This window comes from Ceratotherium simum, chromosome 18 (assembly GCF_057802395.1).
Source record: "Ceratotherium simum simum isolate JZ-2026a chromosome 18, ASM5780239v1, whole genome shotgun sequence".
Taxonomy (NCBI): domain Eukaryota; kingdom Metazoa; phylum Chordata; class Mammalia; order Perissodactyla; family Rhinocerotidae; genus Ceratotherium; species Ceratotherium simum.
Window position 1 is genome coordinate 26,927,148 of NC_141917.1, and position 144,179 is coordinate 27,071,326.

General features: G+C 41.0%; 1 protein-coding gene and 1 pseudogene across 2 annotated transcripts; one reads left to right on the top strand and one right to left on the bottom strand.

Annotated features, from left to right (window-relative positions):
- Nucleotides 1-37,463: 37,463 nt before the first annotated feature.
- Nucleotides 37,464-38,641, bottom strand: LOC147914598 (uncharacterized; annotated as a pseudogene).
- A 501-nt stretch (nt 38,642-39,142) lies between these two features.
- On the top strand, nt 39,143-107,255 carry NPR3 (natriuretic peptide receptor 3). Of its 2 annotated transcripts, none has more exons than XM_014781567.2 (8): nt 39,143-39,932; nt 49,545-49,667; nt 63,652-63,818; nt 96,798-96,933; nt 102,018-102,112; nt 104,018-104,153; nt 105,654-105,741; nt 106,764-107,255. In XM_014781567.2, exons 1-8 carry the CDS (start codon nt 39,158-39,160, stop codon nt 106,873-106,875), a joined length of 1,632 nt encoding a protein of 543 aa, XP_014637053.2. In that variant the 5' UTR covers nt 39,143-39,157; the 3' UTR covers nt 106,876-107,255. The 2 variants fall into 2 exon arrangements, with proteins under 2 accessions (XP_014637053.2, XP_004422763.2); XM_004422706.3 differs by having other exon boundaries at nt 105,657-105,741.
- The last annotated feature ends 36,924 nt before the right edge of the window (nt 107,256-144,179 follow it).

Consider the following 144,179-nt stretch of genomic DNA (forward strand, 5'->3'; position numbering starts at 1 on the left):
ACTTAAAGCTTTGTTCTCTGGGAAAGTAACACTAAAAATGGAAAAGCAAACTCAAAACTAGTGTGTCTAACAGTTACTTTCCAAATGATTAATGATACTAGTGTTGTATTTGTGTATATGTGTATGGAATGTGGAAAGAGCCTACGTTTTAGATTCAAATAGATCTGGGTTCAACTTGTTACTCAGCAGATTCTTCAGTTTGCTTGTCTTTATGTTATCACACCAAAATGTATTCTGTAGAATGCTAGCTTTGTAGAATAGGAAAAAGGATCACAGGAAGAAAAGTGAACTGAAGTTAAATAAGTTTGGGAGGTGCTAAGTTGAATAAAGTTCCGCTGGCTTTTTAAGTGTAGGGTCACTCAGAACCTTTAATATGTTAAAATATAATGAGACTATCAAAGAGGGAAGCAATATATAAATTAAAACACAATGAATATCCATTCTTATCTATGGAAGCTTTTTCTCCTAGAGCATCTCATGGAATTCAGGAATTTAGGGAAATAACGACTACGTTCCTCAGGACTCTTCAGGTTGTGAGTAATAGAGACAAACACTAGCTTAGGCAAAAAGAGGAAACCATTTGCTCGGGGGACCCAACCAAAGGCGGGGCAAGGATGGAGAGAGCCTCATGGACACTGGAGTAGCTTATAATAGTTAACATTTATTGTGAGATGACCATGTGCCAGGCACTGTTCAACGTGTTTCACGTGCATTAATTTGTTCAATCACAATAGCCCCATGAGTTAAGTACTATTATTATCTTCTTTACACAAAAGTGGAAACTCAGGTTCAGAGAGGTTGTTTCCAAGGTTACCCAGGCAGTCTGACTCCGAGTCCACACTTGGAACCACTATGCACTGTGCATCTCCAGGGACTTAAATGAGGTCAAAGTTTATTTTCTCTGTATGACTCTTGTGTGGTTTGGTCCATTTCATTCTCTTCAGCCAGCTTTCCCCCATGAGATTAGAGAACTGGCTCCTGCCTCTTAGCTTGTCCCCTCACCTGTTTCCCAGGAAAGGGCTCTTTCCCCTGAATGTTTTATTAAAACCATTCTAGAGAAGGGCTATGATTAACCCCCTGACTTAACGTCATCTACCCAGTGTTGGTGGGCTGGTGGGTGGGGTAGTCTGCTCAGCTCACATGCCACTACTGTGGCCACGAGAGAGTACAGAACTATGATTAGCCACACCCATTATATCAACATGGTCTTAATGGGGTGATGGGGAGCAGTTCTCTGAAAGAAAGGAGGTGTGTTTTCCAGAAGTAGATGCCTGAGGCACTGATATTCTGAACTCTGACACACCCTGAGATCTTTTAGGATGGAATGGGATGCGTATATAGAGATGCCAGTGTGATTCCTAGCACTGGAACAGGTTGTGGGTTCATGGTGACTACTCCTCTATTCCGGTTGCAGAAGAGGAAGACCCTCCTTTTAATGTGGGGATGCTAAACTAAGCAGGTGGAAGAACTAGCTAGGAAGCGTGCTTTGTATAAAAGTCACAGAGTTAGAACAAGACATGACTGTCAGGTCAAGATCTAGGTCTCAGAGTTCAGGCTAAGCTGGAGGACAAACAAAACCAGGTCAGAAGTCCAGGGAACAGAGCAGCAAGATCCAAATTTGTCATAGAGCACAGACATGCTCAGATAGAAAAGGCCAGAGGTCAATAGGCCAAAGGTCCAATCTAGGTGAGAGGGCACAGGTGGGAGTCAAACCGTGGAGGAGGTCCAGCCCAAAGCCGGGTCTGGATGTACCCACTCGGGCTGGAGTGTAGGATCCCAGCTAGATGGAGGTCAGGCAGCAGTCCTCAGATGTAGACCAGGGAGACAGAGAACAATGCCTTGGATTCCAAGATCAGGGATTGACTAGGGAGTTAAGTGATGCCAGAGGGAATCTCCTCCAGTTCCTAGAAGGGCAAGTCAACAAAAACAACACATTGATTTACTTCATCTGAGTATACCCACAAATTCTAATGTCATCATTGACTATATGCAGGAAAGGGGTTGCCAAATCTCAAATAGTGCTGTGCTGAGGAGCGCTTGTGGTGCCAGTGGCTTCAGTTCTGATGGGCAGTCTTCTTCATGTCAGTCTTCATATCAGCCAGCATTGTTCTCAGGATCAGTAAGGAGTGTGTGCCTCCATTTTTGTGATTATCCGCAAGGTAGATCCTCATCCACCTTTGGCATTATTCATTTCATACTCCTGCTGTAACAAATGACCACAAACTCAGTGACTTAAAACAACGTGAATTTATTATCTCACAGATCTGGAGGATCAGAAGTCAAAAATAGGTCTCATTGGATGTTGGGAAGGTTGCGTTCCTTCTGGAGGCTCTCGGAGAGAATCCCTTTCCTTGCCCTTTCCAGCTTCTAGAGGTAGCCTGCACTCCTTGGTTCATGGCTCCTTCCTCCATCTTCAAAGGTGGCAGCCTAGCATCTTCCAGTGTCTCCCTAGCTCTGACCATCCTGCCTCTTTCTTATAAGGACCCTTGTGATTGCATGGGATCCCACTCCTCTTCCAGATAATCCAGAGTAATCACTTCTTCTCAATATCCCTAATTTAATCATACCTGCAAAGTCCCTTCTGCCATGTGAAGAAATCTATTCACAAGTTTCAAGGATTAGATGTGGAAATCTTTGGAGCGCCACTAAGCAGCCCACCACAGCTGTGATGTTGAACTTTAAGCCTCCAGACAGCTTTGGCTGTTTGTCATACGCATATATCATCTCTATAGTGCTTCCATCAGTCTGTTCCAGATTTTATAAGCACCTGCCTGGGTATCTGCAGGATGAGAACTGCATACCCTGGATGTGTTAGCTCTCCTTGTGGAGGAGGATGGGGCTGGAAGGTATGTGCTGTTGCCCGAGTGAGGTGGGCTTCTGTAAGAGCTGGTGCGTGTGGTAGAGGCCCAGCTCAACCAGAGACCCCTTCCTGACTACTGCATTTTCCTCCATGAAGGGAAGAATTTCTAAGCAATCTCTGATCACTAGCTACAACCATACAAATCTGCTATACCTAAGCAGATTTCATGGAAAAGCAAATGGAACAGATAAGTTTCTCTGGAAAAACTCTCATACCTGTGCCCCAGAAAAAATACATGAGAATATTCATTACAGTCTTGTTTCTAATGGTGAAAAACTGCAAACAACTAAAATTTCCTTCAGTAGCAGAATGGATCAAATATTGACATACCCTACAGTGATCAGCCTGAATAACTTACAAGTATGTATATTGATATGGAAAAATGTTAAAAATATAATGTTAAATGAAAAAAATCCCAAGTTAGACAATTATGTTGTTTATATAAATAGCAGTTAAAAGTGTAAAAACATGCTTGGGATGGAAACACTCCAGCTTCAGAATAGTGGGTTCGTCTGGATGGGAGGGAGGGTACAGCATTGGATAAGGCCAGTTAAGGAAAGCAAAGGTGAAATTGGTAAATTTCACCTCTTCAACAAAAAAACTGAAGTGAATACGGCAAAATGAAAATATTTGTTACAGCTGAGTGGTAGGGACTATGTGTTTATTATATCATTCTCTATACTCTTCTGTATGATTTTGAAATATTTAATAATAAAGCAATAATTGATTAAATCTCTAAACATAAGACATAGTGTAGTTGTTTGGATTATTTTTAAAAACAACTTTTTAAAAAATAATATAATGTTAAAAAGAAATTCGAATTAGTCTCATTATGGAGTTAAACTACATATTGAGCCAATGAACGATTTATAGTTTTTCAACACTGTGCTCTGACTTAAAAATTGGTTGGCGCTCAAACTTCAACTCTTCAATTATTACATAATTCTTCATTAGCCTACTTGTCTTTATGAACAGCAGGGTAAAGTCATTGTTCCAGAATTTTTTTCCCCAGGGACTTATGGAACAGACATTCATTTTCTCTATGGAACTAGACGGAAACTTAAGCTAGGTAAAATTTTTATAATGAGTACAGAATCCTCTCTTCACTATGATGATATCGAATATGACTTTATCCCAACAATGATATGAGAACCTACCTTCAACAGTTCTACATTTCTGCCTTCTACACAACATTACAGACAAGTTTAAAAGTCACTGCCGTGTAGACGTTTAATCCGATCCTCCTGCCTGTTCTTCTCTGGTCACCTAGTACTTTGTACGGTCTTTCCTCTGCAAGTCTTATGTTGTACTATTTCTCCAGTCTTCCCAAATTGCAAGGAGGAGTTGCTGACCCTCTGCAGGGAAGGAGATTTTCCAGTTGAAAACCAAGATTTTAAAGAGTTGAGGGAGCGGAGTCAGAAGTGAACACATAAAGGCTCTTATACAATTTTTTTTTTTGTTCACTAAGTAAGAGCAGTACAGATAATACATTCAGGGCTACAGCAAGGCTGTACAGCTCCTCTGTGCAAAATTTGAAATGCATCTCTTTCTCTGGGTGGACACAGCCTTAATTAGCCAGGTGCTCTTGTGCAGGGCACAACCTGCCCAACCATACGTGGCAGCTCTGAGAGGGATTATCCATAGCATTTTGCACATCTTAATATAGTAATATGGATATGCTACAAACAATTTAAATGTGCAACCCCTTGCTTGATAGAAACCTTTTAGGGTCTCTCTGCTTCACGGTTGCAACAGTATGCATGCACATTTGTTTGGCTCTGCTGAGATAGCATGTACAGTAACAGGCATTTTTCTTCCTCTGAGTCTGCGTGTCCATTCAAATGGTCTGTGAGTCAGGACTGTTGAGTCATTTCTCACACTCACCCATGGTTCCAAATATGATGCCCCCAACAGGGCCTGGGGAGGGATAGTGGGAGCATGATGGAGGGATGCTCAGGGCAGTAATCCATATGGGGCTTAAGCAGCAGAGGACTACAGCAGTCCAATGGTAAATTGGTTCTGCTGACAGACAGCACCCTTGAGCAGGAATAAAATAACTTGAGTGCCAAGCTACATCTCCTAAATATTTTTGCAATGCCCACATGCAGTCTCACCAGTCAGCTGAAAGTCAGCAGTCCCAGGCAACTGGAATTCTGAAACCAAGTAAAGCCTGGCACAGGGACCTTCCTGTGGATGGAATAAATCATGGATTTCTTTTACTATTTAATACCCCTCCCAATAATTGGCTAAGATTAGAAAATTCCAAAAGGAAAGAGCTACAAGAAAAGCTGGAAATGTTTTCTTGAATTTTTTCAGACCACTGACTGTTTCAATCAGAATCGAATTAGCGTTTCCACATGCACTTTTAAAATACTTGTATAATTTTGAAGCAATCACACAGAAGAATTGCAAGTACAACACAGAAAACATTTTTACCTCTGAGACTTCTCTTTTCCCCTTTGTAATTAATAAGTATTTTGAGAGGGGAGAAACTCTGAAACTATGTAAGTATCTTGTACCTCATTGAACTTAGACGTCATTGATTGTTTTGTCAATACGAATAGGGGCTCACGTGTTTGGGTAATAATCAACTACTATCATAATTTATCTTGATAAGTTGTCCTTGTTTTGGCCCCCATTCATGCTGGCTTCTGTGTCTTTTTGGCATGTCTGCTCACTCTTTGAGTGCTTCTTGCTTTCTGGCCTAAGATGCTCCAGATTCATCTTTACTTCCCCTGCCCCAGTGTAGAGTTGGCCATTTCCTCAAGGAGCCCTGGTTCCTTTTAGTGGAGAACGGTGTTTAGGAGTCAAGATCTGGGTGCTAGGTGTGCTCATTGCTATTGGTGTGATATTGCTCCCAGGCCTTTTTAGTGGATGGATTCTCTCGATGTATGTGTGTATATAAACACATCTCTACCTATGTTTATTGAAAACCATGACTTTACACCAATACCTCCAATTCCAATCTGTCACCACAGGCTTCATTCATTCCTTTCACTATGTGTACCTCTCTTCTCCATGAGAAGCCTGGCTCCATTATCTTTACTTTATTTACTCCTTTGCTCAACCCTCCTGTATGTAACCAATCTACCATCTCTGCCGCCACCTCTTCCCCGACCAGATGCCCTCCTTACTCCTAGAGTGCTGACTCCCCTTGCCAGGCTGCCTTTCCACAAAGACGTCCTCTCACCCTTGCCCCCACACCCCACTTGGCACCTCCCCTGTGGGGACACCCTCCTTTTCATGCTAGAGCTCTGACGTTCCCCACTGGGCTGTCCCCATGTGTGAACACTGTGTTCTCCTTGCTGAGCTCTGACACCTTGCTCAGGGCCATCAAGACTCTTTCCTTTGCTGGTGCAGAAGCCTACCTTGCTCTGCCTCACCTGATAGCTTTAGGACTGAATTGTTTGAGAAGGAAAGCGGGAGAAGGAGGAGGAGTAGCGTCAGGAGGAGGAGGAAGACGAGTTACATGCACTTTTAAGAATAAAAAGCCTCTAACCCTAACCTTACTAAATACATGTTGAGCCATTTTTAAAAATAGCATTGATTTGTTGACGACGTGCTCCACTCTTGGCCTTCCCGGGGCACGTTGTGTCTCTGCTCAGCCCTGGCTGTCAAGCCCTCTTATGTATGTCTTAGTTCCTTCCTTCTGTACAATCCCAGAGTACAATCGTAAGGAAGTAGGTTTCTCTCAGCTTCCTTTATCTTCCTAAGACCTCATTGCAGAAATGCTCTATGATTTACCTTCATTTTCTATTTTCAACTATCCCACTTCCACCCCATTCTTCCTTTGCTAAATATGCCTATCAAGAATGACTTGGGTTTACTGGAATCAAAATTCTCAGGCTTGACAAAGAGACGTATAGCAGTAAAGGTTTATTACTAGAATCTGTTTATCAGGAACTTGTGACTGAATTTCTATACATGTTTATTCCTGAGTCTGGAGCTTTTTTTCCCATAATTATTTTTGTTTTTTAAGACTTGGCATTACACCTGGCACGTAATAGGCAATCAGTGTATGTTTGTGGGACTGTAACAAGTGATCTTGACTGATATTATACGCCACGAAGTTTGAACACCTGATGAGCTGAAACTGGAAAAACTGTCATTTGCACTCTCCTGACTTTTGATTTATTGAGTTGGTTGTTTCTTTGTTCTGGGGAACTAGTCACGACAGGCCCTAGTAATGAAAGGTGGAGCAAAGACCCTCTTCTGGAATGGAGATGTGGGAGCTAAATGATTTGTCTGATTATGTACACAAGGGCCGTTGCTACAGGCAGAGATGTCTTACTGCCCATTGTCTTTGCTTTAGTGGGGTTGTTCTAGGTCCAGATCCAGGCCATGGTGTTGTGTGTGTCACTGCTCCAAATATTGGAACAATGTGTGTTCTTGATCCCATGTCAGGAGCAGAGACCCTAAAGAGTCTGGGAACACACACTGGCCACAATCTTCTCTTTCTTTATGCTGGAGCAGAGACGGGGCCCAGGAACTTTGCTTGGAGCAAAAGGAGCTGGATGGGATTGTGGTTGACCTCCCATGGTGTTATTAAAGATTGAATAACCCACTTGGCAAAGTATTGATATAGAAATATGTTCTGACGTCTTTCGGGGCTAAAGAACAATACTACAGTCCTGGGGGCAGAGGCTGAGTTTCCCCTGAGAGGAATGGACAGTCTGACCACCAGTTGTCCCGGAAAGAGGTCAGTCCTGGGAAGGTGGTGGGAGCAGAGAGGTGGGTCTTAGCAGAGGCAGGGGAAAGATGTCCTCTTTTCCCCAAGGCCTCAGGTCAATTAGACCTGGATGCTGACAAGTGGAGGTGTTCAGAAACCTCCCGTGGTGGTGGGTGTGCTTGGCCACGAGACCTAAAGGCAGATTGGAGGGACCCAGAACAAGTTATGTCATTTTAATCTATTCTGTATGTTGTACTTTTCCATGATTTTTGAAATACACACACACACACACACACACACACACACACACAACTCAAGTCATCTAGACTGGGAAAAAAAAACCCCTGGAGCTCTGTGTAGATTTCATCATCTGTAAAATGGGGGAAAATAGGGCATACCACATAGGGTTACTGTGTGGATTAAGTGGGATAACCCATGTCAGAGTACCTGCAACTGTGCTCATGAAATGTGAGTTTCCTTTACTTTCCATAGTGAGCACTTTAGGAACTATTTCCAGGGAAGCTTCTGTCTCACACACTCTGAGACTTACCTTGAGCCCTACACTCCAACCAAAAAAAAGCCAATTCTTTATTCCAGCATTCTTTATTTTGATAAACATGCTCATGTGTGTCATGGTGGCTCACAGCATTTAATTATCTGGTTCATCCAACATAATTGTAAAGAAACAGTGACATAAAGTAATATGATGAAACGTCAGAGTGAAAAGGACTTCAGAGATCATCTAGTTTAGTTTCACAACAGGGCTATGTTGATTTTCTGGTGTAACAATTCTTTGTTGCATGGCACTGTCCTCCCCATTGCAGGGCGCTTTGCATTCTTGATTCCCATAGTTTTGTGACAAAAAAACAATCCAAATGTTTCCAAATGCCGCTGGGTGGGAGAAAATAATGTTCCTGTTGATAACCACTAAAACCTTCATTTTCATTCAAAGATAGGTAGGTCTGAAGAGGTCATATGACTTGCCAAAATTACAGAGTAAGTTAGAGGACCAGAAAAGAAAGCAAGTTCTCTAACTCCTACAGATAAGTCTTATTATTCTCTTTACTTGGATTGAGAAACTGAAGTTCAGAGTGGTTAAGAACATGCCTTAGATCACACAGTTCATAAATGGCAAAGCCTGTATTCAGCCCCAGACCTGGTTGTCTTCAAAGCCCGCCCATTATACTCCATCACACGATGCTCATAAACTAGTCCACGTCCAGGGAGACTACAAAGACCTGACATGCTTTAAACTTTCTACAGGACATTTCCTCCACCCCCAACTCATAACTAACAAAGAGATAATCCATAGATTTTCTGATATTTCTAAAATTTTCTAATTGTTCTCACATAATGTACTGTGAAAGGTGACAATTTAAAGTGATAGATAATGCAGAAATCTCTAATTTTTTTTTGTTATTACCCAAGTATTAACTCAATTTGAATTGTGCAAATAATTAAACTTGCCCAACCCTGCATTCTTTCAGTATGACCCACTTCAACACAGGAGTTTTCATGCAGAGATATAAACTGTTGACGGAACATTTTACCCTAAATGAATTACTATTAAAGGCAAATTCTTTGAATTTCTGACTGTGGACATTAAGGTTAATTGTATTTGCATAAAATGAAACTAAATATTAAGAAGAGGTTTCTGTATAGTCTCTCTTCATAAACCAGGCACATTAACTAGTTCTGCTAACCTACATAATCAGAATTATTCTTGAACTAGCATACGCAGGATTGCTTTTTTTTTATATGGGTGATAACGAGAACTATTCTTCACTGAAATATTATCAGTACTATTTGCTCATGTTTCCAATATGCATGTAAAGTTAATTGGAAGTTAACTTCCGTAGTTATAAATTAGAGAGACTGATTCCACTAGTGACAATCAAAATCCTTCTCATTGTTATAGTATAGATGGTCATCCGGGTAATCCATAACATGCTGATATTAAGCTTTTTGAGATTATTTTAGAAATATAAATGCAAAATTGAAACATTCTTGGAGGACTCATCTCACATATGAAAGCATTTCTTTTCAGCTATCAGTGCTCTCTTCTTTTGTTTTTTATGTGAGGAAGAAGATCAGCCCTGAGCTAACATCTGATGCCAATCCTCCTCTTTTGTTGTTTTTTTTTTTTTTGCCGCTGAGGAAGATTGGCCCTGGGCTAACATCCGTTCCCATCTTCCTCTATTTTATATGGGACGCTGCCACAGCATGACATGACAAGCTGTGCATTGATGTGCACCCGGGATCCAAACCTGCGAACCCTGGGCCACAGAAGCAGAACACGCGCACTTAACCGCTGCACCACTGGGCTGGCCCCGTCAGTGCTCTGTTCTTTTTTTCAGATGCTATAATTCTTAATCTAACCTGGCCATATAATTTAGAATAATTTTTAGAATTTATTTAGAAAGTCAATGCGTGTAAAATTTGGTTATTGTTGAGTTGATTTTTTTAGGTAGAACAGAATGTCATTTAGTCTTACTGGATCAGAAATATTTCAAAATCAAATACCGTGTTTCACAATCACTAGAAAGTAAAATTCTCCACATGTGCATTTACTCGGAAGAACAGCTAGATAATTATGAGCAATTTCACAACTAGAGGAATGGTCTGAACCCCAACCTCTACTCATGAACTCAATTTACATGCTTTTGTATACAATTTGACAAACATATATTAATGCATTCATAGAAATTGGAGCTTTCACCTACTTAATAGAGATTATCAACAGGCTGTAAGGTATTTTTCCTCTTCAAATACAGTGTACAGAATATCAAGGGAACAAGAACTATCAGAGGCCTGCCTGGTGGCTCAAGCCGTTAAGTGCACGCGCTCCGCTGCGGCGGCCCAGGGTTCGCCGGTTTGGATCCCAGGCACGCACCATTGCACTACTTGGCAAGCCATGCTGTGGCGGCGTCCCATATAAAGTGGAGGAAGATGGGCACGGATGTTAGCCCAGGGCCAGTCTTCCTCAGCAAAAAAAGAGGAGGATTGGCAGATGTTAGCACAGGGCTGATCTTCTTCACACACACACACACACACACACACACACACACACACAAAACAAAACTATCAGAATGCGTATGGAAATTTTGCACCAAATACCTATGTAGGAATTTATAGCAGCAAATCATTGTAATACCCTTCAAAGGATTCATCTTAGGAGGCCACACATTTATTCTAAGGATGATGTCATTGCTCTAAACCACTGTTTCTCCAACTGGGAGTCATGATCCCTGGGGTTCCAAGAATGTAGTCTCAGAAATCCATGAGTTCTCCATAAAAAAGTTTAAAAGTTGCATTAATATTTCTAAGGTAATCTCAAAAATTTTAATATCAGCATGTTACGGATCATCTGTGTGACTATCTCATAACTGAGTACTGCCAAGAATTATGATGCCTCTGTTTGCATTTATGTTTCCAATTCATTAACATCCGATAACACTACTCTAATTATCATGGGTTAATATGAAAAGAGCACAGAGATTGTCACACTAAGTGAAAACCAAGTAATGATCTGGCCCTGCTGTCTCAAGATTTCCCAGTGGATTGAAGGGATAAAAGTGGTGGGAGAATTGAGTCATCGCAAGGCATGCAACGGCATAGCAATGCTGAACTCCCAAATGCCTGCAATATAGCAGTCAAGACTATATTCACACTGGGAGAACAGCTCAGTTTCAAACAAATACCATCTGTCAAGTTAAACTTATGTAAGTAATTTGAATTATATCGGTTTTGTCATTTTGTTTGAATTGAATTTTAAAATTTGTTGTGGCTTTATAATTTTATAAGTGTTATAATTCTAAGGATTTTTACCCCTAGTTTTATGTATGTGCACATCTAAGTAACACTGCAGTATAAAGTAATTTAAGACAACACTAGATGGTTCATGAGAGCTTTTCTTTTAAAATCTTTTATTTGTTTATTTTATTAAAAAGTGGTCCTTTTGAGAAAGAGTGCTCTAAACATTTTGGACTTTTTCTTTAGGAATTGAGCCTATGGTGCATTTCTTTGAATGTTTGTAATAGTAGGAATCTTTCTCCTCTCATCATGGATGTGTTAAAGTCATTGTAGCATTTTGTATTTGCCTGCCTAGCACCCATGAAGCCTTCTTGTGGTTACTGCCCCTCTATTTTCCTTTCTGGAATTCAGCCTTGGTGGAACCGCCAATCACGGTGCCGCATCCCTCCTCCACCCCCACTCCCCTGGCCTAGGGCCGGACAGGGGATCCAAATGATGTCAGTCAGACACTCACTGGAACTAGAGGCCTGAAGCAGAGTGACACAAGGACTGAAAATAGTTGAAGCTGATTCATCCCAATGGTGGAGGCCCAAAGAGGCTGTCTGTTACTTCCTGCTACTTTATTCCCTCGTTTTGCCTGGATTCTGTCCTTTCCAAGATTTACTGATTACCTCCTGCTTTAATTCTGTGAGCTAACCTTACCTTTCAACAAATCCCTTTATTTTTGATAAATTTATCCAGAGTTGGTTTCTGTTACATGTAACCATTTTTGGAGTCATAAGAGTGTAATCTGGTCAAAAGAGTTAGTGATAATACCAGGAAATTTTGTTTGGGGTCAACAAAATAATGTGGAAATAAAGTCATATGTGTAGCATTTATTGGGACTCCCTCACCTGGCTATTCATTCTATAAACACTATTGAAAGAAGCCGTGGAGCTTGGCCACTTTAGCGTCAAATAGAGCCAATTCTCTCACTTACCAGCTGTGTGTCACCTTGAGCGTGTTACTTAAACTCTCTAAGCCTCAGTTTCCTTATAGGTAAATTTGGGATAATAATAGTATATACCACAGGGAATTGTGAAGATTAAATGAGATAAGGTATACAAAATATATAGCAAACATTCAAAGTATAAAGTATTATTATCACAATTTTGATATGTTTTATGAGATAGTCATTGAGCTACAAGCTGGGGATGCAAAAATAATAAGAAATTAAATCCACCCATATTCTTCTTGGAAAAAACACTGATTTTGAAGAAGTACACCGATATTCCACTTCAGGTAGAAAGCAAGGAATTAAGTTTAATTAATAGTTGAATAAGGATGGGAAGAGAAGAGAAATTAGCCAAAGAATGACAAATTGGAGACTTTAGAGTGAAAAGTGATGTAATATGATCCAGCCTACGTAAAATGAGGGGACAGTTGTCATCTGTGTTTTATTTCTGGTGTTCTATGTGGGATTATTGAAATAATGGACAACACCCAGTGATAATTTATATTTGTTCACTTTATACTCAGAAAACAGACCCTTGAAACAGGATTTTGGGATTGGGTTGTATATATGTTCAAGAAGCACAGAGACCGCTTCCTTGATGGGGTGAGGGAGAATGGGACATGGGTAATTCACGGCATGTGGTGGCATCATGACTCAAATTATCACTGCGTGACACGGAGAAGTGAAGTGCAGGTGGAGGGCGAGGCTTGGGGAGATCAAGTGGCTGTGGGACTTAGTTGCTATAGCGATAGCAGTGTTTGTAAAGATTGTGGAGTCACCTGGCTTCTTCTGAGAATCCTAGATGGTACAAGAGAAATGAAAAGCTATGACCGTAGATTTAAGAATACATGTAGCTTTGAAGGACACGACAGCTTTGAAGGAATACTTCATCTTTTGTAATTGCAGGCTTGATACAGCTGAGGGGTAAAGGGTGAAGAGTTACAGCCCCAATTAAATGCTTAAACCTTCCAGGCTTCTGACCCTAGGGTGAGGGCACTGGTGGGGCTGGAGTGGGACATGGCTTGAAGACATTTGGGCAGATATGGACAAGGCTGAGAACCTTGAATCTGTAAATTCCCCGTAACTCCTTTGCCAGCAGAGGAAACCCCACCCCTCTCCGAGGGACCAAGTCTTCCTCTGCTAAAAGCCTTTTAAATGGCAACTCCTGGCAATTGCCTCCCAAAATAATGTCACCACTCATTGCCTCTAGGTCCATAACAGGAGTCAAAACCTAACTCTCCCTGATGGAGAGGCACAAAGGCTGGTCTGGGAAGAGAGAGCTTATACAGAGAGTTATAAGACGTCACTGATCAGTGTTGGCAAGAGTCTGGGGAACATATGTGAGAGTGGATTCTAAAGGTGTTAGACCAAAAAGGACAACAGGTAAGGCTCTTTTGCCCTGACTTTATTAACATTGGAGCACTCATCCAGGATTCCAGAGTTAATGCTTTGGCTTTAGTGTGCTCAATTGGCTAATCAAAATCTGGACTTAGCCATGGTGTGGCAGATTGTATTTTCTAAGGTGTTTGCAATGTATATCCCATCCCACATGCTTAGCCCTAGGGCCGAGTCTGTTCTCTTGTTCTGTATCACAATATAGTTTGGAGGAATATTGATCATTCTGATATCCCACAGTCGATGGAATTATACTAATGGGACTTGGTGGTCAGGAAGTAGCAAACTCCTTTGGTACCTTGGTAAGACACATGTATTTCACAGGATGACAAATAAACTCTGAGAAAGGTTAGAGCTTTGCCATTTTTCTAGATGACCAGTGACCTGGTCATTTTGGGATATTCCTTGTAAAGTGAGAGACATTTTGTTGCACCTGCCTAGTTCACTGCTGAGAATGAGGTACAAAGCTTGGTGCGCCTCTTTGGGTTTTGGAGGTGTATAGACCCTATTTGGGCCTGCTGCTTTGACTCATTTGCTGGGCAACCCATAGGGTGCCAGTTTTGAATGAGGCCTGGAATAAGAAATGGTTCTGCAGGAGGTCTGGGCTGTGATCCCAGTTGCCCCTGCCACTTGAGTCTTATGACCCAGCAGAACCAACAGTAGGAGAAAATTTTCTTGGGAAAAGAAACTCCAGTATAATAAATATAAATAATATTTTTTTCTCATTTCTATAAAATAATACATGTTTATTATAGAAACTTTGAGAACACAAATAAGAATAAGGAAGAAAGTAAACCAACTATAACCCCACAACCCATATAACTGTGGATCCTAGCTTGGTGCATAGCCTCCCAGTCTTTTTATTTTTATTTTTTAATGTGTGTAAATTTCTTTTTCTTCAGAAAAGCAGATCGTCTAGAACATGGAATTTTGTAACTTACATTTTTCATTACGTATATTGAAAGCACTTGCCATCCTACTCATCATTCTTCAGCAACATTATTTTAAATAACTTTTGCATGTTTTGCTGTGTGGATATGTCATGATTTCCATAATCTCTTAGTTTTGGATGTTCAGGTTGTTTTCAATTTCTGGCTTTGATGACAGGTTTTGATGATCAACACATTTTAATTTTTTTTTGTTGTTGTTGGGAAATATTCGCCCTGAGCTAACATAAGCTGCCAATATTCTGTTTTTTTTTTTTTTTAACCTCCCCAAAGTCCCAGGACATAGTTGTATATGCTAGTTGTAAGTCCTTCTAGTTCTCCTACGTGAGCCACTGCCACAGCATGGCTACTGACAGGTAGGTGGTGTGGTTCTGTGCCCAGGAACCAAACCAGAGCTGCCGAAGTGGAGCACACCAAACTTTAACCATTAGGCCATCAGGGCTGGCTCAACACATTTTAATTTTTATTCTACTAAACTAAAACCACCACCTAGAAAAGAAAGAAAATTGTTAACTGAAAAGTAATATATCTTTAAATGAAAAAATATTAATGTGGAAAGAAATCTATACATGTACTTTTAGTTGGGGAAGAGTAGGGTAAAGCATCCATCTGTCCTTACAATAATGCACAACTTCCTGAACTTAATTATTCTTTTGTGATTTAGGTAATTAGTTCAGTTACACATCCCACCAGAATTGAGCAATGTCTGGAACAGAACCACATGTAAAATCCACAGACCGTATAGATTTCCTCTTGTGTTTTCCATAGGAGTTGATTAACACCAAATAGCAGTTCTCCCACAACATTTTATTTTTGGTTCTCTGCCTAAGAACAACTTGTCTATTACTTACCTTCTATATGAATTGTGATTTTTATTGTCTATATTTGATAATGCTTTGACGTCTTGCAGGGCCTTGCTGGCTGGAGAGAGACTTCCCCTGCCAGGGATAGCTGATTCCTAGAGATAGCAAATGATTCCCCTGTGAGCACACCTTTAATATGCAAATCAACCACTCCAAAGCCCATATCCCCAACAACCTCCTTTATCTAATTCTCCAATACCAAACCAATATTTCCTCTGCCCTAAATCAGGTACCAGACAATTGGAGACCCCGCCTATAGCCCATAGCCCCACAAAATTATTTAAACTATTCAGTCCTAAACTTGCTCAAACTTACCTACCCTGTTTTCCCATTCCTTCCCTTGGAAACCAAAATAAAGTCTCTGGGCCATACTTTCTCCTTCGCTCCTGCCTCCTGACTGACCAACCTTGGTGCTTTCCCATGTGGCCCTGCATGGTGTGGCATGTCCCCTTCTCTTGGGAAATGTAAGTAATAAATTCTTCTTTCAAAGGCAGTTGTCTCTGTGTCTGTCACATCACCACACCTGATTAAAACAAATATCTGGTACAGATTAGAACACCTTCCTTCTCTCCGTAACCATAAACATTCTAAAGCTGCCTGGGATCCCAATTCTACGCCCATCCTCAGTGCACTTTCCCAGTTTATAGCAACATCCATTCAGGGCCTGTGTGCATCTGAGGTTTTAGGATAGCCCAAACCTGGAGGCTTTGCACACTGCGTAGACAGTTTTTTCCCATAATACAGAATGCCCTTCAGGTATTGCAATTTGCTTCTTATTTCTCTTGTTTTTTAACTAGTTCATCGTGGTTTTTCCTTGTTCAAAAGAAGAAGAAAATAATGCGTTATTTTGCTTTGTCATCTTTGAATAGCTGCATGAAACAAGAGGACCCCTGGATTTTATATGATGAAAATATGTCTGTGGCTACCCAAATATAAATTTTACACAATGTGAATCTTTCTCCAAAGCCCAGTAACTGGACATGTAAAAGATGTGTCAACCAAAGGCTCTGTTTGATCTCCACAGCTCTTGAAGCTTAAAAACAACTCCTATTGAGAAATAGAAGGGTATCTGCTCACAATCAGTCTAGGAAACACAGAGACTTCTAAGAAAATGAGTGATTCACTAGAAAAGGATAAATCAAATACAATACAACCCAAGGGATTAAGTACATACTAAAAAACATTTTTCTTGCAAAGTAAGCTTGGTAGATTTTTTAAAAAACGACTTACTTGATAAATGCTGAATTTAGAAAATTTGGAAACTTAAATCAAACATTAAACTGTTACCAAATAACACCTTCACACTCCAGGCTCAGAACAAAAATCCCAAAAGCTCTTAATAACATAATGTATGATAACACAGTAAGATATATCACATCATGGAATGAAAGAGTTGCGATGCCTTGGTTCTTGGCTTGACTACATTTGGTGGCAATGAGCATTCACTTAACTTTCCAGGCTCTCCTTCATCTATGAAATGAAAGGATTGGATTGGCTGCATTCTTTCAATTCTAAAATTCTAACATATTAATAATTTACTTGGGATTCTTTCTATGACTATTCCAAGCCTATCCTTAGGTCTTCACATAGAAAATCACCCTGGTAAAGATGTTTCCTCTTAACAGTATCTAACATTTTTGATATATGCTGAAATATAGATGCATGCACTTACATTTTAAATAAAGGAATGAAAAAACAGATTAATGGCTAAAATGGAAAACTCTTTGACAATGATTTCCCAAGGCAAGGAGGGTAGATGATGTTCAGCACAGTTATGGGCCAGGGAGCCCACCATTTTGGTAGGCTCAGAATTGCTCCCCAATATGGGAATGACAGTTGACACACGCAAGTTCAACCCGAGTTCTGATTGAATCCAAATTTCTTGTTTTGCCTGTGGAATAGTCCTTAGAAATGTGGACTTCAGAGTTAAACAACTGGGTTCAAATCTCAGCTGTTTCATATACTACTTGTGTCACTACAGACAAATTATTCCATTTTTTGAAGGTTCAGTTTCATCGTCTCTAAAATGGAGCTGATAACAATGATTACTTGAGAGAGTTACTGTGAGGATTAGATGAGATAATGCATGCAGAGCACTTAACAGTGCCTCATTCTGACTGAGCAGTGCTCAAGAAGTGGTTGCTACTCTTATTATGCTGCACTGCCTTCTTGGATGTCAATTCTGTGTCCTTATGATCTTGTAGCATTAGGAAAACTAAAGAAATAATGACATATGATTTCTAAATAATATAAAGAAAATAGGGGGAAAATCAAGTGTCTAGCATAAGAGAAAGATGAACTATTTTGCAAATGTGGAAAGTAGATCACAATAGAGTTTACAAAGGCAGAACTTTAAGAAATGACATTAACTTAAGAAATGACATTAAAAAAATAAATCAGTAATAGACTGGGAAGGAACATGACATTTTGACTCCTGTGAAGCCTTACTACCACAGACATTTTGATAAGTAGATGGCAAAGAGGGCAAAGGGTGTAATTGTCATTTTGGTGGTAACAGTGGAAAATAGCTAATGGTTTCACTCTCTCTCCATGACTTTGGAGAATAAAATGAAATAGATTCAAAGTTGTTAGGGTTTTTTTCTGCTTGGAGTGGACATTTGTCTTTTTTTTGGTCTTTTGAGAGTCCAACTCTTCTTTGTGATAGCATCTGGCTCGTGTTATAAGGCTTGATGGGAGGAAGCACCTATCTCCCGCCTTGGAAGCCAAAGGGAATATTTTCTGTTTTCCAGCCTGTACCCGCAGCCAGAGGCAGGCTTAACCTGAGCTCTGCAAACTGCACACATCTCTCAGACTTTGGCTTTTCTGTGAGGGACACAGTGAAACGTGGACTGGCCTCTTCCAGCTGCAGGTCCTTGCCAGGCCTATCCCGTCTGAGCTCCTTTGGATTATCTATTTCCTGGGCCTGGTTGTGAGATCTCTCTCCTTTCAATTCTTTGAACTTCAATAGCCCTCCAGTGAAATCCCTTTTTGCTGAAGAGAACCTGTTTAGTTTGGTTCCCCCAGAAGTAGACCCTGAGAAAAGAATTTGAATGCAGGTAGTTTATTTGGGAGGTGCAGAAGACATTGGTTAGGTAAGTGGAGAAATGAGGTGAGGAACAGAAGGTAGCTAATGAAGTATGTGTAATCACAGCTACCACTGGGGGCTTCTGAAATGGATCCCGCAGAGGAACTCTGGGAAACTGGGAACATGGGTCTTAGAGTTGTCTCCCTCAAGTGGGGCGGGCACTGGGGTATATATATAGTCCTAGCCTCAGGGCTGCTCTGGGGTTGATTAATATCTGGACCTCTGGCTGCCATTAGCACAGGCAGGGCAGCCTTCTTCTGCTTTGAGGAAAGCCTCTAGTCAAAGAGATGGAGGTACTGGCAGCTGACTCTGGGCTGGAGCACACAGAGGTGGTAAGGCCCGAGAAACACGGGCAAGGTGCCGACAGCATCTGCTACAGGGCTAGAGCCAGTCCCAGTCGTTTGAGAATCAGAACCAGGACTGAAACACGCCATAAGCAAGGCTGCAGCCAGGCCAGCCTCTCCCGGGTCAACGATGCCAACATCACCTGCCTCCCCGACATGTCCGTGTCTTCCTAATAGTCTCAGCCACCCAGATGCCCCTCCTTCCAGATTTCTGGTTCTCGGCAAGAACAGGCCAGACAGCTGTGTGCTGGCTGTAAGGGAGTGGAGAGAGGAAAGGCTCTCTCTGACCTGATTTCCACAGTGGCAGGCTGAGCACTGAATCCCACATATATCATCCTAAAATTGGGAAGGGTGGGGGTTGGGAAGGCCATGGAGCAAAAAACCTGACAAATATTCGTTGCAGCTGTCACTTTGGTATCTCAATTTTCACCCTCAATGGTATCCCCATACTTCACAGCCAAATAAGAAAATCACCTGCCTAACATGATGAATTATTCCTCATGTGACTAAAAACGCACTCACTCTTTCCCCTAAGGAAGAACAACTAAAATCACATCTTTTAAGATAACCAGCTTGAGCAACTAGAAGGATGTGCAGCTATGACAGACAACTATCTACTGGGGCTTTGGGGGAAAAATAAATAAATAAAATCTTTAAAAAAAACATAAAAAAGATAACCAGCTTCAGGATCAGGATTTCTTGGTAGGGTTCATTATTTCTCCAGTTCTGTGGTGATCTCATCTCAATACTCCACAACTGATGGACCACATTATAAAGTTATCACCACAACACACCCCACATATGATAGAGGAGTAAACAGAGAGAAAAAAAGGAAAAGTAGGTAAAATATATAAACAGACATGGGATAGAGTGAGAATGGAAACAGATGGGGAGATTAACACCCTCATATTGGTACCAAATCAGGAGGCTATAATTGGTTTTGGGGACTTCACCCTGCCGTGGTCCCTTTGTCTTCAGTCAGAGTCTCTGTTTGTTAGTGCTCTTTACCCGCTGAGTTGACACAAAACCTTTAATTCACAGAGTTCTGCACCTTTGGCCCTGGAACACAGGGGTTCTGGTAGTCATCCATTGTCTTCTTATCACTGGTATTGTCATGTGAGGAGGCGCCTCATGGGAACTCCTGAATTCCATTCATATTTCTTCCTGCTCCGGCTGTGTTTTAGCATACTTGGTTCCTTTTGATAGTCAGCCAATTGCTAGACAATTTAGGACCAATTTAGAACTCACCCCATTTTTTGCTTGTTTGCCCATTGGCATGAAGATCCTGAATGGCCATTGTTAATCATGGAATCATTCCTTCCTGGGTTCAAAACCAGCAGAACCCAGAGTCATAGGGATAGTAGCATAAATTTTGAAAGTGGGTCATTAGGAGTAATAATGAAAGGTGACAATTGCATTTTTGTCCCTTGATTCCCAGATCCATGTGTTCTGGCTGTGGGAGCAACAGTGACATATATTGATCGAACCCCTGGTAGGTCATTCCTACATTCTTTAAAACCACCTGCTTCTGACTAATGCTGAGTATGTGATAAAACCTAGAATCTCACGGGAATGAGATTATTACCTACCTTTTTTCACTGTTAAGTTCATTCCTTGGTCATAAGTAGTGGTATGTGGGAACACCATGACGGTAACTCCCTAGATGGTGGAGCTGGCAGAAGCATTGTGGATAAGGAAACCAATCCAAATACAGAATAAGCATACATTTCAGTGAAAATACATTGCTACCCAAGAAAGGGGTTCAGTGTAATTAGCTTCCCTTCAGAGAGGTGGATGGTTCACCCAGGAATGGGGATATCAGGGTTGGTCTCTGTTGCTGGCAAGTTGGGTACTCACCACAGTGGTAGCTAAGGCAGTTTTGCCAAAGCAAATCTATTTTGTGGAACTCATGCATAAGCTCCACTCCTGTCAGCATGGGCACTTTGTTTATGACTCCTTTGAACAGGAATGGAGTAGCTGGAGAAGGAAGCTGCTAGACCAGGTCATCTTTCTCATCTGAATAACTAATAGCCTCCTCCAGGGTAGGAACTTTTTGGTTAGATGTCAATACATGGAACACAAATATTCTCATATTCTAGGCCTACTCAAAATGTCTATCATCAATATACCTCTTTCCCAAAACTCTTTGTCTTTAATCTTCAAATATTTTTCCATCCAGAACTCTGACCATTAGTCTTTTCCTATCATGCCAATTAGAATTAAATTCAGCTGCATATAACAGAGAAACTCAAAGTAGTGTCTTGAACAAGAGAGAAGTTTATTAGTTTCCCACATAAAGAAGTCTTGAGTTGAACCATCCAGGGCTGTCACTGCCTCATCATATTTGGATGTGATCCTCATCTCTTGATCCAAGATCTAGTCATCATGTTTACCTTCTAACTGCATAAAGGAGGAAAGGGAGAGAAATAGCAAACTTGGATTTCTTTCATAAACCTTTCCGGAAATGACACACAACATTGCTGCTTACATCTCATCATTATTCACATGTCCACATCAAGCAATGTGTTCAGCTAAAATCACTAAGAACGAAAGGGACAATGGATCTTGGAAGGCCATTAGCAGTCTCTGCCATACACGTAAATCAAATATTCTTACTTCAGTGCATATCTCCTTCAAGGTAAAGTAGACAATAAAGTAGACACGTTCTTTTCCATGGTCCTTCAAGGCCACTAGGGGGCAGTGAGTTGGGGAAGAACTTCAGAGTCTTCTTCTAGCTGATGTTAATATACCTTGCAGCACTATTTGTAAACCAGGCTTGTTTTTTCCCCTGTCTCAGTGAACTGGCCAGAATATACTTCCTACGAGGCCAAAGGTAAATTAAGGAAGGAGTATCAGTATGGAAGGAGTATTTAGTATTTATTCAGGGAGTGTGAAAAACCTCCCCATGAACCTTCAGTATCTGTTGGGCCTGACCTTATACATACTCCTTCTGCTTGGTGTAGGGTACTGATGGGCATGTTTGACTTTATGCTAAGGGGTTAGATAAAACTTAGGTCATGATGGACAGCTCAGGTCACATGGTCACTTGGTGGTCCATGGTCAGACACTTAGTCTCCATCAGGGTCCAGCAGCAAGCCAAGGGATGTTTCTCACAAGAGGGTATTTACTTGCTCCAACTGTAGAGCCAGCTATTGTGATTCTTCTAATGAAGCATGTCATAGGTTGTAAATAGTATCTCCATCTTCCACAGACACTTCAAGAATCTCCTAGATCATAATGGCGAGTAGCAGACTGCTTACACCTCAGCCCAGACCTGTTAGAGAGCTTGTTTTTACTTTGGGCACCACTTAAACCTAGCAGTCTTTCATTCGGTTCACTGGGATCAGTGTAGCAATCCCAAACACAATACATGGTCCTCTGAAATTCAAAGAGGCCTAGCAAATGAAATGTATCTTTATTTCTTAAGGGTATGAAGCACAAGATGCTTAAATTTGTCCTTCATTTTAGAGTAGATAGCCATAGTCCTTTGTTTTAGAGTGGACATGTGTGTATTTTATGGCATCTATCTTCCGTCTTCACCTAAGCATATATTTTAAATGGTCTGAATAGTATTTGTCATTTTGTGTTTCCAGGTACCTTTAGGATGCTAAAAAGTACTCGATCAGTTTGGTGACCTGAGATATTAAGATGGTCAAAGTTAGTTACGCAAAATTAATTATGTTTCAAGCTAATGAGTTTACCTACACCTGAGGTGGTGTCACAAAAGAGTACTGCTTTCCCTGTTAGGTCAAAGAAACTTGATCTGGGGGTTTTCATTTATTGGATTAGAGGTGGGGTCAGCAAATTACAGCTTTCTGACTGTTTTTGTAAATAAATTTTTATTGGAACACAGTCACACCCATTCATTTATGGATTTACTGTGGCTGCGTTCATGTTACAATGGCAGATTTGAGTAGTTGAGATAGATGCTCTATGGCCAGCAAAGTCTAAAATATTTACTATCTGACCCTTTACAGAAAAAGTTTGCTAACTCCTGGGTTGGAGAAATAAGTTAAGTCAATAATTGCATAACAGCTTCCAAGGGCTGTTTGGTTTGCCCATGTCTGTTTAGACAATTACAAATACTGTCTCCACCTAGTTAAACATCAAATAATTCAGCCACTTTTCCAAGACTAATCTCTTTTCATTCCAGCCAAGTTGGACATATAAATGGACACATGATAGGAATCATCCTGTTTCCCCACATACAAAAAATATTTCATAATGGCTCCAATCTCTGTAATTCTCAGGAATGCAGAATTGCTTTTGGTTTATTATTTTGGAAAGGAGGGGAAACCCTAGACGTTCCACTTGGTCTTGTCTACTAAAATAGTCCTTATTCCATGGGTTAGGAAGCCAATACCAGTATTCTTGAGTTGCTGAGGATGTCTGTATTTTTAGTAACCATGGGATAGTATGGTGGTCCCATTGGACCTCTGGTGAGAAGGATATGGTTAAAAAAAAAGTCAGCATTTCATATGTCCTCTATGATCTCTACTGTGATTGGTAGACTGCAGTGATAATCTGGGAGCTCTGGGGTTAGAATTACCTTAGAGTCAGTGTGCAATAGTTTTCCAAAGTTTTGGGTATTTTTTTTTTTTTCAGTGCATGGTTATATTGATGAACAACTACAGGTTCCTTTGGAGAAGAATAGGAAGAAGAGTCATAGTACCCACTTGTGATGTTACTTCAGCTTCCTTCGTTCCTCAGTGGCACCCGCATTTTTCTTCACTGAGTCTGTGAATGGACTCAGGACTGAAAAGTGGGCAAAGTGTTGCTATTCTTAAGCTACTCTTAGGACTTGGTGTTTTTCTAATTCGAATCAAGTAGAACCTTAGCAGTTTGACTTTACATTTTTTCCTAGGGACCAAATAAATTAAAAATCACCAAAATTCCATGTGGGTCAGATCACTTTGATTACAATGATGACTTGACTGTCTGTAATAGCAGGAATGGGAGTAAGGTAAGCAAGGTGCCCAGGATACACAATTTAAGGAGGCATCACTCCCAGAGTAACACGAGTACTAAGCCCTTCACTGGCACAACCTTGAGAATGAATGTCTCCTTAAATTTTGTGTCCTAGGTGCCTTGATTGCCTCACCCTAGTCCTGGTCCTGTATAATAGTAATCATGTGTTTCTACTTTCTCTCTGATTGTTAAGTGCTGCTTCTTTGTCTCCACTATCTCTAACATATTGGATTCTTTCATTCCTGTTAATATTGAAGAGATCATTTCAATTGCAGTGTCTCTCTAGCTATAGTGAATGTATGTTGTGCTGTCCAGATCCCCCCTTTAGAGAGAGGCACTCATTCCTCTAGTAGCTGTGAATGTTGGTAGCTGAGGGCTGTCTGCTGAGTTGCTTTCCAGGAATTGCATTGGGCTGAAGAAAGCCACTTCATTCAAGATCATGCCCATCCCTGGGGTCAGGCTTCAGTATGAAGCTGGATGCCTTGCTTCAAAATTGGGCATTCTAATTCCAGAGTTCTTGGTGGGATTGCATTGCAGTTCAACCCCTCCCTCTGCCTAATCCTCCTGCCTTCACTCACCCACATATGTTGACCATGAGAATATTTACCAATAAACTTCCTGCATGCAAATCTCTCAGAGCGTGTTTTCTGGAGAACCACATAATGACAGTTGGTTTCCTGAAGAACCACATGATGAAAGAAGATCAACATACCTCTTCCCCAAATCTTCGAATCATTTTCCTTCTAAAATTCTGACCATTGAATCATACCATTAGTCTTTTCCCATCATGCCAAGTAGGATTAAGTTCAGCGGCATTTGACAGAGGACGCAGACTCTACAATGAGATTTTGGAACAGCATCACCTGCCATTGGACTGGCATTGAGGACAATATCATGCTGGCAAGTGGAACACTGATTGCCCCTGGCTTGCCGTAGCGGTGCATGCATTACAACTTTCACTGCTGGTATATTGGGATGGGATACTGGTGGACTGTGGAAAGGAATGCAGCGGTAGGAGCAATATGAAATGTGGAATTGGATGGCTATTCCTGGGGGCAATTAATGAAATAGAGTAACACAATGAAAACCTGAGGGATATTAATCACTAATTTAAGGCTAAGTGGGAAAGATAGAGGGCCTCTTTGGCAGCACATAAATGGACTCCACCTGCATCAAAACGGTAGAGAAACCTAAGGATCAGGACTAGAGCATCATTATAAGAATAATAATGCTCCAAAGGTGGCTGAATTCTCAACATCAGAAGGTCTGTGACACCAAGGTCAAGGCCCTGATTGGGAAATCTGGGTCAATGTATTAGAAAATCTTGAATCCCCAGATTCCTCCAAACCCCCTGAGCCTGCAGAAAGGGCTCACCACTTCCTGTTAAAGGACTGTGCTCCCCCCTTGCTTGAAAACAATCCAGAAGTCTTTGCCATGAAAGACAGTATGAAGCCCCCTCAGGATCTACACCCATCTCATATCCTGGCTACCAGGCCAACGATTATGGTTAAATTACAATAAAACTCAGCCGTGGAAGTTCTGGGCTTGCTAACGAAGGATAGGGACTCTCCACGGAAGGAACTGCAGAAACTCACCAATATATACTAGCAGTAGCTGGGAGGATTTATATGGACTGGATCCTGAGGGTGCCAAATGAAGGGAAGTTAGAACATACAGGAGTTCATCATGGGAGCCTTCTTTTAGGATACATGATTTAACATCTTTGGCAATGACTATGGGAAATGGCGGGTCTTGGAAGTTTGAAGAAGGGGAAAGCCTACACCAAGTGAAGTAGAAATTCTAGAACAGTGGTAGATGGTGGAAAAGTAGAATCAGAAGGCTCAGAGAACAGGGAATGCTATAGTGGACATACAATCTAAGGTCAGAAAGCCCACCAGCTGATTACATCCTGGGGAAGGGCCCAGAGGACAGTCCATTTTTCAACATATTAAAGAATGGTCTGGTGAGAGGGCACCAGATTCACTGAGATTCTCATTGGTATTTGTCCCTGCAGGACAGGGCTGAATGATAGGAGATGTTGATGTAGAACTGGGCTTCCTGAAAACAAGGAGATAATAAGATTCCAAAATAATAAAGACTAGCTGGTCTTTAATCATCAGAAACAATGAGGCTACAATATCAGAGGGGCATGAGACTGAGTGGGTCTGACCTCTAAGAAGTTTACAGAGTTGGTTAATAGAAGATGTCTTCCCTTGAAGCAAGACAGATGGCAAGCGATAAGGGCATTGCTTAATTTACACAATCAAGAGGAATCAAGGATGGATAATAGAAAGGCTGAATGTAGCCAGACCAGAAAGTCATGGTCCCTTGCTCAGTTTCCAGACTCAAGCTATTTTAAGACCCAGAACTACTAGATTAAGAAGAGGCCATGTCTCCAGGAGGAAGGACCCTGCAACACTATGGCAAGTGTATATCTTAACATTCCCTACTCCTTTCCCAGAGAGACCTATGGCCATTTACTCAGATAACCAATAACTTGGGAAAAGAAAACCCAAACATTTCAAGGACTGTTGGATATAGGATACAAGCTGACATTGCTATCTGGAGACCCAAAGCATTATTGTGGACCACTTTCATAGGGGGTGCAAATGGGAGACCAGGTCATAAATGGACTCTTGACTCCGGTCCATTTCACAGTGGGTCTTCTGGGTCTATAGACCCACCAGTGAGGAAAGTCTTCAAAAAACTTTTCTGTGTAACAGGAAAGAACAAAAGGAAAATAAATACCAAGATTCAAGAAGCCACAAACAGCCCAATTTACATAATACAAGTTACTCAACCTACCTTGATGTACTAATTAGGATTAGGTTCAGATATATTGACCCAAAACTCAAAGAATGGCATAAAAATATATGAGTTTATTTGCTCTTGTAAAAGAAGCCTGCTGGGCTATCATCAGGGATGCAGACACTGATTTTTCTTTTATTCTTTCTTTTTGTACCATAATATAAATTTCAGGTGTACATCATTATATTTTTACTTCTGTGTAGACTACATTGTGTTTATCACCAAAAGTCTAGTTGCCAAATGCTGATTTTTCTACCCTGCCATCCTTAGCATGAGGGCTCCATCCCCAAGGTCATTTCATAGTCTAATATGACTGCTGGAGCTCCAGCCATCATGTACATATTCCAGGAAGGAAGAAGAGAAAGGGCTTAGGGCCTCAGTGTATGCCCTCCTTTTAAAGAGCTTTCCTAGAATTTTTACCCAACTTCCACTTACATTTGATTAGCCATACTTAGTTTCACCTGGCCATACTTAGTGTCAAGGGAGGCTAATCAATATAGTTTTTGAGCAGATAAGATTGTTGCCTTGAATAAAATGGATAATAAAGACAAAGGGGAGAATGGATATTGGATGGATAACCAGCCCTCTCTGCTACAGATTGCTTCCATGGCTCAGAAGCCCTATCCAGTAGATGTCCCTTAGCTCCAAGATGGCAAAAGCTCAAAGCCACACTGCCTGTATCTTGTCTGTATTTTGAGCTTCTCTCCAGTCTCCATATGGAGGTGTCATCTTAGAACCCTTTACACCAGTGATCCCTCAGTCTCTTGGGCTGGCTCAAGCCAGAAGAGCCAAATACTTTTTTGGTCTTGTCCTACTTTGTTTTGGTTTTTGGCCAGAAGTCGTACCTCTTCTTAGGTGACTCTCAGTAAAACTCACCATTTTAGTGTAGTATGCTGTGGAACCGTCCTCTAGCACGGTAGATTGTTATTTAATGGCCCCCAATGAATCATGCATGTGGTACTCACTCCCTTATGAATCACCTTCCCACATTGACTCTGGGCTTGGCCATGTGACATGGTTTGGCCAACGAGACATCAGCATATCAGCCAGAGACTTGATATGTGCTATTGCACTGGGGCTCGCCTTCTTGGAACACTTCTAAGAAACCCAGGCCATCTTGTTGGAGAGGCTGCATGGATGAGAACTGTTACAGCTAATGGCCCTGACTAATCTTCGGGCATGTGGTTGAGGTCCACTTGGACCTTCCAGACTCAGATAAGCTGCCAGATGATTGTGGCCACATAAGCAATCCTAGATGAAATACCAGAAGAACCATTCAGCTGAGCTTACTTGCAGAATCATGAGTAAATAAATGGTTGCTGTTTTAAACCATTAAGTTTTGAGGTGGTCTCTTATGCAGAAATAGAAAACTGAGACATGTTGGATAATGCTCAGAGAAGTTATGGCTTGGGTTAGGGTTATGGGTTGGTCATAGCCCCTAACCAAGAGGCTGTGGTTTTAAGAATATACTTTCTTGTAAACACTTATTTTATTTGATCATTCAGCATCCATTTCTCCCTCTTTTGGTAACAACACTGGAATTTTACCTGGGACAATCAATGATTCAATTCTTGCATGCAATTCCTTTGGCCACTGTCTTTGGACAGGAAGAGGCAGGTGACCTAATTCAGACAATTAAAAGTCAGTTCCAGGACTTTTGTTCAAACTCTCTTTTCATCTAGAAGACAGACTCCGAAGTTGTGAAGGATCTGAGGAAATTGGTTCAGCTCTCCTCTTGGGTAATGGAAACACACTAAATGGGCATTAGAAACATACTGACTTTTTACTGTAGGAAGGAAACCCTCAAGTGCAGCTGCTGGGCGTGTAAACTCATGCTGCCATTCTGCAGAGTAATCTGGCCATACTAAGTAAAATAAAATATACTTTTGACCCAGCAACATATACCCCAAGGAAACTCTCATATAAGTCCATAAGGAGACACAGATGAAGATCTTCATCAGAGCAGTTTCTGATAGCAGAGAATTAACACAGGTGTCAAAAGCTAGGAGAATGAACAAGTAAAATATGGTAGAATACTATGCAACATTCAAAAGTAACGATGTAGGTCAGCAAGATGGTGGGCTAGGAGGTCCCAGCTCGTCTCCCGCACAAAAACAACAAAACCAATAAATAAACAACTATACGCTGATGAAAGTAGCTCTGGGAAAGCAATCCAAAGCAGCTGGGTGCCAAAAGGGATCCCCTGGGAGAGATTTTACCCCCTGGGCAAAAAGAGAGCAGGAGAAGCCCAGCAAGCCTCACTGCCATGGACGTTGCAGCCTTTGCTACTGAGGACCCCACAGTCTTCATCAATGATGAATCCAGCTGATGGAGCTGCCCAGACTCCCCACTGCTGCGTCTCCTCCCCAGGGCTGGAGCTGACACTGTGGTGACATACTAAAGGCTGTATATGACAAGCTCACAGCTAACATCATACTCAATGGTGTAGAGTTAAAAGCCTTTCCTTTAAGATCAGGAGTAAGACAAGGATGCCAACTCTCACGACTTCTATTCAACATAATACTGGAAGTCTAGCCACAGAAATTAGGCAAGGACAAGAAATGGAAGGCATCCAAATTGGAAAGGAAGAAGTAAAATTATCTCTGTTTGCAGATGACATGATCTTATATATAGAAAACCCTAAAGACTCCAATGAAAAATTGTTAGAACCAATGAGTGAATTCAGTAAAGTTGTAGGGTACAAAATCAATGTACAAAAATTAGTTGTGTTTCTATACACAAACAACAAACTATCTGAAAGAGAAATTAAGAAAGCAATCCCATTTACAATGGCATCAAAAACAATAAAATATTTAGAAATAAATTTAACCAAGGAGGTGAAAGACCTGTATAATGAAAACTATAAGACATTGGTGAAAGAAATTGAAGAAGATACAAACAAATGGAAAAGATATCCTGTGTTCTTGGATTAGAAGAATATTGTTAAAATGTCCTTACTACCCAAAGCAATCTACAGATTCAATGTAATCCCTATCAAAATTCCAATGTCGGTTTTCACAGAAATAGAAAAAACTATCCTAAAATTTATACAGAGCCACCAATAGCCCCGTAGCCAAACCAATCCTGTGAAAAAAGAGCAAAGCTGGAGGTATCACACTTCCTGATTTCAAACTATATTACAAAGCTATAATAATTAAAACAATAATTAATTCTGTTTTAATTAATTCTGTTCTGGCATAAAAACAGGCGCATAGACCAGTGGATCAGAATCGAGAGCCCAGAAATAAACCCATGAATATGTGGTTAACTAATCTTTGACAAGGGTACCAAAAACACACAATGGAGAAAGGATGGTGTCTTCAATAACTGGTGTTGGGAAAACTGGATATCTACATGCAAAAGAATGAAACTGGACCCCTATCTTATACCACTCACAAAAATTAACTCAAAATGGATTAAAGACTTAAATGTAAGACCTGAAACTGTAAAACTGCTAGATGAAAACAGGGGCAAAGCTCCTTGACATTTGTCTTGGCAAAGATTTCTTGGCTAAGACACCAAAAGCACAAGCAACAGAAGCTAAAATAAACAAGTGGGTCTACATCAAACTAAACAGCTTCTGCACTGCAAAGGAAACATTCAATAAATTAAAAAGGCAACCGATGGATTGGGAGAAAATATTTGTAAACCATATATTTGATAAGGAGTTACTATCCAAAATATATAAGGAACTCATACAACTCTTTAGCAAAAAACCAAATATTCAATTAAAAAATGGGCAAAACCTCAATAGACTTTTTTTTCCAAAAAAGACATACAACTGGCCAATAGGTATTTGAAAAAATGCTCAACATCATTAATCATCAGGAAAATGCAAATCAAAACTAGAACGAAATATCACTTCATACCTGTTAGGATGGCTCTTATCAAAAAGACAAGAGATAAAGGGCGAGGATGTGGAGAAAAGGGAACCTTGTGTACTGTTGGTGGGAATGTAAATTGGTGCAGCCATCATGGAAAACAGTATGGCGGTTTCTCAAAAAATTAAAAATAAAACTACCATATGATCCAGCAATCCCACTCCTGGGTATATATCCAAAGGAAATGAAATCAGTATCTCAAAGAAATATCTGTACTCCCATGTTCATTACAGCATTGTTCACAATAGCAAAGATCTGGAAACATATGGAATGTCCGTCAATGGATGAATGAATAACGAAAATGTGATACACACACACACACACACACACACACACAATGGAGTATTACAATGAATATACAATGGAATATTATTCAGCCATAAAAAGAAGCAAATCCTGCCTTTTGTGACAACATGGATGAAACTGGAGGGCGTTATGCTAAGTGAAATAAATCAGACAGAGAAAGACAAATACTGTATGGTATCATTTATACGTGGAATTTAAAAAAAGCCCATTCCACAGAAACAGAGAATTGAATCGTGGTTGCCGGGTGCTGGAGGGAGGGGAAAATGGGGAGATGTAGGTCAAAGGGTACAAACTTTCCATTCTAAGAAGTTCTGAGGATCAAATGTGCAGCAAGGTGACTATAGTTAATAATATGATATTGTACACTTGAAAGTTGCTGAGATTTTAAGTATTCTCACAACATACACAAAAAAGAGCTAACTACAAGAGGTGACGTATGTGCTAATTATCTTGATCTTGGTAACTATTCCACAATGTATATGTATATCACATCATCATGTTGTACACTTTAAATATGTATCATTACATCTGTCAATTATTCCTCAATAAAGTTGGAAAAAAGAAGAGATTCCCATTCTAAAAATTAAACAAAAGAATGATGTAGATTTTTCACCTAATAGTTAAGATCTATCCATGTTACTCTTTGTGAAAATAAGAAATAGCATCATACAATTTCTATATTGTAATAACATATGCACACATAGGAAAAACTCTTTTTCAAGAATATAAACTTCTCTACGGCATATATTAAACACATAAAGAGGATCCTATGGAGTAAAAGAATGTGAAGAGAGTAATGAAGGGGAGAGATAAAAATAAGAGAAGAACCTTGCAGATTGATAATGAATGTGTCAAGAATTGAGGATATGGTTAGTTAAAAAATTTGTACCTGAGGTTAAAAGAAACCCAAAGTGATTCACTTGAACATGAATGATTTGCAATTTGAGACAATTTGTACACTGATATATACTTGGATATGAGAAATGACCCAAGTAGAAAGTCATTTCCATGTCATACCTCAAGACCTCCAAGAGTCGAAAAGCAACGGATTCAGGTTAAAATAATCCTTACTATTTTCCCCAGGCAGTTTGTAAAGGGCAAAAGAACATAGAGGCTGAAGAGAGGATATTTTTGTAGGATGGATGAAGAGCAAAGAACATTTCGTGTCAAAAGAGTTACCAACAATTGAAAAGTAGCAATGTCAGCTTGACGAAACAATTCTCTCCCCTAATGTCAGGGCGAAATTTGATGTCACAACCTGATCACCAAAAATATAAGAGGGCAAATGTCAAGAATTTTCCTGATGTTTTCCTCATCGCATTCTATTCTATTTTAGTCTCATGCATCAGCTATCCAAGATTTAATACCTCGTGGAATGTACTTGCTGGAAAGAAATAAAAAACTATGTCTCACGACATAGCACGTGGCGCTAACAAAAGTTTTTCTCATCACCTTTAATTCCTGTTCACAGCATTATAAAAGATAATGTACGGATTTTTTTAGGATACTGCATTTTTCCCATTAGCAAGAAAATAATCAAGAATTAAGTGATGAGATGCTGGTATATCAATGTGTTAAGGCCTCTTAAAGTTGATATTTAGGATCTTTGGCTTCTTACATTGTATGCATGATCAGAAATCCAACATGATCATATCTGAATGTTCTTAAAACTATGATTTTAGAATTTATATATATGAGCTAATTTCTCTTTGAATTATCTCTTTTTTCCTTTATTGCTTTATTATTTCTCTTCTACATTCTGTTTTATAGTAATATTCGCATTCTTTGGATTTATCACTGGTGAAATAAAATTTCAAATGCCTACTATATCATTCATGAAGGAGGGAATGCAGGATTCAAGAAAAAAAAAAATCCCAGCCCTCATGGACTTTATATTCTAATGGATTAATGCTGGTTAATTTAGAGTATAAACTGTTCGATATTGTGATGTCAGGAAAATTATTTTTATAAGATGTTTTTGAAATTTGATATATTTTTCTCCTGGTAATGTTTCTCTTAGACATAGCATATTTGACTGTTACAAATGACTATCACATAGATTTAAATATAACTTGGGTCAAAACACATCCCCAAACAAAACAAATGCATGTCTGATACAGTAGGTTTAAGCTGTAGAACACCATAGTCCTTCACACACAGGATGTTTAAAAGGTTGAATTGAACAAGAACATTAAGCCCCGAGCTTGACATTTTTATAGCCTGGGTATTCAGCACATTAGGATATACTCTACTCTTTTCTCATTATTTATGATAATACCCTTGATCTAGAAATTAAATACGTTCCTTCTAGCACAATCCTCTTTTGCTTCCATACAGTCTCATATTGCTTCCCCTCATCCTCAAAGTCTTGCTCCTATGCACAGCCACTTCTATTTTTTTCCCTTTTTTCAAAAATCACTCTCTGATGTATCCCTGTCTCCCCTTGGTCCCTTTAGTTCTCTCAGGCTGCAGGCAGCCTAAGTTTCTGGAGGAGCCTTATAGGTGTTAAGGGCAGCCGTGGGGTGGCAAACACGAGCTCCTTCCTGCTCTCTTTGCGACACTACGTAAAGAATATTGAACAAGCTCTTGTCTCAAGCTTACCAGGAAATATCTGAGGTTGGGAAATCAGGGCCAACGTCAAAGTGATTGCCAAAAGGGCTCCCCCAGGGAAGCCACTGTCACCAAACAAACATTATTAAATAAGGTCTGTTGAGATCAGGCAATAGATAATTCCAAAGAAGTTACCCATAAGCCATATCTTTTTGGGTTTTGAATTCATTCCTTCATTCCATAAGCATTATTGAATGCTTGCTTGGTATAGTACTTTTCACCAGGCATTGATGGGAATGTAATAACAAGAGCTGCCAATTTTAATTTCCTACTATATACAAAGCACTTGGCATGTATTTTTTCTGATCTGTGCTTCCACCACCAGGATGATATTATCTCCATTTTAGAAGTGAGAAAATTGAGGAAAGTGAGGAAACTGAAGGTCAAATAGGTGAGGTGATAACCTACGGACATGTCTGCGAGGCTTCTGAGTGTGCACTCCTTCCAAAAGGAAAAAGCAGGATCCAAGAGAGTGAGACCCAATGGCTGTGCCTTTTGCCCTGAGGAAAATTTCCCAAAATTCATGTTATATTTTCACGTGTCTTCTCAAATCCTTTCTGGAATGAGGCAATGTACAACTAAATACACCAATTAAATATAGTCTGTATTGGTATGCATGATGTTGGGGCACATAACACTAGTTTTTGTGAATATAATAATCTACATTAAATAACTTCTCTGTAAGTCAATGATATGAGAATTCTTCATGTGGCTTGCAAATCCTAGGAAACCTTATGCTAGTACTCAGGTTAAATCACAGACCAGCCCTACATTTTCCGGAAGTCTTTCTATGTCATTTTGTCTTAGAACACCTCCAAAGAAATGAAAAGAGATTGTAGTTGATGAAAGCCAAAGAGGACAGTGTTACAAAAAGAAATCTGACCAGAAGGAGATAAATCTCCTAGAAATGTTTTCAAAAGAATCCCTCAAGGCCACGTTTAACTGTAGTTTCTGACGAAACTGCATCATAAACTTAAAGAGAAAAAATATGTAATTGCTGTTATTTATAGTGCTGGCAAAAAATTGTAGATTTGTGTAGTAGAAGAAAAGGGGTCAATTAACAGAGTCCCTGCTAAAGAAAGCTAAGACCTAGAGGCAAAGTTTTAATTTGATGTTTTGGCATTCATTGATTTTCCTCCCATGTTTTGAATGGTTCCCTCTAAAACATCAACTATACGTCAAAAATAAAATCTCAATACTCATTGATTTACACAAATGTTCTTAAATCATGTGTAATATTCCTTCATCTTTTCTGCCTCTAGGGGGAAGTGTGTTTTCAACAATTCTGTCCCCAGAAGGTATTTTCTTTGTGGGCTACAGACTTCACAGGGGTATTCTTCAATGTGACTTCAGCGCTGGCTTAACAAGGGACAAGAGATTCTCTTTGAAAATCTGGAAGGGCTCTTACTTTAGAGGCTGCTGCCAGGATTCTGAGGGAGAAGGTCATACGGACCACGACAATTGCTGGAGAAAACTTCTGATAGCATTTCTAACACATTTCAAAGAATCGCATGCTGAGGTGCCCTATATATTGCCATCTTTCCTGGTGGCAGAGGAATAACATATAGACACCGGTTTCATTCCACAATTGGAAAACAAACAGTTGAATACTTGATAGAAAACTTGCCACCTTATTTTAGCAACTTGAAGTTAAAAAAAATACGATTCGTGGGTATCGATGAAAATATTTCTAAATCCTATAAAAAGTCTATTAGTTTCATCACATTTAGGGCTAACATTACCCTTCTTTTGGTTATTTTTATTTTATTTTACAAAATTTCCCTGTAGCTTTCTTTTGTTTTCATTCAGCAATTGTAGTCAGAAAGAATGCACTCAGTGAAAAGGTTAGCAATCTTTTGAAAACATTCAAAAGTGCCCCCCCTTTTTTCCATTTCACTGTTTTATAGAATCGAAAGGAACAATATTTAAAATTGAATCTAAGGCATGTTATTTCCATTTGTTTCCTTTTTTTCTTCTTTCTCCCTTTGATTCATCTTTATGATTATAACGCTGCAAAAATTCTATTATAATCTATTAGTAATTTTCTTACTGTGCTGCATATCCTCAAAACAGCTTCATATAAAATAAAATCTTGATACAATGAATCTTATCTCTTAATGAAAATTAGCTTTGTTCCCAGCCCTCTTTTACATGGTATAATAGGCAGTACGTGCTTTATTTCTAATCCAATTCCACTTAAAAATATTCTCAGGAGATGAAGAGGTAGTTAAATACGCCATTTATAACCTTTGTAGTCAGGCACGTAGAGAATGAAGGGTGTCAGGTTGGGTGACTTCTAAAATAATTTCTAGTCCTAAGTTTGGAGAACTCCATGATATTCATAATATTTACACAAACTTTCAGCTTCTTGGGAAAACTCTAATTTGACGGGAAGTAAACTCATAACACTAAAATCTATATACTTATATTACTTGGTGGGTCTTCCTAGAATCTTGTGCTTATTTTCATTTGAAAAACAAAAAATGAAACTTAATTTCTATAAAATAAATGTCATGGGGATAATGTACAGCATGGTAACTATAGTTAATAATACTGTATTGCATATTTGAAAATTGCTGAGAGTAGATCTTAAAAGTTGTCATCACAGGAAAAAAAATTTTGTAACTGTAAGGTAACAGATATTAGACTTATTGTGGTGATCATTTCGCAATATATACAAATATACAATCATTATGTTGTATACCTGAAACTAATATAAGGTTATACGTCAGTTTTGTACCTCAATTAAAAAAATCCTAATTTCTGCTCATTGGAAAAATTTAAGGTGAGCTTTGAGCATCTGCAAAAGCCTGTAACACTGGCTTTTCTGGTTCTGCTGTCTAGTTTGGGGGTTCTTCCCTTCCACAGCTTGGTTCGTCGGTGCTCTTGAGTGACAAGCTGGAAGCTGAGAGCTCTGGTCCAAAGGCCACCGAGAGGCTGCGATACTTACTGACACGTAAACGCTCTGCCCTGCCGGTGACCCTCGGCGCGGCTGGGCAGCGCCTGGAAGGGGAGAGGCATTCATGCCTGGTGCCGCTGAAACCTCAGACTCTGCGAATAAGCCCACGCTACGCAGTGTGCAGAATCATATCGCCATTGGCCGGTGTTCCCCAGACACAGGGCATAGCGAGTAGTAATAGGAGACCCTGGTTCCTTCACGTCTCCTGGCAACTAGTTTTGAAATCCATTAAGACCCTTGGAAGTCGAGATTTAGCTGTTCTTTCCTTCTTCCTTCCTTTCTTCCTTCCTTCCTTCCTTCCTTCCTTCCTTCCTTCCCTCCTTCTTCCTCCCTCCCTCCTTTCCTTCCTTCCTCTCCTCTTCCCTCCCTTCCTTCATTCCTCCCAGGAATTTAGGGAGGATTTAATTGCTATGAAGCTCTGTCTCAAATTCCAGTGTGTGCAGATTACCCTCTCTGTGGAATTAAATTTTATACAGATGCCTCTTTTGCTACTGATTAGCAGCTCTAAATTAAATAAATGAAAGTTCTCACAGGAGTTAGACTGTCCTACCTGAACATTCAGGGATCGCATTGCATAATCTGAAATCTAAATGACCCAGACGATGAAACGTTACCCATAATTACATTAACCCCGCCAGAAAGAGCGATAAGGAGGGTGTCGTTAACGGCGACCAACGCTGATGCCTGAAGTTGCCACATCTCTGGAAACTCCAATTTGCCTTTTCACCTTCACAAATGAGAGGGATTGCTCTTTGAGGCCTCGGCTTAAAAAAACACAAAAACAAAAACAAAACCCACAAACGCAGCGCCTGGGGAGGTGGCATCAGGGATACAAGTCGGCTGCAAGTTTCTGCCGAAAGAGGGCGTTGGTCTAAGACTAACAGAAATTTGTGGACAGGGACGCCCAGTCAAATGAAAGACCTTTTAAAAACATTTTCAATTTATTTTAATTTGCGGGACTTAAGTGTCAGAATTCTCCCGTCCAATATACCACGTTCACACTGCAAATGACCTCGGTGTGTTACCACGTTCAGAGGGTCAAGTTCCATTTGGACCTGCCCTGAAGCGCGCGGACTCCAGCGAGGCTCCTCTGGCCAAGGACATCCCCACGGCCGTTTCCATCCTTGTCTCCCCTGCTGTTGTGGCTGTGACCAGAGGCAGGACGGGGTCTCGGACGCAGGACCTTTCTCGGCACTGCAGAACCCCGAGCATAGCGTCTCGCGCGCCCGCGAGGAGAAGCAGTTGGATTTCCAAGCGCCGGGGTTGCAGCGGAGCGTGCGCCTGCATCCAGGGGACACTTGGGCTAACCATTTAGGGAGAAAGTCTCTTTATTTAGTTACCTGGTTTAGCAAGCAAAGCCCAGAGGACGGCTTGGAGATGCTTTTCAAGCTTTTTGCCACCTCCAGAAGCCGAACCGTTCGCTCGCCTTTGGGAGCAACAAGTTTCGCTTTTCTGCTTGCAATGCGCCGGCGGAATGTCTGTGCGCGGGGACTCTGGAGTCCCCGCAACGCTGGGACTCCAGCGCGAACCCACTCGGCCCGGGGGGAGGACGCCGGCGCGGGACTGAGGAGGGCGGGAGAAGGAGGGGTGCCAGTAAAGCCTCGGCAAACTGGGCGTTCCAGGTCCGTGGTCTAGCCGTCTGCCTGGGACCTTGGTCCCTGTTCCTTGACCTTGCGCCAGGGGACCGAGGAAGGTCGGGTGCCTGCCCAGAGATGGCGCGTCCGGAGGGAATGTGGCCAGAGGGAGAAAAAGGTGAGAAAGAGTAGGACCTACGGATTTTTGCAAAGAAACTACCAATTTCTAGGACCACCTCCTGTCTCTAATCCTGTTGGTTTTTTTGCACGGTGTGTGTGTGCCTGAGCGCGTTTCTTTACTTTCAAACATTTCCTTTTTTAAAGCACGGAACTGGAGAGAGGGCTGCCGCGTGCGGGGCCGGGGAGAGGCGAGGACCCCGGAGGCGGTGGGGTGCGGTGGGGGCTCCCGGCCGTGCCGAAGTGGGCGACTGCGGCTTTAAGGAAAAGGCCGAGGTCTGGCAGGGAGAGGGGGTTAGGGACAGGGGAGGGGTGGGACCGGTAGGAGTGCGGGGAGGAGCCCTGATGTAAGAATGTTAATGAGAGGCTCCCCCAGCCCAGCCCCCACCACTCCCCACCCCCACCCACCCTACCCGCTGGAAATACAACCCCGGCCTCGGCGCGCCATGTGTGGTAACACGCTCAGCCGCTGCCACGCTATTTAAACGCGGGCTATGGATCCAGGAACCGGCGCGAATCAATGAGATCAAACGCGAGGGAGATGCACCGTCAATTACAAGCACTTGGACAAGTCTAACTTTTTTTTCTTTTACAAATACGCTTTCAAAAGCAATCTTTGCAACGCCCAAATAGGAAGCCACCTCTAAGCAAAATAGTATATATATAAGGAGGGCGAATATATATATTTATAATAAGTATATATATATAAATATATTACAGGCGTACAGGTTTACACCCGGTGAACTTTTTCTTCTTTTTCTTTTTTTTTTTTAAACGAGTGAGATTGCAAAGAAGGACTCTTCCTCTCTATCTTTTGGCAAGTTAGTGAAGGGGGTGTTCTATTTTCTTAGAGCGCCCAAAGGGGCGCAGGGACCTGGGAGAGAAGAGTGGGGAGGAAAGAAGAAGGGTGGGTGGGGGGCAGAGGGCGAGCCGGCAGCCAGGGCAGGCGCTTTCCTGCGGCACGATGCCGTCCCTGCTGGTGCTCACTTTCTCCGCGTGCGTCCTGCTCAGCTGGGCGTTGCTGGCCGGCGGCACGGGTGGCGGTGGCGGTGGCGGTGGCGGTGGCGGCGGGGGCGCGGGCCCGGGCGGCGGGCGCCGGGAGAGAGAGGCACTGACGCCGCAGAAGATCGAGGTGCTGGTGCTGTTGCCCCAGGACGATTCGTACCTGTTCTCCCTGGCCCGGGTGCGGCCGGCCATCGAATACGCGCTGCGCAGCGTGGAGGGCAACGGGACCGGGTGGCGGCTTCTGCCACCTGGCACGCGCTTCCAGGTGGCCTACGAAGATTCAGCCTGCGGCAACCGCGCGCTCTTCAGCCTGGTGGACCGCGTGGCGGCGGCGCGGGGCGCCAAGCCGGACCTTATCCTGGGGCCGGTGTGCGAGTACGCCGCGGCGCCCGTGGCCCGGCTTGCATCGCACTGGGACTTGCCCATGCTGTCGGCCGGGGCACTGGCCGCCGGCTTCCAGCACAAGGACACTGAATACTCACACCTCACGCGCGTGGCGCCCGCGTACGACAAGATGGGCGAGATGATGCTTGCCTTGTTTCGCCATCACCAGTGGAGCCGTGCCGCGCTGGTCTACAGCGACGACAAGCTGGAGCGGAACTGCTACTTCACCATCGAAGGGGTCCACGAGGTCTTCCAGGAGGAGGGCTTGCACACGTCCGCCTACAATTTCGATGAGACCAAAGACCTGGACCTGGACGACATCGTGCGCTACATCCAGGCCAGTGAGCGAGGTGAGCAGAAGCGCGCTCCTGTCCCCCGGCCCTAACCCAGCCGCTCTCCGGGGCTCTCCCTACACACTGCAGACCCCACTACCCTCTGCGACACTGAAGACCTGGGGAGGGGGCGCACTGGGACTCGCCCGGGTGCGCGCTGCCTGGCTGCGACGACCTTTGACCACCACCCCTTGCGGTCGCGGGGTGTACGTAGAGGGTCCTAGGGAGGTGGTGGAGCCTGGGGGAGGGGCATCTGAGCCCGCAGCTCCCGTGTGCCCGGGTCTGACAGGTGCCATCAAACTGCCTGAGTTTTTTCTTCCTCGCTTTCCCTTCACCGGCGCCGGTCTGGCGATTAGGGACGCACTCCCGGTGCCCTGCTCCAACCAGGGTCTAAAAGCGTGCGGAGGCCGAAAGAACTTGTTACCCAGTCTTTTTCCGACGTGCGGTCCCTCCTAGGGCCGAAGCGTGTGCGGACGCCCTACAGCCCGCGCGCCGCCACTTGGCTAGCCGGGGTATCCGGGTTTCCCGGCTGCTCCTTCCACAGATCCCAGATTCTTTTAAACGCTCATTGTATCGCCCTTCTTATTCCTTCCATGGCCCCTCCAGCCCCTTATAAATGAGCTTCTGTGGTTTCCACCAAAAATGCCTCGCTGTGTCTGGACTCAGGCGACACTGACTTCCTCCAGCGCGTTCGGCGTCGCGGTCTCTAAAGCGCCCGGAGCGAGGCTTTGCAAAAGCGCGCGCTGGAGAAGCAGGCGCTGAACCTCCTTTCCACGTGACCCCAAGTTTTCTCCGCGGGTCTGTGGGGGTTTGAATAACCACCAAACTGGACAAAGAGTTCAAGGATGAGGATGGTGGCTATGGCTACAGGGAGCGGGAGGAGAAGCGGGTGGTCGCGGATATGTAATCGCAGAAGCTCCCAGTGCAGCCCATTTTACTGTGGAGTGGACTACCGGAAGGCGGGCTGAGATCCCAGCATAGCGCAGTTCCCGCCTTCCGGGCGTCAGGTTTGGGGTGCACAACACTCGGGGAATCTCGCCTCTGCTTCCCCTTGGCGCGCACGCGCCTGGATTGTCGCTGGTGCAATCCCGGCACAGCTCCCCCCGACCCCACGCGGGGAGACCCGAGGGGAGAGGGGCCGAGCCACGACTTGGCACAGCCGGCACCTGGGCGCTGGCGGTGGGAGACAGCGCAACCGGAGGCTGGCTGCCACTGGAACAGGTGAGAGTGGGTAGAGGCGTCGTGGAGGATGGCGCTGCGGCCGTCCCTCTTCCCAATTTGGCCGCCTCGGACTCGCAGTGAACGCACTCTTTACAGCGAGAAGGCAGAAGGTGTTGACAGTGGGGATGCATGGCCAAGTTTTAAGCGTTCGAACTCCAGGCTGTCTGCGCCGAATCCCTGCCAGCCGAGCAGGCGGGGCGCCGGCTTTGCTGATTATGAAAAAGGGCACTTGTATCCAACGGCTGCGGACTCGCCACGCCCGGCCGAGAAACCCACATCTACTTCTCTCCCCCCTCGCAGTTCCCAGGTTACTGCAGACCTCGGGCTGCTCTGTTCCCCTAGAACCCGATTCTTCAGTTCTCGGCTGTGGGGGCCTGGAGCTAGGAGTCGGTGACTTCCCTGGACGGGCTGGAGATGGGGGTGTGTCCCCCTGCGGGCGAGATCCGCGGTCTGCCAACGCGTCTGTGCTGCCCCTGCGGTGAAGGTCTGGATGCCGGCCGTGACCCCTGCACACGTGGCCTGGGATTCACTGTTAGCCCAGATGAGGGCAGATCTCGGCCACCGACGGTGTGGCTGAGGTCAGGGGCTGGGGAAGGCGTCAGTGCTCTGGTGGGCCGGGGGACTTCAGAAAGCTTGGGCCACAGTCGGCTGCTGCTCATAGTTTATTAGTTCCAAAAGCCTCGTAGATTTCCCAAGTCTCTTTGCTTTTTTTTTTTTTCTTATAAGTTTGAATTTAGTGGTGAAAGTTTGCTTGGCTGACTTGTATGTTTTACAGGTGATAAGGTTACCGTTCTTACTCTAAAATATATTTCCAACAATGACTTGGCAGATGTTCAGAAATATATAAAATATAAAATAGTTTCTCCCCTAAGCCCGCTGCCCCCGAAATTCCCTACTCTCTGGAGAGAAAGTTGCTTGATAACAAAGCTCTTCGAGCATCTTTCACCTTTTATTAATCATCATTACTTCACTATAAGCAATTAATGGGTTAAACAGGGGTTCAGTACAGGGGTTCAGTGGAGTTGGACTTCCAGAGTGCCTGTCCTGGCTCAGGCATTTATTGGTGAGGAAGCTTGGGCTGTTACTTAACCTCTCAGGCTCAGGCTAGCTCAGGCTTCTCAGGTGAAGTGGGAGTAGTCCGGGCACTCCCATCTTGGGGATGCTGGGAGGATTAAATGAGCTAAACACACGGAATGCGCTGAAACAATGCCAGATGCATACTGAGTGCTCAGTAAGTGTGAGGTCTTATTATAGTTGTTATTATTTTATATATATGATGATAATCACGGTTACCAGAAGGTGAGGGCATGCCCTGGCGCAAGACTCCTGGGGTGATAAGCAGATGTTCTGGATTTGGGGTCTCCACTCAGCTGCTGCGTGGCCTGTGCAAGTCACTTACCTTCTCTGAGGCTGAATTTCCTCCTCTGTCAAACAGTGAGGTGGATGACAATCAGGCCTCTTCAGAGTAAGTTAGGTGGTTCTGATTTGTGCTCACTCAAGTGTAAAAATGTAACTGACCCTGTTTTTGTCTTTGAAAATTGCATATTAAACATCACAGAACTAGAGAGATTTTCCCCCCTCTTTTGGAGATTACATTTTTAGCCCTTTTTGGGACTTGGGTTCATCTTTAAAATCAGATCACAAATGTTTGAATATCTTACAGGGTAAAATCTGATAATGCCACCATCCCAAATAATAATATGACTGAAATTTCATTTGGCTATGTGCTGTACTGCAGAATGAAAAGCTGAAGGATATTAATCATTCTTTTCAGGGATTTACCATCAAAGTCAACGATGAAAAAATTTTGTTTCTCTCGTGACTTTCGCTAACATAACATCACCAAAATACACAGACCTGAGCATACATTATTTTAAAAAATGACCTTTATTTCAAACTGATTCCATTATACCCTCACCTACTGCTCTCAATATTGTACACTCAATAATAAATTTATTTTTAAAAACGCAAAGTTAAAAATAAATATTATTTTCAAGCAATAAAAGCCAGCAGTTGTTTTGTTTATACATCTCATAAGATGCAGAACTAGAAGTATTGTACACACAAACATTTTTGTATGAAGAACTGTAGTTTTATGCTTTTAGTTATCAATATGTCATTAATCAGGGCCTGCATACAACTGTAGAGATAACAATATTTAATCAGCACAAGAGTCATTTATTTTTAGAATTAGGCTGGAGTAAATGGCCAAGTGGTTGATCAGTAGAACTTTTAAGCAAAGAACCCATGATAAGTGTACAATAGCTAACACACCTCAGGCAAAAAACAAGCATTGTGGACTGCAGTGTAGAAATTCTGAAAGCTTTTGGAGTAATGAAGCTTTGTGAGCAACAAAAAGAAAGGTGCAATCTCTATTTTGCAAATGAAACCCATTGCTATGTAGTGTAGAAACAGCCAGAGAGAAATCTTTTTTTAAAATAGATTTTATTTTTATGAAAGTTAATTATACAGCTAAATAGTTAAAAAAGTCAGAAAATGACACGTCTTATTAGGAACAAGAGTTTCCCCATTTCTCACTTCCCAGAGGCAACTATTTTCAACTCTTGTAGCTGTTTCTGTAGGTATTTGACTTCATACCTCTAAATAACATGTTACTTTAGATTTTTTCAGTTTTAGGTCTTATCTCTTGCCATCCTAGTGGAAGATGATGATTTAGTTCTCTTCTACTGCCTGTTGACCACACACTCAAGCTCTCCTTCCAGTCATCCTTCCAATATGGTTGTGTCAAAATTTTTGGTTAGCCCAGTATTCAGTATTATTACCTTCTAAATGCTATTTGTAGCTGAGCCCTATAGGCGACTACAATGACGTTTTCATTATTGTCCTACTTGTTTTCCTTGGGGTTAAAAAAAAAGTCTGCTTTTGTTTGCTTAGTTTCCTGTGGGCTTATAACTAAATCATCTACCAATTCTCTGTTTTAAGCCTCCTGAGCTGCTCCAGTGTGGTTCTTTTCTAAGCATGCTGCACAGTTGTCACTTGGGGTTCTTTCTTCAACATCCTCCTGCAACTCCCATCACCTCTGTCTCTCAGACTAGATCCCTGTGTGTTCCTCTTTCTTGGTTTATACTCTTGTTTTGGTGGAGCACATCCTCCAGGAGCTTTCTGAGAAAGGATGGATGAGAGCTAAAATTTGAGGCCTTTCATGACTGAAAATTTCTTCATCCTACCCTTATACATTATAGAATTCTAGGTTGGAAATCATCTTCCCTCAGAATTTGAAGGATTGTCTTCTAAATTCCGATGTTGCTATTAGGAAGCTTGAATTCATGCAGATTCTTGACCTGTTGTTTGTTATCTATTTCTTTTTCTAGAAATTTTTAGAATCTTCTCTTTGCTCCCAATGTTTTAACATTTCATCATCTTGACTTTCGTGCCAGTATTTTGCCTTACGCATGTTAGGATATTGTAGGGAAAGCCTCTTTAGTTCAGAAACTCATGTTTTTTAGTTCCGGGAAAACTTCTTATATTATGTCTTTTATCTCCTTCATTTTCTCTGTTATCTTCCTCTAGAATTTGTTTTATTTGGATGTTAGACTTCCAGGATTGAGACTCTACATTTCTTATCCCTTTTCTCCTATTTACCACCTGTCTTTTTAAAAAAAAATTCCTCTTACTTAGATATTTCTTTGAATGCCCCCAAAGTTACTATATCAAGTTTTGGTTTTTAATTTCTGCTATCATATTTTCAATTTGCAGCATATGGCATATCTAGCTTTGCTTCCACAAAGGAACATCTCTTCTCTCTTCTAAGTTTAGAATTAAATGATAGACGGATGCAGGAGTCAGATGGATAATATGAAAATATCAGAAAGGCTGAGTCCAGTATGCCCAGTTTTTTTCTTAGACTCACCAATCAGACAATTCACTCCTTTTCCTCTGGGAGAGCAAAGGAGAGGGATAAATGAAGACACACTGAGAGGTGAGGAGTGCCAATGGAAACCTGAGACTGGAGAAAAGATATCCCCTTAACTCAGCTTTGCTACTTGGACTGTTTTTGGCTCTCTGAATTGACTTCTATAGCTACCCCTGTGCACTTTTCACGGCCGTTCTTAGAGTGATTGCAAGAACAGGTTGCAATACTGAGAAGCCACTTACAGAAGACATTGTGGGAATCAGATAGTGGAGGCTGACATGGAACATCACAAGTTCATGGGCAAGGAGGAAAAAATAGAGCAGAATGATGAAAAGTCTATCCAGAAACTTAGAATCACACCATCATTCCCCCTTTCAGAAGTTTAACAATTTGGACCAAAAAATTAGTATTTATATATTTATATATACTTAAATACAGCAGAAATTGTCTTTTTTTTTTTTTTTTGGTGAGGAAGATCAGCCCTGAGCTAACATCCGTGCTAATCCTCCTCTTTTTGCTGAGGAAGACTGGCTCTGAGCTAACATCTATTGCCAATCCTCCTTTTTTTTTTTCCCCCAAAGCCCCAGTAGATGGTTGTATGTCATAGTTGCACACCCCTCTAGTTGTTGTATGTGGAACACCACCTCAGCATGGCTGGAGAAGTGGTGCATCGATGCGCGCTGGGGATCCAAACCCGGGCCGACAATAGCGGAGCGTGCGCACTTAACTGCTAAGCCATGGGGCCGGCCTAACTTTTTCTTTTTTTAATCGTGGTAAAATACACATGATCTAAAATTTACCATCTTAACCATGTTTAAGTGTACAGTTCACTGGCATCAAGCGCATTTACATTGTTGTGTAAGCATCACCACTATCCATCTCCAGAATTACTTTTATCTTGCAAAACTGAAATTCTGTGCCCATTAAACACTAACACCCCATTCCCTTCACCCCCGGCCCCTGGCAACCCCCATTCTACTTTTTGCCTCTATGAACTTGACTACTCTAGGTACCTTGTATAAGTGGAATCATACAATATTTGTCTTTTTGTGATTGGCTTATTAAATTAGCACAATGTCTTCAAGGTTCATCCATGCTGTAGCGTGTGTCAGAATTTCACTCCTTTTTAAGGTTGAATAATAGTCCATTTCAGGTGTACATCACAGTGAGTCGAGATTTATCTACATTATGAAACGATCACCACCATAAGTCTAGTTACCATCTGTCAACATACAAAGTTATTACAATATTATTGGCTATATATCCCTACGCTGTACATTACACTCCCATGACTTATTTATTTTATAACTGGAAGTTTGTACCCCTTAATCCCCTTCACCTATTTCACCTGCTCCCCCCAATCCCTCCCTACTCTGCATCTACTAGTTTGTATCTATGAGTCTGTTTTCTGTTTCGTTTCATTTGTTTTCTAGATTCTACATATAAGTGACATCATAAGAAATTGTCTTAACTGACCTCCACTTAAGCAGCTTGCAGGATTGGCTGATGCTCTTAACTATATTGACTGTTGGTGAACGCTGGTAGCCAGCATACTTCTCCTGAGTATGTCCACACACTTCTCAACTTGTCCATATACTTTCCAATAGTTGTCCCCAAATCTGTTTATGCCAGTTGTGCTTATTATCATAAGTATGTAATTTAATTAGTTATTATATAAACTGATAAAACACGAGTAGGAAGAGAAAGCTATTTTAGTGAAAACTATTTTAAACCCTCTGATAGAATGCTAAAAATACTTGCTGTTGAATTAGGCACGAATGAAACAGCTATAAGAGATTCAGGAGCATCCTACAATTCTAGAAGGATTCTGCATTCTGACTGCTTTGCGAGTGTCCTGAAGTGCTTGTTCCAACTTAAACTGGATGATAATGTGCATTATGGGTTTGTTTTATTCGAGAAAAACAATACCCTGCCCATGAACTTGGAAGTTAGGGTTTCCTTTTGAGAGCTGAACCACATGGTCAACACAAAATGGATGAGATCTAAAATAAAGTCTGCTCAGATAGACACAATGCCACTCTGGGTCACTTTTGCTCAGTCTAAGCAGGTACTGACATTTAAAGAAAGAATGGGTCCATCAGAAGGGCTTGGTCTTGGTGGTGATGGGCATAGAGAGAAGGAGATGGGCCAGGACTGTAAAAGTAGAAAAAGAAGTGAGAGCGAGGCTAGTGTTGGGCAGAGCCCATCCAGGACTTAGGGAAGCTGTGCTCTGGCTTGAGGACACAGCCCGTTCAGTCCTGGGCCAGGTGTAGTTCTCAGTTGGATGCTTAGGGTTATCAAGGCCTGATGCCTTTGGATGCCCTAATCCTCCAACTGACTTCCCTGATTCTGATTTCATCCTTACTAACATCCTACTGCTTATAATTTGGCTCCTCAATTAACATGCCCAGGTACATGTTGACACAAACGTGTTCATAACCATTCTGGTCCTCACTGAAATTAAGTAATCTGTATTTCAGATTATCTAAAAATATCTGATTTAGGTTATTGGGACTCTGCCCCTAAGCAATGACTCTACTCTTCACATGTGACAGAATCAGGTTCTGTGCTGGGGGGTTTAGAGCCAGACTCCAGACTATGATCAGTTGTTCAAAAAATAATGAGGGCTGCCAGTGGACAGTCTGCCAGCACTTCCTGGAGCCTCCTGGAGATGCCCACTCTCAGAATCCACACTTTTCAAACTGGTCCAGCCTCAGCCCCTTATCGGAGCTAAAACAAGGAGCTAGGTCATAAGGAATAATGAGAAGTTTCTTCGAAAGCTTCCTTACTGAGGCATCTTGGAATTTGACTATTTATCCCAAATATATAATCCTATTTCCAGGCACAAGCAACACCTAATCCCACAGTTATAGATCTCTACAAGTTTTGTATTGTTTAAAAAGCTCGTCCAGGGCTTTTACCCTGTACACTGAGTCCTTTGGTAGTTAGAAATGTCAGAGTCATGATCCAACACTCTGAATCAACGTGTGCAGTAAACTAAATATCAACGAGCGCCTACCCTCCATGCAGGTTGCCAAGGCAGCTTTGGCACAGCCTGGAGTTTGTTTTACATCTTTCAGCACCCGTGCTTTTACAAGGAACATACACATCTCGGGGGGCTGGCAGGCATGATGATAACGCGGTTCCGGCATCCAGGCCTCTCCGGTCTCTCCTCTCTCTCCTCTCTTCCGAGTATGCAGCAAAACACAGTGGTCCCCGTCTTGGGGACTGGGAGCCATCAACAGTGATCAGATTAACTGGATAACGGCCAGGTCACCAATTCACTCCAGCCTGTTGTAGCTCTTATGTGGCGGGCAACAATATTCTGAAATTGTTTAAAGCCTCTCAAATCTGACAGTGTGGATATAAACTGAGAGAACATGGGGAGGGGCCTAGAATTTTGTTAACTATTTCCTATATACGTTGAGGCTGTTTGAGAAAAGTGTTTCAAAATTCAGATAGCAGAATGCCTGTGCTACTCACTGCAATGAATGCTTTCCCTAAAACCATTCAGTTTGCTTTTTCAGGAAAATGTATTTACCATGCTATTAAGTATAAAACGCAGTTGACACTCTTCATTGTCTTAAATTGGGCAAATCTGGTGATTTATTTGAAGTATTTTTTAAAAAACTTTATTTTGAAATAATTTTACACTTTTGGAAAAGATGTAAAAAAGTATAAAGGACCTCTGTATAGTCTTTACCCAGATTTTTACCAATTGTTAACATTCTGCCACATATGCTTTGTCATTCCAAATTCCTCCCCTCCCCTCTCCTTCCCTCCCTCTCCCTCTCTTTCTCCAAGCATATACACATATATACACACTGATACTGCTATCTTTTTATGAACTATTTGAGAGTAAGTACAGCTATCATGCTCCTTTATCCCTAAATATTGAAGCGTCTGTTTCCTAAGAACAAGGACATTCACTTATATAACCACATTATAATTATGAAAAGCAAGAACTTGAACACAAACACAATACCATTATCTAATTTACACACCTTATTCAGATTTTTCCAATTGTCTCATAATGTCTTTTATAGCAAAACTTTTATTATTATTCTTTTAAGGATCCAATTCAGGATCACACATTGCATTCAGTTTTCTGTTCCTCTAAGTCTCTTTCAATCTAGAACATTTCCTCAGCCTGTCTTCATTTTTCACGAAACCGACCATTTTAGAGAGCATAGGCTAACCATTCTACACTGCTTCCCCAGCGGGGTTTGTGGCTGCTTCCTTCTGATTAGATTCAGGTTGCCCATTTTGAGGTTTTTGGCCCTGGGTGTATTTCATTAGGAGGCTCATGAGTCTGTTCCCATGGTTGGTGATGTTGGCTTCCATCATTTCGTTATGGTGGCCACCGCTAGGGTTTTCCACTGTAAAGTGACTGTTCTTTCCCTTTGTAACTTGGAGATACTTGAGGACTATATAAATACCCTGTTCCTTGTCAGGCGTCCCCCACTGGTCTCAGCGCCCTCGCTGTCCTCTGGGAAGGGGCGTTTCACGCGTGTTGTTTGTTCCTCCCTCCCCAGTGGTGATCATGTGTGCGAGTGGCGACACCATCCGGGGCATCATGCTGGCAGCGCACAGGCACGGGATGACCAGCGGAGACTACGCCTTCTTCAACATCGAACTCTTCAACAGTTCTTCCTACGGTAACTCCGCTTCCAGGGGCCCCTCCCCCTGCTTGGGTATCGAAAAGGGGTTGTGAGAAAGAGAAAGAGCCGATAATTTGAGTTACCTCAACAGATTTGATTTCCATAAATAGGATTTTAGAAATTTGATTCTGAACACTCCCACGACTTCTCATAAGTTCTCAAGCTTTTCTTCTTGGAGAAGTCAACTAGAGCAAAAAGATACCATGTGCTGGTGACGCCAAGGGATTTGTCTGGGGAGACTCTAGCGCTCAAAAAGATCATAAATCCAGGACTTAAAAATCCCTCCCCAGTCTGTTTCCAACTGCAAGTTGCCATCGTGATGGCCTGTTGGAATAATTTTAGTGAGATTTGGGTAGAATTTTTGATAGAATGGAACAGACTAGAACATAACATAATAGAATAGCGTCAGTGTGTTACATGTAGCATAAGTATTGTTTTATAAAACTTTTATTTTAGTAATATAATTGCCTGTTTGTGTGTATATTTATGCATGTTACATGTATGTTTGTCATGGGCCACAACGTGAAATAAACAGAATAACCATTACGTTAAATTGAGGTAAAAAATTTTGAAAGCCACTGCTCCTAGCCCCCCCCCCTTCCAGATTACGGCCCCCTAAGCCTAGTCTATATACACATAAGTTTGAGAACCACAAACACGTATGATTGAAAGCACGTAATTCCTAAAAATGGATCTGGGGAAGTTCCCATCAAAATCACAGGTACAAAACATTTCCACCCGCATGTGGTTAGGGCTTTCTCTGAAGCAGACGCTGTAGGGTATTGTAGACACTTGGGCTATTGAACATTTTCTCAGATCTGGCATATTGGTGATTATAGAGGAACAGTAATTGTGCATATCACAGGTGGCATGTTTATGCTGAGAGCCACATCCCAGTTCTTGCTGTTGAGATACAGTTAGACAAAATCTAAACCTTAGAGCATACAATTCAGCTTCCTGTTCCTGGCTTCCTAAAGGAATATATCATTGTGCACAAGCAGATAATAAAACACACTTCTCAGGGGGATAAAGAAAAGTTGATGAAACAAATGTAGCCTCTGCTTCCTGTAGTGGATAAAATTGGAAATTTGAGGCTTGCAGGATAAATACCCACTTTTTCCCCTCCTTGCTGCCATGATCATCTTTTTCCCTCTCTTTACACAAGCTGACTGGTAGTTTCACTTCTTGACTCAAGATCAGAATGTAATTATATTATTGGCTACAGTATTGAGTGCGTTGAGATAATGGTAGAGACCGGTGAAAAATGAAAAACTTTGTTCTGAGTTTTGCAAGATGGCAATTGCAAATATAGAATTTGGAGACAATGCATGTGAATGCACATTATATATGGGCAAGCGCAATGCAAATATTAGGTACTAGAATTCCTTTTATCCGCAGATAAAGCTTGTGTTACTTTTCCCTGCTAATTACAATACATGAGTATTGTAGAAAATTTGGGAAACAGAAAAGCAGGGAAGAAAATAAGTTACCATAATTCTGCCACTCAGATAAAAGTACAGTGGTATTTTTTTTTTTTTTTTTTTTTGGTGAGGAGGACCAGCCCTGAGCTAACATCCAATGCCAATCCTCCTCTTTTTTTGCTGAGGAAGACTGGCTCTGGGCTAACATCTGTGCCCATCTTCCTCTACTTTACACTGGATGCCACTACAGCATGGCTTAACAAGTGGTGCGTTGGTGTGCGCCCGGGATCCGAACTGGCGAACCCCCTGCAGCCGCAGCAGAGCGTGCGTACCCAACCGCTTGCGCCACCAGGACGGCCCCAACAGTGCTAATTTTTAGAAGTGTGTATGTCTTATTTGATTAAAAAAAAATATTTTACAAAAATATTTTTCATTAAAATGATCATACTATTTATAGTATGGCTTCATAGTATTTTATAATGCTGGTGTGTCATCTTTACTTAATCAGTCTCTTATTTTTCAATATTTATGTTGTTCCTAGCTTTTTGCTATTAAGAACAAGGCTATATTGAGTAGCCTCGCATATGCATGTGTGCACACACACATACACACACTCATATATATATATATATCTTTGTATATATATTATCTGTAAGATAAACGTCTAGAGGTAGAATTTCTGGGTCAAAGGTTATGTGCATTTAAGTTTTTTTTTTTTTTTAATTTTTTGTTTATTGCAGTAACATTGGTTTATAACATTGTAAACATTTCAGATGTACATCATTATACTTCTATTTCTGCATAGATTACATCATGTTCACCACCAAAATACTAATTACAACCCATCACCACACACATGTACCGAATTATCCCTTCGCCCTCCTCCCTCCCCCCTTCCCCTCTGGGAACCACCAATCCAATCTCTGTCCCTATGTGTTTGTTTATTGTTGTTATTATCTACTACTTAATGAAGGAAATCATACGGTATTTGACTTTCTCCCTCTGACTTATTTCACTTTGCATTATACCCTCAATGTCCATCCATGTTGTCACAAATGGCTGGATTTCATCGTTTCTTATGGCTGAGTAGTATTCCATTGTGTATATATACCACATCTTCTTTATCCATTCGTCCCTTGATGGGTACTTAGGTTGCTTCCAAGTCTTGGCTATTGTGAGTAAGGCTGCAATGAACACAGGGGTGCATGTACCTTTACAAATTGGTGTTTTCAAGTTCTTTGGATAAATACCCAGCAGTGGAATAGCTGGATCATATGGTAGTTCTATCCTTAATTTTTTGAGGAATTTCCATACTGTTTTCCATAGTGGCTGGACCAGTTTGCACTCCCACCAGCAGTGTATGAGAGTTCCCTTCTCTCCACATCCTCTCCAACACATGTTGTTTCCTGTCTTGTTAATTATAGCCATTCTGACGGGCGTGAGGTGATATCTCATTGTAGTTTTGATTTGCATTTCCCTGATAGTTAGTGATTTTGAACATCTTTTCATGTGTCTGTTGGCCATCTGTATATCTTCTTTGGAGAAATGTCTGCTCAGGTCTTTTGCCCATTTTTTAATTGGGTTGGTAGTTTTTTTGTTGTTGAGATGCATGAGTTCTTTATATATTTTGGAGATTAAGCCCTTATCAGATGTATGGTTTGCAAATATCTTCTCCCAATTGTTAGGTTGTTTTTTTGTTTGTTGATGGTTTCCTTTGCTGTGCAGAAGCTTTTTAGTTTGCTGTAGTCCCATTTGTTTATCTTTTCTATTGTTTCTCTTGCCCGGTCAGACATGGTGTTTGAAAAGATGTTGCTAAGACCGATGTCGAAGAGCATACTGCCTATGTTTTCTTCTAGAAGTTTCACAGTTTCAGGTCTTACATTCAAGTCTTTAAGCCATTTGGAGTTAATTTTTGTATATGGTGTAAGGTAAGGGTCTACTTTCATTTTTTGGCATGTGGCTATCCAGTTTTCCCAACACCATTTGTTGAAGAGACTTTCTTTTCCCCATTGTATGTTCTTGGCTCCTTTGTCAAAGATTAGCTGTCCATAGATGTGTGGATTTATTTCTGGGCTTTCGATTCTATTCCATTGATCTGTGTGTCTGTTTTTGTGCCAGTACCATGCTGTTTTGGTTACTATCGCTTTGTAGTATATTTTGAAATCAGGGAGTGTGATACCTCCAGCTTTGTTCTTTTTTCTCAGGATTTCTTTAGCTATTCGGGGTCTTTTGTTGTTCCATATAAATTTTAGGATTCTTTGTTCTATTTCTGTGAAAAATGTTGTTGGAACTTTGATAGGGATTGCATTGAATCTATAGATGGCTTTAGGAAGTATGGACATCTTAACTATGTTAATTCTTCCAATCCAGGAGCACAGACTATCTTTCCATTTCTTTGTGTCTTCTTCAATTTCTTTCAGAAATGTTTTATACTTTTTGGTGTACAGCTCTTTCACCTCTTTGGTTAAGTTTATTCCTAGGTATTTTATTCTTTTTGTTGCAATTGTAACTGGGATGGTATTCTTAATTTCTCTTTCTGCTACTTCGTTGTTAGTGTACAGAAATGCAACTGATTTTTGTATGTTGATTTTGTATCCTGCAACTTTACCATATTTGTTTATTACTTCTAAAAGTTTTCTGGTGGATTCTTTAGGGTTTTCTATATATAAAATCATGTCATCTGCAAATAGTGACAGTTTCACTTCTTCCTTTCCAATTTGGATCCCTTTTATTTCTTTCTCTTGCCTGATTGCTCTGGCTAGGACTTCCAGTACTATGTTAAATAGGAGTGGTGACAGTGGGCATCCTTGTCTGGTTCCTGTTCTTAGAGGGATAGCTTTCAGTTTTTCACCATTGAGGATGATATTAGCTGTGGGTTTCTCATATATGGTCTTTATTATGTTGAGGTACTTTCCTTCTATACTAATTTTATTCAGAGTTTTTATCATAAATGAATGCTGTAGCTTGTCAAATGCTTTCTCTGCATCTATTGAGATGATCATGTGATTTTTATTCTTCATTTTATTAATGTGGTGTATTACGTTGATTGATTTGCGAATGTTAAACCATCCCTGCATACCTGGAATAAATCCCACTTGATCATGGTGTATAATCTTTTTAACGTATTGTTGTATGCGATTTGCTAGTATTTTGTTGAGGATTTTTGCATCGATGTTCATCAGTGATATTGGCCTGTAATTTTCTTTTTTTGTGTTGTCCTTGTCTGGTTTTGGTATCAGGGTAATGTCGGCTTTGTAGAATGAGTTAGGGAGCTTCCCCCCTCCTCAATTTTTTCGAAGAGTTTGAGAAGGATGGGTATTAAGTTTTCTTTAAATGTTTGGTAGAATTCAGCAGGGAAGCCGTCTGGTCCTGGACTTTTATTTTTGGGGAGGTTTGTGATTATTGTTTCGATCTCCTTCCTGGTGATTGGTCTATTCAAATTCTCTACTTCTTCTTGATCCAGTTTTGGAAGGTTGTATGATTCTAAGAATTTATCCATTTCTTCCAGATTGTCGAATTGGTTGGCATATAGCTTTTCATAGTATTGTCTTATAATCTTTTGTATTTCTGAGGTGTCTGTTGTAACCTCTCCTCTTTCATTTCTGATTTTACTTATTTGTGCCTTCCTCTTTTTTTCTTGGTGAGTCCAGCTAAAGGTTTGTCAATTTTGTTGATCTTTTCAAAGAACCAGCTCTTGGTTTTATTAATTTTTTCTATTTTTTTTTTGGTCTCTATTTCATTTATTTCTGCTCTGATTTTTATTATTTCCCTTCTTCTACTGATTTTGGGCTTTGTTTGTTCTTTTTCCAGTTCCTTTAGGTGCATTGTTAGATTGTTTATTTGAGATTTTTCTTGTTTGTTGAGATAGGCCTGTATCACTATAAACTTCCCTCTTAGAACCGCTTTTGCTGTATCCCATAAATTCTGGCATGTCGTATTTTCATTTTCCTTTGTCTCCTGCTATTTTTTGATTTCTTCTTTGATTTCTTCGTTAACCCAGTCGTTGTTCAGTAGCATTTTGTTTAATCTCCACATATTTGTGGCTTTTCTGATTTTCTTCCTATAGTTGATTTCTAGTTTCATACCATTGTGGTCTGAAAAGATGCTTGGTATTATTTCAATCTTCTTAAATTTATGGAGACTTGTTTTGTGGCCTAATATGTGATCAATCCTGGAGAATGTTCCATGTGCATTTGAAAAGAACGTGTATTCTTTGGTTTTTGGATGGAATGCTCTGTATATATCTACTAGGTCCATCTGTTCTAGTGTGTCATTTAAGGCCAATGTTTCCTTATTGATCTTCTGTTTGGATGATCTATCCGTTGGTGTAAGTGGAGTGTTAAAGTCCCCTACTATTATTGTGTTACTGTCTATTTCTGTTTTTATGTCTGTTAATAATTGCTTTATATATTTAGGTGCACCTACATTGGGTGTGTAGATATTTACAAGTGTTATATCCTCTTGTTGGATTGTTCCCTTGATCATTATGTAATGCCCTTCCTTGTGTCTCTTTACAGTTTTTGTTTTAAAGTCTATTTTGTCTGATATGAGTACTGCTACCCCAGCTTTCTTTTCATTGCCATTTGCGTGGAGTATCTTTTTCCATCCCTTCAATTTCAGTTTGTGAGTGTCTTTAGGTCTGAAGTGTGTCCCTTGTATGCAGCATATATATGGGTCTTGTTTTTTTATCCAGTCAGCCACCCTATGCCTTTTAATTGGAGCATTTAGTCCATTGACATTTAAAGTTTAAAGTAGCTATTGATAAGTACGTACTTACTGCCATTTTTTAACTTTTTTTTTTTCTCAGTGTTCTAGTAGTCCTTCTCTGTTCCTTTCTTCTTCTATACAGAATTGATGGTCACTTTAGTTTGACCTCTGTCTGAAAGCTGTACTCTTTAACTCCCCTCCTCCCTCCTTTTATGTTTTTGATATCATATCTAACCTCTTTTTTGTGCATTTGTATCCGTTACGTTCTTATCATGGAAATAGATAATTTTTCCTATTTCTGGTCTTCTCTTTTCCACTTAAATCAGTCCCTTTAACATTTCTTGTAGCACTGGTTTCTTGGTGGCAAACTCCTTTAATTTTTGCTTCTCTGGGAAATTTATGATCTCTCCTTCCACTTTGAATGATAACCTTGCTGGGTAGAGTATCCTTGGCTGTAAGTTTTTTCCTTTTAGCACTTTAAATATATTGTGCCAGTCTCTTCTAGCCTGTAAGGTTTCTGCTGAGAAGTCAGCTGATAGCCTTATGGTGTTTCCTTTGTGTGTAACTTGACATTCTCTTGCGGCTTTTAGGATTCTCTCTTTATCTTTAATTCTGGACATTTTGATTATGATGTGTCTTGGTGTGGGCCTTTTTGGGTTTATCTTGTTTGGGGTTCTCTGTGCTTCCTGTACCTGGATGTCTGTTTCCTTCCTTAGGTTAGGGAAGTTTTCATCTATTATTTCTTGAAATAGATTCTCTGCCCCCTTGTCTCACTCTACTCCTTCCGGGACACCTATAACACGGATGTTAGTGCACTTGATGTTGTCCCAGAGGCCCCTTAGACTGTCCTCACTCTTTTTAATTCTTTTCTCTTTTACCTGTTCAGCTTGGGTAATTTCTTCTCGTCTTTCGTCCAGCTCGCAGATCCGTTCTTCTGTATCCTCTACTCTGCTTTTGAGTCCCTCTAATGAATTTTTCACTTCCAATATTGTATTCTTCATTTCTGATTGGTTCTTTTTCATATCTTCCATTTCTTTGTTGACATTCTCACTGAGTTCATCTATTCTTCTCCCCAGATCAGTGAGCATCCTTAACACTCTTAGTTTGAACTCTCTGTCAGGTAGGTTGCTCATTTCTGTTTCACTTAGTTCGTTTTCTGGGGTTTTGTCCTGTTCCCTTACTTGGAATGTGTTCTTTTGCCTCCTCATTTTGCCTCTTTCCCTGTGCTTGTGTCTATGTATTAGGTAGGTCAGCTACATCTCCTGCTCTTGGATAGGTGACCTTATGTAAGTGATGCCTTAGGAGCCTTCCTCTGTGCTTCCCTCAGTTCTCAATGTTCCAGGGGTCACCTCTGTGTGGGCTACGTGTGTCCTTCTGTTGTGGCCTGTTTGCTCTCCCTGTAGGCACCCAGGGATGCCGAGTTATATGTGCATTTAAATTTTGATAGATATTGCTAAGTTACCCTTTAAAGCAGTTTACCAATTTATACTTTTGCAACAATGTATTGCAACAGACATTGTCTGTTTTCCTATACCCTTGTCAAGCCTGCACATCTAACTTCTAAATTGTTTTATTTATTTGAATTTCTTTTTATGTCTGTAAGCAAAGCTTTGCAGTTTTCTTCTTTTATATTCGTCACCATCCTAGGTATTTTATGTTTTCTGGTTGTTATGATCATGATCATTTCCTATTACATTTTGAAACTGTAGTTGTCATATAGAAAAGCTATGAGTTTTTGTTTGCAAGAATTCCACATATTAAATCCTCTGTTCCAATGGTTTTTATATCATTTTCAAATAATAACGGTTTTTCCTCCATTTTGATACTTGAACATCTTCTATCCTTTTCTTTTCTTATTGCAATGGCAAGAACATCCAGAATAATATTGTATAACAATGGTGATACTTTAATTTCTGACTTCTGGTCTTGAAGTAGATGTGAAAGTATCCTTTTATTTCTAGCTTAATAGATGTGGTTTTAAAAATCAGAAATGAGTGTTGAATGTTATCAAATACATTTGACCTATACCTTTAATAAATTTCCTAATAGGAGCCATTGTAGTATTCTTGGAATTAAACGTACTTTATCATGATGATTTTTTTTAGATGTATTGCTGATTTTAAGTTTTTAATATTTTATTTAGGATTTTTGAATCTATATTTGTGAGATTGGACAGTAGTTTTCTTGCCTTGAGGTAGTATTGCCAGATTTTAATAGCACATTTACATTAGCTTTATAAAATGGTTTGGGACACTTTCCATTGTTTTTATGCTCTAGAACAGTTTATATACCATAAGAATATTCCTTGAAAGATGGAAAAAATTCAACTCTGTATCTGGACCTAATTTCTTTTTAGAGGTAATTTTTGGAAAACTTAAAAAAATTTATTTTGAAATAATTTTAGACTTACAGAAAAGTTGCGAAAATAATATAGAGTTCACGTGTAGTTTTTACCCAGATTCCTCTAATGTTAACAATTTAAATAAGCATAGTATAGTTATCAAAATAAGAAAATTAACATTGGTACAGCACTACTAACTAAACTATAGGCTTTATTTGAAATTTACTACTTTAATGTGTTTTTGTTCCAGGATCCAATCCAGGATCCCACATTGCATTTAGTTGTTGTGTCTCCTTAACCTTCTCTAGTCTGTGATGGTTTCTCAATCTTTCCTGCCTTTCATGACCTGACACTTTTGATAAGTCTATTATTTTGTAGAATGTCTCTCAGTTTGGATTTATCTGGTGTTTTCACATGATAAGATTGAGTTTATACATTTTTTTGCAAGAATACTACAAAAGCGATGCTATGTCCTCACTGTGTAGTATCAGTGCATAAGAAATCATATATCTATATGACATTGTTGGTTATGGTTGGACAGCTTTTTAAAGCTTAGTTTTCCATGAGTTCAGTTTTTCTGCTTCTTGAAAATTTAATTGTGTAGGTTATACAGTGTGCTCTTATGCAATCTACAAAGTATCCTTGGTGTTTCTGATTAGATCCCCTCTCTTTTCCCTTTTGCTCAGGCCTTGGGCTCTGATGTTAGTCTGCTTGAGAGGCTGTGCCACATACTAGCTCTTGGCAAATTGATGTAACCCTGCTCTCCCCTGCAAGCTTTAGTTTCTTCTAATGATAATAATAGTATTTACCTTGTGGCATCAGGCTGAGTAGTAAATGAGGTGATGTATATGACATACACAGCAAACTTCTTGGAACATAATGAGTGTTTAATAATTGTTTGCTACATTAGTCTTAGTTTACTTTGATATTACACATAGTACTTTAAAAATGAAAAGTTAAGTTTGTACATTTTTCTGTGATGTAGTTTTATAGATAGATTTAGGGCCATACATTGGCCCTAGAGGTCAAGAGCCATAGTGCTGTGTGGCTAGCTGAGGTGAACTCCAGGCTTTCATTTCTTATTCTGTGATGTCCCAGCTAGTCATTCAGCCCACATTTATTGAAGGCCTGCAATGTGCTGGGTCCTTGGTAAGTACCGAGAGCTACAGGATGACACAGTTATCCCAACGTTGAGCACCCCTCGCCAGTACCCGATCTCTGGCCACAGGCTTGCTGAGCACAAGGCTTAGTGCTCAGCAGGTTATTTCTTCTTTCACAGATATTCTGTAGCCTTCTCACTCAAAATACAAGCTTGGGACTCCATGATGTTTAAAACAAAACAAAACAAAACAAAACAAAACAAAACAAAACAAAACAAAGCAAAGCAAAGCAAAGCAAAGCAAAGCAAATTCACTTTCCCTTATTCCTGGAACAACTGCAAGGAATCAGCTTCTCTGCTCTACTTTTCACTAGCAGACTTCTCCTCTTCTTAATCTCTTGTTCAGGAGCGTTGTAAGAATATGATATCAGTACCCACCACTCCTCTGACAGGGCTATTTTCAAGGTCACCAATGACCTCCTCATTACCAAAGCCCTTAGCTTCACCTTGGACCATGCCTCCATGCTCTAAAGCAGTGCTGTCCAGTGGAACTTTTTGTGATGATGGCTGTGTTCTATTCTGTGTTGCCCAATACGGTAGCCGATAGCCACATGTGGCTATTGAACACTTGAAATGTGGCAAGTGCGACTGAGGAATTGAATTTTAAATTTCATTTAATTTTCATTAATTTAAGTTTAAATAGTCACTCCTGGCTAGTGGCTACTGCATTAGACAGCACAGCTCTCGAGCATTCAATATTGTTTTCATCCACTTCTTTCTGGAAACCCTGTGCTCTTAGCTTTGGTGGCACAGCATTCTTCTGGTTCTCTCTTAGCTCCTCTCTGTCTCCTCCTACTCGTCCTGCCCACTAAGAACAGCATCCTCAAAGTGTCTGTGCTCAACCTTCTCCCTTCTCTTTCTGCACTCTCTTCCCAGTGCAGTCAGTCCCTGGGTTCCAACTAGAAGCCATAAGGAAATGACATCCAACACTCTCTCCAGCCCTCACTCCTTTCTGGCTTCAGACCACTATTTCCAACCCCAGTCTGGTGTTGGCACTTGAACGTTCTGTAGTCAGTCACCTTGGATTGACCATGGCTCTAACTGAAATCATTATTATTCTCACGTCCACTTACCCCTCCTCCTCCACTGGCGCTGCTCTTTCCTCTAGTGACAACAGGTTTTCCTTTCCTCTTTGGCGTCATCGGTGACGTGCCTCTCTCTCTGTTGTCTCTCACTCCCTAACTCTTGTAGAGTCTTGAGATTCCTCTTTTTCAGTCCTCTGCTTTCATTCTCAAGGGCTCTCCCTCTTTTTATGATTATAAAAGCAATAAATATTTATTAATGAAAATTTGCTAGATTGAGAAAAACACAAAAAAAGAAAAGAAAAGAAAACTTGCTGTGATTCTAACCACCCAGACAACCATGTTTAATTTTTTGGGTATGACTTCCCACATGTAACCTCTCATAACCTCTTGCCTGGATTGCTGTGGCTGTGAACGCTCCATGTCTCCCCACTCTAATCCACTGCTATTTCCCAAGGCATGATTCTGATCATGTCATTCTTCTGTTCCGCTCATAAATCTCCAGAGGCACCCAGTTGTCTACTGAATTAAATTTGTCCCCACTGATGCGGCGCCATGCCAAGCCGACCTCTGCTTTCCTAGCGTACAACAGTCTCGTATGGAAGATGTTACTGACACGTTACAACAAGAAACACACACAAAAACAGGAAGTCAAAGTATTGCTTATGGTTGTGATTAGATACCTGTTTGGTCTGGCTTAAATTTATGAAGCTCTATTGCTTCCATTCTTTTTTTCTAGAAAACAAAACTCCAAAGTTATTGCCTTTCAGATTGTGGTAGGCAGATTTATTGTACTGGATTTCACCTCTCTCAAAATAAATAAATGTTTTTCCCGATTTAGTAACTGAGGTAGTTGCTGTTTCCAGTTCTATGTATATTTTCTAATCACACAGTATAAAACCCTATCGGGTTAAATATTTCCTTTCTTGTGTCCCTGGAGAGAACTCTTTCCCAGGGCTGAGAAACTCTGACCTCTTCTTAAGAAACATCGCTCCTGCCTTGAGTCTTGATACCTCAAGTCAATTAAAAATGAATCAATAAATATTGATTGCAGGCCTATAAGAAATGGGTTTCTCCGTGGGATGAAGATGTTCTGGAAATCTTAGAATTAGGGGTCTTCCTGACAAATGGATTCGGTGGCTTCACAAAGGCCACATTGTTCGTGTCTTGAGCACCCAGCTGGGTGTACCCTGGCTGATGGCAGTGTGCTCGTGCTGTGGCCTCCTTGGTGTTGGTGTTTGGGAGGTTTTCTATGGGAGGAGGAGGACTTTGTTAAGTTTTATTTGGTGGCCTGAAATTTAATCTTGTGCTCATTGAGAACGGATCTAGCCCTTAATGAATTCTGTCCTCAGCTCTGTCTTATTTATCTTTTAACAGCTCCCTGGCACATAGCAAGCAATTAATAAAAGGTTGCTATTATAAGGATTATGATTATACAGATGTCTCCACAAACAAATTCTTTGTCTCTGCCTTTTCTCATGCTCCAGACCAAGGTTCCCAGCTGCCTACTGGATGTCATACACATTTGCACCTTTGCCCATGCTGTAGGCTCTGCCAAGCATGCCTTTCCACCTCCTCTCCTTCTATTAAAATCCTATTCACATGTTTAGGACCAGGCTGATGCCTCCTCCTATATGAAACCTTCCCTCCTTAGAGTTCATAGCCTCTTCTTCTATACTCTACATTGTTTCTTTGTACCACCCAATCCCACTGCCCCGTAGTGAGCTAACTGTTTGTTACCTGTAATAACTTCAGTTGTTTACATGTCCGTCTCTAAATCCCTCTCTTGAAGGTGGTGGAGACTGTTCAAGACATTTACGATGCCCGCTGTGGCTATCACAGAACCTTGCATGTAGTACACGGTTAATCAATGTTTGTCTGATTTAAGCTGTTCTAGAAATTCAAAAGCCACCAACTCTTTTTTTTTTTTTTTAAAGATTTTATTTATTTATTTTTCCCCCCAAAGCCCCAGAAGATAGTTGTATGTCATAGCTGCACAACCTTCTAGTTGCTATATGTGGGACGTGGCCTCAGCATGGCGGGAGAAGCAGTGCGTCGGTGCGCGCCCGGGATCCGAACCCGGGCCGCCAGCAGCGGAGCGCGCGCACTTAACCGCTAAGCCACGGGGCCGGCCCAACCACCAACTCTTTATTGAACTTTTTCTGTAAGAGTAGAACAAGTGTCACGGAGCCCTGGCTGACCCTCCAGAGACATCCTCACTGCTCAGCCTCTGGCCTCGAGGTGTCTGCTGCGGACTAGGGGCTTGGGGCAAACAAATGACTTTGGTGTTCGACTCCAGCAGGATGAGTTCCTTGATGTATTTTCAAGATCTCCAGGAATCATAGTGATAATTCATAGAAACAACAGCTTATTGTCAAAAGTTAGAGGTCTACCTTTCCTTTCGGGGCCCTACAGGCCACATATTTTCTCAAAATGAAATAATAAAGAGACGAGTAATGATTATTATCCATGTAATTTGCCTTTGCTTTTGTGAAAGGGAGAGCTGTGAAGCAGTGGGGTACCTAGCTTCTCAATGCCTTGGTTTCCTCATCTGTAAAATAGAGAGGATAATTGGACCTGCATCACGGGGTCTCGTGAGGATTAAATGAGTTTAAACATATAAAGTGCTCAATAAATAGAGCTTTTATTATTATATCTATGCTCAATAAATGTTAGCAATTTTCATTTTTTTTACTATTGATGCACTGATGAACAGTGTCCAATAAATAATTTTTATGATGTTGCCAGCACTAGAGAAATACAAATCCTCACGTTCACCTAAGCTACTTTCACACTGAAGAGATTCCAGAAATATTTCAAGAAATATTAATAATCTCAAACTTTTCTCTTTTAACGGTGCCAACTTTGTCATACTTGTGCACATGCGTTGTCATACAGAGGCATTCCTGCCGTTCCACATCCACATCACACCAGGTGTATTGTACCACACTAACAACTTGGTTGACCTCCACAGTTGATTGTAGGTTTTAAAAAATAAGTTTGAATGGAAAGGAATAAAAACTTACTTCTTACTCCTGCAGTGCTGCAGTTCTTGGGGGGTGAAAATACAGTGACATGGTTATTATAAGGCAATTTACTCCACAGTGCTTTTCTTTCTCTCTCACTTTTCAAAGGAACATGTGTCCAAAAGACCTTCTTCTTCTTTGAGGATCTTGACATTGTCACATCACACCCAAGTGCAAAACTATGACAATACCTCTTGCCCTGGCTGCCAAAAGTAACATGTAGAGACACATCGCAGTTGAAAAGGAAGAATGGCCCCTTTATGGTGACTGGCTTGGAATTATAAATATTTTTATTTCTCCCATAGGAGATGGCTCTTGGAAGAGAGGAGACAAACACGACTTTGAAGCTAAGCAAGCATACTCATCCCTCCAAACAATCACTCTACTGAGGACAGTGAAACCCGAGTTTGAGAAGTTTTCCATGGAAGTGAAAAGTTCTGTTGAGAAACAAGGGCTCAATGAAGAGGATTACGTAAGTGCTTGATTACCAGCCTAGACCTTCAGCATCCTGAAAACTGTCTTCTAATTAAATCAGAGGTGACAAAGTGTCCCATTCTGAACCGTTCAAACATTCCTAGGTCCAGGTCCGAATGTCACTGAGCTTTCTGTTTTTTTTCCTGGCCAGTTTCCACCCCCCCCCCCCCACGTCCCCGTCACTCCCACCCTTCACTTCCACTTTTCCAAATGCTGCAGGAAGGAAAATTGCTTTTTTGGGTACCTGTGTTCTAATGCTAAGCAGATGTCTGTAGACTTCCATCACCTATTGGCTAGGAGCATGTTGGAGAAGATGGATGAAGGAGTGCCCATGTTTTGCATGACTGATGTTTTCAAAGCTTGGTGGCAGGAGATATTTGGGGTTTTAGAAGGATCTTTCTTTTGGCAATCTGTCTTAGTTTTATGGTGAATCTGCTTCTCTCCTGTGGCAATGTCATTGCCCCTTCTGCTGTGAGCTGTTTCCTCCTCAGGTGTTCCAGAGTTTCCCATCCGTTAGTGCTGTTGTTACTGATGCATCTTCCAAGAGTGGACTAGAGTCAGAAGCTTAGGCCAGGCTAAAGATCAAGCAGAGGAACTCATCTAAGAGGTGTCACGAAGACAGCTGACCACACCTCACCTGGTGCCATTGTTTTGCTGCCTCTGGCACACCTTGCTGTGTGACGCCTCAAACCTCTGTGTCACACCTGCAAATCCTTTCTCAGAGCAGGATGAGCAGTGGGCCACTCAGGTTGGTTGGGTAGGTGTGCTGGTTTTCAAAACTGCTTCACAGTGGCCAAAGCAGAAAAGGAGCACCTTCTTAACGACAGACATGTGGCTTAGAAAGTCCCTGCCGAAGGTGGACAATGACCAACTTCGTAAGAGATGGTTACTTCCCAATAGGGCCTCTCCCAATTTCTTTGCTTCAAGTACTACAAGGTACAGGCATTGGCATCAGACTGACTGCATTCAGAGCCTGGACCCAGCACTTCCTAGCTGTGCAATCTGGGGCAAATCACTCAGTCTCCCTGATCCATGTTACTCCTCCCTATTGGGAGCACTGCAGATAATCTATTTGAAGCATTTAGCGCTATCCAGTCAAAAGCTGGAACTCAATAAATGGTGCCTCTTTTGTCTTATTGTTATAAGATTACACCTGTCTTTACAGGAGTTTTCTATCAAATGATATACAAAGTGTCTTATAAGCATATTTATTAATGTTTTAAATGTTATATATATTATACACACATCATTTAAAATATCTTTTGACTTTCTAAATCAGCACTATCTAGTAGATATATAATGTGAGACATATAGATAATTTAAAATTTTCTCGTAGCCACATTAAAAAAAGTTAACCAGGTGAAAGTAATTTTAATAATACATTTTATTTAAATCAAATATCAAAAATATTATTTCAACATTTAATTAATGTAAGAATTACAAATGAGATTGTATATTCTTTTTATTGTACAACGTCTTTGAAATCCGGGGTGTATCTTACCCTTACAGAATATCTTAATTCAATTCAAGTGCTCAGTAGCCGTGCGTAACTCATGGCTACTATATTGGTCAGGGTGTTCTGAATTATCAAAGAAGGAGGGTTTCTGCAACAGAGCCCAAGTTTAAGGAAACCTATGATAGGATTGTCATCATCCAAATATTTTGCCTCAGGAGTATGAAAGAATACAAAGGGCATGGAGCTTCCTTCAGTAGTGCTGCCAAAGGTGGCCTGGGCCAATATTGAAAACATCCAAGTTTTTTACATATGTTTTTTACATATTTTTTTATTTTACAGATTTTTTACATATTACACACTGTAATCATTATAACCAACGCTTGTAAGTAAGCAGATGAGACATTGAGCTGTCAGTGACAATGAGCCATTTACTAGGTTCATATTAATTTACAATTTTCCAGTTTAAAAACTCAAAAATGGTGTGGTTTTGTCTGGCCTCCTTCCTGAGGTGGTTGAAGTTCAAGTATTTCAGTGTAGGCTGTCCACCATGTTGACACTCATTGGGCAAAGGTTGGTATTCCAACACACTACTAGGTAAGTCTTCTTGGTCATCAGTTATTTTGTGTTCAGAATATTAAATCTTATTTTAATGGTAGTCTAAGCAAAATCTCATTTGGAAAGTAGACCTCCTACAAAGATCCATAATACATTCCAAGGCAAATACTAGTGCTTTAGAGAATATTTGTAGTCGTAGATTACAATACTGCTTCTCTCTGATGGTGGGATCATTAAAACTCATTTTATAAATAAATAAAAATTATAATTTTAAGTAGAAATTAAGCTCGTTATACTAACTTATTCCAGTTCTGAAGACATGTTCGTTTTTCATATTTATGTGTGTTTTCGTTGAGTTCTTTTGCATGCAAGTTGGAGATGTTTATCAGGTTAGTTTAGACAGGTGGTTGTGGTGAGTACTGTGGAATAGCGAGATATGGGAGCCAAAGAACTGGGAGCCTGGTGTGGCCGGGCCTCACAGAGGCTAGCCCTTGGTCTAATGCAGCAGGAGATGCTTAACAAGATGAGCAAGACTTGGTGGTCGTCGTTCCAGGGCTCAACTCTTTTCTAGTTCTTTCTGCTTTTCTTATTGGTACCAATGGGTTGTCTCGTCTGCTTACTTAGGACTTCAGTTCGTGACACCTGTCATGGGCTCTTCAGCCCCTGCTGTCAATCTCAAATCCAGCAACTTTCGTGGATTCTCTTTTAGTTCTAAAATTTACCACGTTTTCTAAACAATCACATGACCTGTGAATAGTGACAACTTTGTTTTTTTTCAATTCTTCTCCTAAGCATGCTTAATTAAAAGTATACTTAATTAAATTAAGCATATTAAATTAAATTAAGTGTAATTAATTAAGTTAAAATTTTTAATGGCATGGGCTAGGACCCCAATACAGTGTTGAATGTAAGCAGTGATGGTGGGCATCCTTGCCTTGTTCTTAGCTTTAAAATGAAGAACATATGACAGGTTTTATATCTGTTTATATCACCATTTAAGCATGATGTTTACTCTGGGGTTTTTGGGAGAATCTATTAGATTATGGAAGTTCTTTTTTATTCCTTGTTGGTGAGGTTTTGTTTTGTTTTGACATAATTACTCCTTTTATTAGGATAACTGAAACAAAAATACCACAACAAGCAGCAAGGTTTATATAATGTAGGTTAAAGAAAAGCCGTGGACACAGGTTTTTATGGCTGGCGGTATTATAAATCGTGTGATATCCCTGACTCTATGTCATGTATGTTAGTATCACATTCATCATATTACCATGTTGGCAGCATCGGTGGAAAGGTTGTGATCTGAAAATGCAAAAATTTGAAACTTTAAAATTTTGGTAAGGCTATACTGAAACATTGGAAGGATGGAGTGGCTATGATTTTTAAAATAAAATTATTATTCTATATTTTTAACTTACCAAATTTTGATGCATTAATGCAATTTTGTTTACGTACAATTGATCTCCTTTCCCTTTCTCCCTCTCTCTCTCCCTCCCTCCCTCCTTCTCTCCCTTTCTCCCTTCCTCTCTTCTTCTATCTCCACCTCTTGCCCTCTCGTTAAGATTGACTTTTTTAGTTGAAATAATTGCAGAATTACATGCAGTTCTAAGATGCAAAACAGAGAGATCGCTTGTATACATTGGCCAGTTTACCCCAATGATAACGTTTTGGAAAATTATGTGTTAGATCACAATACAGATATTGACCCTGATGCAATGCACTGATCTTACTCAGGTTTCCTTAAATTTATTTGTACTTGTGTGTGTGTGTGTGTGCCTATTAATTTCTATGCAATTTTATCACCTGTGTAGGTTGGGGTGTTTGAATTTTATCAAGTGCCTTTTCTACATCTATTGAGATAATTGGATTTTTTTTTCTTTATTCTGTTATAATGTAGTGAGTTGCATTACTAGATTTTTCTTTTATCCAGTTTATCGAGATATAATCAACACATAACACTGTATAAGTTTAAAGTGTACAACATAATGATTTGATATATGTATATATTGTGAAATGATTACCACAGTAAGTTTAGTTAACATCCATCACCTCACATAGTCACAGATTTTTTTTTTGTGATGAGAACTTTTAAGATCTACTCTCTTAGTAACTTTCAAATATACAATACAATATTAACTATAGTCACCATGCTGTAATTAGATTCCTAGAACTTATATATCTTATAACTGGAAGTTTGTAACTTTTCACCACCTTCTTTACTAGATTTTTCTAATTTTAATAATCTCTGCACTCCTAGCATAATTCCAGTCTCTCTATACCTCAAGACTTTGAATTCTTATTTCCCAGTTCATATTTTGGAGAATATAATTATGGTTGAACTTATATATGTTTGCCTAGGGGGAGCTAGGCAAAAGGAGATGACTTAGGGGTCGTCTCTAAGGCTATTGGCATCCTGTAGATTAGCATCTCTGGGTCAAATATTGACTCCTGTTTCACTCATCTCTGGTCATTGGCTGGGTGGGTACATATATGTGGTGTGATAGAAAATAGGATTGCTTAGGGCTGGGTTATCTTGGGGGCTGTGGGAGTTGCATGTACTGTAGTGGTCTAGTTATTAGAACACGTATCTTATGACAGTGTCTCCACCATTCCTATCAGTAATATAATAATATTTTTAAAAATACATTTGTCCTCTTTCCAGTGAACCTGGTGGAAACCTGTTCCAATCTGATACATCACATTTTAACAGGGCCCAAGGCCACCACTGGAGACAGTATGGCCTATTGGTTAAATATGCAGGCTTGGGGTTTCATAGACCCGGCTCTGCCTGGCTATGGGCACATTTCTGAAACTCTGTGCCTGGGTTTATTGGCTGTAAAATAGGGATAATAATTCTTAACTGACAAGATTGTTGAAAGAACTTAAGAACTGTATATAAATAATATTCAACACAACGCTAGGCACTTAGTAAATAGTCAGTGGATGTAGCTATTATTTCTCTTACTTTTGTTTCTTATACTCCAGACCAGTGTATAGGATGCTCCTGCATGCCTAATGCACCTAGGCCTCCTACTCACCCTTCAGGTCTTAACTCAGATACCACCTTCTCAGGACCGTCTTTCCTGACACTCCAGACTATCTCATGGCACTCTCCTCCTTTCCATTGTGCACACTTCTCAGGTTGTAGTCATACACACGTGTGGGATTTTCTAATTAACTTGGGCCCCTCCTTCCAGACTGTAAACTCTGTGACAGCAGGAACCACATCTGTTTCTGTCCACTCTTGCATCCCCTGACTGTGTTCTTGGCACATAGGAAGCAGCCAACAAAAGTAAGCTTTTATCGTTATGCATATTATTTTAGTTATTACTGAACCAGAGGACATCAAATCCAGCCCACTCCCTGTACAGTGGGGGAAACCGAGGCCCAGGGAGGTGAGGCGGCTTTTCCAAATGTAACCAGTATATTGCAATCAATACAATGTTGGGTGGTGACAGAGTCCTGGGCCTAGACCTCATCAGGTACACAAAGCCAGAAGATCAGTTTCACTTATACTGTGGGAGATGCTGTCAGGGGATAGTAATGAGTTTTTGCATTGTGGGTTCTGAACACCTCTGGGGGTCATCAGAAATCTAAAGTTACGTGTAGAGCCCCACTGGAGAGGCCCGCAAGTATAAGTGGGGCTCCTAGCATGGCTGAGACAAGTGCTTGTCAAGTGCCTGCCTGGCTTTCTCTGGTGGTTTTATTGGGTGGCCCACAAGTGCAGTGGCTCTCATTCAAGGGTATCTTAATGGAGGTGTTTGGCCTCTGCCATGCGAGTGGTTCCAATTCTAGAGTGCTGGTATTTGGTTTTAGAATGTGCTGTGTGGTGGCCAAGGCAAGATTAGTTGCATCCCCTGACTCCTGGTTCAGTGACTTTCTTTTTCCACTACATCAGTCTGACCGTTTTAATAACAATGTGCCCAACATGGGGGCAAACCCATGACCCAAAGATTAAGTGTCTCAGGCCCTACAAGTGAGCCTTGCAGGCAACGCAGGCTGAAGCATTTTCTTCCTTTCTCTGCACCCTGCCTGCCCACATACACACTTTTAAGATACCAGTTTCTTTTTACTCTTTCACACACTTAACAAAGTCTGGCTAGGACTGTCCTCTTCATCTGCAGCTACCTGTTTTCCCTGTTTTCTTCCGAAGTGTGTAAACCATCATTTCCTCAGATGCTGTTTACTGAGTGCCCCAGGGAGCATGGCTATCAGCTCGATCCTGGACCATGCAGTAGTCCCATGTGTGGTGGGATCCTCATCACCTAAAAATACTTAAGCAAGTATATAAATATCCACGGCCATGAGCTCTGGGAGCCCACAGGAGCTGCATTCTATGCCTGCAAGGACATAAAACATCACGCACCTCAGTGTAAAGCACTCTGACACAGTGATGGTTCTCAAGAGGCCTGGACAATTTATCTTGTAGCAGACCAAATGTAGCACATATGTGAAAATATCTATGTTTCTAGAGAAATGAAATCAAACACAGTGGAGCGGGTCACTTAGTTCTTTAGTAGGAAGCTCCTTCCAAATTCATTGAAGTTTCCATGACCTCTTTAAGTGGATGAGGGTTTCTTGACTTAGGGTGCGTTAACTCCTATAATTATGTTCAAAATTTTTTGTGTCAGTGCACATGTGTTTATTTCTGGATAGAGGGGCTAACACCCCTCAGCTGATTCTTAATAGGGTCAGCATCACAGAAAGTTAAGAATCATTAAACTAGACCATGGCTAGTCAGCATATCCTTTGCCCAATTATTGTCCCAAGCCCTATTTATTCACATGGATAGGGTTCAACATTGTGAATGCAGAGCTGTATTGAAAAATCACTCCCCTGGAAGAAAATGAAGAAACACCTAAATGCTCTAATATTTTGTAATCTTACATTCTAAGACCATTAGTTTTATTTCTGAGATGACAGAGATGCTAATTCATTTATTCATTCCTTCCTTCTGGACTAGGGAGTCAGTCCATCTTTCCAATTCCAAGTGTTTTCACATTATGTCTTAAAGAGGTAACTTAAATTTCTCCCTGCTACTATTTCTCAGTTTAGACAAGCCAATGTTGGAGACATCTTTTCCCCTCGGGCTCTGACTCCTCCGTCCTGTAAATCCCACTCTTGGCCTTGTCCCCTTCTCCCTTTTGTGTTTGGCACTTCTGAGACCCATTCACTGACTGGCCTTTAACAGTTGGCTCTGCCCTTGGGTGAAACTCACCTTCTTTACCTGATGTTGTTGTTTAAATCAAAATAATATATGACTTTCTAGATTGAATATAATGAATGAAAAAAGACCCAATCAAATTAAAAATAAGTTCATAGTACTATAAGAGTTATAGACAGACATGAGTGTATGGGTCTGCTCTTCTCCAATTCCGACTCCCATTCCTTAGAGGCAATAATCCTTATTTTTTTTTTCTTTTTTGTGAGGAAGATCAGCCCTGAGCTAACATCTGATGCCAAGCCTCCTCTTTTTTGCTGAGGAAGATTGGCCCTGGGCTAACATCCGTGCCCATCTTCCTCTACTTTATATGGGATGCCGCCACAGCATGGCTTGACAAGTGGTGTGTCGGTGTGCGCCCGGGATCTGAACCTGCGAACCCCGGGCCTCGGAAGTGGAGCGCACGCACTGCTGCGCTGTTGGGCCGGCCCCTAATCCTTAATGTTTTTATCGGCTTCTTCTGCTGTTTCTCTCCACATTTCTAAAATAGCTTATGTACATTGTCATTTTTAATATTAAAAATTTTGATATTATCTCTCGATTTTCTAAAATGGAAGAAGACTTAGCTCCTTTATACACTCTTCCTCTACAAATACTTCCCTTTCCTCCCATCCTCCCAATAGTTTATAACATAGTTTTTAGTTAAAGGTACATTCACAAAATAAAATTTGAGGAAAAGCTAAAATAAAAAGCATATTCAGAGCTCTTATTATTGTGACCATGTATGTATTTACTGCAGAACCATGTAGTTCTATGATTACATTTCTTTTCTGTGTAGCTTTTTGTTTTCTCTGGAGTTAATAATTACCTTGGTTTTCTGTTTGCTTCCTTGTAATTCTCACTATTTCATTCTCATTCCCTCAGTCAAGAATTTTAGATAATGATGTTTGTTCTTTTTTTTTCTCAGCCCTTTGTCTGTCTGCTCCAGTTTAGAGTAATTGCTTCCTTCAGTATCAACCTGGAAATATCCTTTAGTTCTCTTCTGTACTGGATCCCCTTTTTCTTGGATATCAAATCTCCTTCTTTGTTGACTTTCACCTTAGTTTTGAAGGACAAGATGGTGTGAGTGGGAAATCTTGTGAGACTTTGCACATTGGGAAACATTTTGGTTTAATTTTTTATTTTATTGATTATTTAGCTGGATATAAAATTTTTGTTTGAAGATTATTTTCCCTCAAAATTTTGATGTCATTTCTCTATTGTTTTGCAGTTTTTGGTGTTACCATTCTGATTATTTATCTTTTTCATGCTACTTTCTTTTTGTCTCTGTCTAGGAACTTTTAGTATTTTCACTGTATTGTTGATTGTATCAGTCAGGGTCTAGTTAGGAAAATAGAGTTTACACTAGGTAATTCAACAGAAGGAATTTAATAGGAGAAACTAACTTTAAGATGTAGGAAGAGCTAAAATGCCAAGTAAAACAGTAAGGTCAGCCAGAAGTTGGCAACAGCTTTTTGCTGTTGCCACCTCTGGAGCTAGAAGGACCAGGGAAGAGAGTTTTATTAGGACCCAAGAGTTAGGACTGCTCATAGGAGCCAGAAGCATGGAAGAAATGCAGCCTCTGCCAGCGATGCTACCTAAGGCAAAGAGAGAAAGAGAGAAATATCCTGGCTTTTCCCTTCTTCCCGGCTTTTCCACCAGTGCATCTTGTTGGCTGAACCAACCAGAAGTCAGTGACAGGGAAATGAGGCCTGAAAGAATCATCCTCCCATGAGATAGAGCAGAGCAAAGCAGGTGTAGAGAGGGAAATGAATTGGAAACCAAATAGGCAGACAATGGGCTCACCGATGTTCTGAAATTTCACAATTTTATGGCTTGGTGTGGGTCTTTTAAAATCTTTTTGCTGGTCACTTTGTTTGCTTTTTCTGGAAATTTTAAAGTTGGTTGCTGGCTCTCCTCCATTGATTCTCTAATTTTCTCTCCCATTTTCTGACTCTGCCTTTTTCTTTTACTTTCTGAGAGATTGCCTCAACTTTATCTTCCAAACTGTCTATTGGACTTTTAACTTCTGCTACCATATTTTTAATTTCCAAGAGCTTTCTCTTGTTCTCTGAGTGCCTCTCTTTTTAAAAAATAGTACCCTGACCTTGTTTCATGGATGCAGTGTCTTATTTTCTGAGTGTACTCGTTTCATGGGTGCAGTGTCTTATTTTCTGAGTGTACCCTTTCTTCAGTTCTAGAATACACTTGTTTTACATTTTAACTTATTGTAAGTTGGGATTCATTTTATAATTGGTGGGCTGTCGACATTTAATAAGTAGAATTTTGTTTTCTGAGGACACATAAAGCAAAGATGCTTCTTACGATTGCTGGTATCTTACATTTGTTGAGATAAGTTTTTTTTTTTATGGTTTTCTTTTACTTCCTGCATTGCCTATTTCTTTCAAATTCCTTTTTTTTAAATATTAATTTTGACTTCTTTCTCTTTCATAGTACAAGCTTTTCTTAAATTGTTGGTAATTATTAGCTGTCTGTTTGTATTTAAGGATGAGCCATTAATGAGCTCTCCAGAAGCTCTGTGTGTATAGGAACTTGTCTAGTGGTGGACTTTACTTATTTACCTTTATTTATAAAGGTGTCAAGCTAGCTTTTTCAAAGGGTTATCCCAAGTATGATTTTCTGGAGATTGTCCTTAAAGTTTCACTAAAGGATTCTCCTCCAATCCCCCTCTCAGAGTCATAGGGCTGCCCTACATTCTGGGAGCTCAGAGTAGGGGACTCTCACCTTTAGGATTGCAGACTTTGCACTTAAACCTCATTTTCAGTTTTATGCTTCACCCTGTCTCCAGCTGTGCCTGGTACCCTCCCGATCAGACCTGCTTTGCGTCAACATCTTCAGACAATAAATCTTCTGTCTTCCGCCTGGATGGGAAGGGGCAGTTTCTTCTCTGTGTAAGGTTTCAAGGGGGGGGGGGACATCTGACTTTTGAGTGCTCCTTACATAGACTTTCAACTAGTCCCACTATTTTCAACCCCAACGCATCCCTACCTCCAGAGGTAACTGGTGTCTCTAATTCTAGAGCCTCTGGACTGGGATTCTTTGCTTCTTGTTGGAGTTCCCTGCCATGCTCCTGTGCACACTTCGGTTTTAGTTTCTCAGGTCTATTGAGTCAGTTACTCCTTTCCAACTTCCAAAATTTTGTTGACATTTCTCATCTACTATTTCTTTCCTGTACTCTTTTTTTTTTTTTTAAGATTTTATTTATTTATTTTCCCCCCAAAGCCCCAGTAGATAGTTGTATGTCGTAGCTGCACATCCTCCTAGTTGTTGCACGTGGGACGCGGCCTCAGCATGGCCAGAGAAGCGGTGAGTCAGTGCGCGCCCGGGATCCGAACCCGGGCCGCAAGCAGCAGAGCACGCGCACTTAACCGCTAAGCCACGGGGCCGGCCCCTCTTTCCTGTACTCTTTTGCCTTTTAATTTTACACTTTAAAAAATTCATTTACTGTTGTTGTAGTGGGGATTTTGGAGGGAATGTGTGTTTAAATGGCTGTGATTTACCAGAAGTCTCCCTGGATTGTTAAATCTCAATATCATGCAAGTATTCAGAGATGGTGGTGCCATCTTGTTTTTTGGGGGGGGATGGTGGTGGTGGTGGTAATCTTGTCGCATTCAAAGCAAGGAAGGAAGAGGGAAAGAGAGAGTATGTGTTTGAGAGAGGGAGTCAGCATGTTTCTTTTGGTCCAAAATATTCTAGCTCCTTTAGAACCCGTTTGGTTATGGTTTCCCTCCTAGTGGCTACCTTTTCTTGATTTACTAGCTGAGTGCTTACTTTCTTACCCTCCCAGATGCCTGCCTTCTGTGATTCTTTAAAAGCAATTATACAGAAGCAACGTACATTAGCGACAGTACTTCCTCACTGAGGAAAGAGTTGTTCTTTAATAGGTTTGTCATAATGGTGGATGAAGACCTTATTTTACTTTATGTCCAGGGCTAACCTGTTTCCTCTAACATAGTTTTTATGCCAGTGTCATTTGAAAAAGGAACATATGTAGGAACATCATCTAGGAATCCTGTTGCCAGTGTATGTAGAAGTTTAGGTTTTAAAGTGGATTTTTTTTGTGAGGAAGATCAGCCCTGAGCTAATGTCCATGCCAATCCTCCTCTTTTTGCTGAGGAAGACTGGCCCTGAGCTAACATCTATTGCCAATCCTCCTCCTTCCCCACCCCCCCACAAAAGCCCCAGTAGATAGTTGCATGTCGTAATTGCACATCCTGCTAGTTGCTGTATGTGGGACGTGGCCTCAGCGTGGCTGGACAAGCGGTGCGTCGGTGTGCACCCGGGATCCGAACCCAGGCCGCCAGCAGCGGAGCGCGCACCTAACCGCTAAGCCACGGGGCCAGCCTCTTAAAGTGGATTTTTAAAAAACCCAAGTTGACTCAGTTTTAAGTTTCATTTAAAAAATGGGATATTTACATAAAAATAATTGGACCTCTTTGTGTCCTGGCAGGTTATTTCTAATTTATCACAATGCAGTGGTAGCAATTTATACCATTTCTAGAATCTATTAGGGGTCTTTTAGTGTAAAACAAAATACTTCAGGAAAAATGTTAGAGAACATTTGAAGACATAAACTTGTTAAGCGGGTTCCAATGTGGGGCTCAGTTACCTTCCAATACAACCTTTGATAGCAGAGACCACCTCCTCTTAATAGCTTCCACCCCTACTAATCTTCAGTGTTGCAAACAGCGTCATTCTAGGGCCAAACACAAGCCAGCTGGGAAAGGAGCTTTAGGAGAGAGAAGAGCTCCTGACCTTGGACTAGCTAAGTGGACTTGGGCTGAGAAAGCCCTTGGTCAGGTCCCTTTACTTCTTAGGGCTTCTTCCTCTGCTATAAAGCCAGAGATTTGGGCCACCACCTCATGGGGCTTTCTCATTCCCAGGTTTGTGTTAGTACATGTTGAAAGTGTTTTTCTAACTTTACTCTTAATTTAGAGGCTGCATTTCATTGTCATTATCTGGGTATGGAATTTACTTATCCTTTATTGAAAAATCACAGTATAACAATCATCACAAACCTGTCCCCCTCCTCCCCCATTTTAGAAGAATTTTATTACAATAAAGTATTCTGCTGCTTGTAACATTACATTGGAAAAGTTTCTTGGACATTTGCATTACTCCAGCTTTCAAATTCGAAGGATCAACTTTTCTTCAGCTGTAAACTGGTCACCATTCTATGGCATGTAACTGTATGCAAAACTCACCTTTGTATACACAACTTAAGTAATGGCAATCCTCTGTGTCCAGTTTGCATTTGCAGAGATGCAGCTGCAAGTGTAGTTTTGCAAACACAAAATTAGAGCCTAGTTTTTAAGAGTGGATCAGAAGTGTTTTTTTAGTATTTCTCCGGTTAGTCTCGGAGATGGTTTTTTTTTGGTTGTTGTTAAAGAAAGATGTTTTAGTTATAAAGAATGTGTAAAGTCCATTTTTTTATGAAATAATGCTGGATCCTTAGTACTTTGGCTTTCAAATTCGGTTTCATAACTCTTAATGCAACCTCTGTTTTTGACTTGGGGTAGATTTGGTAAATGCTGTTTTTATTTCTAACCAGGTATTCTGAGCAGGGGGTGATTTTATAACTTTGGATATTTGCTTGTTTGAGGTTAGCGGGCCACCCATAACTTGTTTTCTCTCCTTATTTAAAAGTTGAAAATTTAACTAATTAAACAACTATTTTGGCAGTGTTCAACGCACAGCCGTATTGTTAGAGGTGGGATGTGTATGTGGGCATTCCCTCTCTCCCAGGTCTTCCTTTGACATTCAAAAATGAAATGGGAGCCTGGGGAGCAGGTGATTTATCTAGCCAAGGTATTTGAACAGAGACAGGGTTTAATAAATCATTGTTTAGATAGGCCAGACGTTACATTTTGGAAAGTCCAAAATGTTGAAAAACAACGCTCTCATTTCCTTCAATGAGGGGAAGGCCAGGCAGGAAAGCCACTTAAACCAGCTTGTGTTTTGACACTGGTTTTGCACAGAAGCAGTGCAAAACCCGTGGGAGGTGACATCAGTTGAAAAGTTACCAGATCATCAATAAAATCTTGGCCAGACACTTCACCCCCTTTTGTCTTACATAATATCATTTAATTGGAACTGTATACTCTTACTGAAATTTTAAAAAGTTAGCTATTTGGTAAAATTAACGGAGGAAAAATGATGCAAGCCATATTTCCCCACTGCGCACAGGCAGGCTTCTGTGCCTGCCAGAGCTGTATCAGAATAGGAGACTACCCCACCCCCGCCACCCCCACCCCCTTCCACTCCCATCCCCCCCATTGCCCTCATCCCCTTTCTGTCAAGTCAGCCAAGGAATAATTTGTCCAAATGAAAAGGCTCTTTCAGGCACTGGAGGGCTTTGCTAATTGTATTTGAAAGAATAAAAGCAAACCACAAGTTGGCTTTTAACAACAGAAATATAATGAGTTCACATGCCAACATATTAATAAGATTAGTTTTACTAGAAAAATGTAATCAGGCGGACCGGGCACTGCAAGAGCAATGGCTTATTAAAAGCTTTTCTTTTTTTCTAGCTAACGAAATACCACTTGGCTTTCAAAGCACATTTAAATAAAGATGTACTGAAATTTAAAAAAATATATCACTTCTATGTTCTTGAAATAAAAGGGAAAATTGCTTTAAATTGTTTATTCCTGTAACTTTTAAATACGCTTTAGTTGTGCTAAATTAGAGTATTTAAAAAACTTGGGAATCTCCTGATTAAAGTATTTTTTTGTCTGATTGTAAATAAGTGTCCATTTGCCTGTGATTTCCACACATTGGCAGGTGTGGATTTATTAATTGCAAAAATGCTATTGAACTGGTGCAATCTGAAAATGTTCAAGGAAGAACGACGGTACCTATGACAAATGACCTTTCCAAGCAATAGGCTTCATGTTGACCTTTCAAAAGACAATCACTGTGTGTTTTCTTTCCAGTATGTGTGGTGATGTAATTTCAGTTAGAAAGATATTTTGCAATAACAGTGACAATATACTCAAATATGCATGACTAAAATAGCAATGCAGTGTGGAAATACATTTCACAATTGAAAGGCTGTTTTACTTTTTTTTCTGTATTGTCACTGCATGGAGTGGAAGGGTATTTCAGTGCATTTGGCCAAATTCTTCACAATGGAAACAGAAATTAAATTCTTTTTAGAATAGTCAGGTCACTTAAAATATGGACTGTGGGCGCGTTACCAGTTCAGCTCGCAGAAAGAGCATGCATCGGCTCTAACGATTGTACCCATTAGTGTAGGCGAAGGTGCACAGGGCAAAATGATAGGGGCCGAAAGCTCAGATTTCTTTTTTTCTGTCTTTCTCCCCCCTTCCAATGCCTCTGTGCTCCTGGGGCCTCAGGGTCTCCGCTTCCCTCCTTCTCCACTTGGTGAGGATCTGATTTACATCAAGATACTGGGGTTTCAGTAGATTAGCTTTACCAGGCTATTGCATTTAAAGGAGGAAGCTGGAAACAAAAAGCTTAAAGTAAACAAATGTAAAGCTGGTATTTTGCTGTCAGGTGGAGGAGATGAGAGAGTCTCTCAAATGCCAGGATTCCTGCTTTCTACAAGAGAGCTCTGCTCAGGGCACATTGCTTTAGTCAGACCATCCCAGGCTAGAGCGGTGTGGTACTTTCAGAACTTAAACTCCCTGACATGAAGCTTTGCATTTTACTAAGAGAGCAGCAGCAAAAGGACTCTGCATTTCACATAATTTGACAGGAACCAGACAAGTATGCCCATGTGTTCAGCCTTCCAGCTTGGAAGAAGGGAGGCCACCAGGCCGCTGCCAGCTTCCTCGGCCACGGCACTAACAGAGGACTCTGGTGTTTGATGCTGACAGCAGCCACAGGTTTTTTAAAGTCCTAGGGCAAAGTTCTGGTTCATAAGGCCTGGCCATTGATGCTGCTGTCCGTGTGGGTGGATGTGGCAGAGGAGCCCGAGGTAGTGGTTCAATAAATATTAATTGATGGGCGTTAAAACAATCAATGACCCCAGGGCATGCCACCTTGGGTGCCAGAGACTTTAATCTGTGAAATGGAGAAAACCACAATGAGTTGCTCTTGGAAGTTATGAAAAATGATTGTAAAGGGGTTTTATAAGCTTAAGCGCTTTGAGCGATAGTGTCCAAAGAAAACAGCCCCAGTAGCGGAGAGCAGAGCATCCCCAGGGCCCTGCATGCAGTGCGCAGTAGCAGTTTTAAATGACATCCTTTCTGGGGTCCAGCCAATTGTTAAAACAGAAGAACTAGAATAATATATTGCTGGGGACTCAACCCCCTTCCTAGTTATGAAATTTGAAAGTAGCTTAAGCTTTAGGAAATTATTTTGGATTAGTCTTTGTCTTCTGATTTTTTTTTTTTTTTTTATTGGAGTGAGCTTGCTTCATTTTGTAAAGTTCTAAAAGTCTTGCTCCCACAGGCTGTGATTTGGAGGTAGGGAGGAGGTGAGCAGAGGAAATTTTTTTTTTTTGGTATAATAATTTGAGAATTGGCCTAAATTTGGAGACCTTTATTAATTATTTCCTTTACCCTGTTATCTCCATGTGGGATGATTACTAAATCACTGAAGTCAGACAGCTGTGTTTCTAGCCTATCCTAAAGATCTTAGAGAGATTTAATTTATTAGTAAATAGTCTTGTGTCAGATTGGCACCCCATTTTGCCCATTGTGGCCCTACGAATTACATTCATTTCAATTTTAGGCCATTTTTCCTTTTCTGTACTCAGCATATATTTATGGTAATCATATGTCCAGGAATTTCTAGGGTAGGACAGATTTCAGATACAGTTCATATGCCTTCTAGGTGAGCGTGTATTCTTGTCGACCACTTGACCCCATTTATTGCCACGCATACCGTTAAGCCTGCAGATGGGTTATTGATTGACTCGGTATGCATACCATCACACACTCACTGAGCCCCTCTTTTGGGCAAGGCATTGTGCTGGGTCTTATGAGGACAATTCAGCACCTGTATGGGTCACTCCTGAAGGATGGGTAAGAAGAGATGGGTACAGATGAGCCTCCTAAGTGAGGCAAATACAGGGAATTCAAGCTGAGAAGTAGGAATGTATTAGACACATTTAGGGAATAGTGAGCAAAATAACCTGGCTTGACTGGAGGGATTTCATAGAGGAGTAGTTTGGAAAGTTCTCTCTCTTTTTTGAAACTTGCTCCTCCTTGGCTGCCAACACACCACTGTCTCCAAGTTCTCTGGCTACACTGCAGACCTCCCCAGTCTCCTTTCATGACTCCTCTTTTCCACTTGCTCCACAAATATTAGTGTTTCCCAAGGTTCTTCCTTTGGCCCTTTTCTCTCCAAACACCATTTCTGGATAGCACCTCCACTTGCCTGGGTGGGATGTTCACCTCTATGTAGATAACACCTAAATTTATATCTCTAACTCCAACCTCTGCCTGAATGGCAGGCCCCCACTTCCAATTTCCCACTGGCACCTCCACCTGAATAACACTGTGTCTACCTGCCTCATCCTTTCATTGGGAACTGCTCCATTCTGGACCAAGCATAGAGGGGGAGTCAAGGAGAATGGAAGTTTGAGTTCGAAGAACTTGTTCTGCACACAGAAGGAAGTAGGAAGTAGGAGATTGTGGTCAAAAAGAGATTTTCAAGGATTTTGAAAGTAGAGCAGTTCCAGGTGATGATAAGATCTAGGGTCTTGCTACTCAAAGGGTGGTCTATGGACCAGCGACATCAGCATCACCTGGGAGATTGTAGAAATGAGGAGTCTTAGTGCCGCATACCTCAGACCTATTGAATCTGAATCAGAATTTCCACTTGAACAAGATTCCCGGGTGAACTGTATGCACATTATAGTCTGAGAAGCATCAGTCTAGGGTGTGCGCGTGAACGTGAGTTCATGAAATTGAGTGGAGATGAAATTCAACAAATAATGATGATCAGGGAACTAAGAGGCTATGGTGTTGAATGAATGGATAATGCACAGGGACATTGAAATGGCCCAGAATGAATGCAATAATGTGGGTGGAGAGGAAGAATGTGAGCTGACTGCCAACCTCCTTAATGCATTCATTGTGCCCCGGGGAGTGAAGGAGGGTCCTTGCATCAGGCGGCAGTGATATTTGCCATAGGATTTTGACATCTCGGTTCTTTGAGAACAGAGTTTCTGATTAGGATTTTTCCCCTTTAAGTTCTGTGTCTCAGCTCTTAAAAAAATATAGCAGGCCCTTAAATTATGATGAATTGACTTTATGAGCAGTTGATTTAAAAAGATTAAGCCTTTTTTTCTGGCTTTATGCCAACTTACAAATTTTTTTTTTTAAAGCAACGCTGGAGCTGACTTTAACAATCTGGTGTCCAATATTACCTTCTTTTCTCCTTTGATCTTATTTTCTTGACAGTTAATTAAAAATGTGTTTGCTAGGACAAATGTCCTCATTCTTTTTTCTTGCTCCTGATACGCAGACAACGTCGTGGAAATCTTATGCATGTCAGAGAAGTCATAAGAAGTTTTCGGAAGAAGAGGCTGATATACTTGGTGCTCTGTCCCTGGATGCGAGTTTGGCCTTTAGGGAGGTGCCTGGCTTGATAAACAAATTAGCACTGATGATGAAGGTGCTACTTTGGAGTCAGGAGACTTGAGTCCCACTTGCAGCTCCGTCTTACTATCCACGCAGCGTTGAGTGAATCAGGCAACTGTTTCGGCCTTCAGTTTCCTGTTTAAACAATATGCTAGTTGGACTATATGAGCTATAAATTCCCTTCAAGTTGTAAACTTTTGTGATTCTGTCATTCTTTTAGGCTGTTAATAATGCTTATGAGGTTAAACTAATGCAACTCCCCAAGACATGTACCCGGGGGTCTCTCTTGTATTGTGGCCAATATATTTATTAAGCTCAGTGTCATTCTACCTTTCAAAATATTGGGACTATCTCCAAGGTTCAAAATCATGATACATCTGCATCTAGAATACTCTACATAGTTTTGGTAACTTTCTTAAGAGAAACGAATCTCCTCACATTAGTAGAGTAGGCTAGCCCTAAACATTTTAAAAAAGAAATAGAGTATCTTTTAATTGCCCAAGGGAACGAAACAATTTTCATATGAAATAGACTTAGAAAGATCAGTCTCTTCAAAATGTATAATAAGATGAAGTATGATCCAACCTTGTAAAGCCTTCTTGAAATTTGAAGATTTAACTGAATTCTCAAACTGTAGACCTGAAGCGATACTTTCAGGATAATTACAAGGAATGACCATTTTTCCTGGTAGTTAGTAAGCATATGAAACTCATTGCTTGTGTAGTTTCCAAAAATTGTCTTAAAATGGGTTCCAGAATGATTTAGATCACTTCATTATGATGGATCCCAAATGGGATTGAGAGCGTGTTGATCATTTGGTATGTTGCCCTGTTCTTTTAGGTTGATATTTGAGATGTACAAATATATATTTAAAAAAAAATTATTGGTTGAAAAATTAAAAAAAAATTTGGTTCAATGATAGAAAACACAGAACTGGACTAGAGAAAACATGAATGTTGACATTATTATATATTTTCATATGTTCTAATAGCACCAATTGTGGAAAAGTTTCCACAATTTTCCAGGCTTGGATTACTAAAGATTAACAGATTAATAAAGGAAACTTTTTATTGTGAGAAATTTTAAATATATACAATAGAGAGCCCAGTAGAGTGAAGCTCCATGTCCCCATCACTCAGTTTCAACAATTACCAACTCAGTCTAATTTCATCTGTAACCTTTTCCCCACCCTCACCCCTACCCCCTGACAATTTTGAAACAAATCCAAGGCATCCTCATTTCATCTGTAAATATTTTAGTATGTACCTAAAAGATAAGGCTCTTTATGATTTTATTAAAATAAAATTTATATACAGTGAAATCCATAGCTCTTAATTGTTCAGTTTGATCAGCTTTGATAAATGTGTATGTCCATGCAACTACCACTCCAATCAAGATATAGGAGATTCGCAGGACCACATACAGTTCCCTCATGTCCCTTTCCAATCAATTCCCACCCCCTAAGCAACCACTCTTTTTTTCCCCTAGCTTCATTGATGTATAATTGACAAATAAAGTTGTATAAATTTAAAGTGTACAGCATAACGATTTGACACGTATATATTGTGAAATGATAACTACAATAAAGTTATTTAACATACCCATCCTCCATCACCTCATATAGTTATCTTTTTTTTTTTTTTGGTGGTGAGAACATTTAAAATTTACTCTCTTAGCAAATTACAAGTATACAATACAATATTGTTAACTATAGTCACCATGCTGTACATTAGATCCCCAGAACTTATTCATCTTATAACTGAAAGTTTGTACGCTTTGACCAACATCTCCCCATTTCCCACACACTGCAGCCCCTGGCAAACTCTGTTTCTATGAATTTGACTTCTTTAGATCCCACATATAAGTGAGATCATACAGCGTTTGTCTTTCTCGATATGACTCATTTCACTTAGAATAATGCCCTCCGGATTCATCCACGTTGTCACAAATGGCAGGATTTCCTTCTTTTTTATGGCTGAATAAAATTCCATTGTGCATATATATATATAAATATATCACATTTTCTTTATCCATTCATCTTTTGACAGGTCCAGGTTGTGTCCATGTCTTGGCTATTCTGAATAATGCTGCAATGAACGTGGGGTGCAGATATCTCTTCCAGATACTGATTTCATTTCCTTCAGATATATACCCAGAAGTGGGATTGGTGGATCATATGGTAGTTCTATTTTTAACTTTTTGAGGAAGCTCTATACTGTTTTCTATAAAGGCTGTATCAATTTACATTCCCACCAACAGTGCAAAAGCTTTCCTTTTTCTCCACATTCTCACCAATGCTTGTAATCTCTCTCTCTTTTTTTTAAGTAATAAGCATCCTAACAGGTGTGAAGTGATATCTCATTGTGGTTTTGATTTACATTTTGCTGATGATTAGTGATGTTGAGCACCTTTTCATGTACCTGTTGGCCATCTGTGTCTGGCTCCCTTGCCACAGATTAGTTGACCATATATGTGTGGGTTTATTTCTGGGCTCTTGATTCTGGTCTATGTGTCTATTTTTATGCCAGTACCATACTGTTTTGATTACTATAGCTTTGTAATATAGTTTGAAATCAGGATGTGTGATGCCTCTGACTTTGTTCTTCTTTCTCAAGATTGCTTTGGCTATTGGGGGTCTTTTGTGTTTCCATACAAATTTTAGGATAGCTTTTTCTATTTCTGTGAAAAATGCCATTGGAATTTTGATGGGCATTGCATTGAATCTATAGATTACATTGGGTAGAATGGGTATTTTAACACCATTAATTCTTCTAATCCAAGAGCATGGGATATCTGTTCCATTTATTGTGTCGTCTTCAATTTCTTTCATCAGTGTCTTATAGTTTTCGATGTGCAGATCTTTCACCTCTTTGGTTAAATTTATTCCAAAGTATTTTATTGTTTTTGATGTAACTACTCTTCTTATTTTTATTATCATACATTTGTTTTGCTCATTCTTGAATTCACATAGCACATACTGTATGAGTGGAATCATGCAGTATATACTCTTGTGACTGGCTTCTTTCACTCCATATACTGCTTTTGAGATCTTGCATGATGTTGCATATATTAATATTCATTCTTCTTATTTTTTAAATTGCTGAGTAATATTCCATTGTATAAATGCACCACAATTTGTTTGTTTATTCTCCTGTTGATGGGCATTTGTTTTTTTTCCAGTTTGGGATTATTATGACTAAAGCTGCAATTAGCATTCTGGTAAAAGTTTTTGTGTGGACGTATGTTTTCATTTCCGTTGCGTAAAGACCTAGGAATGGAATTGCTGGTGGTAGCACAGATGTATGTTTAGCTTTATAAGAAACTGCCAAAATAGTATTGTTTTACATTCCCACCAGCAATATATGAGAGTTACAGTTGTTCTACAGTCTCATCTACATCTGGTTGTCAGCTTTTTAATTTTAGCTATTCTGATGGATGTAAAATGGTATCACATTGTGGTTTTAAATTGTATTCCCCTGGTGCCTAGTGATTTTTGAGCCTCTTTTCATGTGCTTGTTGGCTACTTCACATTTGTGATCTGTCTGCTGAAGTATTTTGCCAACTTTTAAATTGGGTTATTAATCTTTTTTGTCATTGATTTAAAGAGTTCTTTTTTTGATATTTTGGATGTAAGTCATATATATGCATAACGAATATTTTCTCTCAGGCTTTCACTCACTTTTTCATATTTTTAAATGATGCTTTTTGATGAGCAGAGCTTTTTTTATGTTGATGAAGTCTTTTTTTATATGTTTTAGTGCGTTTTTGTACCCTCTTTAAGAAAAATTTGCCAACCCCAAAGACACAAAGATATTCTCTTGTTTTCTTTCAGAGCTTTATAGTTTTAGCTTTTACGTTTAGATCTCTGATCCATCTCAAATGAATTTTTGTATATGCTGAGAGGTGGGAATCAAGTTTTAGTTTTTTCTTATATTTTTATCAATTTGTCCTATCACCATATGCTGAAAAGACTTTGTTTTTCCCATTGAATTGCTCAAGTGCCTTGGCCAAAACTCAAATGACTGTATAAATGTGGTTTTTGGACTCTTTTTTTCTGTTCCACTGATCTGTTTGTCTATTCTTATACCAATTTCATACTGTGTTGAATGTCATAGCTTTATAGTAAATCTTGAAATCTGGTAATGTGAGTCCTCTAATTTGTTCTCTTTCAAGAAAATTTTGCCTATTCTAAGTTCTTTCCTTTGTCATTATAAATTTTAGAATCAACTTGTCAATTTCTACAGAAAAACTTCCTGGGCTTTTTTATTTGGATTGTATTGAACTGTAGACCAATTTGGGGAAAAACTGACGTCTTAAAAATACTGAGTCTTCCAATCCATGAGCACGGTATACCTCTCTATGTAATTGAGTTTTCTTTAATTTTTCTCAGTAATGTTTGTAGTTTTCTGTGTGGCAGTTCTGCATATCTTTGATTAAATGTATTGCTAATAATTTTATGTCTTTCGATACTGTTGTAAACAGAATAAAAAAGTCATTTTCCAGTTTGTTGGTAGTATATAGAAATACAGTTGGTTTTCGTATTTGATTTTGTATTGTTTCTGTTCTTTATATTGGGATATTTACTATTGATATATCTTTAAGATTGTGCACTCAGTCTGCTTTTAAGCCTATCCAATGAATGTTTCTTTTTGCAATATTGTACTTTACAGTTCTAGAATATCCACTTGTAATTTTTTTTAGCTTCCATTTCTCTGCTGAGATTACCCCATTCAGTCACTCTTCTTGGCTATCTTTTTCTTCAAGCCCTTGAACATGTTTACAATAGCTGCTTTAAAGTCTTTATCTACTAATTCCAACATTTGGATCATCTCAGGGTCACTTTCTATACACTACTTTTTCTTGACTATGGATCACCTCTCCTGCCCCTGCATGTCTAGTATTTTTGATTTTTATACTGGATGTTGTGGGTGATACAATACAGAGATTATATTCATTTATGTTCCTCTGAAGAGTAATTTTTGTTCCAGCAGGCAGTTTTACTGACTGACCACTTTGAACTTTTGGAAGCTTGGTTTTATTCTCTCTTAAGAAGAAGGAAAGTGGTTCTGTTTTGGTTTGCTTTTAGTCTTAGCATGAATCCTTAGTCTTTGGACATAGTCTTTACTCCTAAGGTGCTGCCCAGATAGGGTTTCACTGGGAAGCCTGAGGTATTTCCCAAGTTCCTCTAACTTGGTGGTATTAAGCTTCAAACTTCCATGCAGTTCAGATGTGCCTCAGCCTCTTTGGCCTTCCATCTGTTGCTTTCTACTGGACTCCTTGGTATCTCCCACGTTTGTGTGCAGTTTAGGAATCAACCAAGGATAACAGAAGTTTATGGACAAATTTGAGTGCTCCTTTCTCTGTGGCTCTCTTCTCCCCAGGATTTACTTCCTTATCATATGTCCTCAATATCAGCTCTGAACTACATCCTCTGACCTCTAAAGCCAAGAAGGCTGTGGCTTTCTGCTTGAGTTCTAGCTGCTCCATGCCTCCTGGACCAGGAGTACCCTCAGAGGAAAAGCCATATACATTTAGTTCTCATTCAATGTGGTCCGTTCTTTCAATGGTCAGATCTCCAATTTCTGCCTGCTTTTAGTCACTTTCCAACGCTTTCAATTAGTTCTTTTTAAAATATTTTGTCCAGTGTATATAATTATTTTTTGGGAAGTTAAACTGATATAAACTACTCTGCCACTACTAGAACTCTGTTTTCAAAAACATAACCATAATAGTATTATCACACCTAAAAGTTTCCAATAATTCCTTGATTTCATCAACAAACAGTGTTCAAAATGTAGGAAATTAAGTTTCTTGTGAAGGAGATGATATTTAGTTTAGTTTTGTCTGTTTTCTTGGTAGCCAACTTGGGAAAAGTTTTCTCAGAAAAAGAGATAAGTTCATTCATTGACTGGTGGGGAATTATATTGTTAGTTTCAGTATGAGCATCTTGTGCTGGTGTTAAAACCTAAACGTCTTTCCCTTAGCAGTAGCTGTTGAACCAATTTTTATGGCAATCCCAGCTACATGGGACCCAGTCAAGAGCAAAGTATGTGAAAAAGGCCTTTGAGCAGCTAAAATAGACATATAAACTATTCATTTATCATAGAGGAATCTCTCAAATCCTCACTCAGAACCTATTTACCCCCATTTTAAGTACAGCTTTAACATGCTTTGCGATTTCTTCCCCCAGCTTACAGAATATTAGTAGTAGCAAGTACAAGAGAGGAAGACAACATGCTAGAGGCAGGCACGGTGAGACTGGAGTCAACTCAAGTGAGTGCAGTCTCTGAATTAGAGGCAGCGCTAGATCCTAGGGAAACTAAGATACCTCTTATATGGCTTGCACATCAAGGAACTTGTGGAGTGTCAGGGTATGCAGGTGTGCAGAAGTGTAAAATAGACTAGTGAGTGAAACAGTACAAGTTTTCACTAAGTGCTCTAGCAGAAGAAAGGAGGAATTGGGTAGTTCAAGGAAGGCTCCAGCAGGAACAAGTTTGAGTGGCTCACACAAGGTTGATATATCCATTTGGGTCCTGAAAGGAAATGAAAGAGAACTTAATAAATATACTACTACGAAAGTATGTGCAGAGTTAAAGAAAGTCAACAAAGGATGGCAAAGAACCCTAGGTCTTGCAAAAGTGGGAAGCTGCTACCACCCTTAGACTGGAAGGGCCAAGAGGAGGGAGAGGTTACTGGGACTCACAAGGCCTGTGGCAGCTGGGGAGAACTACCTGTGGCATCTGTGGAGGAGTGCAGCCCCTGACATCCTGACCTTTATCTCCTTCTGACCTCTCATCTCCCACTGAATCCAACCAGAAGCCAGAGGACAAGGGGACTCAGTTGATGTTGTCCGTATATGTCAGCCTTCCAGGGCACAGAGCTGAACTAGAGAAGCGTGAAAGGTAGATCTGGAGGGGGTAACCTGAGAATATCCTGCAAAGTTGAGTAGGAGTTTGCTTTAGATGAGACAAGGCCCACGGGGAGGCCATCCCAAGCCCAGCAGCTAATGCATAAAGGTACCTCATGGCATGCTCAGAGAATCCAAGAGATTTTGTAAAGAGTAGGGCATAGAGTTCATTTAGGGGTGTGGCTAATAATGGAGAGTGTTCTTCACCATCCTGAAGCATTTAGACTTAATTCTTTAGTTGTTGAGAACCCTGTAGATGACCAATAGGAAGGGCTGGATGAGGAGCTGCAGAAGAATCAGCAGCCAAGGGAAGGAAGCATTTTAGGAAGGGAGGAGGGTCCCAGCTCACATTCTGTCACCATGGAAGAAGGAAGATTATCTAGAAACACACAAGTCTGGTGTCAGCATTGTATAAACAGCACAATATACTCTTCAGTAGTGATGGAGGCTACTAGACTGTTCATTGTCATCGCCTTACATATAGAGAATCTCAATAAGTTAATATCACATTCAGCATATTTCTGTTACCAAGGCAGGAATGTATGTGGTTTATTTTAGAAGCATTTCCATCAAAAGTGTTTATATTATTCAAAAGGTTTTGATGTTTAGAGAAATAACATTTAAGAACCTGGAATATTTGCTTATATGAAACATCTTTTTTCTCTGACGAGGCTAGGTAAATGAAGTGTTGCTACATTTATTATTATTATTTATCAAGGTTATTATTATTATCAAGAATTAGGACCATACAGAATAAAGACCCTCCAAAACCAAAGTCATCATATTTCATATTGAGTGTTAGAAAACATTAAATCAGTAGATCTTTTATTACCTGGTTTGGTTGCTGATGCGCTCGGAGTAGACTGGTCTCTGAAGTAGATCCTTGTCCCTCATATCCAGCCTGTTTAGATGTTCCTTTAGCATAATAGGCCTTTTTCTTCATAGCTAGGGCAAGGTCAACTTTAGCTGAATGCATGACTTACCAGAAATTCTGATTCACTTAATCTGAGTCACGCTGTATTAGCTGCTGTTTTAAAGATTTGCTTAAGAGACGAGAGACAATTAGCTTGTTGCCTCATGTCCCCTCTCCTCCTTTCTTTTTCCATCTTCTGTCCTCTCATTCCCTCTCCAGGTGTGAGTTCTGTCCCTCCTTCACCCTGAAGTACATTATCAATCTTACTCTTCTCTTTTGTGGACTCTCATTGGTCTTTCCAGCCTATACGCTTAACTTGTAGAGCGACCCAAGTACTGGCCAATTAAAAACGGACACTCGAGCACCAAGCTGTTTTTCAATATTATCTGGCTGAACATATGTGTCAGTAGGATAAGTGTCATAACTAGGCAAGCGTGGTTTGGAGCCCTTCTTAAGAACTTGCCCACCCAACATTTTCTGGAGTTTTGGCCCCATCCACTGACCAAGATCTCGTCTTTCTGTTAGGATGTTAGCCAGCATCTCTCTCATAGGATAATAACAGTACTGATGTTTTGTAAGGACTAAATGCAATAAAACTTAAGTATTTACACAGCTCCTAGCATATGGCACATGTTTAATAAAAGTTAGCTATTATAATTATTGCCTCGTAGTAAAGAGAACTGCTTGACTTTGTTCAATCTAGCATTTTGTAAACCTGTTTAATCACAGTGCTGCTATTTCTCGAACCATCCCTTAACATTTTAAGGAATGTTTCTGTTCTATGGAACACAGCTTGGGAAACTCTGAATTAAGAATTGAACAAAATTAAGCTACTAGCTGTTCACAGTGTGACTGAATCCATAATGCTTAAACTAAGAGTTGGGGTTCTGGATCTCAGCTCAGTCCTTACCACACCTTGAAATTGCTTAAACAAAAGGGGAGAGGTTTTATTTTAAGACATGAAACAGAAATGAAAAAAGGTGGCTCTTATCCCAAGCCTGGATTTTTGCTCATCTATTCCTTATAATCACATCTCCAAGGTGAGTAAGGAAATTCAGGGGAAGCTGTCTAAAGTTCTCTGGACCAGCTTAAAAGGATGTCATCAAGTTGGATAAATTAGAATTTACATGCTCCTTTGGATTTTGGTCTTTCAGAAATAATAAAGCCAGAAATTGTCCTCCGGTGTTCCCCTGTCTCCATCTCCCTTCTTCTTGCCTTGGGTCTGCCTCACCACCTAGTGTGCACTGCACCAAAACTCCCATTGGGTTTTGGTTTATGCATTTGCCCCCTCGACATTATGCCTGACAGGAACACAGAGCCCTGGGAAGAGAGGCCATCAAGTGTCCAGAGCAATCTGTGGGGGTCAGGTCACCGGGCTTTCCAGAAGCACATCTGGTGGAGCACTGGTGAGACGTCAAGGCCAACGATAGACATCACTCACTTGATCATCTGAAAGCCAGAGACCATGAAGTCATTATGTATGTGCATTTCTTATCTAAGCCTTCAAGCGCAATGGTTGATGAGAAGCATCTCTATATGACGTGTGTGTGACACATTCAAAGGGCAAATATATCAGATGACTGAATTCCCTGCGTGAGCATTGGGAGAATTTTTTTAAAGTCATTTTTATTTGCTTGTGCTCCACACCCACCAATTTCAAGAGTCCATTTCCATGGAGTTCTCTTCTTTCTTATTGCTCCCCGTAAGCAGGCCCCGAAGTGGCTTTCCTTGCTGAGGTTTGCTCGTGTAAATGATGCCATATGCCAGCACTGTGCTGCCTGCGCTCAGCCTCCACTGCTGCTCCAATCATTAAAAGGGCAGCCAGTTGCTGTAGTATGGGAGACAAATGAGGGGTCATAACTTGACTTAATGATCTTCCCAGGACTGCTTTTCTTCAATGATCCATTCTGTTTCAGGTGATGAGAGAGAGAAAAATCTGCTTCTATCTGCAGGCAGCCAAAATTTAGGCTATAAGATCTGAGTTAATTTGCCAGACTAGGGCATTGCTACAGGGGTGGAACTGAGCCCAGGATGGAGACAGTTATTTGGGCAACTTATGGCAAAACTCCACCCCAAATATGTCATAACTTCAGTATGGGGAGAAAGAACTGTTCTAGACAGTATGACGATGCTTCACCCAAGCACAGGGCTGGACCCTGGCTCTCTCCCTGATCTGCTGCCTGACGGTTAGTAAGCCACTTGCTCTTTGCATTTCCTCTGAGTTCAAATGGAATAAGAATGAAGATTTTCAACTTAACTTTCCTCAAGGCTAAGTAAGCCAGCAAGTGACCAAGTGTGAATTCTGTGAAGGCAGGCCCGTATAGAAGAGCAGACATTGGGGTGTCTGTCAGTAAGAGTGGGAAATCCCTCTTTTGGTGTTGAGGAGGTTGTGATATTTACAAGGTTTCTGGAAGTTCCTGCTGTTTCCCTGAATTTTAGATTTTTAGTTTTACGATTCAAAAGAAAATTGAATGAAAACAGGTAGTATCTACATTTTTAATGTATGGAGGTCATGTGTATAGTGTTCATGAAATGCATAGTATTCTTTAACCTTTGGCCCACCCAGGCAGCATGGCCAGGCCATTTCTTTCTGCTGTCCACCGTCTGTAGTGGCCCAGGAGGGCAGGACAAGGTTCATTCTCAGGGTCTTATTACTAATCAGACAAGGTGATGGTGCCACTATTCCTGCTGTGATGGAGAAAGGCAGGTCCTGGACCCATTTCTCCTCTTACTTGTCTGCCATCAAAATTTCCTTGTCCCTCATCTCCCTTTCAACTGGATGGGAGGTTAAGGGTCAAGTCTTTTTCAAAAGACTCTTGAGAAATACTGCCCAACACCCTCAGCTTCCCTCATTTGCATTGGGAACCACTGGTTTGTGGTATGGAAGACAGAACCACCGTGTGATGTGCTTGAGTTCATGTGGATACCACACGCGAAACCCCGGGACAGCCTGCCCTTGCATTTAAGTTTGGTAGCTTTCTTCCAGTCGTCTCTATCTGAGAGCTTTACAGGCTTTCTCAGATATCCAGACGACCCAGGAGCTGGATTACTGCCGTGTTATTCACTCTCCCTTTACAGAACAGCTGAGGCAGGCAGCATTCTTTGTTTACGTGTTTGGAACACAAGCACCAAGAGGAATTCATCTATGAATCTGCCTCCCCCAAGAGAAATGAGAAAAGACTCTACTCACTGTCACAAATAGGAGCTGTGTCACGAACGGCAAGTCTTTATGCTCAGTTAAGAAATAACAAGATTTCTATTCATCTTTCCTCATGATAGAGAACTTTTAAAAAAACACTAATAAACAGACATGACTGACAGGTGCTATCAGAGAGGAAAGCCAGTGACGAAAATGGTGTTCTTTCCTTTGGAATACCTGCCACTGGCCAGCTACTGAGAACAACATCAAGCGACTTGAGATGAAATGATGGAAGAGTTAATGCCAGCATGCTACCTTTTCTGGCAAACTTCCCAGAAAGAGCGGAATATGGTGAATGATTTCCACCTTGTTTGAATGACAGATACTTTGATACACAGCACAAGTAATTATTACTCTGGAGCTTGCCCCTCACGGTGGTCCACTTCACAGCTGCCTTGCGTAGAGTCCATCTACGTGTTCGTAATGGAGCGGTGGAACTGTTTGGTTGAGATTTCAAACTCCCAGGGCTCATGAACTATTCCCTTGACTCTGTTTGTTCAGCATCTAGCAGGGGAATGGCTGTGTTTAGGAATTTAATTAAGACTAATGACAGTAAGAAGAGCTTTCTGGCTAGAAATGATGCTAAATAGAAAATGTTGCTCAGGTGAGGGAACCCTATTTTCTGCGATCAGTAACAACAGTACGATCTGTCAGTCAGGACTTTGAGGTTCAAGTGTTGTTCTGACCAGAGGCAGAAGGACAGACCAGATGACCTTGTTCATTTCAGCCTGGAGGTCCAGTGGAAAGTGTTCCAAAGGCAACTTAATACTCTGGATTTTTTTCTCTGTCATTTATTTATTTTTTTTAATTTGCGCGTCCAATTTTCACTGTGTATAATGTGCTAACGGGCTTTCCTCCCGTTAAAAAACACGTGTGGATGTGAGAATGTTCTCCTCGAGAAAAGATGGTCTCTAGGGTTTTGCTTCTGGCTTGAGGTCTTATGAGGTAGGTGTTATGAAACCTCCCCCGCAGCAAGCTGGGGTGCCAGCGAGCCTCGGAGGGGGTCATCAGCTCTCCTGCTAATTTTGGTAGGAGAGGGAAACACTCAGCCACTTTGAGAGGGAAGAAGGTCAATTTTGCGATCCATTTGCAAATCAAGATAGAATGAGTTTTCAGACCAAGATAGAATGTGAGTTCAGAGCCTATCTATTCTCTTCTACCATCAAACCTGTTAGGACAAAAGTGATCCAAGTTCATGTTTCTCAGCCAGATAATCGTTCTTCCCATCCTGGATTGTAGAGGGGCCAGCTTAGGGGGCGTATCAAGAAGGAAGGAAGGGGGCCGGCCCCGTGGTTTTGGGGTTAAGTGCGCGCGCTCCGCTAGTGGTGGCCCGGGTTCGGATCCCTGGCGCGCACTGACACACCGCTTCCCTGGCCATGCTGAGGCTGTGTCCCACATACAGCAACTAGAAGGATGTGCAACTATGACATACAACTATCTACTGGGGCTTTGGGGAAGAAAAAAAGGAGAATTGGCAATAGATGTTAGCTCAGAGCCGGTCTTCCTCGGCAAAAAGAGGAGGATTAGCACGGATGTTAGCTCAGGGCTGATCTTCCTCACAAAAAAAAAAAAAAAAAAAAAGAAGAAGGAAGGAAGGGGAAGGGCCAGAGAGGGGGTGGTGTTGGGGCACACGTCCAGTGCTTTGGGTGGCCAACAGCAGCATGGCGGCCCTGGGTTAGGATTTGAGAAGGAGTCAGGAGGAGGAAGAGAGGTGGATAGGTGATGCCCAGCAGCGGGTACTTCACAATTTAAGGAGGGGCTGTCCTAGGCTCCCCAGGAACAAGGAGTATAGAGGGAACAACCCTCAATTACAGAGTGCAGGAAGACTGAGGGAGAGCGATGTTTGGTTCTCAAAGTAAGGAGACAATTAGACCAGAGTTTTTCTAAGGCACTTTACATCTCCCATATCCACAATTCTGTGATTCTGTGACTTCCCTCTGTAGCAGGGTGGTTTTGATACAGTTATCAAAGAGGAGATAGATCTTTTGAAAAAATTATTTTTATTGTGACCTGAGAACTAAATTACACAGCTCAAGTCCACTTATTAGAACTCAACTCATCAGCATGCATACTTTACAAACCATGATGACTTCATAGACTAAGTGAAAATTTCATATTCCAATTGGAAAATTGAATTATCATAGTCAAATCAGAAGAAAACTGTCTTTGACTAGTAGATGTTATTTCTACACCATTCTTCTTTGCCTAAGAAAATAATGACTCTGAGACTTAACCTTGATGGCTAAAAGTAAGAGCCAACGTCTACCATTTGCTTTCATGGTCCCAGAAACTGTTTTAGATGTTTTACATGTACTGGTTCATTTAATCCCCAGAAGAGCTCTATGAGATGTGTACCTACTAGACCCCCATTTAACCAATGAGGAAATTGAAGATTAGAGAGGTTAAGTAACGTGTCAGGTCTAGGATTAGACTTTGGGTCCGGCAGCCAACTCAGAACTCTCCTGTGAACCAGCACTCTCTTTTGCCCTCCACCTCTCCCAGAGGGTCAGTGGAATTGGCCAGCTTGGGCTGCACCTGTTACAGTTGTTTGGAATTAAGGGCGTGACATTGTGGTGCCAAAGCATGAACAAGGAGCCTTAGTTTCCATTAAGTGTAAAATGGGTCAATGAGATGAGATTTACATACCAGTATGTAAATCACTTATTCTGAATACTGCTATTAGGAATTAGAAGCTAGGCAGGATCCCAGAGTTATAATTCTCTATCTGTGGACATTAATAACAAAAGCTAACAGTGAGTGCTGACTCTGTCAGGCACGGTTCAAAGTCTTTCACATCTATTAATTCATTTAAATCTAACAGCAACCCCATGAGATAGGTACTATTATTTTCCAGATGAGGGGAACTGAGGCCTAGGTGGTGCAGAAACACAGCTAGGAAGCTGGGTAGTGAGCTCAATTTCTTTAACCATTGTTCTAAACTGCCTCTCAGCCACAGGCTTTGGCAAATCTGAAATATTTGCTTCTGTGATGGAAACAGGACTTACCATTCTTAGTGGTTGGATGAGGTCAAGTAGAACTGGATGTTGAGCCGTGTCATCTGTGAATGTTTGTGTATTTGAACCAGGTGATGCAAATCATTTGTGGCTGTCTTCCCACAGGATCAGTTTCTAGGGATGGGGCAGAAAGCCTCACTGCGGTTGTCTGTGGGATGCCCAATTCATCCTGCTGCGTGGCATCCCGTTCCTGACACTTACTCCTGAAATAAAAAGGCTCGATTTTTATTGTACTTTTGTACGGAATTTGTAAGCTACTCAATGTTTCAAGATTGTATTTGCTCATTTCATGTTCAATGAATGTTACAACCAGTTTATATGTGGTATTAGAACTTGCCAAATGGTGCTTATAGAAGGAAACAAGGCTTAAAGAGATTAAGTGACTTCCCCAAGTTCATATGAAGCTGTACGTTTCTTGAGTGCTAGGGCTTGAATTACTTGAGCCAGGACTCTATTGGGATAAACCAATATCCAGGCCTGTTTCCATTCCTGTTCTTAGAACTTGGCAGGGGGTGGAGGTAGAGAATCGTCAGATACACACGAATCACTCAGAACACAAATTGGAAACAGAAACTGAGATGTTATCGCTGATAGAAGAGAAGACACAAATGCCAGGCAGGCAGGAATGGCAGTGCCCACTCCTCTTTGCATCTTTAGTACTCTAGTAGGCATTTAATAGTATTTGAATATGAATGAATGGATCCCTACTCTTCTTTTAGTCATGTTCCGCATTCAGAGCATGGAGAGATCATGGGGCTGTTGAAGACAGAGAAGACCTCGAGGGGGAGGTTGGATTCAAGTTGGCCTGTGGTAGAGAGCAGATGTGGGGAAGAAGGAGGGCATATGTGCAGAGGGAACTATGGGCAAAGGCTGATGCACCTGGAATACTTAACCCAGTCAACAGGTACAGTTTTCTTGACCTCTGTAATATCTTATCTGCTTTTCAAATTCCCAAACTGGGAAAGGATTTTCCTTACTAAGCCGCTGCCAGGAAAACCATGGCATTATTCTTGTCAGCTACCCTTCTGCCCACCTCTGCCATTGCTTACAGGTCTGGAGTGAACCGTTTTTTGTTAACCATTTTGATTTGGCTACATAATAACTCAACATGAGTCATTTGGTGCTTGGGCTCACCCAACTGGGGTTTCCTTTCCAGGTTAACATGTTTGTTGAAGGATTCCATGATGCCATCCTCCTCTATGTCTTGGCTTTACATGAAGTACTGAGAGCTGGTTATAGCAAGAAGGATGGAGGGAAAATTATCCAACAGACTTGGAACAGAACATTTGAAGGTGAGGATTCAGTCTATGAGGCGACAACACTCTATCGCTGATTGAGCTGCTTCTTTCCTGGTTCTGTTTTTTCTCTCTGACAACTGTGGGACTTTGCCAGTGTCTTGCTTTTCTCAGATGTAAAGTAAGGATAATAAGATCCACCCACCTCACAAATGTTGTGAAGATTAAATGAGATAAAGCAGGTGAAATTGCTTTGAAAGAGTCTCACTGAAATAGGAAATGCCTCATCTCCTTCTGATTATTAGGTAACAACTTTCTTCTTAAAATTAAATTCATCACGAGCCTCATTCACAACAAATAATCAGTTTGTCAAGAGTTCTGTGATCCGTTTTAAAGGGAGTAATCCCAGATACACATTCCTCTGTTCAAACCAGGGTGGTTTGAGATGTGGGCAGGTCCAGTTGAGCCCTCTGCTTTTATTTTTAAAATGATGAATATTAGCTGTTGCTTTCTTAAGAACAGAGAACCGTAAGAACAACCACCAAAAAATGGCCCATCATCTCATCACTCAAGCAACTTCTGTTGACATTTAAAAATGTAGCAGAATGAGACTATTCTTGACTGGAAAATTCAAACAGTACAAAAACGTGCAAAATGAAAAGTGAAAGTTTTCCTTCCCGCCCTAGTCTCCTCTCCCCAGTGTAATCACTATTAACAATTTCCTATGACTCGGTGTAAAAATATTTTATGACTTCTGCCAGCTCATATGCATTTGTATATCTTATCTAAAAAATTTACACTAAAGGGCTCATACTATGAATGCCATTCTTCATCTTAGCTTTTTTACTTGTATGTCAAGTAAAAGATTTTTCCATATGAGCACTCGTAGATTCAACACATTTTAAAAGGATAGTTCTGTATTTTTCCACCATATTGCTGTATAGGAATTTCTTTAGCCAATCCTCTATTGGCGGAGACTTCAGTTGTTTAGTTTTTGATATTATGCAAAATGCTATCACGAGCATCTTATACATCTTGATGAATTTTTTTAATACATCCAACATGAAACATTCCTAGTCGTGGGATTTCTGGGTTGAAAAGTACGTTGCTGCCTTTTAAAGTGCGTTAGATATTGCCAAATATCTTACAGAAAGATCTACTAGTCTATATTCCTGCCAAAAGTAAATAAGAATGCTGGTTTCCTCTCATCTCACCAACACTGAAAGAACATTAACATGAGACTCACTATGGGAATGACCCAGCTTCTGGAGCCCTGCAGATATTAACTTTATATTCATTCATCAAATATTCATTGAGCACCTACTATGTGACAGGCACTGTTTAAGGTGCTGAGGATTCACCCGTGAACCCAAGATGTTCTGTGTAATCAACTGAGCTTACATGGTAGTGGGGGGAACTGGCAATGAACAAATAAATACACCATTTCAGGGGCTATACAATAAAGCAGGGTAGAAAGAGAACATTTAGAGGGAGCAGCAAATGCAGACACCCTGAGTGTATCTGGTGGGAGAGGGTTGAGTGTCCCCGGAGGAACAAGGAAGCCTGTGTGGCTGCAGCAGAGCACGTGAGGGGCAGTGTGAGAGGAGCTAAAGCCAGAGAGGCAGTGGGGGCTGGATCCTGTGGACCTGGAAGCTGTGATGAGCAGTTTGAGTTCCACTTTGAGTGAGATAGATAGCTATGAGAAGGTTTCAAGGGACATGATCTGTCTTGAGTCTTTAAAAGGGGTCTTTATGGGGGTTATGTGGAAAATAAAGTAGTATACTGATGAGCATCATTTGAGAACCACTGACATAGAGTACCTGCATTCTAGCCACTGACTAGCAACCTTAGTCCTTTGGGCTTCTCTTTTGTCACCTTCGTACTAAGCAGGTTGGACTAGGTGATGACCGACAAGGGCCCTTTCAGTTCTGTATCATGCTAACTCTTCCTTGGAGCACTTTAATGCATTGGGGGCTATGCCTATATTTATTTGCAATCAGACTAATGAAATTTTTCAATGGCAGGCACAAGTACTGCCAAGTCTAGACTTTGGGCACTCCTATCCCCTCCACTTCCTTGGCCTGCCCTCAGTTATCAGAAAGGACAGAACAATACAGAGGGCTCAAGTTCCAGCTAGAGTTGTCTGGGCAGTAGCTATGGTGACAGTTGGTAGATTTCATTTCTCCTTGGAAGTTTTAGTGAGTGCCACATCTTATTCAAAACTAGAGTGACATCTGCTTTAACTTTAGACAGATTATAGGACATGAACAATTATGCCTCCAGGATTGTCTTCCTTACCCTCTCACTGCTTCAGCTAGGAGCTGGAATCAAATAGGATAATCCAGGGGGCATATTAGGACAGAGTCAAATTTCCCAGAAGTTGTGCCCAATACACTGAGAAACCGGTGTGTGTGGACACAACTTTGGTAGGCCACATCCCGTTCTTAGCTATTCCTCACTATGTGGCCTGGTCATTTGTTCTTGGTCTTCTGAGGGAGGTTGTTAGGGAAGGGCAAGTGTCCACAATGGCTGGAATTCAGTTTTGTTTAGAGCCAGGACATGGACTAAATTTTCCCCTAGGCCATCTCTATGCCTCTCCTTTCTGGGGCCAGGTCTACACAGGCAATATGAAATGAGTCCTAAAACAATCAACTGTATAGTTCAGTGTAAACTTAAAATCCTACTTGTCCAAATGTAAAGATAATTGAAGCCAAGGTAAGTTTTGAGCTTGAATTGTTTGGAGAGCCCACTTAATTTGCTAAACAATGATCAGTCAGAGGGTGGCCCCCGAAAGAACTCTAAGAAAAACCCTAACCTTCCTAAAATTAAAAACAATTTTAATTTTAATGGCCACTGTAAGTGACCATTAAGTTGTCAAGGGAAAAATACTCTGGATGTTCTTTGACAAATTTGGATTTTATTACTGTGAAACCTATGATCAACTCTCACTGCTTTCAATAAATGGCCTGGGAAGAAGATGAATTTCCTCTCTATGTGAGAGGTCAGAGTGAAAAGGTAAATAGGACTGTGGCTCAAACCCTGAGCTCTATGACAGGCCAATAGAAACGAGAGTGGAAAGTCTCATTACTTATGTACAGGAAAATTCTGCTGTCAGCCTGACAATCGCACCTTATGTACAATACTCTCAGGTGAAGTCTCACTTGCTAATCGGCCACCGCGAGGGTTCTCACCCCATTTCTTGGCAGAATTGTAATAGCTTAAAGTGTAATGAGGTCTTGGATTACTAGGGCCACATTGTCTTATAAAATACTCTGTAAAACACTTAGCGGAACACACCATCATAAACACCTCTGAACAGAATGACAAAGCATTTTGGATAGCCAATATATTTGGAGATAAATGTATTTTTAAAAAATTGTATTTATCACTTAAAAGCTTTATAGGCTGTCAAGGATAAACAATTTTGAGAAAGATGCATCCTTTGTAATCAGTCTATATTAAGAAGACAAAAAATCAAGATGAACGGTAGCTCCATTCTCTTTCTGGCAAAGTTGACCAAAGTCTGGAAAAATCAGTGGGCCTTCAAACCACAACCCAAAGTACAGTAAACCCAAATACTTGCCCTCTTCAAACCACACTAGAGGATGGAACTTTCCCTTGGGAGACATTCATTTTGGAGAGAACCAAATCAATAGAAACACCAATTAAGAATTACACTGAACTCTACCACACTTAAAATGAAAGAAAACAAATAGCCTTAGTTAATTAGAATGTGGCTGAAATATGCATTCTCTTACTTAGTTAATGAAAATTACAATATAGACGTATTTAATATCAACTAATGAAACGTATTTGCTTTCACTGACCAGCTAGTTTAGCCACCGTTGCTAGCCAAAGCAAATTCAAATCCTGCGTGCGAGCACTCAGGGCTCTCTATGCTCCGGCCACCCTGTTCCAGCCTTACATCTCATTCTCCCCTCCATACACACGGGCTACCTCCCCAGGAACCTCAGGGTCCCTCTGGTCCCTTTTGGCTTCTGTGCCTTTGTAAATACTAACAAGGCCAGTTTTTTTTGGCTAGAATATTCCCATTCCCTGATGGCTGCTTGTCCAAATCATAGACTTCCTCCAACGCTCCTATAAAAGACCTGCTCCTTTCCTGAGTCTTCCTAAGTCTCCAACTAGATGTGCCAGCCGCTCCTCTGAGTGGTGTGGGCACGGTCTGCTGTCCCCTCCCAGATTCCAGGCACAGCCATAGTAATAATAACAATAGAAGAAAACAACTAACTTCTCTTAAACCTGTGTTGACAGTGCTTTCCCTGTTTCATCTCAGCAAGAGCTTCGTGCCAGAGAGGTACTATTATGCCTCTTTTATAGTCGTGGGGACTGAGGCTCAGAGGGCTAAGTCCTTGCCCAAGGTCACAGAACTGGTAAATGTGGTGGCTGGGATTCAAATACAAGCAGTTGGATTCCGGTGCCAACATGCTGAATCCCTAGGCCAGGCAGCCCCTTCTTGAGTGGAGAACGTGTCTGATTCATCTTTGCCTCAGCTGCAGCATTGAATTCAGCACCTAGTAATCACCCAGAAAACATCTGGATAAATAATGAATGAGTGAACACAGTGGGATAAAGACCAGCTCCTCTTCAGCTCTTGGCTCCCCAAGCCTGGAAGCAGGCCCTCTGCTCTCCTGTACATCAAAGGAGCTCGTAGTAAAGCACGTTCACTGAGTCCTGGGCCTGCAATGAATTTTCTATTATAATGTTTGTCTGGTGATAACATGGGCCCATGACAAGTCAAGGAATGTACCGCACTGCCACTTCTCACTCTTTGCAGTTTTTTTGTGTGTTTGTTTTTATTAATACAGAACTCTGGGATAAGCATGCTGCTTTCAGGATTAGCCTTAGCTTTTTTTTTTTTTTTTAAACATATTCCCCAAAGAAGGTCATTTATTTCTTTTTCTTTTCATTTTTCAATGGAGAAATGTTAAGAATTTAGGAATGCAGACATAGATGAAATTACAATGTCTTTCCAAATGCCAACAAAAATGCTCAGAGTCTGATGAGATTCCCTATGGCATGAGTTTGTTTAAAAAATCCTGTCAATTCATTTTCTTATTTTTGTTGGCGGACAGAGGTATTTTGAGTAACTAACTTGGAGTTCTTTGCATCTCGTCCTCTAGGTATTGCTGGGCAGGTGTCCATAGATGCTAACGGAGACCGATACGGGGATTTCTCTGTGATCGCCATGACCGACACGGAAGCGGGCACCCAGGAGGTAAGCAAATGAGACTCCTGCCCTAGCTACCCCTTCTGCTTGTTGAGATTCCAAGAAATGCATTTGTTCTGGTGTCCAAATAGCTGTCCCCAAGGTAGTCTCCAAATAAAAATGAGCTGAAAATCCAGGAGTTTCCAAGTAGGGAGGGCTCACTTGTGGTTGAGGGTATCAGGGAAGACTTATGGAAATGGTTCCATGTTTATCCTAAGTGGGAAAATCCTCCCTTTCAAGTGGGCAAGCATCACATCTCAGTCCTAAGATGCAGGACAGGATCATCAGCTAAAAGAGGTAAAGGGAAACTGTATTTATTTCCTCCCTTAAAATTTGGAAATTCTTTTTGGTGGGGGAGGGTTATAAACTGGACATGGGTTAATATTTCAACAGATGATGAAGTTTCAGGACAGCGTCATGAAGAGAAAGAGTACCCTGGACACAGGATGAGTCTCTGACACTTACTGGGGTGTGAGCTCTCTGCCTCACTTTCCTCGGCTGTAAAGTAGAAATCATCATATCTTCCTTGCCGATCTCACATGATTATTGTGAGCAGCAGATAAAATGAAACTTAGAAAAGTACTATGTAAACTTTAGATGATAAATATATGAATAAAGATTATACAAATATGCAGTGTTTCAGGTCAAATAACGCTGCTTCCTCTGTGCTTCCTTGACGGCTCTCACCCAGTGTGGCTCCTGTGGCATTTTATGTGACCTGGCATATGGGACCTGCTGTTTTTCTCTTAGTACACAGAAGCCTTGCCCCTTGGAGTGGTCTGGGTCTCATAGTATATTCTGGTCTCTCCCTCTGCAAAAGGTGGGTAGTAATAGTCCATTATAGGGTTGCTGTTAGGATTCAGGAGAAATCTGTGTAAAGCACTTGGTAAGTGCTTGGTACCTGCCAGAGATTGTTATATTTTGGTGATTATCTAGAATCCTTTTTACTATGACATGAAATAGTCTTTGAGAGCCTGCCGGGCCTCCTTTAGGAGAGAGGGGAGGAGATGTCAAAGGCCACTCAGGAGCAGGACAAAAGAGAAGCAGATCCTGAGGTCCTCAGTGGGAAGGGACTTCTACATCAGGGCTTGGGTAGCTGATCGAATAGAATCTGAGGGGTGAACCTTGAACTGAACCATAAAAAGATACTGATTTTCCAGGAGCCAGAGGAGCCAATTGAAAAAGAGAGGTCAGCCTGGAAATGGGAAATGCAAATAGGATACATTCATCAGAGAGAAGAGTGTGTAACCCCTGAAGTCAGGGTGGGGAATAGTCTTCCAACCAGAAGTGGGTGAAACAGAAAGTTCTAAAAGATGATCTTTAATGCTTTAATGACATGCCAAGCTAATGGGTGGTGTGAGGCCATGTACCGTAAGACACTTAACCTGGGTATGAAATGGACCCTGACTCTCCCTCACACATCCCTGAAAGTAACTTGGGCCTTACAAATGGCTGACCTTGTGGGCTGCTGTGTGGCAGATGGGTGGAGTGGCACCCTATCCGATGAGCAAGGGAAAAGCCGTGAATTCCGAGACTATTGTTTCCTATATAACCACTTTCCCTGCCACGGGGAGCCACTGTTCTCCCTAAATTATGCCCGCCTTAGGAGCAGCATTGGCAACTGCAAATCTTGACTTACAAAGTCCCCAGAAACACACCATTCCAGTCAGTGTGAAGGCTAGGGGGGCCCACCCCATGCCCCGTGTTCTTCTGAAGCATGTGGTCTTGACAGCCCTGGCAGGGGTGATTAGCTGGTGTGCAGACCATCTGGCTCCCTCAGCTCCCCCGGCAGCCCGTCTAGATCAGGCTGTGCATTTCCGGGAGCAGCAGTGCAAGGCTATGAGCTTTCTGCCTCCTTTAGAGACAGTCAACGTCCTTTCAGTTCGTGTATTTGTTTTTTTTGCCTTTATATAGGTTATTGGTGATTACTTTGGAAAAGAAGGTCGTTTTGAAATGCGACCGAACGTCAAATATCCCTGGGGACCTTTAAAACTGAGAATAGATGAAACCAGAATTGTGGAGCACACAAACAGCTCTCCTTGCAAATCATGTAAGTTTAGAGACTTAATCTGCTCTGTGTTTCATCATCTATAGTATCAGCTAATGCAAGTTTAAAAGACAGGGGTACTCTGAGAGCACATGTTCTGAAAGTTCAGATTTCTTTCTCTGATATGGTAAAACCCATGGGAACAATTCACAAACTGGCATCCCGCCTGCATCAGAGGCTTCTAGGTCTTTCTTCCCTTCCATCCTTTTCCAAAATGGTAGATAGCTTCTTCCTATTTTCACATCTCTTACTATAATCTCTTAGTATTTGAGGTTTCCACTTTTAGGGAGACTCAAAAGATCAACTACTAAATGTCACTCACCTATTCATCTCTTGCAGCAAATCTCATTCCCATTTTCAGAGTTTGTAGTTATCCTCCTACCCCTCAGAACCAAACAGATAATGTCCCTTAAACATCTAAAAATTGACAAATTGGCAAATAAGTGTAACATCTGTTATTTAAGAGCAGCCTTGTCAGAAATACAGAAGCAAGTGGACATTCTTATAAGGAGCTCACAAACAGGAAAGTTGTTGGAAATCATTGCTTTAGAGAGACCTTTTTATAAGGTAGTGAGGGAGAACAAAGTGAATATCAATCTTTCAGCCCATTTGATACTTTTGGCTAATATATGTATGCCCATTATTTTGGGACCGACCTTCAAACTGTGAGGTATTCATGTATATGCAATAAATACAGGAAGGAGTAAGGCAGAAATGTAAGAACAAGTCTCTGGAGTTATTGGGCCTGGATTTGAAATCCCACCCTTGTCACTTACTGGTTTTGTGACCCTAGGAGTCTTCCTTCACCTCTTTAAACTTCAGTTTTCTCATAGGTAAAAGGAAAGAAATGTACCCAACTCTTAGGACTGTTTCGAGGACTAACTGAGATAATGCATTAAGGGCTGTACACTAAACTCTTTATATAAAGCTAGCTATTTATCATTTTTATATAATAACTGGGACACCACTGAACTTGATTGTTTCAAATTGTTATTCACATTTTCACAAAGCTATATAGGACATTTTGACATGAAACTCTGGCTTTGGTGAGAGAACATCTAAAAACAGAACATTAACCCAAGGAATTTTTTGCCAAATCTCCCAGCACTTTGAAGTGTCACCATCCATCTGTGAAAATAAGTGCTGGGTCAGTCCCCTGGTCCGTCAGTTGTCTCCTCTGACTATGAACTCAAAAGAGAGTGGATAGATCTGAAAACTGCAGTTTCCAGTTTTCCTCAAATCCTTCTTGAACTTGCTTATTCCCATTGTGCTCACTCTCTTGTAGCAGTGTGTTCATTCATCTAGTACTTTCTGAAATGCTTCTTAAGCTTTGCACTTGGAAAAAAAAAAGTGAATGTGCAGGATCCCCTAGGAAACCTCTTAAAAAGAAAGGGAAATTTTCCTCAAGTGGGCAATTGAGAAACACCCGCCAGTCAATGAAACTTGAGGCATTTATAACTGTTTCTCAAAATGGACTCTGATTATCTATGTTTCTTTTTCAAGCAGGTGGCCTAGAAGAATCGGCGGTAACAGGAATTGTTGTGGGGGCCTTACTAGGAGCTGGTTTGCTAATGGCCTTCTACTTTTTCAGGTTAGGACTGCTTTATAAAGTTTTCATGTTCACTCTCCTTTATTGCCCCCGTCCTTTGCCTTTGCACGATCCTCCTTGTGACTTATCCATATCTTGTTCTTACCCAAAAGCACGGTGGTTAAAACTAAGCCATTCTTTCGGTGTGACCACCCCTGGTGGTCAGGGGGTTAGCCTACTGGGTAGGGGATCAGGCGTTTCTGTTGCATCTCCCTGTAGGGCACAGAGCCACTGCTATCCTTTGATCACAAATATTCTGACCTAAATTCCTACCACCCACCAAATGTGTAAGTGGAGAGGGATCTGGACAAAGGGACAATCAACTGCCCCATTCGCAGCTTTCCTCCATTTCAGAAAGAGGTGCCTGGATTCACCTTCTGAAGGGGAGGAGGTAGCTCTGAGCAGTCCATACCCTCAGGCTGGTCTTTGCTCAGTATTCGGAGAACCCACATGCTCAGTTACCACTGTGGCTAAGCCCGAGGCTTGAAAAATTGTAATCTTCATGTGTGTTCAAGAAACTGATACTTTTGCACCACGAGAGTGGTCCATTCCTTTGTAATCTTTGGTGGTTGAGTTTGTGGCTTATTCTTAAGTCCTTAGACCAAGATTTCTTCATTTCTGCACGGAAATGAAACTCTGGGTGTATGTGACTCTTTGTGGGAACAATTGTATTCCTGTTTCTTTGGTCACAGTACACTTAATCTGATCTTTATCTAGGGCATATCCTGGGAGTTGGGGACAGTTTCTGTGGCAGACTAGACAAGACCTAACCCACAAGGCGCCCAGGGAAGAAGGGGAAGGCTTGTTCTATGGCATTTCGGAGATCAGGCCAATTTTCCTCCTTGAATAGGGCATCATGCCTTGGGGCACACTACTTTAATCTCTGACTAGGGTTTCATATTCTGTCACTTCTCATTTATCTTCCCAAACCCAGATGTCCCTTGAGGGCATTCTTTGTAAGAGAAACCATAGTATTTTGTAGCTAAGTGATGTTTTATTACTACATTCACTTTCCCTTTACCCAGGAAGAAATACAGAATAACCATTGAGAGGCGAAACCAGCAAGAAGAAAGTAACATTGGAAAACATCGGGAGTTGCGGGAAGATTCCATCAGATCCCATTTTTCCGTGGCTTAAAAGGAAGACTTTTCTTTCAGGCTGAGATTCTTTAAGGAGATAGATGGGATGAAAGACATCAGTGTAACAGAAGGGGCGCTCTTGGAGAATTCATTCTTTTAAGCAGTTAGTCAGTTCATTGTAAAATTTCTTTAGAAGCTCAGGAACTCTTATTAATCACCATATGCCTCCTGGTCTTTCATCTCATGACAAACAAATCTAAGAATATAACATCACTCTGTTAAATGTTCATACTGTTTCAAGGGCATATGATTAGATTTCTGTTTTGAAAATCTGATGTCCCCATATCTTGATGGCTTTTGGGGGCATTTTGCACAAGGCTATAAAATGTGGTTTTCTTAAATGAAATGTTTATAGCTAGAATAAAATCATTTTTACAAGGAGAATATTCTTGGAAACAATTTAACACCCAAGAAGAGGAAAATGTAATGAAAAATCTCAAGGTTGGACATACAGCGTTCCTCGCTGTAGTGCTGGTGGACAGATTTGAGGTTGAGGCCTGCTCTGTCCAATGTATTCATTCAGGTCCTGACTTCATATCTCAGAAAAGGATTTGCTCCCTATCTCCTTCAGTGTCTCATAAAAGCTGCTCTGGAAAGTTGTAACTATTAATGAGATAAGAGGATTTATACAAGAAAAGCAAATCTAAAATGTTTCATTTTTAATGTAAAAAAAAGCCCTATTTCACACTAACATTTTATTTTTAAGTATTTTAATCTTCTATTTTGCTATTAGAAAATGTGTCTATTTTTTCATTTCGAAGATTAAATTTCACTTATGTTTTAAAAGCATGGGTAAAGTGTACAACAAACCAACAATGATGAAAGATGCTTCTCTTTTTCTCCCTGTGTCCCTCTCCCCTTGGCCATAGCCGAATGCTAATTGCTGCTTTAATTACGGAGATCTAGAAATGTATTTGGATTACAGATGCTGCAGGAGTACATGAATTCACCTGTTTTAAATGAGAGTTATTTTAGCATAGACCCCTGCTAATTCTGGCCAAAAGATGAGTTTTAAAATCAAAGGTGAAATTTATTAGAATTAAGTAGGGTTTTGTAAAGGGAGGCAGCCCTTTTCCCTCAAAATAACTTTGTAGAGAAGTAAAACTTGACAGTAAGCACAGAAATGATAAATTTAAAAAATGCATACATGACATTTTACCAAAATTCGCAGTGATGATTTCGGTTAAAAGAGGGAATCTAAAAGCTACTATATTCCCTTTCAGTTCACTGCACAGCTTTGTAGTCATCCACTAATAACCTGTTAACAGTGGGATGGGTGTGGATATAAGCAATTTGGATATAGCTGAATAAGTATTTACTGACTATCTATTTTGCACCAAGTACTCTGCATATAGGTTTAAACTCAGGTTGCCACTTTCATTTATAATTTGTGGAGGAAATAGACAGTGAGGGAAGAATGGGAAGTTGCCGGATTAGTGGACCACCTTGTAATTAAGTCACTAGGGTCTTTCCTCTATAACATTTTGAGCATCTAGAAAATAGTTTTAAAAATTATCTTAATGTCTATGAAAGACCAGGTATAGGGAGGAAAATAGGGGAATTTAAGAAAATAGGGGAAGAGGACCTTTGTAATAATGGAGATCGTAGTTCACACAGGTAATGGTGGAGTTAGGGTGAGTGAAAGCTACGTGTCCTGGAAGTTGGCCTGAGTTTGCTTCACCGTAGGAGTCTGCATCTGTCACTCCTGGTTCAGCCAGTCAAAGTGAACGGATTTTTTCTGTCTGAGGAACATTTGCCCTCTATTGTTTAAAAATGGGATGCAGGCAACTGGAGAATATGATAAAAGAATTAATTATGATCAACTGAAACGGCTATGTTGTAATTTTCCATGCCGAATGCAAAGGAAGAAGTGCTGAATTCAAAAAAGGATGGAAAAAGAAGGCAAGAAAGCCAAGCTCCAGAAATTCTAATGTAGGAAGAGAGTTTGGGAAATAAAATCCAGGAAGGCAAAGTGTTAGTTCAGGACTCTTCAAAGTGAAAACAGAATGGAAGGTTCGCTTCCATCTTATTTTCGTGAATTGAGAACTTATTTCTCTCTCTCATTTTTATTTTGCAATGATGTTTTCCATATATTTTAGAGATAATTCATTTTCTGTTTTCTTATGTTTGTAAAAAACATTTAAATTTTGAGCCTATGTGATTATTATAGGGGGAAAAGCACTGTACCTGATTGCAGTCTTTGGGTGTAAACATTTCTAACCTTTCTAGAATTTATATAGGGACCCATTAACTCTAACATTGTTAAAGCAATATCTTTTATTTCTGCTTCAGGTAGAGGAATAGTTCTAAACTTAATATTATATACCCAGATAAAATCTTAAGACTAAGTGAGAATTGAGTCTTTTAAAAATGGCAGAACAAATCATGAGGTTTCTCATATGTGGATGCCATTCTCTTCCAATCCTAAAGCAATTCGAGGGTTCTTAAGATTGATTGCTTATTTACATGTCTGTTGTTTATTCTTTCTTCTTTGAAAATATCATATGAATTACTGAAACTTCGTTAAGTTTTGAAAACTCCCTTAAGTTGGAAACGTTTGCTAAAAGGGTAGGTGTTTGGCCCAAGGTTACCCTGGGTTAAGACCTCTGGTGATTATAATTTGGGACTTAAGTTCCTAACTCCTAAGCAACATCTTTGACAACTAGTCATTCATATTCTGCCAGTAGCCACATAGCATACAGTAAAATAAATAGGGCTTTAGTTCTTAAATCATTTTATTAATTTTTACCCTGAAATCTAAGATGTTCAGATTTCAAAAGGGATACTTTATTAGTATTTTCTCATCTGGCCAGACATAAATGACATTGATACAGGTCAAATGAATATATGCTTTTTGTATATTCTCATGGTGTTGGAAAGAAGTATAGATTTTATGGTCATCATTGTCACCTTCTTAGATTATTTTTTCTGGACTCAGAAATGAAAGCTTTCTCCAGATGATCACTTCTATCCAGAAAGAACTTTCTGTATAGAGTGCGTATCTTCCCCCAGACTGACCACAGGTCCCACGAGGAAGCCCCTGTAAACATTACATTTCTCGGAAGAACCATCAGCTTGTCCTCTCCTGAACCACAGGCATGGTTCCGCAGGCTTTAAAATAGTTCTTTACATTTCAGAAGCCATATTTAGTGGATGGAGGGGAGAAATGTATGGAAAGAGAATGCCTCCTTTTCTCCTCTTCCTTAAATTCAAAGACTTTTGCTTTGGAATGGCCAGTCACTTCTCTTTTTCACAGGCTTCTCGGATCATTAACGTATTCAAGGCACCTGTGCCCTCTTTGCCCCTAATTTGCCACTTTCCTCTGGTTGTCCCTGGTTTTGGGAGTGTAAGATATGCTGTTGGCAGTGAAATTAAGGCCATTGCAGAAATCTCACACAGACAGTGATAGGAATTCAGAAAGCGGGTTCCAGTGACATCACCACCTTCGTGAGTGAATATACAGTGGCTGTGTGTGGAAGCCTCTTTAGGAGACCAAATAGAATATTATGCCACTGGTATTAATGGAGTGTTTATAAACTGAAAGGAATGCATACACATGTTTCTTGGGACATGAAGAACTCTGATCCTGAGTGGATGCAGTCATAAAGCCACACGCCAACCAAAATTAGGCTCCTCGATCTACGGTTCATGGATTTTGTTTTGTTATGCCCTGTGGCTCAGTGTTTCATGAGGAAGCTGATAATGAGCTGAACTTCTTCAGTGGAGAAAAATGAAGCTGTCTAAAAACATGGAATATGTTTTAGGGGCAGTGTGGAAGCAGAGAGAAAGAGATGGTGCTGTTCAGAGAGATCTGTTTCTTTTTAGATCTTCAGAACTAAAGAATAACCAATAATTTAGTCCCTCTTCAACAGCCAGACTCAGCAAGAAGCTTGGGACACACCCAGCAAGAAGAATCAGGAGCTCGGTCCTCCAAAAGAAACAGAAGAGGGTAGCGTTGTAAGCTGCCACTGTCTTTACCACTCCATCCTCCCCACTCCCATCCACCACCCATCATGGCTCCAAAGATGCATCAGCATCTTGACCATGCAGGTAGAACCTCTAGACTTCCTAAGAGGACAAAACGGTGCTGGCTGTAAGAATGTAGCTGGCTTTTGATCAGAACCCTTACGCTAACTTGACCACAGATGCTCTCGGGCAGTTCAAGCCTGTGATGTGCGTTTACTCTAACAAGCCTGGCTTTGGTTTTTAGCATGTAGAGCTCACAAATGTCTCCTGCAGGCGTACCCCACAGCTAGACTCTAGGATGGAAATGACTTTCAAAAGGTGCTGGATTTGAGTTTGTTCAAATTTCTCTTTAACCACTAATGTTAATTCATACCAAAGACAAAGCAATTCTAAACCAGTTGATGCTGTTATGTTCATGTTTTAAGCTACTTCAAACACAGTAAAAGGGTTTCAATGGGAGCTGAGTCTCAGAAGTAAAAATCCATATGTTATAAGGTGTGGGATCAGTCCTAGGGGAGAAATTTGAATAAGCAGAATTAAGAGTTAGCAAAAATGCTGCATTGCCTTGATTCACATATTTAAAGACGTAGATTTCTGTGCACAAGGAATAAAGGGCCCATTCACCAAGTGCAAGTCACAACATAAACTACCAAATTGTTTTTTATTTGCTGGGAGCACAAAGCTATCATAGCACATAATAATTGGGCAGAGAAGGTTGAGAAAGAGGAAAATTTGGATTTTGAAACAGGATGTCCTACTTATTTTTCAATGCCAAGATCTGAAAATGTTCAATGTGGTGTGGCTTACTTACAAGACAGCAATGGGGAGATGCTGTGAGTTTGCAGACCTTTTTGCTGGGTCCTGGGAATGTGAGCTTTGTTCCCTGTGCGTGGTGAATAATTGAAACCAAGAAGACATGGTATAGACACTGTGGAAGATTACTTCTGCAGCCCACGTCTTCTGGGCCCTATTATTCATTGTTAATTTAAATACAGAAGTACCAAACAATACAAACCTACCACGAGCCTGGTAGAAAAATAAAAGGAAAAGCTGCACAAGCTACATACAGTTTATTATTCTAATGTAAGTAGAACTATCTGCATATAATGTGATTTAATTTATTGTTGTTTTGTGTAGAAAATGAAAATTAATGACTGTGGATATAACCCTTGTTTTGTATGATATATTTTATTTCTGGTGCAAACTGGTCATTTAAAGTATCTACTTCATTTGGTGTTTGGATATAAATGCGTATGTGTTCTTGTAAATGTTTCTATTAAGCAAGAATGCCACATGCCCATGGTATAACAATGTGTTCTCATTAAAAAATACATCCCACAAAAAGCTTTTCCTGTTTATAATTCAGCCGACATACACTGTGCATATCCATATTCTGAGGACTTTCTGTTCTCCTAGGATAAGTTTAAGTAAAAGATCAATTGGTGGATGTGATGAATTGTACTGTTTGAATGGTACCCATGAAAGAACTCAAGAATTTCTGCCCAGCAAAGAGCAATTTGCAGAAATAAGAAAAGAATATATTATCGAAATGTGGGGTAAACCTTGAATTGGTAGGTAAGGGAAGAAATCTTCCTGAATAACATTATCTTGAGTCTCTACAGCTTGAGAACACCACATAGCTACACAGTTGGCTTCATTGATTCATTATGCCCCTTGCCCACTTTGAAGAGGTCCTAAGTCAGATTTGTCACTCTAAAGTGCTCCTCAGGTGCTAGTGTACTAAGCAGACTAACCAGCATCTCCAGTTGCTTCTGGGTTTTAAAAAGCTGCTTCACTATCTGGGAAGTTACTCGTGATTTATTTTAAGCCCAAGAAACACATGGCGATTCTCATGGTTGGAGCAATGTTCCCCTGGTCCTGCTGCTGCTGCCGCCGCCAATGAAGTCCTCTGACAATACCACAAATGCCACTCACATTAGGTGCCCATTTGAGAAGAATTTGCCATTGAGAAGATTCTGCAGCAGAATGTGAATTTGAGGGTTGGCAGTGGGAGTGGGGGTAGGGGGCAGGGCAGGAATGAACAGTGGGGCCAGGAAACCTCCAGGAAACACAGGATGTCTTAGTCCACTCAAGCTGCTATAACAAAATGGCACAGACTGGGGAACTTAAACAACAGAAGTTTATTTGTCACAATTTTGAAGGATTTGGTTCCTGGTGAGGGCTTTCTTCCTGGCTTCTAGATGGTTCCTTCTTGCTGTATCCTCATCTCACCTTTCCTGGAGGGGTGTGTGTGTGTGAGTGTGTGTGTGTGGACAGAGCGGCACGGGGAGAGGAAGGGGAGTTCTCTGGTGTCACTTCTTATAAGGACACTAATCCAATGAGATCAGGGCCTGACCTTTATGACCTCATTTAACCTTAACTACTTCCTTAGAGGCCCCATCTCCAAATACAGCCACCCTGGGAGTTTGGGCTTCAACATATGATCTTTAGTGGGGCATAAACCTTCAGTCCATAACATGGAGTATTTCCACTACTTTCCCATATCACCTTGAGGCCCATGGCCTCCTTGAATCTTTCTGCTCATGTCTCACCTCCCTATCCTCCTCTGAATGTCTTCGTGCATACTCATACCCATGATGAGGCCATGACTGTGGCTAGTGGGGGTACGTCCCCTGAAGGAGCCCTAGGGAGCTCCAAACACAATTGATTTAGGGCTCTGCCCTAACCCTAAATCATGGGCTTCTGGGGTTGACATAAATAGCAACTACTATTGGGAGAGGTACCAATGGCTGTGTCTTTGAAAAAAGGAGCAATTTAATAAACCATTTATTAACACAAAACTAGAACCAAGAAAAATAATTCCTTTTGCAGGCTTTGTGCATCCCTGACCATCACGAGTTGCTGAAGCTCTATCGTTCCCACTTCATAGATGAGGACACTCTGGAGCCAGACTCCTCGGGGTTATAGCCTGGCTCTGATACTTGTGGCTTTGCAACCTGAGTGTAAATGGGGGTAATTATAGTCTCAACCTCACCAGGCTGCTGTGAGGACTTCAAACTTAGAATCCTACTTGGTGCATGGTGAAGTATTCAAGAGAATGGTTATATTCTCCTGTGTCCTTGGATAAGGAGACCAAACCCTCAGTTGGCCATTTTTGAGGCCTTTCATGACAAGGCCATCAAGACATGTGCTTGATGAGAAGTAGTCCCGCTCTCTTGGAAGATGAGATAAGAGACAATAAGGAGGAAGAGGTCCCTTTTCTGTATGCTGTCGTCCTCCCAAAGGGTCCAGACAAGGGCCAAGAAGGCGACGGTGACGACCACATTGCTTCTGAAGCTCTCAGAGGGCCAGGCAGTTTCTTCATTCAAATCTGTTTTCTCCTCAGAGCGGAGGTGCCACAGCTGGACCAGCACGTCATACCTGCAGCCCACCCTGCATTCTGCCTCTGGCTGAGATGGTCCTAAGAACTGCTCCCTGACTTCATCCCCCCAGGACAATGACACTAGCCGCTGTGATCAGTGAGAGCAGCACTTGCTGCTCCACAACACACAGGGCCCTCATGTGCCCTGAAGAACACCTTTCCCACCAGTAGCTGCCCTCGCCCAGGTATCCCTGAGAATGCTGGGATTTTGTCCCAAATGCAACAGTGGCACCTCATAAAGGTGTTGGTGGGTGAGGGGATTTTCCAGTGTAGACAATAGGAGTTTTATTCCACTGCCACTCAGTGGGCCAAGATAGACCAGGTGTCATGAAGCCCGGAGGAAAATGACCACATCAAAGTCACAAAGTTCCTGGTGCATACAGGGACCTTGTCCTCCCTGGCCTGCAGCCCCAGAGACCAGGAGAGAGACAAAATGGCTCTTCCAAAAGGGCCTCTGACAGTTCAGAAAAAGGGTCGGGCAAGGCAGATCTGGGAGGCTGCATTCCAGGCCGTGTCACCCCCTCTGCATCCCTTAGCGCAGTGGCCAGTGCTGGATATCCTCAGGCTGGGGGTGGACTGGCCCCATGGAATGCTTGAGAAGAACCAGCTGTGTGAGAGATCCATGCTTCCCCCGCAGGAGCATCTTGGGGAGTGTCAAAGGTATTTTATGCTTTCAGGCAAAAACCCAGCAAGAGACAGTATCTAAATAGAATTTACCACCTGGTATCTTAATTTTAAGTACACTATATGACTATTCTCAGCATTTTATTCAGAAGGAAAATGAAGAATGAGCAACAGTGCGTGCCCTTCTCAATTCAGTAACGGTAGCTATTTACTGAGAGCTCTCTACATGCCAAGACTGGGCTAAGCACCTTAAACGTGTTCATTTATTTAACCATATACAGTCACCAGTGTGTCACTCCTTTGACTATGGTCATCCTCCTTACTTAGAGGTGTGTAAACTGAGGCACGGAGAGGCTAAGTAACTTGCCCAAGGTCTCCTAGCTACTAAGTGGCAGAGCTGGGGTTTGAAGTCAGGCTGCTGGCTCTAGACAGCGACTACACTGAACTGCGTAACCCAGTGGAGAGTGGTCATTTTCAGTCTTCTATAAGTAGATCTTGCTTCCTTTTCATCACCTCCCACACCCAATCAGACGCCCATCCAGCTCTCCCTCTCCATTTGCACTGCCACTACATAAGGCCTTTATCACCTGACTCCAAATTAGCGGGGAGCAGACTCCAGCTCGTCTCCTTATTTCTAAGCTCTCCACTTTCACTCGTTTTTCTCACCACTGCCGTGTCAGTGGTCCTAAAATACTGCTTCGATAATGTTACTCTCTTGCTCAATAACCTTTAATGACTCCCATTCCTCACAAGTCAGATTCCATATTCTGTGCCTGGTGTTCACAGCCCCACACCCTCAATCTTACTTTATGGACTTGTTATTCACTATTCCTTTGGTTCAGTCAAACTGTGCTGAAATTGACTTAGTCAGATTGATTTACTTGTCACCCGCTAGACATGCCCTGCCTTCAACTTTTTATTCCCATTGTTCCTGCTGCCTGGAAAACCCTTCGCTTTCTAACCGGGTTCATCCTTTGTGTGTAGTTCACATTATAGTCCCTATCCACCTTAACCTCAGACAAGCCCTACCTTATTTTGTGGCATTTATTGTCTCGGGGGTTATGAATGGGTGGTTTGCAGATGCATTTTGGTGGCCTGCTAGTGTTTAGAGAAAAAAAAGAAGGAATTTGAATGCTTTGAATGGTGCAAATGCTCTCCAATTTGCCAGAAGCCCTACACACCCAATGTTCTTATATCTAGCTTTCTTCACTAATTTACATTAGGGCTTAGGGGCTTACAAACTTTGTTTGTACAGTTAATTGGACAATCATGGAGAGCTTTGTACCATTTCTTCTATTGCCACCTTATTTACCCTTTTAACACCATAACTTCCTAGCTGCTGGTCTTCAAAGAGTTCCCTGACACTTTAGATTTGTCTCTCTCCCTTTAGCTTCTTTGTCATATACTAAGTGATCCCAAAATAAAATATTTCCTGCACTGGAGCAATTATTACCCAAAGAAACTCCATATAGCTTTTGTAATGTTAATACTCACTCCATAATGTTTCTTCTTTGTGAAATTATCTTAAAACTGGGATATTTTTAGATAGCCTCCCACAAGAAGGACTCTGGAGCTTAAATCTCTGCTTTTCTGTTTACTAGCTGTGGGGCCTCAGCAAACCATAAGCCTTTCTCAGCCTCAGTTTTCTCCTTTGTACAATCAGGAGAATAGTAACTACCTTGTAGGGTTGTCAAACCATGCCCGATATACAGCAGAAGCTCAATAAATGGGAGTTATTACTATTTTCATGAGGCAGCCTTACTTAGCACCTCATGTTCTTGGGTTCCTGGTGTCAAGACTGGCCCATAACTGAGACCCTGGGGTCTATCTGGCATGCAGTATTGTGGTGGTTATGCATCCGTTCTAATCCTTATCCTCATTTTATAGATGAGAACCCTGAGGTGTGCCCAGCGTTGTGGGTGTGAGGTTCCTGGCACAGAGTAATGATGATAACTCATATCTGTGGCAGGGACCCTCCGCCAGGTGCTGCTCCAAGCCCTGTATCTAACACAGTCCCCACCACAGCCCTATGAGGCAGGCACTGTGGTTATCTCTGAGACACGCAGGGCTTAAACACCTCGCCCTGGTCACCCAGCCAGGAAATGACAGAGCCAGGGTGTGAAAGTGGGGAATCTGGCTCCAGAGCCCAAGCACTCATCTGCTCTGAAATACGGCACAGGCACCCCCAGTGTTGTCGCTCATGCCCTAAACGTGCCTAGACAACCTGCAAAGACGCTCCCACCTCTAATCCTCTGTTGCCCACTGCCCTATCAGACATCAGTCGTGATGAGAAGAAAAACTAGTGCCTTTACAGCAGAATTTGGGACTGTAGCTCAGAGCTTCCCAAATACCATCTTCAGACTGGTGTCAGTCTAGGGAGTTTTACCAGTTTCTGCTGAAATAAGAAAAATTAGGACAACAATAGGGAAATGTTCATAGACACAAATTGATTCAATATTCAAAGGTTTGGCTTTTTTCTGAGATTATGAATTTGTGATTTTGTGTCTGAGTTGTGAAAATATCATTTTTATTATCCAATGGTAGTGATAATAGTGAGTTTTCTTCTTTTGTTTTTACTTGACAAAATAAAAAGTTGGCAAATAATGGTTGAAATTCATGAAATTCATCAGTCTAGAAACATTGTGTTAGTCTGTCGTCTGATGGGATTACATAAGATCTGTTTGTTTATTCACTGTAACATGAGAATATATCTTGTCTTCTGGGCCAGGCTTCTCCCCTTTTTGTATCCCAGTGGCTTACAGGTATCTATTCAGTAAACCCCTGCTGGCTGATTCTTTCAAGGGCCACACAAATTCCTAACAGTTTATCTTGGTCCTCCTTTGAAAGATCTCTCACATTCTGACTAGTTGAGAGATTAACAAGTCATCTTTAAAGAAAACTGTTGGCAAAACAAACATCTCGACCTCTGCTCTTTCCTTCAAAGGTTTTCATAGCTGTTTCTCACAACCAGCCTCCAATGTTGAACTTCCAGTTACACTGGCAAGCAGCTTCTATAGTGAAATGGATCACTACTTATCAGCTTATTATAAGAACAACGATAGTGATAATAATACAACAACACATTAGAGATTTCTACTTAGTGTATTCTTCCAAATGATCACACTGAAACATTTTTTTTCTTACTTTAAGCCATTTCTAAACTTAGTTGCTTTGACTTAAGAGAAAAAAAGAAAAGCCCCTGAAGCCAAAACCCTGCATATCAGTATGGATGTTTTTTTTGCATTTTATTCTCATTTCTAATAATCTAAGACCCTCTATCTCTCATCCAAGTAACCTTTGGCCCAAAGCCATTCTTAGATTTTATTTAAGAATTAATTGTTCTCTGGTTCATCTCTGTCACATAAAAGAAACCAAACCCACTGGTGGTGCGCTGGAACTGGCTAGTACTGGTTCGTGAGAACAAACACAAAGCCAGTCTTAAAATCTAAATTATATAAACTTACAATTAAATACATATTATTAAAAACAAAGGTAATAAATACTCAAAACATCATTTTCTAATTATTTGACTACATTTTACAATTATCTATGCTTTTGAGGTCATTTACATCTACTCTATCTGTACGGTATCTGTATGGACATACAAAATAGTGGTGTGCTACTGTACATCTCTTCCCAGCTCCACATTCAGTGACATCACATTGGTGGTTGAAATTGGCCATGGGAGAAGTATTTAAGCCACGAAATCAACAAACGCTACAACTCATGGCACGTTCCCTCCAGAGACCTAGTTATTAAATGCTTACCAGCACACCACTGCCTACCATTCTCTTCTTCCTACTAGGTGGACCCAGAACTCTACCCATCAATGACGCTTCTCTTTCACAGATAAGGAAACTGATGTTGTGAGGAGTTAAATGATCTGGTCAAAGTCTCACAGCTGATAAACAATAAACCCAGGACTAGAGCCCAGGGCTTCAAAAGCCTACCTAGTGCTCTTAATACGCTAGAGAATGAAGACCTCAGACACTAAAAATAACCTGGAATGTTAGAATGAACTTCCAAGCTTAATAACTGCCCTGGAGAAAGTTCTGCCCTGAGGGTCTGCAGAGAGATCAAACATTTTGATTCTTGTAACAGAAATCCTTAAAGTATGAAGCTGCTCTTATAGCCTCAGCTAATATTCCCAAATTGCTGTCTCATAAGAAACCCTCAGTATTTTAGTCAGGTTTGTGTGTGCATTGCAAATTGAAGGATGGCAAGGGGAGGGTGACACAAAAGGTTAAGAATCACTAGGAATCTGACAGTTGGAAGATTTGCTGTTGAACCTTGTAGACCTCCCACCACCTCCTAAATTTACAGCGCCCACACCCACACACCACATACCCATATATGGCACACATGGTAAAGTTGGAAACATGATAAAAAATATAGTAAATAAAAATTCAACTCAGAACAATTGAAACCTAGTAGGCATTCCAAGTAAGACTTCAGTCCATCCATTTGCATGATACTATCTCTTGTGACTTTTTTTTTTTTGTGAGGAAGATCAGCTCTGAGCTAACATCCATGCCAATCTTCCTCTTTTTGCTGAGGAAGACTGGCCCTGGGCTAACATCCGTGCCCATCTTCCTCCACTTTATATGGGACGCCGCCACATCATGGCCTGACAAGTGGTGCATCGGTGCACGCCCGAGATCCGAATACCAGGCCGCCAGCAGCGGAGCGCGCACGTTTAACCGCTGCGCCATGGGGCCGGTCCCTCTTGTGATATTTTCAATATTCTATTTATAATATAGAACCTATCTAAGCACACTCACAGTAGAGCAGAGAAAGTTTTACAGGCTTCCCCAAGAGTAATAAATATAATTTCCTCAATAGAATGAGGAATCCAGTATCAGCCTCCATTTTGGAAATGATTTGTGTTAACTATATAAACTCTGAGAGAATGGTCACTATCTTTTAGAGAGCAAACAGTGTTTTTAGTATACTTAGTTTTATTCCTATAGAATTAATAAAATGAATGTAATAATTGATAATAAATTAATAGCTTGCCTTATCTTTTCAGGTTATTATCTGCATGGCCCAGCTACTCCCTTAAAGGGCTAGAATTTTTCTCTCTCTACTCTCACTGCCATGTATGCTCAGTGCCTCCATAGGCATCATATCTGTGCTTCTGTAATGGTATTTCTGACCTCCCACCAACCAAACTTTATCTTCATATCTATCTTAGGAACTCAGGTACATTGTAAATGCTTCTGTAGACAACCACAATATGTAGTGTTAATAATAGAGTGTTTGTCTAGATGCAATGTCATGCTAATTAAAAAAGGGCAGAGAATGTTCTCCACGCCAAGCCATAGACTTTGGTATTCAAATTGCAATGATACCCTGAATTTTTAAAGTATGAGTGATGCTTTCTGATATATAAATGAAGGTCTGTGAATAGGCAAGAAATGGAGATTGAGTGCATTCAGTGGCCCTCTGAAGGGTTGGGAGTTATTTAGATGTTCACATGCTTCTCCTCTTCACTATTATTAATCCGAACTGGATGCCGAGAAGTGTAGGAAGCTTACGCTGTTAGTTTAACAGAGAACTTTCAATGAAGAAGAGAGAAGATCTATCTGGGTGCTGTGTTCATATATCATGTAGAAGATACAGAGTCCAGGCATGCCCTATCTCAATTAAAGCCACTCTCTAATTCCTTTACTACATTTGGTGAAGAGGATTCCTGATGTGACCCCGACTTCTCACCCTTTGCTTGAGAAGCCTGTGGTAACTCAGCTGTACTGGTAGGTCCCTAAGGGCTTCATTCTTTAAATCCCTTCTGAACATGTACAGGAGACATTCCTGCAGCCTACTTAGGAAACTATTTCTTGAGGAGCAGTCATCACATTTCTGAAAAATTATGGTGGCAGCTGATCCAAAATCTTGGCCTTGAACTCCAGCCAATGTTTTCTTGACTCCAAAGTGTCCTGCCAAAACAAAGTAATTGCACAGCTGACAGAACCTCTCTTGTTACCTCTTAGGAATGACCATAATTTACAGCCTGCAATGCCAGTGGGGGTCTCCCAGTGAGCATACAGCTACTCTGGGTGCATTTCAGTGAGTCATCTCAGGGCTAATGCCCTTCTCATATTTACCTTCTCAGGAAAACACGGAATTCCTTGTTTGAGGAGAAGGAACATCATCGATAAGGAGTTCTGTATTTACTGAACTGTGTGCTCCTTTTTTCCTTCCAGGTACCTACTGATTTCCTGCCCTGACAGTTTGGTGCCATTTCCTGAGACCTCCAATTCTTCCCCCAGGTGCTGTTTCAAGACTCATGGTAGCCACGACCAAAGCTGTCAGTATGGAGACTTGTTAAAAGAGAGACATCATACAGAGAAAACTGGACTGTGGTTACCAGGGGCAGTGGGGGTGGGGGGTGAGGGGTGGGCACAAGGGGTGAAGGGAGTCATATATATGGTGATGGACAAACAAAAATGTATAACCCAAAATTTCACAATGTTAGAAACCATTAAAACATCAATAAAAAAAAAAAAAAAAAAGAGAGAGAGACATCATATTTGGCTTTAAAAACAGGCAGGCTCCCTCCTTCTAAAAAGGAATAATTGTTTATTTTTTCTGAAAGAACATTCTAGTCTTGACTATTCATTTTAAGGCAAGGCAGGCTCTGGGCTCAGGATCCTCTGGGCTGTAGATTCTAGAATCTAGAAGCCTTGTAATGAGGTAGGCAGGAAGATGTATCCCTAAACTTTGTGAACCTGGGTGAGAAGATGAGAGCTGAAGGCTCATGGGTGATTAAATGCTGCCAAAGCTGGAGGACTCTGAGGGTCTCTAGGGTTTGTTATCATACTTAAGAGGCTTCAATGTCCTCTATTTTCTGATAGAGATAACGTATCTAGAAGAAGCACCAAAGAAAGTTCATTATGTTCATCTTCAGGACTAGCCAATGGGAAGAAAGATCTGGGGGTTGGTTCTGACTAGGAGGTTAGAAGTTACCCAAGGTCACCCAAAGAGGGACAACTAGTCATGTCAAAATTTCTCTGAAACATTCATTCTCTGTTCCTGCATGGATGTCAAAACCCAAATCCTGGTTTCTGTACACTAGCAAACTCTGCACCCCCTTCACGCCCAGGGCAGCAGCCTTTGGCTGATGCTCTTACTGCTCTGGTGTTCATTAGGTTCCTTCTGCATCATGGGCCCCAGGAGATTTCCTTTAATTTTTTGGTGAGCTCACCTATGCATTTACAGGAATGTTTGTTATATATATCTAGTACTTCTGGCTGTTCTGTAGTGGGAGTGTCTGGGTAATCATATCCTCTATATTGCCAGAAATGAAGTCTTTGCAGTCTAATGTAAAGGGGATGGAAAGAGATCAGCAATGGATGCCTTTTCTTACCCTTAGTAGGAAGGGTCAGGCATTGATGAAGTCCTGAATCAGGGTCTTCGAGGTGAGGGGAGTTTCTGTCTGGGGTGGTCTGTGTTACTCCTGGGAGGGGCTTTCTGACAGAGGCATCATGTACATTTTGCTGCAGGGCTCCTGGGTCTGCTGCCTGGACCACCTGACTGAGTCTCTAAACCTCCGTTGGTCATATGTCCCACATGGGGAATGGAGGCTCCTATTTATGCCTATGGTCCAGACTACTGGTCTGTTTCTTAGGATTTGACCCACCAGCTGGCCTTGTTTTCAGTTCTTTGTTATTCTGTGGTTTCTCACTGCTCTAATGTTTTGAACCCTTGCCTTGCTCCAACCTATAGAACCATGCATATCCGCCCTTAGATGGCTATCACCTGATACCCCGATTCCCCCCCAGGCTCAATCTACTCTTGTGTTTTAGCTCCCAGGATGCAATTCTTTCTCTTAGCCTTCTCCCCAGCACAGATAGAAGCAAATCATATGAAGACTCCGCTTTGACAGTTTAGGTAGTATAGATTCTCAGGAGGAGAGAGTGGGTGGGTCTGTGGTATTAAAAGACATGGATCTATCAAAACATTCAGAAATGAGGAGATCAGAAGTTAGCAGAAAGAAGGTCTTGCATAAACCTCTTCAATCCATATTGTATTCCGAGGTTATTATCTTATTTCTATCTTCATTTACACTCTGCAGCCTCAATAGTTCCCAAGTTGCTGGGAAGGACAAACAAGTCCAGACCCCTGAAAACTCTCTCTGTATTTTTTCCCCAATCCATCTTCCTGTTATCTGTGAGGAAGTCTCTCACCCAATCTCTCCTGAAGTTAATTGCCAATGAGAAAATTGGCAACTTTTTTTTTATAGTGGTAAAAAACACATAACTTGAAATTTACCATCCTAGCCATTATTAAGCGTACAGTTTAGAAGTGTTAAGTATATTCACATTGTTGTGAAACGGATCTCCAGAACTTTTTTGTCTTGCAAATCTGAAATTCTATATCCATTAAACAATAACTCTCCTTTTTCCCATCCCCCTCTTCCCTGGAAACCACCATTCTTCTTTCTATTTCTGTGAATTTGACTACTAGATACTCCATATAAGTGAAATCCTACAGTATTTGTCTTTTTGTGACTGTTTATTTCACTTAGCATAATGTTCTCAAAGTTTATCCATGTTGTAGCATGTGACAGAATTTCCTTCCTTTTTGAGGCCAAATAACATTCCACTGTATATATATATAAAACACTGTATACATATATATATAAAACTATATATATATAAGATATATATATAACTGCATATAGTATATATATAAAACACTGTATATGTATACATATGTAAAAACAAAATATGGTATATATATATATGTATATATAATCTTCAATGAACATCTGGGTTGCTTCTATCGCTTGGCTGTCATCAATAGTACTTCTATGAACATGGCTGTGCAAATATCTCTTTGAGATCCTGCTTTCAATTTTTTTGGATATATATCCAGAAGTGGGATTGCCAGATCATATGGTAGTTCTACTTTTAATTTTTTGAGGAACCTCTATACTGTTTTCCATAGCAGCTGCATCATTTTACATTTCTACCAATAGTACACAAGGGTTCCAATTTCTCCACATCCTTCCCAATACTTGTTATTTTCTACTTTTTTTTATAATAGCCATCCCAATGGGTGTGAGGTAGCAATGTTTTTCTTATACTTCTTCCTAAGATCCTTGGAATTATGGATGTTTTGAAAATATCCAATCAGTTAATCTCTGGTTGCTCAGTTCAGCTTTCAGTGGCAGAGGGGGATTCAAATGATCTTCAAAATTCAAAGAAGCTATGATAAATTAAGAGTTTTCTGATCAGGAGTGGAAAGCATCCAGAACATTCATGTTTGTTTTCCATCCAAAATTATCACTCATTTAATGTTCACCACCAAATTCCACCTGGTTTCATTACATAAACTTTATAGAGCTCTCCTTACAAGCCTTCTGTGTGTTTTCCTAATGATGGAAAGACCACTTCATTTTGGCTTCTGCTTTTCTTCTGTAAGCTCATGCTAGGCTCATTGTTCCGTGTCTTTTAAATGCTTGGACTAGACTAGAACTACAGAAGTCCATTCCCTCCTGATTCTAAGTCTTGGTCTCTCCTCAAGCTGGGGTGGTTGGTTCATTTTGGAGGTTAGAAAGGTCATCTTGTTTACCTTTAAGTAATGACTACAAGCAACGTATGGTTTTCACTGCAAATGACCTTATTGTTCATCAAATTTTATTTGTAGTTGGTATTGGATCAGAACCTGGTGTATTTAGCTTGGCAGCCTGTGCACCTTCCATTTCCATCATTCCATTTCCAAGGAAGGTATACCATGGTGCCTTTCTGCCTGGTAGGTCTCTCCTCTAATATGTGGCTCTAAAATAAGAAATGGTACTTCTAACATTCCCTTTTATTTTCTTCTTCTTCTTCTTTTTTTTTTGAGAAAGAATAGCCCTGAGCTAACATCTGTGTCCCCTTCCTCTACTTTATATGGGACGCCGCCACAGCATGGCTTGACATCAGAACCTGCAAACCCTGGGCCGCGGAAGCAGAGTGCGTGAACTCAACCACTACACCACCGGGTGGGCCCCTTTCTTATTATCTTTTGAGTTAGAGCCCTGCACCCATTCAACACAGCAAAGTACATGGCAAGGAGAGAATTGACTCCTCACAATTGATGAATATTTTGTCTTATTGGGAGGTAGCCTGAAGGCAACACAGTGTGCCAACCTATGCTTAAACATTTCAGTCCAATATAACTGAATGCTTTTGACCTTGAAACGCATTGGCTGCTGATGCTTTATGAATAAGTTGCTATGGGACCATGATACTTTTTGGTCATGTGGCCAGGGTGGTAATTCTCCAAATTGTGCACCCTGGTGAGGTAACAGATCCCATGAACCATACCTACTCACACTTGAAAATACCTTGCAAAAGTGCCCTCACCATCATTAAGGGACAAACTGAAGGCACATTCAATAATAGTTCAATGAGGGATTGATATGGAAAGAAAATTTTTCCTTCATGACAAAAACTATGGTGAGAGAGGAAGTCAAGATGGCGGCGTAGGCAGACTCTGAACTCACCTCCTCTCGCGGACACAGCCAATTTACAACTATTCGTGGAAAAATTACCCCTGAGAGAGAACTGAAAACGGGATAAGAGGAATTCTTGCAACAACGGACAATCCTTACTGTGGTAGAAGAGGCAGAAACTCCCTTCTGGAGAGGAAAAAGGCCGCCTTCACAAGCTGTCAGCTTCACGGCCGCCCAGGAGCAGCCCACAGGTCCGCAGCCCTCCCTGGAGGAGCGGGGCCCCGAGCTGGGGAGCACCCCCACTGGGGGCATTTTGTGGACCCAGCACAATCCAGACGAGTGGCAGAATATCTGACTTTGCTTGCTTCTGGAGTACCCCCAGAAAAGCTGGTTCACAAAGAAAGTAAAACCGGCTCTTAAAGGGCCCACGCGCAAACTCACCCATTTCAGAAAGCAACCTAAAATCACCAGAAAGAAAGGTGCACAGTGTTTTGGTGAAAAGAGACTCACCTGATAGGCCCTGAGTGCATCTCGGTGAGAGGTGAGACCTCTCCAGGGACTGGGACATTGGCGGCGGCCATTGTAGTGGCCTGGTGTGGGCGTGCTGACACAGACGCCATTGGAGTTCTCCCTGAGGCCTGCTAGCCCAGGGTCTGCCCCACCCGCTAGAGCACCGATTTAATCCAGCTCAGCCAGGGCAGGCAGCCCACCCTAGAGACTGGCCCCACCCAACAACAAGCCCTCAGGCAACTTATGGGCCTGCATAGATTGGTGACTGGATTCTCTGCAGCCTGGCAACTGAGCCGACTTCAGTGGGGCAGGGTGTGCAGAAAAAGCAGGTGGAGAGTGTGGGGCAGTGGTGGAGTGTGTGGGGCTCCCGCCGTGGAGAGACTGGGTCCGCTTGGGGAGGTCGGGGCGCTCACACGGGGCAGGACTGTGTTGACTGTGTGTGTGGACCTGTGGGTGGCAGGGCTTGTCAGCAGCAGAAGACTTGTGCTTCTCAAAGACCCACATAGGGGGTTTGCCCCACCTTCCAAAGCCTGAAACAATTGGGTGCTCCTGTGCCTTAGGCCAGCCCCGCCCAGCTGCAATCCTCAGAGAGCTGACAAGAGACCTAATAGGCTAGAGGTTTACAGCAATTGTAAGGCCCTGAGCCTAACAACCAGCCACGCTGGGGGCCTACTCACTTAAAAGAAATACGGCAACACAAATATGGTATTAGAACTTGCAGCCAACTGTGCTGGGGCTCCCCACACCTGATAAAGAGACTGAAGGGCCCACAACAACTACAAGCAGCTGAGCATTACAACAGCTGGCCAGGAGCATAACTCGGCCTCCCTGGGCGCCTACTGGGAGAGCAAACAGGCCACAACAGAAGGACACACGTAGCCCACATAGAGGTCACCCCTGGAACATTGAGAACTGAGGGAAGCACACTGCAGGCCTCCTAAGCCATCACTTACATAAGGTCACCTATCCAAGAGCAGGAAACGTAGCTGACCTACCTAATACGTAGACACAAGCACAGGGAAAGAGGCAAAACGAGGAGGCAAAGGAATACATTCCAAGTAAGGGAACAGGACAAAACCCCAGAAAACGAACTAAGTGAAACAGAAATGAGCAACCTACCTGACAGAGAGTTCAAACTAAGAGTGTTAAGGATGCTCACTGATGTGGGGAGAAGAATAGATGAACTCAGTGAGAATGTCAACAAGGAAATGGAAGATATGAAAAAGAACCAATCAGAAATGAAGAATACAATACTGGAAATGAAAAATTCACTAGAGGGACTCAAAAGCAGAGTAGAGGATACAGAAGAACGGATCTGCGAGCTGGACGAAAGACGAGAAGAAATTACCCAAGCTGAACAGGTAAAAGAGAAAAGAATTAAAAAGAGTGAGGACAGTCTAAGGGACCTCTGGGACAACATCAAGCACCCTAACATCTGTGTTATAGGTGTCCTGGAAGGAGAAGAGCGAGACAAGGGGGCAGAGAATCTATTTCAAGAAATAATAGATGAAAACTTCCCTAACCTAAGGAAGGAAACAGACATGCAGGTACAGGAAGCACAGAGAGCCCCAAACAAGATAAACCCAAAGAGACCCACACCAAGACACATCATAATCAAAATGTCCAGAATGAAAGATAAAGAGAGAATCCTAAAAGCCGCAAGAGATAGTCAAGTTACATACAAAGGAAACCCCATAAGGCTATCAGCTGACTTCTCAGCAGAAACCTTACAGGCTAGAAGAGCATGGCATGATATATTTAAAGTGCTAAAAGGAAAAAACTTACAGCCAAGAATACTCTACCCAGCAAGGTTATCATTCAAAATGGAAGGAGAGATCAAAAATTTCCCAGACAAGCAAAAATTAAAGGAGTTTGACACCAAGAAACCAGCGCTACAAGAAATTTTAAAGGGACTGATGTAAGGGGAAAAGAGTAGACCACAAATAGGAAAAATTATCTATTTCCATGATAAGAGGGTAATGGATACAAATGCACAAAAAAGAGGTTAGTTAGATATGATATCAAAAACATAAAAGGAAGTAGGAGAGGAGTTAAAGAGTAGAGTTTTCAGACAGAGGTCAAACTAAAGAGACCATCAATTCTGTATAGAAGAAGGAAGGAACAGAGAAAGGACTACTAAAACACTGAGAAAAAAAATTTAAAATATGGCAGTAAGTACATACTTATCAATAGCTACTTTAAACGTCAATGGACTAAATGCTCCAATTAAAGGGCATAGGGTGGCTGACTGGATAAAAAAACATGACCCATATATATGCTGCATACAAGAGACACACTTCAGACCTAAAGACACTCACAAACTGAAAGTAAAGGGATGGAAAAAGATACTCCATGCAAATGGCAATGAAAAGGAAGCCAGGGTAGCAGTACTCATATCAGACAAAATAGACTTTAAAACAAGAACTGTAAAAAGAGACGAAGAAGGGCATTACATAATGATCAAGGGAACAATCCAACAAGAGGATATAACACTTGTAAATATCTACGCACCCAATGTAGATGCACCTAAATATATAAAGCAATTATTAACAGAAATAAAAACAGAAATAGACAGTAACACAATAATAGTAGGGGACTTTAACACTCCACTTACACCAACGGATAGATCATCCAAACAGAAGATCAATAAGGAAACATTGGCCTTAAATGACACACTAGAACAGATGGACTTAGTAGATATATACAGAGCATTCCATCCAAAAACCAAAGAATACACGTTCTTTTCAAATGCACATGGAACATTCTCCAGGATTGATCACATATTAGGCCACAAAACAAGTCTCCATAAACTTAAGAAGATTGAAATAATACCAAGCATCTTTTCTGACCACAACAGTATGAAACTAGAAATCAACTACAGGAAGAAAATCAGAAAAGCCACAAATACGTGGAGATTAAACAAAATGCTACTGAACAACGACGGGGTCAATGAAGAGATCAAAGAAGAAATAAAAAAATAGCTGGAGACAAAGGAAAATGAAAATACGACATACCAGAATTTATGGGATACAGCAAAAGCGGTTCTAAGAGGGAAGTTTATAGCAATACAGGCCTATCTCAACAAACAAGAAAAATCTCAAATAAACAATCTAACAATGCACCTAAAGGAACTGGAAAAAGAAGAACAAACAAAGCCCAAAATCAGTATAAGAAGGGAAAAAATAAAAATCAAAACAAAAAAAATGAAATAGAGACCAAAAAAAAATAGAAAAAATTAATAAAACCAAGAGCTGGTTCTTTGAAAAGATCAACAAAATTGACAAACCTTTAGCTAGACTCACCAAGAAAAAAAGAGAGAAGGCACAAATAAGTAAAATCAGAAATGAAAGAGGAGAAATTACAACAGGCATCTCAGAAATACAAAAGATTATAAGACAATACTATGAAAAGCTATATGCTAACCAATTCGACAATCTGGAAGAAATGGATAAATTCTTAGAATCATACAACCTTCCAAAACTGGATCAATAAGAAGTAGAGAATTTGAATAGACCAATCACCAGGAAGGAGATCGAAACAGTAATCACAAACCTCCCCAAAAATAAAAGTCCAGGACCAGATGGCTTCCCTGGTGAATTCTACCAAACATTCAAAGAAGACTTAATACCTATCCTTCTCAAACTCTTCCAAAAAATTGAGGAGGGGGGGAAGCTCCCTAACTTATTCTACAAAGCCGACATTACCCTGATACCAAAACCAGACAAGGACAACACAAAAAAAGAAAATTACAGGCCAATATCACTGATGAACATCGATGCAAAAATCCTCAACAAAATATTAGCAAATCGCATACAACAATATGTTAAAAAGATTATACACCATGATCAAGTGGGATTTATTCCAGGTATGCAGGGATGGTTTAACATTCGCAAATCAATCAACGTGATACACCACATTAATAAAATGAAGAATAAAAATCACATGATCATCTCAATAGATGCAGAGAAAGCATTTGACAAGCTACAGCATTCATTTATGATAAAAACTCTGAATAAAATGGGGATAGAAGGAAAGTATCTCAACATAATAAAGACCATATATGAGAAACCCACAGCTAATATCATCCTCAATGGTGAAAAACTGAAAGCTATCCCTCTAAGAACAGGAACCAGACAAGGATGCCCACAAGGATGTCCACTCCTATTTAACATAGTACAGGAAGTCCTAGCCAGAGCAATCAGGCAAGAGAAAGAAATAAAAGGGATCCAAATTGGAAAGGAAGAAGTGAAACTCTCACTATTTGCAGATGACATGATTTTATATACAGAAAACCCTAAAGAATCCACCAGAAAACTCTTAGAAGTAATAAAGGAATATGGTACAGTTGCAGGATACAAAAATCAACATACAAAAATCAGTTGCATTTCTATACACTAACAACGAAGTAGCAGAAAGAGAAATTAAGAATACCATCCCATTTACAATTGCAACAAAAAGAATAAAATACCTAGGAATAAACTTAACCAAAGAGGTGAAAGAGCTGTACACGGAAAACTATAAAACATTGCTGAAAGAAATTGAAGAAGACACAAAGAAATGGAAAGATATTCTGTGCTCATGGATTGGAAGAATTAACATAGTTAAGATGTCCATACTTCCTAAAGCCATCTATAGATTCAACGCAATCCCTATCAAAGTTCCAACAACATTTTTCACAGAAATAGAGCAAAGAATCCTAAAATTTATATGGAACAACAAAAGACCCCGAATAGCTAAAGGAATCCTGAGAAAAAAGAACAAAGCTGGAGGTATCACACTCCCTGATTTCAAAATATACTACAAAGCTATAGTAACCAAAACAGCACAAAAACAGACACACAGATCAATGGAATAGAATCGAAAGCCCAGAAATAAACCCACACATCTATGGATAGCTAATCTTTGACAAAGGAGCCAAGAACATACAATAGAGAAAAGAAAGTCTTTTCAACAAATGGTGTTGGGAAAACTGGATAGCCACATGCCAAAAAATGAAAGTAGACCCTTACCTTACACCATACACAAAAATTAACTCCAAATGGATTAAAGACTTGAATGTAAGACCTGAAACTATGAAACTTCTAGAAGAAAACATAGGCAGTACGCTCTTTGACGTCGGTCTTAGCAACATATTTTCAAGCACCATGTCTGACCGGGCAAGAGAAACAATAGAAAAAATAAGCAAATGGGACTACATCAAACTAAAAACTTCTGCACAACAAAGGAAACCATCAACAAAACGAAAAGACAACCTAACAATTGGGAGAAGATATTTGCAAACCATACATCTGATAAGGGCTTAATCTCCAAAATATATAAAGAACTCATGCATCTCCACAACAAAAAAACTAACCACCCAATTAAAAAATGGACAAAAGACCTGAACAGATATTTCTACAAAGAAGATATACAAATGGCCAACACACACAGGAAAAGATGTTCAAAATCATTAACTATCAGGGAAATGCAAATTAAAACTACAATGAGCTATCACCTCACGCCCTTCAGAATGGCTATAATTAACAGGACAGGAAACAACATGTGTTGGAGAGGATGTGGAGAGAAGGGAACTCTCATACACTGCTGGGGAGTGCAAACTGGTGCAGCCACTATGGAAAACAGTATGGAGATTCCTCAAAAAATCAAGGCTAGAACTACCATATTATCCAGCTATTCCACTGCTGGGTATTTATCCAAAGAACTTGAAAACACCAATGCATAAAGATACATGCACCCCTGTGTATTGCAGAGTTATTCACAATAGCCAAGACTTGGAAGCAACCTAAGTGCCCATCAAGGGACGAATGGATAAAGAAGATGTGGTATATATACACAATGGAATACTACTCAGCCATAAGAAACGATGAAATCCAGCCATTTGTGACAACATGTATGGACATTGAGGGTATTATGCAAAGTGAAATAAGTCAGAGGGAGAAGGTCAAATACCATATGATTTCCTTCATTAGGTAGTAGATAATAACAACAATAAACAAACACATAGAGACAGAGATTGGATTGTTGGTTCCCAGAGGGGAAGGGGGGAGGGAGTAGGGCAAAAGGGATAATTCGGCACATGTGTGTGGTGATGGGTTGTAATTAGTATTTGGGTGGTGAACATGATGTAATCTATGCAGAAATAGAAATATAATGATGTACACCTGAAATTTATACAATGTTATAAACCAATGTTACTGCAATAAACAAAAAATTAAAAAAAAAAAAACAAAAACGTAACCAAAGACTATGGTGAGCATAAACCAGAAATCTTAAAAAAAATTCAATGGCGGAGAAGAAAAATGGAAGGAAACTGGGTCCTTGAAGATGTTGATCCATCTGGAGCCACCATTTTAAGGACATCTTGTTAAGTGACGTTATTATTATTTAAGCTAGTTGAGTGAGGTGGGGGGGTTCTCTGCTATTTGCAGCCCAAAGCATCCAAGTCAGTCCATGGATTTCCACTTAAGGACCCATGGGATATTGGATTGGACTTGAAGATTTCCAGAATTCTCCTATTTCTGAGATCCTTGGTTCTAAGATAATTCTGATTGCTCCGTATTGTGGCATCAATGATAAATACTGTTGAATCTTTTGTTGAATCCTGCCAATCTCAAATAATCCCTCTGCCTTTGAACTCACATTGTGTATTATCTGTACTCCTCTTATGGCATATCGTACTTTGTATTGTGGTTATGTGTGACTAAGTCTCATTTCTCCTACTAGACTAGGTGTTCTTAGTGGCCAGGAATTATGTCTTATTTATTTTTTTATCTCTCTCCCCAAAATGCTCTCCCTAATTGGCAAAGTGTTTTAATTATAGTTGGATACCAATACATTCTTTGTTGAATGAGTATTTGGTAAGTAATTAGAAATACTGAGTGATATTGCTAAAAATTTTCTTTTATTGAATTCTTAAACATGAACTAGAAAGTCTACTTGAACTCAAAGGTAAATAAAAAGCCCATTCTGAAGAGATCTAAGGGTCATGGAACATTTCCCTGAAGTCCTCCACCTGATGAGCATCCAGCTGTCTGTTTAAGGTGGTAAGATCACTACCACTCACTGACTTCCAGATTTCTGGCTCAGTGTAATGATCAAAATGTACAGAAGATAAAATAATCCTTACTCTGACCAGCCATTCTTATGCCACCAAAGGTGATCATTTTCCTATTTCCTATAGTACTTCCAAATTGGATCCTTCCTCAGTTGAGGAAGAAAGGAATGTTACATTCGGCCAAAGCAGGCTTCAAAAATGAATTTAGCATCAGAGATTGGTATAATCTGCAAGATAGTCAACATTATCAATCAGCTTAGTCTTACTAGAGTCCAGTTTTGTGACTGTGTTTTTAACTGATGTCCATCCAAAACAACACATTTAACATCTAGCTGAGCTCATTACAAGATCTAAGAGTTGGTAAAGAGTTGGTCCATTCTTATGGGGCAATTGAATAAAACACAGAATGGAAGATGAAATGAAACCTACATTTATCGATATCTTCTATTTTCTGGGCTCTTTAATATTGTTATTTCATTTGACAAAAGGAATAAAGGCACATGTGCACTTGTTTTCTGCTTTTACCTATATGTTTCTTAGTAATTAAGAATTTTAAATATTATTGGACCACTTACAATTATCAATTTAAGATAAAAAATTAAATTAAATGATTTTGTGTCCTAGGTGATGAAGAAATCTAGATAGGCTCTTCTGCTTTCACATAACCAACAGTACCTCAAAAATTCCCTCTTTCTTAAGCCAGCAGCCATTAAGTTACTCTTAAACCCACACTAAGTACTATTTAACGCAGGGGACAGAAAGCCAGATAGGTCTGGTTTTTGGTATCAGTAGTGTCTTTGTTGTGGAAAGATGTCAGTTTCTAAATTCTCCTACACTGTACAGACCTGTGTACCTCAGGCAACTTTATAGAGCAAACCCCACTCCTTGGGGACTTATAGCAACTTGTAAATCCATGAGGAATTTTTCAGCAAAGGTCTATTTCTTAGTTTATCCATGGATTAGACTTGTAAGAGTAGATTCATTCTAAGGCTCTAATGAGCAGGGTTTTTTTTTTTTTTTTTTTTTTTTTTTTTCCACACTGAAAAGAACGCTTGCTTCTCTTTTTCCAACATTCAGCTTATGATGGTTTCAGAATTTATGTTCTTAGTTTTATCCCCCATTGACTTTGAAATCTTAGAAAATGCTCACCATAGTTCTTCCCAGAATCCAGCACTATTCAAAGCCTTTCTTTATGCAGCATTAGAAAATGGAGACCCACAAAACTATTTCACATGAGTTTGTTGCTCTGGCTTACTTCTAAGAACACTGGCTCTGCTCTTCCAACTAACTAGAAGTCATGACAGCGGTCTAAGAACTGAGCAATGTCTGTTATTAGGGGTGGAGAATATGAAGAGAATTTCCACGCTGTTTCTCAGAGTTGGGCTGAGGGTAAGCTCTTTTTTCTTTCACTGGAAAAGATTTGAGCTAGATTTTTTTAAATAAACAATAGATGTCTTCAGAATGAAGTGCCTGAAACCATTCTGGGAAGTACTAATGGCCCCATTGCCCATTTGGCTGGATGTGCCAGCATCATGTCTGTTACTGGTCTGGGTCATTTCATTTCATTGACTTCTATGTGGCTATCAGTATTTATTTATTTATTTATTTATTTTTCCTTTCTATTCAGAGCTGACTTCCCTTCTAGTCTTCAGTACTTGCTCATTTCTGTTCCATTGTTTCCAAACTTCATTCCTGTCTGCTTCAAATGCATTTCAAGGGTATCGTCCTCTTTTTGGGCCATAGGACACAAAATCTTTGAGCTGAAAGGTCCCTTAGAGTTCATCCACCAAGATGTCCTCATTTTACAGATGGAAACATGAGGCACAGAGAAGAGAAGGGAATTGCTGGTCATAATTTAATAGGATTTGTTTTAGATCCTAGCTCTTCCGAGTACTGATTCAGCCACCTGCCTAAAGAGGCAATACATTTCTGGAGTCAGGAATCTGATCAAGGCCTAGCTGGATTCTCCAGATTCAGGCTGCAATAATCAAAGTATCAGCCTGGCTGTGTTCTTATCTGGAGGCCCAACTGGAGAAGTATCCTCTTCCAAGCTTTCTCAGGTTGTTGGCAGAATTTATTTCCTTGTGGCTGTGAAATTGAGGGCCCTGGCTTCCTTCTGGCTGTTGGCTAGAGGCTGTCTCAGCACATAGAGGCCATCCTCACCCCCTTGACATGTGGGCCTTCTAGCCTGCCCACTTACTTCTTCAAAGTCAGCAAGGGAGAAAGTGTCTAGCAAGACAGAGACTTTATATAACTTAACATAATCAAGAAGAGAGAGACATTGCCTCACTGTTACCATATTCTATTGGTTAGGAGCAACTCACAACTAGTACCCAAACTCAAGGGGAGGAAATTATACAAGGGCCGAACACCAGAAGATGAGGATCATTGCGGGTCACCTTAGGGTGTGTACACCACAACTCCAAACAAGTGATTTACTTGGGTTGACATAGGAATAAATTCCAGGCAAGAAATATTTTCACTGTAAATCACTGTCAATTTGCAAATATGTTTCTAGTGGTGTGTCTGTGAGCTCTATCCTCTATCTCATTCAATAATTTTACCCTTTTTATCAATGAATCCATGAAGATACAAAATATAAGCTTTTCAAATATATGAGTGAATGAGATCAGATTGTTAGCAAATAATTTGGGTAACACAATCAGATTCCATTTTTATTTCCATGCTAGTGTAATGGGGATAATATTTTTGATTTACATTAAAATAATTTTTGTTTTTGAATTTTCTTGTATGTGACCTCCTATTCAGCCAGAGGTATCCATTTGCCTTGGGGAAAATTAGGATTTTTGCAGCAGGAATGCAAGGGCAAAGGCATTTATAAATTCCAACATGGAAGTTTTGAATTCACAGACTGACAATATTTTGAAAGACGGGCTTGGTGAGAGAGAATAGATTTTCTAAACTTTAGCTCCCAGTAACATTTTTGATCATTGAGTTTTAGTATAAGTAACAGGGCAGAGAGAACTTAGGTATGACGTCACAGAAGCATCTGCCATTAAGGAAGGAAGGAAGCTCTCTCCTTGTAATCTCAGAGGACTGTGGGAAGGAGAAAGGAAACAGAGTAGGATATGGAGGTCAGATGTTAGGGTCCTTTGGGACCTTGTTCAAGGCCCAAAATTCAAGGGCTGCAGAAATATCCAGTTACGTATATGGAAACCCAGTCATATTGGGATGATTGGTCAGTTTCCTTACGTGTAGCCTGAGGTTACCTGTGAACTTCTGGAATTGCCTCACAATGGGCTGGGCAGCCATAATTTCCAACTTGGTGTATCACTGACAGAGAGGCGGCTTAATAGATGAACCCGAGGCACCACTTCCAGCCCCCCGTGATCTGTTTGTGTCATTCTCGGAGCCCAGAAATTCTCATATGCCCCAGGGAGGGCACATGGAGATGCTGAGAGGGCTTGGAGTGGAAACAAAGGCTCGCAGTGACAATGTTGGACCTTACCTGAGCGTTGTGATCCTGGAAAACAAGCAAAGAATAAGAAATTCCGCATCCTTTTGTGTCCCAGGAAAGGGATCACTGCAAAGAACCACCCTCCCGCATAGGACCTAGAAAAGACTCTCCAATACCACCTAGTTTACCTTCGACAAGGCCAGACATGTACCCTTCAAATTCCCATTCTTTGTCTCATAAATGGTTGGTTGAAGTGCTTGTGTCTACTCATCAATTGGAACAAAATACTGGTTAATCAAACTTTAGTTAGAATTCTCTCCTCCCAGGTCTCTGAACTTTGGCCCATCTCAGTCTGAGCCAGCACACAGGGCCCCTAAGAAGAGACTGGCCTCTGGGTAAAATATTCTCTGATTCACTATTCCATCACACCACTCTTTCATCCCACTTCCCCCCACCCAGTTCTTTTCAGCCTTGTTTACTCTTTTCTATAAAAGAAAAACTATTTGCAGAACTCTTGAGACGCTTGCAGATCTTACAGTCAAGGTGTCCTCCCAATTACAACAGCCCCGCCTCCTACTGCAATAGCCCTTTTTGCAACAATCCTTTTGAATAAGCCTCTCCTTACTAAGTCTGGATTTGTTTTTATTTGATAACAGCATATGTGAGTTTGTGACCAGAGGCAAATGTCCAGGGCCCCTGATCCAACTGTGGATGCCAGTATGACGACCCAAGGCTCAGATGGGGCCGTTGACACCTCAAGAATGAGATCCGACGAGCTGCTCCATGGTATAGACCAGTGAGGACCAGAGGATGTCACTTGGGTTTGGGGCCCATTTTCCCTCATCATGAGGTCTCATGATTCTCTCCTTCAGCCAGTCTACATCTTGGAGAATAGGGTCTGGAGTGTTCCAGAGGCACTGAAAAAATTTACTCAAAAGAACCAAGTTTCATCCAGCTTGAAAGTCTTTTTTGAATGAGACACGGTTACCAGAAAATTTATTTTTTTCTCACTACCCAGCAGGGTCTTATGAGGGTGACTAGCTCTGTTACCAAAAGTTTACAAAAGCCACATTTTCTTAGCACAACTAACAGTAGTGAATGCAAATTTGTGACCAGCTACACTAGAATTATGAATCAAATAAAACAAGACAATGTTCCACAGTAATAAATGTAAGATCCTGCCTTTGAGTTCAAGAACATGTAAGCACAGGATGCGAATATGTGGTTTAGGGACAGCACGGCAGCACTCAGGAAGAAAAAATTAGGGGTTGTATGAGTCAGGAATTTTTTGGTTGCAACTTACAGAAACCCAATTGGAATTAGGCAAAAGGGCAAAAAGGAAATTTATTGGCTTTTGGAATCTGGGGAACAACCAGCCTGGGGGAAGGAAGGGAGGCTACTGGGTTTCAGGGCTAAATGGGGCAAGGGACACAAAGCCGTGGGGCTCCCTCCATTCTAGTCTCGGCTTCTCTTTGGGTGGCATTCTCTCCTTTGTGTTTTTTTCTCTTTCACTACACATCCTTCTGCAGTAGGCAGGATTATGGCCTTTCAATGCTTGTGAGTCTCACCTCTTCTGACTTTTGCTACTGGACTTGAGAGAGGCACAGAGGAATGCTGCAGAAGAATTCTGATAGGAAACCTGGTAAGGGCTCTCCTGTGGCCAGGGAAACAGAATCGTGTAAAAAAGAGCTGTTCTCAAAACAGCCATTTAAATGTGCTTATGGGGAGCGGGAAAAGGGGAGGGCCATTCCAAAATTTCAAGAAGTAAAGGAAGTTGCTGGATAAATAACCCTATATAGTCCAAGTATAAGAGCGTGGTCAATGTTGTTAATATTAAGTTAGGGAGAGAACGTGTTTTTCTGAGAAGCTGATGTGATGGGAGGCTGGGTCTGTGGATGTGGAGTTTAGGGTGCTGCAGTTAGCACACCTGGAGGCTGGGGTTTCCTTATGGGGGTCACAGTTAGAGATTATAGACCAAATGGAAGGCATTTCAAAGGAAACAAGTAGACTGGTGGGGCAACTCAAACCATCCCATGTAATTGCTGAGGTAGCTATCTCGAGGACCCCCTGAAAGCACTGAGGATGTTTAGACTGGAGATGAGAGGGCCTGGGGACATAGCAGCTGTTGTCAGCTGCTCCTGTTCTTTATGGACTAATTCACAGAAGCTTCCAAGCAACACACTTTGATTCAATATAAGGACTTCCTCACCATAAAAGCTGTTCCGGGGTGGATGGATGTGTATGATGAAGCAGTGAGATCAAAATACATGGCAGTGTAGGGTTCATTTATTCACTCCTTCATCTCTTCATTCATTCAGCAAATATTTACTCATTAACAAATAGACATTCGCAAATAGACGAGTTCTACAAGAGCAGCTCATCACCGCACTACCCACACTTGGCCCAGTGTACTAGCACTATGTTAATAACTGTTAAATGAATGAAAGAACATATGAATGAGTGAGGGGGTGTGGTCACTGTGCTGGGTACTAGAGGTGACCTTAGGGCCCTTCAGGAACTGACAATCTAATAACCGAGGCAGTTGATCAAACAGTGGTGGTGCTCTGCATGCAGTGCTCTGACGGATGTATGCTCAAGTTGCTTTGAAAGGACAGAGGAGTGATATTGGCAGAAAGTGCCCCCAGAGCTCAGAGAAGGACTGGAGGAGTTGGAAACTTCTTACTGGAAAAGGTAAGCAAAGTGGCGAGAATGGGAAGAACATTTCCAGAGGGAGAAAAGAGTGTGGCAAAGGGAAAGAGGTGGGGCCAGGAGGGCCTCCTGCTCCTGGGTTGCTTCTCTGCCTGATGGAAGCCCCCCTGCAGGCCCCGGGGTGCTCTGGTTCTGTTCCTTCCATTTCTGCACTGCACTTCCCATTCCTGGCCCACAATCCTTGCTGGAGTGGAGGGCAGCCAGGGAGCTCTGGGTGTGTGGAGGAGGCCTTCAGCCTAGGTTCTCCCCACCTTCATATGGGGAGAGGGCAGAGGCCTGGGGTCACCAAGGTGTCCTCAACTCCTCAGAAGAAGCCTTTTACCCACTCCTTCCTCAGATCATTCGTGTTCTCACTCCCACCCCCTCCCTTATCCAACCTGACTTCCTTTCTCTACTGTGATGTGATGTGATGTATGTAATATGCTCAGTATCATAAAAATGTAAATGATGGACCAGATTTAATCTCTTACCCATCCAGGGTTCATTTACAGTTTAATAAAAGAGAACATTTTTAGCCAAAGCAATGACATCCTCAATGGGAAATCTTGAGCATCTCCAATAGAAGTGGGAGGATTTAGATTATCTGTGATAAGGATGAACTTCTTTACCCACCCACCTCCAAGAGTTTTTTTCACACTGTGGGTCATGGATTGGGAAATCAATTTTGTGGGTTACAGCTATCATTTTAAAAAATTGAAATAGAATTGAGCAGAATGGAATAGAAGAGACAAAAATATCAGAATTCATAGCATGTAGTAAGGGTAAGTTGTGTTTCACAAAACATATTTCAGGTAAATACATATGTGTGTATAAATGATATAAAATATAGTTTTTGCTGTGGGTTGTAGTAAAAACAAAAGTTTGAAATAATGCTGTCTTAAATTTACCCTCTAGAAAAGTACAATTTGATTTTGCCTGAATGAGTTGGCTTTTTCTTAGAATTGGGACAGTCTTGGCTACTCCAGCTTGCCTTGTGGTGGGTTCTAAGCAGAATAGTATTTTGATTTTATTCTACGTCCCATATCAGGGAGCGGAAGTCTCTCAGTTTTTCCGAGTCCTCTCAGGAAATGAAACAAAATGAAATACTAACAATTGTTTCCTGCCTACCTAAGCAAATGATTTTTGCCTGGGATGTCTCCAGGGACCATTATGAGACGAAAACTTGACTCAGAGTTTCTAAGCGCCTTTGAGGATTAGAGTCATTCATAATGCATATCTGCCATACACAAGGGTAAACGTGGATTTCCTACTGGACTTTTCCATCTGTCAAAGGCAGAAGAACCAACGTGGCTTGTTAAAATCAAATAAGGTCACAGTTTGAATAACCAATCTTGAGGAAGAAAAGCTAGACCCACTACTAGTATTGCAAAGCATTCCTCTGTTCCCACAGGCAAGCTGAGCCCTTGGTCTATGGCACCAGGTGGAGGGAGCAGAAGAACACACAGATAGTCTGTAGAAACACTTTTTGTTTTTTTTTTGCCAGAAAAACCTCCTGAGCTCTGAAGAGATGCATGGAGAATTCCATTTTCCCAAGTCAAAGGGTGAATGAAAATGCCAAGTCTACTAGGTTTAAGAGGAAGTAGACCCCACTGGAAATTCAGAAGGACAAGTTTGAAAGTTTCTGCCTCAGAGAAACCACTCAGAATTGTAAACTTGTTGTTTAGGTGATGAAATTTCTCCAGAGTCTGTGCCACCCAGAAGCAAAAATATAAACCAGCAATTCTTTGGCCAAATTGATAATGAGTAACGATTAACAAGATGTTCTTTTCCTTGGCTGGACTCCCAGGAGAGAGACTTTGTTTCTCCCAGGTGGCTTAAGGAGGAGCTTGCCTTTGTGTGTTCTCTATGTTCCAGGAAAGCTGAAGGCAGAGCTAATATCTCTCCTGCAGGCGAAGTTCCCTGTCCTAGGTGGTCTTTATGGATCAGGCTGCCTCCTAATTACATCCTGATCATTTTAAAAGTGAAACTCCAGGAAACAGTGGGCCACTGAGCAACAACTCTGACTCCTCAGAGCCCTCAGACTCACCGTAGTAAGTGGTTACCTTCATGATGTAATATTTCAAGAGCTTCAGAACATAGCCTTGATGCTCCCTCCCCGAAGTTCCACATTACAGTAGCCCCAAATAAAACATAATATACTGGAAGAAGTCACCTCTAAGTCTTATCTGTTATCTGAACTTTAGTATGAAAGATTGTTTACTTAAAAGGAATAGGTGGGGGAAAGCCGGGAATATCAAATGTTATTGGCATTTCTCCCAGGTTTGGCCCCATGCAATTCAAATAGACTTGTTCATAGTTTAATAAATAAATGTCTATAAAGAAGTGATAAGATGAAAAGTGGAAAGAAGGGTCCCAGTAACCACTATTTTAGGGAAATGCAGACCATCACGATCATCAGAAGGAGGGAGGATGGGGGCTATTGAAAATGCCGACTGAGAAATCACAAACATAATCTTTTACATAGAGAAGTTTGCTTAGAAATGAATGATCTGTCAGATTCTTGCAAAGTTACAGGAATTATGCCAAATATGATCCAAGTTTCACTGGAAATAGTTTATGGATCAGAGAAGTATGTTTGGAGAGAGAGTTGAAGAAAATTCAGTAAAAGCTATGAAATGTAAACGAAGTCTAGGAGGCTGGAGCCTTCCATGAATGCCTGTAAGGAGTCTTTCCCAAGTAGAATTCTTTTGGGAATGTAATTCTGGATTCCCATTTTCGTAATTTGAAGCCTAATATGTGCATTTCTCCTCTATGTAAGTTGGGTATGTCTATACTTAACATCTCCCCCACTCCTCCATACCGCTTAGCAGAGTGCAAGAGTTTCACAGATAGAGGTTGGAAGGAAGGAAGGAAGAATGAAAGAGACGGAAAAGGAAAAGATATAAGGGAAAACATGGACGGAGAAAAAAGAAATAAATAAAAAGAAGCAAGTCCTACTAGAGCCTAGAAAACAGAATGCAGACAGAAATAGAGGCTTCGTTTATTCTGTTTCACGGTCAGGCTGTAGCCAGGACTGATGTCTGCTTTCTTGTCTTGGGAGCAGAGGGATCTTGTTTATCAGGGTTTGGGATATGACCAGGAATGGGATTCTAGAATGAGCAGTATCCACAAGCCTCCCTAGGAAGGCCAGTCAAATTGAGTGACTCTTAGAGGGTAAAGAAAGAGAAAATGAGGAGAGAAACAGGAGGCCCAGAAGGCATTATGTGGGAAAGAGTGAGGCAAGTGAGTTTATTTTCATTACACAGCAAATGTTTTGCAGGTTGTGCAAACTAATAGTAGATACATGAGGTTGGTCTTGGACAGAGTAAGTACTCAAAAAATAGTCCCTGGAAACTGGGGATGGGCAGAGAAGTAGATACTAAAAGATTTAAGGGAAGAAATTATTTTCAAGCATATTGGAAGCATTTATGTTTCAAATTGATGTGCCAATTATAAATAATTTAATTTTTTTGGTGACGCAGGTTCCCAAGGGTCTTGCTGGCAACATGTTTTTTTGTTCCACTGTGGTCATCACACGGACCACTTCCTAATTCAAGATGCTGACATATTTTCTTCTTGTGAATTGGAGGCCAAGCCAGAAGCTTATCTCCCTGCAGGCATCATGCTTCTGTGACGGGTCGCCTTCTCTTCTTCCTGCTTTCTCACTCCCCATTTCTACCACCATTGACACTCAGCAAGGACTGGGACCACCACATAAAATGTGGACAACTGCTACTGTTTGCTGGTGTTTATTGAAGACCTAGACTTCTGCTGCTGCCATCACCCCAAATCTCCCCCTAGAATCCCCTTTCTGCTTTCTGGGATCCCCATTTCACTGTTGGGAGTTCTGCGGACGACGATGGCTAGAACAGAAGAGAATGAAGGAGAGCCCCAGCAACCACTCTGTGAAGCCCTGAGTTGGAAGTTGGGATGTTTTAATTTCAAAAGCAGAGTTGAAAGTGGTGATGAGATTTCATGGTACTATTAGTGTAGAACTAGACTTCAGGCACAAAATGATTTAAGAAAGCATCTGGAGGTTGGCTCAGAATCCAACCACAATGTTTCTATGGCAAATTGGCTACTAGTTTGCTAATAATCAGCTTAAAAATGACTATTAGAATCAAGACATATTCACTGAGAACTAACAGAACTAATATGGTCTAACTATTTCAGATTTTGCCCAAAACTCAGATGGATCTAACTTGTGTGAATTAGGGTCTCCAAATAAAGTAGATTGAATACATCCTATTTCAGCAGGCTTGCCCTCATTATAAGCTGATTTGCCCACAGGGAAACAGGCAATAAAGTCTGATAGTCTGGTGGTACTAGCACCTTCTGGGTGTTTGTAGAAGGAGCAACTTTGGTCCAAGTGAACAAGAAAAGAGGAAGTTCCTGAACCACTTGCAAAGCGTTGAGGCTGAGGAACAGATGTCTCTGGGCTGCCCAGACGTCTGCCACATGGCCCAGCAGTGCTACTGCTGCCGAAACCCCAAGTCTACAACTCGGGGTGGTCTGGAAGTGAAGGATTGTTTTCCCGAGAGTGGTTTCAAGAATGTAGCGCCTCACCTAATAAAAAGAATGTGCAATGATTAACTGAGTCTAATATTAGCATCTGCAAAATAAAGAGCAATTGGGCTTGCTATTAAAGAGAACAAACCTTGCATGCACCCGCTGCCAGGTAAAATCTGTTCTTTCTCAGTCATAAATCTTTCTTGGATGCCAGAGAAGAATTTCACTTCCGTCAGAAACACTGGGAGAACCAAAGGGAAAGAACATGCTGTTTTGGAGATGAAAGCAACTTGAGTTTAAAGGTCTTTGCTGTCTTTTCTGTCTGTTTTGCTTGCTTCATTCTGATGGTGTCCTTGACTTGGCCATGCCTTGCATTGTTTTTCATAGGACTGGGCAGCAGTGGGGAAAGATCAGGATAGGGCATTTGCTTTAGGCTCTAGCTTCAGTCAGCGAACTAGCGTCTGATATCAAATCGCACTGTTCTCCAGGGTGGACACTTGGTTAAACATCTTTGAACACCCAACCCTTGATAATTTTGAAGAATACTTATTAATTAGACTGTAGGGTTTTCGTAAACTCAAGAACACCACTAATTGAGATGCAGAAGTTGAATTGACTTGTTCATCAAATAAGGTTACACTCTTGCTGAACCAGAGATTCAAATAAGTAGTAGCCACTTTACTTACATTACCTAATTTCTCTTCATGAAA

Excerpts from the sequence above, each read along its gene's own strand:
- NPR3 (XM_014781567.2), top strand. The coding sequence starts at position 39,158 with ATGCCGTCCCTGCTGGTGCTCACTTTCTCCGCGTGCGTCCTGCTCAGC. Across the intron at positions 63,819-96,797 it reads GGCTCAATGAAGAGGATTAC|GTTAACATGTTTGTTGAAGG; the intron begins GTAAGTGCTTGA and ends TTTCCTTTCCAG. Across the intron at positions 104,154-105,653 it reads CAGCTCTCCTTGCAAATCAT|CAGGTGGCCTAGAAGAATCG; the intron begins GTAAGTTTAGAG and ends TTCTTTTTCAAG.